We start from the raw sequence: 105,507 nt of genomic DNA on the forward strand, positions 1-105,507 counted from the left end.
CCTCAGATATTTGTGTTCTACCAGTTTCATGTCCGTCACGTGTTAGAAACCTCATCGACTCGTCAACACTCGCTCACTCTGAATTTTCCAGACACTTTCCTGCTGTCTTCTTACATGGACCCACGCTGACATTTTGGTTGGGGGTTGTTAGGGGAAAAAAACCCTGAAACGTCAGGAACATGTTTAAAATTGTGCAGATTTCAGATTGTGTCTGAAATCAACATGACATTAAGGAAGATGAACCTCTGGTCTTTTGCAGGTTTAACAAGGTGAAACTTCACACCTTGGTAACAGAGAGGTGTTATCCGGTAAGTCCTGTCTCCTTGTGAAGAGCTTCACTTGCTAATTCAGTTGCATGTTGCACCCTCGCTTACGTTTTGCCTTTGAGTACATGAACTGCATGTCCTGTGTCCAGGAGATGACGAGGGGGAACCGCTACAAGACAATTCACTGGAGGTTCATCGAGTCCCTGGAGCCGCCCAGGGTGGTCCATGCCCGCTGCCCTGACATGGTCAGCAAAGGCAACCTGTACGGCCAGGTGACGGTCCGCATGCACTCCAAACAAGTAAGATCCAAATGTCCACAGCTCCAGTGCAGCAATGCTACGAGATGAACTGTCAGTTTTAAGCTTAACATCTTTTGAAAGCATTAATACTTACTTTAACTAATGAAAACCAAACATATGAGAAACACTTGAACAGACTTCACTGTGATAAGAACGACCTAAATTGACAGAAACCATCTTTGACAAACATTTATTTAAAGTCTTGGTCCATGTCCCATCTGCTTACATGGAGGAGAGCTGGTTTATGACCTATACTGCAGCCAGCCACCAGGGGGTGTTCATGATACAGTCGTTGGGTATACCAGTCATAACAGAGCAGACCAGCTGACCAATCAGAACAGATTACTGAGGAGGCTTTAAAGAGACAGGAGCTCAACTCGTCCATCTTAATGTACGGGCTCTGGTTTCAACTCTTTCTCTCAGGGTCACATTTTGTGTTGTTTAGATCGTTCATGTGTTTAAATGAATAAATATCTAATGTGTGCTCGGCCTCAGTTCGGCTCTTCAGGGACAAATAAAATATATTTTAATTTGAACTGAACCACGTCTCATCTCAGCATCCACATTGTAAAATAGTGTTTAATGTTGCTCCAGACCTTAAAATCAAGGTCACACTCAAGGTCGGGCTTTTTATCACCTAATGAAAGTTCTGTCGCGCAGACTCTGGCCGTCTACGACCGCTTCGGGAGGCTGATGTTGGGCAGTGAGGAGCAGCCGAAAGACGTCTTGGAGTACCTGGTTCTAGAACGGCACCTTGTCAACTCCTACGGCCAGTGGAGGCTGCACGGAAAAATAGTGCCATCCTGGGCTCCTGCCAAAGATCCAATTATTAAGGTGACGCTCCACAACCTTTATCTTTCACAGAGAAAAATGCAGAGCTCTCTGCTGCTCGCTGTGTCTTAAGGAAATTATGTAATCTTTGTTAACTGGTCAGTATATACTTCACTTTACTGACCCAAGGACTGAAAGAATGTTCAGGCTTTTTCAGTGAGTTATCTTTCAGTCAATGGACGAAATATAACAGTCCAAGTACTTCCTGTCCGTCCAGACTATAACACAAGCCCAGAGTTTTCAAAGTCCACAGTTTTAGTTGCTCAAAGACTCTGGAGCAGTGTGGACGTCAGGTGCAAACGAAGAAACAATGATTTGTTTTAAAACTAACATGCAGTAGTGTGGTTGTGGCCTCCACAGTCACCAGACCTGAATCTAACAGAACCTCTGGGGGATGTGGTAGAACAGGAGACTGGCAGCATCAATGTGCAGCCTGCAAATCTGCAGAACTGATCTCAACATGGAGCAGAGCCTCAAAGGAACAGCTGATGGAAGGAAGATTGAATATAAAAATGGATGTAGACAAGTGGAAGCACCTAGATCCTGTCCATCACTTTCTGTAGAAGTCTAATGACTTGATTTATCACGTCAGTAAAGATTTTCCTGAGGAGTTTATGGTTTCAGTCTCTAGAACTACCTAGTATCAGTGTGGCGTTCCTAATGAAGTGCTCGGTGAGTGGACTGAACACTGGGACACGCATCACTGCAAAATTGAGAACATAATCACCTTAAATGTGTGAGTCAGCCTGAGCTGTGTCTCAGATAAACCTGACACATACGCAGCAGTGATGGCGTGGAAGGTGTTCCTCACTCTTCTCTGACAGAATCTAAAAAATGAAAGCTTCACCATCAGTGCTAGGAGAAAGTGTTTGTCAAATGAACATAAAAGTCACACAATGGACCTCGGTTTCATCGCATCTTTCATTAAAATAAGAACATCGGAGACAATAAATGTAAGAGAACCCATAATGATGAGGAACCTTTCACACCTGATATTGAGGTTCAGATTAAACTGAAAAGTCTGATGTGAAAGAATCCCTAAAACCGACTGAGGGTAAATTTAAAATATGTTTTAAAAACAGGTAATTGTTGGTAACTATATGTTCTGTTGTCGTTTCAAACAAAAAAGAAAAACAGAAGCAAACAGTCACACTACACTTCTGTTCCGGTGATGTCGTTGCTGAAGTTGTTTTCAAGAACCCGATGTGAAGGTGGCACTTTATGCATCCATGTGATTATGTGTTGATTTGAATTTAAACTCATCTCCTCCTCGTTCTCCAGACCGTCATGATTCCTGGTCCGAAGCTGAAGGTGGACCAAGAGTTAGATGCCGTCAACTTTGAAGTTCCCAAACCAGCTGCGGTGCAGTGGTATAAATAGACCACCAGATGGCGATGCCCTTTCCTCAAAACCACAGTAGGACATTATGACCAGAATCAGGAGCCAAACGCTTTTTAGAACTTGGCTGTGGTTGTTTAGTTTGTCCACTTTGGTGTGAAACCAGGCTTCCTCTGGACGCTCTCTCTGTTTGAAAAGGCTGGCGGCCGTTCAAACGGTGGAAGCAGCAGGTGAGTAGTAATGAACAAACCTCTGTGTCCTGAAGCCAACGAAGCCGCTTCTTACTCGACAACAAAACCATCACACGACGGTCCTGACAAATAATAACAGGTGTTCTCTTTATTAACTAATTTAATATGTACATGTGAAAAATAAAATGTACAGATCTGCAGAAATCGTATGGTTTATTTCTGGGATGATGATATTGCATGATGACCTCGGGGAAATAGAAAAATAAAGTGTCCCTTCTGCTTTTCTTCGCACCAGATTTTCTCAGAATAATCTTTCATAGAAGATGCGTACAAAGGTGGAAACAGTACACAGGCTGTTTTTTTTTTCCATGCAAAACAAGGGGTGTGTTACAATGATAGTATTTTTTTAAAAACATGACGACAAAGTACAGCACGCTCATTCAAAAACACACAAACATGCAACAATGCTCACAAAACTAGGTCACTCCACTGACAAATCCAAAATATCAGTGCATGACAGAAACCTGCAGCAGCACAAGTTTACCGATCTTCACTATTTAACAACTGAACCGACTGGTGAGATCAAATCCTGCCATAGACGTGTGATTTACATCAATACACAAAACGTATGTTTTAAACTCATTTTTCACCATTGAATGTAAAAAATACTGTTTTTAAAAAGTTGCATTATCTGAAGTTTTGTGTCATATAATCATAAGAATTCTGACGAATCCATATGTTGTTTCAGGGCAAAGGATGAAGGATCTCTTAAAATCCAGCTCCTCCAACACCTGAACTAATGTAGACCAAAAGCTTAACCTGCAGTTATTCTATTAATCAATGAACAGAGCAGCTGTTTTAATTAACGCTGAGGCCCGACCTCCAGAACTTTACAGAACTGCACTGAGCCACAGAAGATGATATAATATCCATTGATTTAATATTCTTTTCAGTTAACATTTAACAAGTACGTAATCTTCACAGCCTGTTTCTATTCAGCTCATCCCGTCTCCATGAAACCTGATTTCCACTGAACTGCATCCACATGTTTCGTTAACAGATAAAAAAGAAAAATGCATTATTCACTCTGCGTTAACAGGCGGAGGTCTCAGGGTAGAACTCTTGGGTTCGTGGTTGTTTAAGCAGTTGTTGGCATTATTTTTGAAGTAATTCTTTAATCAGTCAGTGAGCAGGCGCGCATCATTATTTATATTATTAATATCCACTGTCGTCCTCTCGGCACACTTCACATTTTCCCCTACTTAAAAAATATAGTTTCCACGAAGAATAAAAGTCGACTTATCTACCTGTCGACTTGTCTTTGCTGGTTAAGATTAGAGTTTTGTCTCATAGGTCCTTTGCTTTATTTGCATTTGCAGCACTTGATCCAGATGTTGTTATATATTCACTGCAGCCATGTGTCCAACACCCTGTAGCACGTGGCTAACTGTCGCCTAAAACATGCAAATACACAAAAACGATTTAACTCATAATGGGGGGGGCGGGGGGGGGGACGGGAAGAAAGGGGACTTCATCTCATGGCCTTAGACGCCCTCCCATCATTCAAAGAAGTCTTTTCTAGGTCACTGCAGGATCATTGGGGTTTTAACAAGTCTGTGCTACAATATCAAGACATCGTAGAAACAGAGTGAATCCAAACTGAAACATCACAGCCCAGCGACTTGTCCGTCAGAAAGAGCTTTCATCTTTGCCAGCTGCAGGAGGAGCCGCTCCCCGAGTCGCTCCCCGAGCCGCCAGTGGAGTGTGAAGAGGTTAAACGTCCTCCTCACTATCAACAGGTTTAACAGAGTTCTTATTCCTGTTGATTTAGGGGGAGTGAAAAGTGAAAGTAATCGCTGGCTAGCTTTAGGTCACAAGTCCGGAGGGAACACAAAAGCCTCAGCAGCACATTCTGCATCGTCCTCTTCGTCTTCCTCTGGAATGTTCTCAGGCTCCCAAGTAAAAACGTCTGAGGCGTTGTCAGTGAATGAACCGGATCTGCTCCTGACCATATCCCAGGGACACAGAGCATCACGTCGACCTAAGTTTGTTTTAGACTCATCCATCTGATCTGTGCCGATGTCAGCGAGTGTCTCCATATCTCCTGTCACTTCACCTGTCTCACTGTGGAGAATGTCCACTTCAGCAGATGTTTGTGGATCCGTCAAACAAACATCAGGTACAGTGCTGTCTTGCTCTTTGACGGTTCCCGGTTCTTCTGTGTCCCACGGACAAACATCTGCCCGAGCGCTGTCTTGCTTTTTGAGAACCTCTGGTTCTTCTGTGTCCCACGGACAAACATCTGCCCGAGCGCTGTCTTGCTTTTTGAGAACCTCTGGTTCTTCTGTGTCCCACGGACAAACATCTGCCCGAGCGCTGTCTTGCTTTTTGAGAACCTCTGGTTCTTCTGTGTCCCACGGACAAACATCGGCCCGAGCACTGTCTTGCTTTTTTAGAACTTTTGGTTCTTCTGTGTCCCACGGACAAACATCTGCCCGAGTGCTGTCTTGCTTCTTTAGAACCTTTGGTTCTTCTGTGTCCCACGGACAAACATCTGCCCGGGTGCTGTCTTGCTTTTTGAGAACCTTTGGTTCTTCTGTGTCCCACGGACAAACATCTGCCCGGGTGCTGTCTTGCTTTTTGAGAACCTTTGGTTCTTCTGTGTCCCACGGACAAACATCTGCTGTGTCTTGTCTTACATGACTGTCAGATATTTTGTGGGTCTCTGGCTTTCCTGACTCTTGTCCTGTAATTTCCCATGGACAAACATTTGTTTGTATTTCCAGCCCTTGTGATGCCATCTTGGTAGCTGCATTTCCTTCAGGGGGCTCAGTGTCCCAGGGGCATACATTTACTCTTGTGTTGTCTTTTCCCTCAGTCTGAATGAGTGCATCTGTACCAGCTTTCAAAGCTGAGACGCCCTCTTGTGAGTCTCGTGGTCCGTCTTGGGTTCCTGTTTCCCAGGGACAAACATCTACCTTGATGGTCATCTGTGAAGTTGAGTCTGTGTTTGTTGACTCTGCACTTCCCTCATCCCAGGGACAAATAACTTCAACAATTTTAGGAGGATCAGGGAATTCCCATGGACAACTGTCCGATGTCTTGGTCACTTGTTTACCCCAATCATGAAGAGCTGATTTTGTTTCCAGTGGTTGCTCATTATTTACCATTTCTTTTGATGCACCAGGATACGTGGCAGGTTTCATCACCTCTTGTTGATTGGGAACTGCCAACGTTCCCTTGGTCTCCAAAGGATTTAGATTTTCATATACAACTTCAGTCTTGTCCTGAATATCCCAAGGACAAATATTAACATATTCATTATCTTGTCTTACTGAGGGTTGGGGAGTTTCTGCCGTCTCCCACGGACATATATCTGCTGCAGGTTTTAAAGACTGTTGTCTCTGTGAATCTTTGGACAGAGTAGCATGAGAAACAACTGGAATATCTGCAGATTCCCAAGGACGCACTTCCCCACGACCACTTCCTTGTCTTCTCACATTCCCTTGCTCTTGCGATTCCCATGGACAAACATTTGATACTTCAGATACCTGTGATTCCCAGGGGCAGACATCTGCTTTAATGCTCTGCTGCTTCTTTGGTCCTTCTTGCTGCAAAGTACCAGCTCCCTCCCATGGACACACATCTGCATGAGAAACATTACGGACCGGTGTAATTCTATAACTCCCTCTTCTGCGAGTTGAAGGAGTTCTTGAGCTGCTAGCAGTGTCCCAGGAACTGATACTACTACGTTTGCTGTTCTGCCTCGATAGAAACACATTATCATAGGTTCCGTCTTTTTGCATATCATCTATGTCCCATGGGTACACAGCAGATTTTACAATCACAAACTTTCTTGGGCTTCTGTCCGAGGAATCCCCAGAGGACAGTCTGATTGCATTCTGCTTTACAAGACATGGTTTTCCTTCTGATGTTGTCATACTTCTTTTCTGCAGTGACCTCTTTTCCATGCTTGGGCGCCTGCTAGATGTTTGTGATCTCGGTGTTGTAGAAGCACTTTCCTGGCTTTTTTGTGAGACAGAATCCTCTCGATTGAAATTTCCGTCCTTACTGGATCTGCTTCCTGCATCCATGGACCCCATGACTGATTTCACAGAGAGCCACTTACTAGTGGTGGTGCGGAAGGAAAAGACGCGCTGATCTTTGGTGACCTTTGGTCTTGGAGACCCTGGCGCGCTTGCAGAAACGGGAGCTTGTGGTTTGGGCGACTCAGTTTCACCTTCAAGTCTTTTGTCCTCAGAAGGAGTCTTTTGGACGGGTGGTAAATGGTCCCAGGGACAGACAAGTGCCTGTGGAGATGCTGGCCTTTCCTCATTGTCCTCAGAGTTTGCATAGGTGACATGCTTCTGATTCCTATCGCCTGTTGGTTCTTGCTCCACGTCCCAAGGACAGACCTCAGCCTTGTCAAAGGACTCTGACTGTAGAGCGCTCCTGGTCTGGTCACTGATGGAAATGCTCTGCCGGGACCTTGTCAGCACTGTGCTGGCTCTGTTGACCTTTGGTATATTTTCCATAGAATGTGCGGTAGTGGAGGTGAGACTCCAGGACTTATGGAGTCTAGTGTGATCAGGATGCAGGAGATTGATATCAATAGTCAGATTCTGGGCGCTGGCGGACTTACAGACCCCTGGTGGAATATCTAAGGAGTCTGTCTGAGATCTCTGGGAGGGTGTCTTCACAACGTGGGCCTTTAACATCGAGTCACGCTTGGAAGAGTCTCGTTCTCGGACATAGTGATGTTCACTTTGGGACTTGCGCATAGACGGCGATGGTGATGGAGATTTCATAGAACTTTTGTAACTGATACTGACGGTATCTGGGGTCCGCCTGGAATAGTCAGACATGTTCACACTTCTACTGTGGAAGGATCCATCTTTCTCCTCGCGGCTGCACTGTCGGCTCATGGATTCTGGGATCTCAGCGATGCGTTTAATAATGGACCTCCCAAGTGCACATCTAGAACTCCGCTTCTTTGAGAGATGGGGGTTGTTTGCGGTCATCTTCTTCGTCTTGTGGACTTCTAACTGGGCATATAACTTCTTCAGTTCATCCTGGGGCATGTGAAGAAGGGTGGGGGTTGATGATGGGATTGAGGAGATGGTTGAAATGATTGAGAAGAGGAAAAGACAAGGACAGTGACAAGTAAGAGGAAAGGTAGAAGACATGTTTTCATTTAAGAACACAGTTGAGGATGAGAAAAGGAGAAAGGTTAGAGAAAGGTCATACAACATTCTACTGCTGTTTTAGAATTTAGTCATCATACATTTAAAATCTGTTTAAGTGCGTCATGGTTAAAATGAGCTTTTATTTTTTCTTATTTAAATGTGACCTTTGGAATTTCTTCCACTGTTTGTAAATTATGTCCCAATGCAAAGTGATAACATCGGTCTGAAGGGAAAAGAGAGTTTACCCGAAAGTCTTCTGGGTCGACACTGTGCTCACTCCAAGCAGAGTGAAAACTGCTGTTCAGGTACGAGCCAGAGCGCCGCAGGTCCACTTCATCTTCATACACCTCTGCTGCGATCTCCTCCCTCCCCGGCTTGGACACGTGAAGAAACTGAGGAACAAACGTAGGCAAAGAATTCATATGTAAACACTTTATAACAAAAAACTTTGAGTGTGTTAACGTGATCATCCCAGTAACTGGTTTTGACCCAAACAATGGCAGCCTCAAAAATGTCTAGAAAAGCCGCCACGATAACCAAAAGCATATCTCACTAACAAGAGCTGAAGCTAACAAATGTCTGTTAAGTGTGATGTTTTAAAATCACCTCTGCACGTACAATAAAACTTTGACTGTTAGCAATGCAGCTATTATCTCTGGCACCTTTATCTCAGCAAAGAATAGATTAACTCTAGAAACCCGCTGAGTACCTTGGGAATGAAGAGCAGGGCGAGCGTCACAGTGATGGTGACATGAGTGTGTGTGAAGGAGAGCAGCAGCATCCAGTCAGGATGGAGAGAGGGGAAGGTGAACCTGAGGGGGACGGAGAGAAGAAGAAATCAGTTCACATCAGCTGCTTGTTGCACGTGTGGTCGCTCACGTTGTCGCTGCTCGCTGTTTACCGCAACAGGTGGAACATGGAGGAGAGGAGCAGCTCGTTGTGGATGGCGATGCCCATGTAGCGAGGCTCGTGGAAGGCCGAGGGCACCGGCCTGACGGCGGTCCACAGGGAGCTCCCCCAGCACAGGAACAGAAGCTCAGCTGAGGCAGAAGAAAAGCTCAGTTTGACAGTTTGTGATATTTTGTATCCTGTCTGTTTATCTGTTAGATTTCATACGAGACGGATCGGTAATAACTGCTCTGAGTCTCTGTCTGCTGCCACTCACCCACAGCCATCATGTAGTCCCAGCGGTCCAGGTAACACAAGTTGAAGCCCTGTCCGTCTGTCGTGTTGGTCGTGACGAACACCGGGATGTTCCTGTCGCGGTTCTGGAGGACGCCCACCGTCCACGCACACAGGAACCAGCTGACCGTCATCAGCATCACTCCCAGAATCCTCAGCAGGTGGAGGCTGGACATGTAGGGCACCCTCTGGGCCGTGCGTGAGAGGAACACCTTCAGCACCCTGGACAGAGGCGAGAGTAACAGTTAAAGTGTTGGTGAACGAAGTTCAAATAAAAACTCAGATTATCTTTTAATACTTAAATGATCGAATCATCTCATCACAGCTAAAACTCATTTATTTCATGTCTATTTAAATCCACTTTATCGATTTATCTTTACATTTTCATCATTTTCTTCTCATGTGCATTAGCTGCACATTGTTTTCTTTAAATTCATAGTTTTGAATCATTGTACAGTTTCTGTTTTTGGATTTGAATTCTGAAATCTGATTATTTCTACCCTAGTAATAGGTTTTAATTGACTGACAGTTGACTTTCGGGGTTTTAAATTGAAATATCTTAACGCACCTGTACATCTTCAGAGTGACGATGCCATAGACGATGGAGAAGCCGAGCATTCGGACCCAGCGGAGCAGGATACACCTGAAGGTGCTCGGCTTGAAGTAAAGGATGAAAACCTGCAGGACGGAGAAAAGCACTCGACTCTGTAAGTCCATCTATAGCAGACGATCTCAGCTGACTACAAGTTTAAAAATTGTGATATTTTCACCCTCAGAAACGTGTATTTGCAGTATTATGTCACATCACAGTGAAAACGTCTTCACATCATCATTTGTTTAAAAATGTGTCTTATCTCATTGATTCTTGTCTAAGTTGTTCATTAGTTGTTCTTTGAGTCCAATTTAAAGTTCGTATCGTCTCACACTCAACAACAGGTCGTACCCTCGTCTCTGTTCAGTGTGTAAAGGCAGAGCGGGCAACGGTAATCCAGGAATTAAAGCTCATTCTGCTGTGGCAGTCGGTGTCAGTCACTCTGGATAAGAGCATCAGCTAAAGCCTCAAATGTGAACGCAAATTCACATCATTGTGCTCAGACCACTCATGAAGGATAAAGTCCTCAGAGTGAAACATGAATAGAGTCAGAGATGACCTGCAGAGGACGGTGGGTTTGATCAGTGGGAACTGACGTCTCAGGGACGGACGGAGCTGCTCCTCAAGTCATTGGACTGGTCAGAGGAGAGCTGACCCGGCCTATGAAGACCACCTCCCGGACGGTCTGGACCTCAGGAGATTTCCAAGAGAGCATTCTATCCTCTTGCTTTTTATTTTGAAATATTTACTTTTATTTCTGTGTCCTCTCTTCATTCATCAAAAACCAAACGAAGGAGATTATGTTTTTCGCTAAATGTGAGATGTCTAACACAACAGTCCTGCAGTAAATCCTCCTGGAACGAAGACAGAAATCTGTCGTATGATCATTTGAGGGTTTATAGTTTGTGACCTATTCTAATAAAGCGTCGGATCAGGACTTCTTTCTTTCATATGTCGAGATTGGCTGTTAGCCATGGAGGAGGTATGTTCTCCCTGAGCGCCGCTCTATTTTGGGTTTTAATCTGAAGGTGAACTGCAGCCCACATATCTATCTGTAGTTCTGAAGGTCAGAGGTCGCTCTCTCATCTCAGCGAGGGGTCAGATGTGGTTTGATCTACAAATAGTCGTTTGTGCACATGGAGGACGGTCACGGAGATAAAATGGCTGCTCTCATTTTCTGTCCAGACAAAACTGATCCGACCCGTCTCATCCAGAGTCTTTGAGAAGCTCAAGCTCAAGCTCACCGCTCTTGTCCACATGACAATCAGGTTACTCATATTTCTTTGGCGCTCCTCTAATCGTGTCGTCACTCATTGGTTTGCGAGCTGCTGTTTTCAAGCCTCAGTTTGACATTTTGTGCAGCGCCAGCTTGGTTTTTTCAAACCAGAAGAGACCATATTTTCAGCAGCAGGGGGAGGAGCAGGGGGAGGAGCAGGGGATGGAGCGTGACTGAGCTCGAGGACAGAGGAGGAGATCCCTGAGGATAATTCTCAGAACTCTAGTTTTTCTTCCACTGGTCATGAAAAATATCAACAGTCAAAGTTAAACCTTGACAATTCTCACATAGTGAAACATGGAACCAGTGTGTGGAGAAGAGGAGCAGAGACCCGCCCATGTTCATACATGTTCATACGTGTTCATACGTGTTCATACGTGTTCATCCCTTTAGAAGTAATCACTCATCAATAATCTCCCTCAGCGTCAGCAGGGATCAGGTCACATCGACTGACACTTTGAGATAAATGGACAAAAAGTCACGACCGACCAACGTAATCATTCTTTAATTGGTTCAATGAATCGAAAAACTGATTGACGTTTGGAGAAGTGTTGACTGCCCCCCCCCCTTCCACTTATGAACACGCCCTCACCCCATTCACCCCCCCACAAATCGTCCATTATCATATAATCCTTGGCGCCGTGCAGTGATCTGTAAAGAGCTCTAATCTGCCACACTCTCAGCCGACCGCCTCGGTCACACACTCACCGGGAAGTAGAGGAGCAGAGAGCCGAACAAGATCATCTCCAGCAGGAGGAGGCCGGACGCTCGGATCCTCTGCGGAGAGAAGGAGGAGCAAAACAAGATGGGAGATGAGGAGGTTAAAGGACCAGATTTTACATCTCAGGCATCGTCCCATCTTAGAGAGAGAACCACTGAGAGTCCACTTTTAGAACGACTCTGTTTCCAGAAGTGGATTTCTCTCATTCAGACCAGCGACGAGATGAATCATGAACATAAAACATTTGATTCAGAGACAAAAATAATATTGGAGAAGCTACAGATCCCATAAACCGATGCAGAGCGAGTTCACTTCTTCAACTAAACCTTGAAGTGATTTATCCTCCGAGGGGAAATCATGGATGCCTTCAAAGTTATGTAAAGCTGAAGCATCCGTCAGTAAAGTTTCACTAAGATGTCCATGGTGACAGCGATGTCACTCTTACATCTGAGGATTGTGGGTAGTGTAGTTCTCTTGGACATCATGAATAAAAAGATTCTTAAAACACAGTAGAAATCACACAGAACATTGTTTCACAATCTCACAGCTTGTGGTGAGTCTACCTCGGATGGTTAAAATATTATTAAAATATCATTGAAAGACTAAATGAATTTGATCAAATCATTCACGAATCAAAATGATATTTCTTCCTAAATAAACACAGCTGAAGTTTAAGATTCCAACGCGATGCCTCACGGCTCTTTGGCTCCATCCATATTGTGGCTCCGCCGAGCCAACAGCTCTGACTCACCCGGTTTCGACGATGCCTGTAGGCCGCCAGCATGCTGACGAAGATGAGGAGCATGAAGACCCCCTGGATGGCCAGCACGGCGGCCCTGAGAAGCCAGTCCTCCTGCACCCAGCAGGGGGTGCCATCCTCACAGCTCTTACAGCCCGGCCAGCACGGGAGACAGATGGGCATGTTCGGGTAACACATATCGCCGCCTTCACTCCGGTTCACAGGGCCGCCATCTGCATCACACAGACACATGCGTCTACACCTACACAAACCCACGTGAGGGACTCGTACATGTGACTTCAAACTCCTCGGTCTGAATTGAGTCTGGGTTTGATTCCCAAATGTTCACAAGAGCAGTGAAGAATTCTGTCCACGTTACTGCACGAGTGATTCCAGCTCGAGACGTTTATAGAGACATGACAGCTCCAAAACATCTGGACTGCCCCCTGGTGGCTGGCTGCGGTATACGACATAAACCCCACCTCATCCATGTTAGTAGATGGGACGATGGGATGTTTGTCTGGGTGTTTCTGATCAGTTTGGTTTGAATCAGTTATTTGATGATATAAAATCAGGCTGAGACGTCATGATTGACAGCTGAGACTCGCTCCTGATTGGTTGGATGTATCGGTCGGACCTCAATGCTTCCGAACACGAGTTAAAAAAAGACGATGAAAACTTCTTGTTGGATGCAACCTCAGTGATTCACTCACCTGAGTCCAGAGGAATTAGCTCCGGGTTGTAGAAGCCCTCTTGACAGCGGCAGCAGTACTGACCCAGGCGAAAGCCACGGCCTGGTACTGGTACACACTGCAAACGAGAAACACAAACATTCAAGCTTTTTTTCTGGAATGTTTTAAGTTTATTATATTTTCCTTTGAGTAGTGAAAACCAATAGAAATGTTCCGACAGTTTGATTGTTTGTATTTGTGTGTGATATGGTTTTTAAATGCCCTGCTCATAATCCACTCCTCTGACTTTCAGTTTCACTTTGACAGTTTCAGCCTCAGCTGCGATGCCTCAGGTGGAGTCGTCATCATGGAGACAGCGTCTCAGGTAAACACCCGAAACAAAACTAAAAAAGTTTCCATTTATTTAATGTTGGAAAGTCAATCAAATCACAACAAAGAAACACAAAATGGCTCCATGGATGTAAAATTACTAAGAGAACAGAGGAAAAAAACCCTAATACAAAGCGACGAGAGGACACAAAACAACTGCAGAGGTTTAAAAACAGAACGACTCTCCTGAGAATTAGAACTAACAACAACACAAGGCAGTAGATGAACAAAGAGACAGAAAACATATGTACAACCACAAGGAGATGGAGAGAGACACACAACAAACACACAACAGAGTGAATACAAACGGTTGTGTCTTTCAGTTTGTAAGAGGCGTGGGAGGAGGAGGGGGGGGTTTGTACGTGTCTACGCTCTGAGTCTGTTTCATAATCATGTTTAAATATAAGGTTCGATGTTTAAATGAAGAGATTAACAGAAAAGGGATTAAAACCAAACAAATGTTGTGTCTCAGGTTGAAATACATTTGAATCATTTTTCTGTTGGTGCTGCGAATGAATGAAGGTCAAAAAACAGGGTCACATTACTCTCTCACTCGATTTCCTACTGATGCTAGTAGTCAGGGCAGTGACACACACACACACACACACACACACACACACACACACACACACACACACACTTGGATGCTCTGTGTGTTAATCTAAGTTAAAAGCTAAATGGACACATAATGCCTCTACTGAAAGCTTTATCCTTTTTCTAGAGAAATCCTGTTCCCATGCGCACACACACACACACACACACACACACACACACACACACACACACACACACACACACACACACACACACACACACACACACACACACACACACTCACTCACTCACTCACACGCGCACACACACACACACACACTCTCACACACACTCTCACGCACAATCTCTCTCTCACACACACACACACTCTCACACACACACACACACTCTCACTCTCTCACACACACACACACACACACACACACACACTGGCCTCACACACTACGTAGGTATAAACTCGTGACCCCCTCCTCAGATGTTCATAGACCTAATGGCGCGGGCTGAACATTAATGTGATATGGATTATATGCGGCGGTCAACTTAATTCTCTTCGTGGCTGCGTCTCAATTCAAAAGATAGTAAATCAGCGGATTCACTCATCTGTGACGTTCAAGATGAGACGAGGGCTCATCACAGTGGCCGGTTCAAACACTTCCACGTTGAACGGCCGCATAAAGTCTGTTCACGTCAACGCATTCAGAAGTGAATCTTCTTGTTCGCTCGGAGTGTTTGTGGCGTTTCGTGTCACGTGCTCTGCTCGCTGACGTCTGGATTCTCCTCTATGTGTAAATCTTTCTTCTACTTTCATTTTCTGACATTATGCCACATTATATTCAGACATACATCCATACAAGGAAATATGATCCAAACGAAGAAATAATAAAAAGAGGAAATGAGATGAGACAAGTGGACGTAAACAAGAACATGAGACACGATGAGAGAAGATGGAACAGAGCAAGACGAGACGAGGCGCATGAGAGTATATGAGAGGACACAAGATAAAATGAGAAACAATGATGATATGTAATGATGTGTGACTAGAAGTGACACAGAAACACAGACTGAGATGAGATAAGAAAGGACAAGGCAGAGACGCCGGAAAATGACAAGAGACGAAACAAGTGAAAGAAAATTGTTAAGATGAGATGAGGTTAATGAAAAAGATGAGATGAGAGAAGATGGGAAAGATAAGGATGAGACGAGGCTATATGAGAAGACGTGAGATGAGAGACAATGATGATATTTAATGATAAGAAGTGACAAAGTAAGACAGACTGAGATGAGAATGTAGTTAAAAAAGAGGGTGGGAAGACGGGAGATAAAGAAGACCACAAGGGGGGAGACAACCTGGATCAATGGGGAGAAGGACAGAGTCAACATGAGATGAGACGCATCGAGACGTGACGAGAGGACAAACAATACAGAAGAAAGTAGGTGACCAACAACATGCTCTGCCAAGTCAAAGGGTTTGAATCCTCAAGGTAAGACAGGACGGCACAAAGGGGGCTGAGTGGATTTGGGTGTTTTTGAGACAGTTCTCGTCTTTCAGTCCTCTGTGAGTGCGTAAAGGGGAAGTATGTCAGCGGGATGGATTAGCGCCATAATCCATCCGATCATCCCGCAGCCCGCCGCCCGCCGCCCAGCACAGCCATCTTTAAATAGATGGCTGAGATGAGAGGTGGAGGATTGGGTCTGGACAGACGGGCCGGCAGGGAAAAGGACGACTGACGCAGAAAGACTGGTGGCGCTGGAGGAGGGGGATGGACGTGTGAATGAGTTCCAGGATAAAAGGCAGAAAACAGAGCAATTAGTGCCGACAGAGAGAAGATTAAAGCTTTTTCTGAGGTCGCAAACAGTTACGAGTGTTTTTGTGTGATGCAACTAAAAGTCACAAACCTGAATTAGACAGTTTGTGGTTCCAACCTTCCTTCTCTCAGAAGAACCACAGGTTAGCCTCTTCTAACTCGGAACCATTTACCACAAAGTTCTTTGACCTGATGGAAGCGATGGTTCGTGATTTGGTTCTCGTCAGTTTGGAAAAACACTGAGGACGTTTTCTCTCTGAGTCTGAAGCTTCATGTGTTTGATCTGTTAGTTTTAGTTTCACGTCGTGATTTCAGAGACTAAAGAAGTTTGTCTGACACACGTACGTCCTGACATCATCACCTACGTGGGCGTTGTCTACCTGTACTTGACTCTGATTGGTTTGTAGACGGGGTCTGACCTGGGCGTGTTGTCAGTTGGGGGGTTAGTAGTCTTTCTGTTTGAATAACGAATGGTATCATCATGATGGTATCACTAGCAGCACCTTGCAGTACTCCACAGTACTCCAGTACTCCACAGTACTACAGTACTCCACAGTACTCCAGTACTCCACAGTACTACAGTACTCCACAGTACTACAGTACTCCACACTAGTTCAAACGCACCAAGTAAACATCCTCAGCATCTCGTCTGCAGTGAATACTGTGCAGGAAGCTCGAAATGGTTGTTTCTCAAACGGCTCAGTGCCTGACCAATGACGGTGTGGAACCAGGTGACGTCAAAGACAAATCAGTCGTCCGATATTCACATGTCCCTCTTTAACGCCACACTGCTGCTGTCAAACGTTTTAAACCTGAAATCCAACCTGCTGAGCCAAAGATGATGATGATTGTTGTTTCATTAACCGATGAGGCTGATGGACTTGGCTTGATTTTGTGTTACACAAAGAGGGGACGTCCTGATGGCTCATTAATCAAAGGTGCAGTACAGTGTGTTCTGTAGCGCCGCTGTCCTGGGCTCAGCCAACGTTCAGCACTTTGAACTATCGACTAACACTTCAATTTTAACGATGAGGATTTTGAATGTTTGACTTAAAAAATCGGAAATAACCAGCAACCATGAAACAGCTCTGCACTGTCATCGACTGGGCCTTTGTCCATCTGGAAGTCTGTCACCGTTGTTTTAACAACGTTATGGACGAGATTCCTGCGGAGACGAACCTTTTAGTTTCACCAGAAACAGATGTTGCATGCTTCTCTGTTCAAAGCCACCACACTACTGCCCTGCGGCTGTTTCCCTCCTCCAGCCAGAGCAGGTTCAGTCTACATACGTCTTTTCAAGATTCAAACGAGGACACAGTGACCTTTGACCTTTGACCACAGAAGTCTAATCAGTTCGTCTTTGAGTCCAAGCGACGCAAGATATTGTGTACGTGAGATATTCACAAATCTAGGACGACCCGAAGACATAATGCCTCCAGCCACTAGGTGTCACCAGCATGGAGGCATATGAACAGTGATTTTACATCACAGAACAGAGGAGTTTCTGGTCGAGGGCATTTAAGAAACCAAAAAAGCTTGTGTGAGGTCCCAGCACTGACGTTAATTATACCTTTTTTTTCTGTGTGTTTTGTGTCTCAATAATAATCAATAGATTAACAATAAAAGAATTGTAATAAAAATTCTTAGTTGCCATACGTTTGCAGCTAGTTTCTGTCTCTGGCCCTCGTGTTTACCTCCATGCTGGTGCGGTTGCACTGGTGTGTATCAGCAAACCAGCTGTCTCCTGCTGCACACTGGTCCAAGTCGATGTCCTGGATGTTGACGTCCACACGGATCACACCTCTGACGCAGGGAGACAAGAGACAGGTCAGTGTCAGAGCAAAGAAAACAAGAGAAAATTTCAAATATCAGAATAATCTTTAATTTCCTCTGGAAACGCCTGCGTGACATGGACTCTCTTTTTATTTTATATCTGTTCAGTCAAAAACCTTATTTATCCAACACAGAAGAGAAAAACAGGTCAAATACAAAACCTGCAGCTTTAAGTTTCAACACCTCTCCTCGAGTCACAGGTTGAGTTTTGTATATTTGAGAAACGTCACCCTTGTTTTGAAAATGTTTCACTGGCAGAAGACAAATGTCCAGCTTCAGTAAAGAGCATGAAACCGCCTGAGGTAAGAGACGTTTCACTACATCTGACGGCTCAGGTGTGAACCCGTGTGTTAAAGTGTGGGCTGACCTGAACTCAGGTGTCAGGTCTGGCTTGAGGCCGTAGAAAGATGTGGACAGCGTCAGCATCCAGCCTGGCACGAAGCGTCCGTCCTCACAGTCCAGAAAGGGGGCGCTGGCCCAGCGCACCCCGCTGCGATTGGTCACGTAGCTGTCACCCTGCCCCCACTTGGGCGTGTCCAAGGTGCTGAGGTCATTGAGCAGCACCCGCTTAGACAGGGCTGCCATTGGCTGGTTGGACTCTGGGAACTTGAAGCTTGTGAACCAGCTGTCGTCGGGGGCCGGGGCCGGCGGGTGCAGGCTCTCCCAGGCCTTGGATAAGTCCTGAAGGATGATGGTCTGCACCTTGGCCGTCGGGTTGCGGGTGGCTCGCAGCACCAGCTGTGGCACCGGGGTGGTGGGGTCGGCATCAAAGGTGAGCAAGGCCTGCTGGATGAGCACGTCGGCCTCCAGGAGGGCTCGGACCAGGGCGTGGTACCACTCCATGTCCTCCTGCACCGTGCTCTCCCGCAGGTCACTGGCCTGGAAGATCATGTTGAGGAAGTTGGCAGTACTTGCCAGTGCGTCAAGAGCCGGCCGGAGGGGGGGGCCAAAGCTGACGGGCAGGGACCCCGTCTGCCCCGCTGAGCTGTACGCCCGTGAGCAACGGGCCACTTCCAGACTGAAGGGGTCTCCCGTGTACAAGAAGGTCTCAGCTGGAGTCCAGTCGTCCTCCTCCTGTGTGGGAGCCTCTGAAGGAGTGGCTGCAGACCCGGGGGACTCTGAGGGTCTGAAGCTACTGGCGGGGTCCGAAGTTCTCGTGCTGTTAGTCAAAGAATCGGTGCTGTTGTCTGACTCCACCAGGACTCCTGCTGTGGAGTCTGGAGTCACCTGGGCTCTGAGGAGGGACGGGAGCAGAAGAAGAAGCCAAACAGGATCCATCCTGAGGGGGAAGAGGAGGAGGAGGATGAGGAGCAGGGGGTCACACACCTTCTCTTTGCGGCTCTCAGCCTCTTTCAGTCAAACTTGAGCAGAAAACTTGTCACATGTTTGCAGAGGTTTGCACTTTCTGCAGCGGCGGGTGTCCGTCTCCCTCACACTCTGATCCGTCTGTGCGCCGCCCGGGCACATGCGCGCGCCTTCCTGCGCTCCCGCAGAAAATGTCATGAAAGCTGCGTGTCCTCGGTGGAGGAGGTGGTGGTGGTGGTGGTGGGAGGAGGCTGACAGGGGGAGAGATCCCCGCATCTCTGCGGTCCGTGCGGTTCCTCCTGTGTTCAGCCGCGCGAAGCTCCAGAGCAAAATATACGCGAGGAAGAAGAGGAGGAGGAGGAGATGATGGGGATGGGTGGATGCAGGAGGAGGATGGGGAGGAGGGAAAAGCCTCAAAGTTGGGGGATCCCCTTGTCTGATGGGAGGAGGCGGGAGCTGGGGCGCAGCGTGTTGTCGAGATGGAGGGATGAAGAGAGAAAAGTAGATTCCCCCTCTCTCTCCTCCTCACTCTTCTTCTTCTCCTCTCACCCGCTCTCTCTGTCTATCTGTTGCTCCACAGAGCTTCCACCTCATCTGACGGAGGCTGCTGTGATGCTCGACCATCCTCTCTCTCTCTCTCTCTCTCTCAGCCAACCCCCCTCCACCACTCCTCACCCCTCATCCCCTCTCTCACATCACTCTCTCTCTCTTCTCCTCTTTTCCCTTCATCCCTTCATTCACACTGTGCCTCCCTCCTCCTCCGTATCGACAGAGAGGTTCATCAGTGCTGAAAGGTGATGAGAGTGGTACATCTGGTGTCTAGTGTGTGTGCGTGGATGTGCGTGCGTGCGTGTGTGCGTGTGTGTCTCTGTGTGTGTGTGTGTGTGAGGATGATGCAGTCAGTGAGAGATGAGGGTTAAGCTCTGCTGCATTTGGGCGTCCATCAAGGATCCCCTTGGATGGATGGATTAACCCCTCCGTCACTGGAAGAGTAGATGGAGAGGAGGATGCTCTTTAACTGCACGTGCACACACACACACACACAGACACACAAACACACTTGGGGATATAATAAATACACAAAGTTGATGTTTGCAGATCACAGACATGAAAATAACAAGAAGCTATTTGAATTATTTCATTGTTTCTTGTTTTTGCGATGTCAGGGAATTCCCTGTGTGTGTGTGTATATGTGTGTGTGTGTGTGTGTTTGTGTGTGTATGTGCGTGTGTGTGTGTGCGTGCATGCACCAAAGTCTGGATGAGAGATGCTGCATCAGAAGTGTGAGGAGGAAAAAAAAAAAGGGAAGGAGCGAGAAAGAGAGAGAGAGAGCGAAATGAAGCGTGCTCACTGGGAGGAGTGATGCAGGCAAGGGTCCTTGTGTTGGTGACCATGGCAACAGGTTTCTGAGAACCACACACACACACACACACACACACACAAAATCACCTTCCATTCACACACAAACACACACAAACATATACTCAAACATCACCCCCACCCTGGGACTTCACTGCAGAAGGCGAAGGTGCTGCAGTCGAGCCTGAGGAAGACAATAAGGCAGTGTGTGTGTGTGTGTGTGTGTGTGTGTGTGTGTGTGTGTGTGTGTGTGTGTGTGTGTGTGTCAGGAATGTTGTGTTGCTCTCATGCAGTTTTAAAGGGAAGATGTTGTTAAACTCTACATTCTGCTGTTGTGTTTTTTTAATGACGTCACACACGACATAACTTCTGCCCCTAAAACTTTTTTTGTTTCATCCTCAACCATCAAGTAAATCTCATGACGACTGCAGCTCTGTTCTTACAGTCGTGTTGACTTTGACCTTTGACCTCTTTAACCCTCACGGCGTCCCTGGGGTGAAAGTGATCCCCTCGACTTCAGTTCCCATCATGCAGTTCACACCACAGCTTCGTCATTATAAACCAGCGCTCCTCTTCTGGAGTTGAACTGGCTCCAGTGTCGAGTTAGTCTGAGTCGAAATGCATCTAATGAATCTTCTGCAGTGTCGGTTTTAAACCTTCCTGTTTGGAACAGGCTGTTTACTGCGACCTGCAGTGATTGAGGCGTGAATAAAGAGCTGCTGCTGCACAAAGACCCGTTCAGCCGTTGATTCAAAGTTCAGTGAAGCTCGTGTGAAGCTGATGAGATGAACATCAGATAATTATGGCAGAAGAGTCAGGGTTTATTGTCAAGTAGGTTTTCACAAGGAATTTGCTGTGGGACGTTTGTGTTGAGCATAAATATAAAATGAATATTAGAAACACAAGAAAAAGATATGAACAGTTTGAATGATTGTACTGTCATTGGCCACGGAAAGTCCAAATGTCACAGGTGAGGACATTTATTCTGTAGAGTGGACGGCAGCCTCGGAGACACTTGATTGTCTTTAAGGGTTTTTCCTTGGCTCTGGCCCCGCCCCTCCACAAAGTTTCATGGAAATCGCTTCAGTAGTTTTTGTGTAATCCTGCAAAATAACAAGCCGACAACTCACAACTCATAGTATGAGACGAAAACATGATGAGACAAACGAAACAGGAAACATTACGACACAAGACAATGAAACTGTTGTGTAACATTAATGCTGCTCGCCGCTGACCTCTGACCTCCAGGCTGCATCACATCAATATTCAGCTCTGCACAGTTTTAGTTTGATTACTCCACCTAAACACACACACACACACACACACACACACACACACACACACACACACACACACACACACACACACACACACAGATTAATAGCCTCTCATCCTCTCTGTCTCCAGCAGCAGCTTCCATCACAGATGGATGGCCTGCAGCGCCATCTGCCTGCCATGTAACATTACTGCACCACCCCAGGTCAGTGCTGACGTTTCAGGCCTGAAACTGTCAAAGTCATGTTTTAGTTTATTGTAAGAAATATCGGTCTGACTTTACTTAACGTTAAGAACACGTAACAAGTTTCCAACAGTAAATAAACACGGTTTTACTCTAACAAACTCTGAAATCCGACCATTTGATGCTTTGTTATCCGACTCCACAGCTACGGAGGCTGTTGCCATGGATACTGCATTATTTCCCACTTAGTGAGATCTTTATGAGACTCCTGTGAGCTCCTTGTCAGAGTGTAATGTACAATGAAGAACACGTCATTTAAAGTCTTGTTACATCTTATTAAGTGTTGATTTGGTTCATTTGTTTGCATATTAGAAAAATAGCTGCTGACGAGTTCATGCAGAACGTTTGACGTGATGTTTAGTTTTGACTTTAAGTTCTCCGGGCGTCACAGTGTTGTTCTGTCCACCTGCTGTCTCCTCCACTTTGACCAACCATCAAACTGATAAATCACATTCTCAGCTCCTGTCAGGATGAGTTGTACCGTTGGTGACTTTTCTTCTAGCGCCATCTTCAGGTACATTTTCTCAATACTCCAATACTTTCGTTTATGACCCTGTTTTTTCCCCCCCTGCTCTGTCTGAACCAAATTTTCTTGCAACATCTACCTCCATCGTTCACAGGAGCGTTTCAAGAAACTTTGGGGTCCCCGGGTAAAAGGAACCTTTGGACCTCACGTCAAACCAACGTCGTGTGGCGGGGAGTCAGTGGCAGTGGGCCTCGTTAACACGGGATTATGATTGTGTGATACATAGCCTCCTTACGTGTCGTGTGCAGGGGGGGGGGGCAATGACCAATCAGATCCAGTTTTTGGACTTTTATTTGTTTCAATATTCTTATTGAGGCAAAAATGATCACACAAATTTTACATCTTCAATTTAACATGCAGGCAATCTAAACCCATTCCCAGTCCAGGGCCGCTTCAGATTCCATCACAGGAGTAAAGAAGCCAAAGAAAACCACCAATAATGGGAAACAATAAGAATAAATGGTGCAAATGAACAATCACAGAGTCTCGAGTCGACTCCCCGAAAACCCAGCTCCTTTATTTCACTGCATCTGTGTGAAATGGAAAAACACAAGAGTGGGTGATGCAGTTTACGGTTGATGCATCAACACAGCCAGAGACAAAGAGGACGGTGCAGTTCAGGGACCAGACTGTAGCTAGTCATCAATTTACGTTAGCGTCGCCACAGCCTTGTCTCTGCAAAACAGACAAAACAAAATGTCTTCCTCATATGCCAGCGGCGCATTAGCATTGTTAGCATTGTTGGCAAACAAACCTCAACTTCTTCTAACACCTGCAGGAGCCGGCGCAGGTTGAATCATGAGCTTTGACTTCATATGGACTCACGTGTTCAGCCGTCCTCTCGTCTCCCTCTCAGCTCGAGGCCCCGGGAAATATCCTGCTTCCCTCGCAGCCTCTTCCAACCTGAATCTTGGATGAATTACTGATCGTCTCCTTTAATATATAATATGTATTTATATTGTGTTTTGACTGATTCAGAGTCATGTTTGTGTCTGAACTAATCTGACTGTTCCCTCTCTGTTTGGTCTCCACCACCTCCTGGGGCAAATTTCTGTCTCTTCACAGGTAAAAGCTTTTTTCTTTGAGTATTTTCCCTGATACCAACGTGCTGCTGCAGAATTGACACTAGAGATCAGTTGTGTTGTCCAGACTCGAGAACAACTCGCTGCACAGTTGTGTTTGGAAGTTGTAGATTTGGACGATGACTCTCTGTATGTTGATGATTTCACGTGGTGGTCACAGATCTTTACCACAACATGAACCAAATGTTAATCACAGTGAGTCCAGGTAAAAAAATACACCAGCCTTCATTTGTTACAGACGTTTTCTGAATACTTTATTATACCAACTGTTTCTTCTAATCAATGAACACTATCATTGTGTTGATGTGTTCAGTTACAGGCTTGTGACTCTCTTTCCTGTTATGTTCGTTATTAACTCTTGTTGAGGGTTAAGAACAGAGGATGTCACCTTGTTAAGATCTATGAGATGATTTTTATTTTTATTCTCTAAAGCTCTTTAAATGAAATCAGCTTCTTTCCACTGACATTTGTTATTTTTCACAAATATATTAATTCTGAAATACAGATGTGTGAACACAAACATAATTTTTTTTTTTCTACGAATTGAAGGTGAAGGTAAAATGGATGTTATGTGAATAATCTTGATCATTTCGTGTGATCTTGATAATATGATGGGACTAATCTTCAGCTGGGGACGAGCAGAGCCACTGGTTCATCCTCGGTGTGCGGAGCTGCTGTGGGCTGGAGGAGGAGGAGCGGGTGGGGCCTGGCTCTGGTCACTGACCGGAGACTCTCCTGGATTTTGTTCGGCTCGGATCAGACCGCATGTCTGACCCAGGGGTCCGTCTGCTGCCGGGAGCGAGCCGCACTCACCCCCCGTCACATGTGACAGATGGATGCGGGGCCGTCGTCGCGCAGGAGGATGAAAACATCGAGGTTTTTCTAGGCTGTTAACGGGAGCAGCCGCTCGGCCCTTTCTTTATTATAGGGACGAGTCATCCGCGGTTCGCTATGTGAAGATCGCCCGATAATTCTCATCTCGCGATCCTGACGAATAATTATGAACAACGCGCAGGATATGTCGCCCGATTTCGTGTTGATGCGCCTGGTGTCCGCGGCAGAGGATGACCGCCTGGACGCAGAAAACGGGAATGTGCCGCCGGGAGGAGTGGTGCCGGGGCTGGGGAAGGAGGTCCTGGCTCACAGCGGCGTCAAGGCGGGTTTGGATATAAGCCGAGATCCGACGACGGGCGTCGAGCATCCCGGGGGCCGCCTGAACAAAGGCCAGGCGAGCGGGGAGGGCACGGCTGCACCTGACAGCGGGCTGCCGGAGAGCAGAGCCCCGCTGTCAGCGCCTCCTGCGCCGCAGAGCCCCATGGAGGCCCAGGGCTTTGACTTCGCTCCCAGCCCCGGCCTCCGGCCTCAGCTGCTGGTCTTCTCCAATATAATGCGGAACGAGGACGGGATTTTAGAATTGGACCGTCGGAATCAGCCGAGGGATGCGGTGGGTTTGGAGCAGAGCCCGGGGTCCGGCTGCTCCGGCCCGGCTGTCAACAACAACAGTCCCGGAGACTCGCAGCAGGAGCGGATCTCCGTGTCCGCGGACATGCAGGGAGCCGCGGAGCTGTGCCGCCGGCATCGACTCATCTCCACCCCGCCCGAGTGGCCCTTGTTGTCGGAGAGATCCAACCCTCTCACCGTGATTGAGTCTAAATGGGGCTGCGCCTCCAGGGACCGAGAGGGAGCCGTGTTCGAGCTGGCCCGGCGGTTCGGGGAGCTGGGGGTCGGCGCGGTCCCCAAGATGCTGTTTAAAGCCGGGGAGCTCCCGCAGTGTTCGTGTCAGGGTGCACACGGGCCGGGAGGAGGGGGAGTGGAACCCGGGGATGACCCCACAGAGACCAGCGATGCTTTGTTGGTGCTGGAGGGGCTGGGGAGCGGGGACGTTGCCGGCCTCGGCATGGAGGAGTGCCCGGAGGACGAGACGGACGACGAGAACGGACGCCGCGAGTTTTTGCTCAACAGGAAAAGGGAAATAGTTCAGAAAATGTCCGGGGCTTTCTCCATCAGCAGCTTCCAGGCGGAGCTGAGGAGGCAGGTGGAGGTTATGGCCCCGGCGGCGACCCAGGCGGCGGCGCATCTTGGCGGGCAGGTGTGCAGCCTCCACGGGAGCGCAGCCAGCCGCCTGGCGCAGGTAAGCTCCGGGGATTCTGAGGTCGTGGCGCAGGTTTCTGCCGTGTCACCGTCACCTACCCCGGTTCAGAGCTCCCCCTGGGCCACGAGTCCGAATCTGAGCCAGGCGTCGACACCCAGGAGGCGGCCGGAGCGGTGCGCCAGCGCGCCGCGGACTCCCACAGGCCGGGCGGCAGGTGGGGAAAAGACCCTGAAAGTTCCCGGGAAGTCCAAAAAGGGCTCATTAAAGATCCGCCTGAGTAAACTGTTCCGGACTAAAAGCTGCAGCGGCTCCAATCACCTGCTGGACAAGAGGCCCTCGGTCACATACTCGGTGTCTTCAGCCGGGAGCCTGGTGGACATGGCGAGCTCTGCTGGAGCTGAGCAGGAGGCAGACAGGTGAGCAGCCACACATGACATGTAACATGTAACATGGGACATGGGACATGACCCTCAACACTGTCACAGGCCTAAGGAGCACATACTTGTTGTCCATGTATGACACATGGAAATCACCCGAGTCCTAAGTGAAGTCATAGAGCAGCTGGATGTGTAATAATTCAAACTATCAGTGTTTCTATCTCTAAAGACTTCCCTCCCACATAAGAGCACACAGTCCAGAAGTCGTAAAGCTTTAAAAGAACAAAACAAAGCTGCCGAAAGATTAGAAGTGTGTGACACGAGGGGCCTTTAAACGTGTTTTGACTGCGTCCCTGTGGCCCCGGAGCCTCGACGTGCTCAGATGTGCAGGAACTTCTCGCTGCTGCGTGTTATAAGATGCAGACACTTTTCAAACCTCCACCTGCTGCTTCGTCAGTATTCACAGCAGCACGCTGAAGCGAGGCTAGGATTAAAAACACATTCAGAAGTAGGGACCACCGGAGCTGAGAGCATCAAACCGCCGACACACACACACACACTCACACTGAAAGAGTTCATTTTCTGAACCTCTGCAGCTACTAACACTTCTTCTCCGCACTCTTCTTCTTCTTCTTCCGACTGTTTTACTGTGCGTCCTGCAGCCACCACCAGCCCAGACTGACCAGGGCCCACAGTGCCTTCTCCCCCGCCTCCCTCTCCGCCTCCCTCTCTGCTTTCACTGGTAAGATCTGTCTCCCTCACTGACGCTCTCTTTCCTCTAACAAACTGGGGCGTCGAACCGATTCGGATGTGGACAGACTTGGTTTAGATGTTGTGGCTGTTGTCTGTGAACCATCAAACTCCTTTTTTTAAAGGTGCAGTGTGTAGAATGTAGTGACCTCTAGTGGTGAAGTGTCATATTGCAGCTGAACACCCCTCGCCTCACCCTCCCTCCTTCCGTGACAGAGAACCTGTGGTAGCTTCAGTCGTCATAGAAACTCAAAAGGTTGAGTTTGTCCAATCTGTAAAAAACATGGCTGCCTCCGTAGAGGGGACCCGCTCCTGATGTACATATAAAGTATGTAGATATGAAGTATTGAAGTTTAAAGTATTTCTAAAGAGCTCATCAACAGTTTGATTACGTTATATTCATTCTTCAATAGATCCTTTCACCTAAATCTTCCACACTGAATCCGTTTTTAAACTTGTCACCAGTCCGACTGTGTAACCGCTGCACCAGACAAGAAGATTGAGCACAAGAGGCTTGTGGGTAGAAATGGTGAGGAGGTCTGTAGCTCAGTCCACACCCCCTCCACAGGGCTCCATGTTCTCGAGTTCTACGTTTCTCTTCAGCTTTTACCAAATTAACTTCTTGAAAGTGAAGATTTTTCTCAGTAGTTTGATGAACACACGCTCTGCACGGGGCTCGACCACCAATTACACAGAAACATCGAAGCAACACTGGCGGCCCCATCGGAGGCGGGCCGAGTTATTTGAAATCCTTGAAACCAGAAGTCTCGTACAGCACCTCGCGTTTCCCCGCCCCGGGCGCGGCCTGTGATGTTTCTCGTGGAAGCTGCGGAGGCGACAGAGGCAGAGATGTCATGTGAGTGAGGCCTGTGTCCTCCGCGGCCGACGAGATGCTGGGGATTTGAGTCGTGAGACATTTGAGTTTGTTTCCCTCCCTGCAGAATCTCACTTTAGTAAACAGTGAATCTGCAGCGTCTCAATTAGTGAGGATGATGGGATGTTCCTTCTTTTTTTTTTTTATTGCCGTGATTTAGGCTGATTAGCTGGGTGTAATTTCCCATAAACATCCTGCCTGCTGCAGCTTTAATGGCTCTCTGCAGCAACAGGAGGCAAAGACACAGAAACACAAACCACTTCTTCTTTTCTCTCACTTCCTTCTTTCACTTTCCCTTCCTTTCCTTTCTTTTCTCTTCACTGCCTTTTCTCTGCTTCTCTCAGGTGAGACTGTTTCTCTGATGGACGTGGATATTTCGCGGCGAGGGGCAAACACGCCACACCCTCCTACACCGCCCCCTCCTCCACGACGGAGTCTCAGTCTGTTAGGTACCTTTCTTGCCTTTTTCCTGCTTCTCCCTCTCTCCTCCTCTTCTTCATCTGAGCACACACACACACCAAACAGTGTCATATGTGCGGTGATAAAAAATGGCAGCAAGCTGCTTAAGTTCCAGGCTTTACTGAAGAGGAAGCTCTGATATTTTCTCTCTTAGTCAAATATTTTGTTCGTCTGTCATTTCTGGAAACTCGGAATGCAGAGCAAGTTTTTGTAATCTGCTCTAATCTGACCGGAGGAGCTTTTTAAGGTCAGCGGCAAACGACAGATTTAATTTGAAATCTGGACGAAAACACGATGGCAAAGACGAAGTCGACGGCGAGATGGCAACGCAGTCAGGGGAATAAAAACTCAAGACTTGATGTCGTTGTTGATGCAGATGTTTGACTGAAAGTTTGAGGGAATAGGGAAGTTCAGTTTCCTAATGCACGCTCCCGATCCCCAAACATCTGGACAACTATCGGGGCTTTTATTCCTCATTTCTAATTTCCAGACCAATTCTCTGACCTGACATCTTTTTCTTTGCTCCGAGCCTCTGATATTTTCTGACCCACATATGCAGCAGCCTTAAGCACCGTGTTGGATTTCTTTAAAAGCTGAAGATGGTGAAATTCTGTGTTTTTATTGCCGTGAACGCAACCAACGAAAAACACCAGAACCAGTCGTGCATTAGTTCGTCGCTCAGTGTCTGATTCTCGAAGCTCATTGGCTCCGAGGATCTAAAAACAGATCAGTCATTTCAGAAAAGAATTCTGTGTTTTCATTGGTGGATTAAGGTTAGGGGTGGCTCTGCTGAGTATTTGGGGCAGCAGGACGGTGTGTGTGTGTGTGTGTGTGTGTGTGTGTGTGTGTGTGTGTGTGTGTGTGTGTTCAGAGTAATGAAGGAACGTGTCACCCAGTGCGACAGTTTGGTTCACTGAGGTGTTTTTAATTGTTTTTGACAACAATGAAGTTCAGCGACACACACACACACACACACACACACACACACACACACACACACACACAGAGGAAGACAACTGAGGCTTTCTGTCTGATAGTGTTGAAAATGTCTTCCTTCCTTCCTTGTTGTTTTTCATTTGTTCATTTGTTCCTGCCTTCCTTACTTTCTTCCCTCCTTCCGTCCGTCCTTCCTTCCCCCTTCCTCCCTTGCATCCTTCCTTCCTGGCGTCCTCCTCTCTCCTCTCCTTGTCGTCCTTCCTCCAGATGACATAGCCGGGCCTCAGCCTGGGCCTTTCCTAGTTATGGGCGCCTCCCTGCAGTCCCTCCCCCTGCCTCTCCCTCCTCCTCCTCCTCCCTCCCACGCCACCATCCAGCACAGTCTCAGCCTCAATGGTAAGACCCGTTAGGGGGTTGGTGGGTGGGTGGGTGGGGGGGTGGGGGGGTGGGGTGCTGACCGTCTCCTCCTCTGTCTCATCTGAATTAACTGGCTTGATTGTAATGTGTTTGTAAGATGGGACTTTTAAACGTGTGTGTTTGTTTAGACGCCTTCCTCCGGGCCCTCCCTCATTCAACCCCATCACCGGTCGATGCGCTACCCCCGTCCCGACAGGCTCCACCCCCTATGCTCTGTGCACTGCGGCGGTCTGAGGCCAGCAACTTCACGGCCAGTCTGAGGGAGCTGGAGAAGGTAAGACAGCAAACGAGGCCCGATCACGTCACCGCAAAACAGTTCAATGACCACGAAGATGCTTCGGGGGCAGAAGACGACCTGGTAACATACATGACGTGAAAAAAACCTTTATAACACACGAGAGGAGAGAAACACTGAAAAAATATTCCTCCTTCAAATGAGACTAATCAGACTAATGAATAGACGAGGAGTCTGCGTCCTTCTGGTTCTGATCTCTCACCGATGTGCTCTCTGGTTCCAGAGGTTTCCTCCAGCTGCTCGTTGTCTCTCTATAATATCCTCATGTCTCAGTCTTACTATGTGAATGATGTATGTTGTTGATGTGCACGAGGTCTGATTTGTGCTGGTGTCTCCGGCTGCAGTGCGGCTGGTACTGGGGTCCGATGAACTGGGAGGACGCGGAGATGAAACTGAAGGGGAAACCGGACGGATCCTTCCTGGTCCGAGACAGTTCAGACCCTCGCTACATCCTGAGCCTCAGCTTCAGGTCGCAGGGAGTCACGCACCACACACGCATGGAGCACTACAGAGGTGAGACACACACACACACACACACACACATTATAACAGGAAAGGTCCAGAAATTGGGTCTGGACATTTTCCAGAATTTCGGTCTCTTGCATTAACACAACCTGTCGTATTTTTAGATGTGGAGCTGAAGTCATGTGATGGAGGTGAAAGGGAGAAGCCTCAGGAGAGCTGAAGCATTTATAGAAGCTTGGCAAATGAGAAAATAAAATAACTTACACCACTATTAGTTCATATCTTGAATATCATCCAGACCTGAAGGATTCCTCTCTAGTAACCATATTTAAATGTGTCCATATCTTATCACACGTACTCTGAATATGCTCATACGTCATTGAACCACATCAAATGTATAAATATCCTTCTTCTCTATTCGGTACCAAGTCCTTCAACATTAAACTGCCGGTGTGTGTCCCTGCAGCTCACTGCCCGTCAGACTCTGAGACACAGTTTGTTATGACTCCATCTCATCATATGAAGGGGCCGCACTGTGACCTTGGTTGCTAGGGCAACTGCTCACGGGGAATGAGCCGGCCGGACGCTGTGAGACAGTTCAAGGAACACAAAGGTGTTTTTAGTCAGAGATCTAAACCCTGAAGACACGAGGGAGCAAAGAATTCATTCACTTTTCAAATTGACACACGTGCAATCTGTCATCAGTGTGGACTGATATATTCTGGTTAACAGCAGATCACATCTTTGGATTTTCATTTATGGAACAATTTGCTTGAGGAACAGATTCTTTTTCAGCTTTTGATGCTAAATGAGGGAGTCAGACTTTTACTGCAGTTTCCTCTGGGGAGATATTCGATGGAGTTGTGAGTTACACACTTTTTATCCCATTTCCCAGATATTTCTCTCACCTGTGCTCCTGTGTCATGATGCTTTTATTGTGCGGGACATCCAGTTAAAGTTCAGCATGCGACGCTGAGCTAAACCACAAAATCAGCTGATGAACGAACTCAAGCTTGTGTGAATGTTGACATTACTGCGTCTACTATAACCCTGGTAGCACCCCTGACCCCCGCAGCCGAGATGCAAACTTCACACAGAAAGGCCTGAACATGGGGTTTGAACCCTCTTGCTGTAATGCAACGGTGCAAACCACTGTGCCACCGTGGACAATTTACCCAAACCATCATGTCTACCTGATCTTTATCTGTATTATAACAGATCCTCAAAACCAGACGATGTTCTCACTTTACAAACTTGTCTTAAGTCAAAACTGATTCTTACAAAGATAGAACGATGCAAGTACAGGAGCGCACACACACACACACACACACACACACACACACACACACACACACACACACACACACACACACACACACACACACACACACACACACACACACACACCTCTGTGCATATGTTGCATATTTGTGCAGCTCTGTGAGCATAAAACACGCTCTCAGCAAACACACACACAAACATGTGCAGCCAAATGCTGGTCATCCAACACTCGGGGCTGTAATATGGACACACCACATGAATGACATTAGCATGATGAGTCAGAGAGGACAGGAACACACGCATGCAAACTGATCCTATAGCGACATACAGACACATACATACAATTGTACTTCTTTTCATTCAGCTTGTTCACAGCGGCAGTTTTGAGTGCAAGCGACAAAATGTCAGAGTTCAGGTTAACTCAGTTTGAGCACAAGATTGGTTAAATTCAAACGAACTGATTTTTCCAAAGTTCAAAGATTTAAAATTTATTATAACACTGAGGGAAAAGCAGCAGTTTGTCCTCATCAGCTATTTGGCCTTTATGCTTAGAAACATGTTTTCAGTGATTAATTAACTGTCTGAGGATCTTTACTGTTGATCAGGAAACGCTTTTGGTTATTTTAATCTATAACATTTAAACATACTCGTCTTATTCTGAAAGTTAACAATTAGCTAAAGCTGTAAAATTCATTCAGTGTCGTAAAAATGAGGTGTTTAAGAACATTACGTGAGAAAACGTATGTTGTTGTTCTGTGCTACAGAAGCCAGATAACACGTGAGGCTAAATGTAGCTCGTGTGTAATAATAACAACTGAATACTGAGTGCAGTCTGAATACTTCTGAAACTTTGGGTGTGACCTTCGATAACAGTGTCAACACTCAGATTGTTTTTTTTTTAGAAAACAAAAAGTTTCTTAAAAGTTCAAAGTCGACTTCTCTCCGAGGTGAAACAATGTCAGTCAACGATATTTAATGTTTCTGTGATTACAACTTTTACAAAGTTACATTTGTCACTTTTGTTTCTTCACAAAACACAGTGAAAATAATCAGAGCGTAAGAAAAGGACAACAAAAGAACCGTGGGAGACAAATTGAACAAAACAAAAAAAGTCCCTAAAGGATCGAGTGAGCAGAAAGAAATCAGGACTAAACACAAACACGACCTCAGAGCGCTTCAATAAGGTCACACTCCAGAGCTGAAGCATGAATAACGCTCACAACGCCATGTGTAAATTTGCACACACGCCACATGTGTGGAGAACCAACAAGGTGACACACACACACGCACACGGACCTACAGAAACAGGGCTCTACATTAATGAGTCACCATCATAAAGCTATAGAGTCATGCCTGGAAACACATTCATTATTCAGACGTTCAGCCTCGACTGACACAACATATTTACATCAACACAACTCGCGTCTGCATGAACGCATTGTGGCTCGACATGAATCGAGAGCAGGGAGGCTTTGAGATAAACAAGCTCCGAGCGAGTCCACACACACACACACACACACACACACACACACACACACACACACACACACACGCACACACACACACACACAGTTTGTAGCCACGTTAGCACCTCGTCGGCCGGTCATCGGACCGAACTCCGGCTGATGATCACCGCTCCCTCTGTTATTTGACGGTTATTTGAGATCAAGCTCTGCAGACAATCGCTTCACGAACAGACCAGATGAACTAGATCGTCACTCAGTAGAACTCATTCCTCCTCATGAACAGATTTAACTTCAGTGGATCGCACCAACTAACCAACCAACAATTGAACCAAACCAACAAACAAAAAACTGACGGGTGAAAATATTGTGATCATTGGCGATTGACCTTTGAATCAACTAAGATATTAACTTAGGAAACAAAGTTCAGTTTCAGTAATTTATATTTACTTATATTTGTTCATATTTTTATATTTTACATGAACACAAACAGTAAAATCAACAACATGATTTCATTTTAGTTGTTAATGAAATGTGATCAATACATGAAGCGAGCGGGATGTTTCACAGTTAAACATCGTGCGGCTGCTGGACAGAAGAAATGTGGACGTGAGGTTTCACTGACTTTATTCATGACGTCAACTTTAACGATGCTTGTATCACATCCAGAACTAAACCGTTTCCAGGAAGTTGAAGTCATATCGTTGTGAATAACCAACAGCTCCACCTCTGCACACGTCCTCTTTAAACCGTCCAGCCACTGCTCAGACGATCACACTGACGTCCTCCTCCAAGACATTTGCTTTGACACACACAGAAAACTGTAACGATGCTTCATAATTAACGCTGGGATGATTTATAAATGATAAAATGCTGCGCATGATACAAAAAGAAAAACGTTCCTCTCTCTCTCCAGGGACATTCAGCCTGTGGTGTCACCCCAAGTTTGAGGACCGCTGCCACTCGGTGGTGGAGTTCATCGAGCGAGCCATCATGCACTCCAAGAACGGCAAATTCCTCTACTTCCTGCGCTCCAGAGTCCCAGGTAAAATATAGGCCACGTATCCTCGTGCATCAAAAATGGATGCGAGCTGCCACTTAGCGAGAATCGGCTGAGAGACGGAGGAGAGGGGGAATAAATCTGATCGTGTGTGTCTGTGTTCAGCCGGTGCATCTTTTATGATTGTGAGAATGCAGTGAGTGTTTTACAGTGTGGTTGAGGACTTTACGTCATTTAATGCATCTGCACATCTCATCAGGTTTGAGATGAGTGGAACCTTCATCTGAGGAAAAGTGTTGTTGCTTTTAACCACCAGATTGTAAATAAAGATGGACGCACGCTGCCATCGAAGGCGGAGCTGTCGAGGTTCCACTGATATACACTCGACCAATCACAACGTCAGTCTCAGCTGTCAATCACGACGTCTCAGCCATCAATAAGTGATTAAACCATTAAAACACATCAGGAACATGATCAAACATCAGGTTCCTTCCTGATACAGATGCTGATACCTGGACTTCATGAATCAGCTGAGTACTGATCTATTTGAACAGCTGTATACAACTAACTTTGAAAAACGAGTGGGTGACGTTAACATCCCTAAAGGTGATAACTACTGAAGACATTTCCGGTGCTTATGGAAGAAGTCCCTAAATCATGCTAACACGGAGGAGGCAGGGTTTATGACCTGTACTGCAGCCAGACACCAGGGGGCAATCCAGATGTTTTGGCTTCAGTTGGGGTTGAGGTTTCATGTCGTCCATCTTTATTCACATTCACAAAAGGAAAACACGGCCGGAGGAGTAAAACCCAACGACAGCAGATTATTGTTTAACGGCTGATAATGTGTGTGTGTGTGTGTGTGTGTGTGTGTGTGTGTGTGTGTGTGTGTGTGTGTGTGTGTGTGTGTGTTTCAGGGCTTCCTCCCACTCCAGTTCAGCTGCTCTATCCTGTATCTCGCTTCAGCAACGTGAAGTCACTACAACACCTCTGTCGCTTCTGCATCCGACAAATAGTTCGCATCGACCACATCCAGGAGCTTCCACTGCCCAGGTACTCCTCACAGTCACATGGTACTCCTCACAGACACATGGTACTCCTCACAGTCACATGGTTCTCCTCACAGGTACATGGTACTCCTCACAGGTACATGGTACTCCTCACAGACACATGGTTCTCCTCACAGACACATGGTTCTCCTCACAGGTACATGGTTCTCCTCACAGTCACATGGTACTCCTCACAGACACATGGTACTCCTCACAGACACATGGTACTCCTCACAGTCACATGGTACTCCTCACAGTCACATGGTACTCCTCACAGTCACATGGTTCTCCTCACAGACACATGGTACTCCTCACAGTCACATGGTACTCCTCACAGACACATGGTACTCGTCACAGACACATGGTACTCCTCACAGTCACATGGTTCTCCTCACAGACACATGGTACTCCTCACAGTCACATGGTTCTCCTCACAGTCACATGGTTCTCCTCACAGTCACATGGTTCTCCTCACAGTCACATGGTACTCCTCACAGTCACATGGTTCTCCTCACAGACACATGGTTCTCCTCACAGTCACATGGTACTCGTCACAGGTACATGGTACTCCTCACAGTCACATGGTTCTCCTCACAGTCACATGGTACTCGTCACAGGTACATGGTACTCCTCACAGACACATGGTTCTCCTCACAGACACATGGTACTCCTCACAGACACATGGTTCTCCTCACAGTCACATGGTTCTCCTCACAGTCACATGGTTCTCCTCACAGTCACATGGTACTCCTCACAGTCACATGGTACTCCTCACAGTCACATGGTACTCCTCACAGTCACATGGTACTCCTCACAGACACATGGTACTCCTCACAGTCACATGGTACTCCTCACAGTCACATGGTACTCCTCACAGTCACATGGTACTCCTCACAGACACATGGTACTCGTCACAGTCACATGGTACTCCTCACAGACACATGGTACTCCTCACAGACACATGGTACTCCTCACAGACACATGGTTCTCCTCACAGACACATGGTACTCCTCACAGTCACATGGTACTCCTCACAGACACATGGTACTCGTCACAGTCACATGGTACTCCTCACAGACACATGGTACTCCTCACAGACACATGGTACTCCTCACAGACACATGGTTCTCCTCACAGACACATGGTACTCCTCACAGACACATGGTACTCCTCACAGTCACATGGTACTCCTCACAGACACATGGTACTCCTCACAGTCACATGGTACTCCTCACAGTCACATGGTACTCCTCACAGACACATGGTACTCGTCACAGTCACATGGTACTCCTCACAGACACATGGTACTCCTCACAGACACATGGTACTCCTCACAGTCACATGGTACTCCTCACAGACACATGGTTCTCCTCACAGACACATGGTACTCGTCACAGACACATGGTACTCCTCACAGTCACATGGTACTCCTCACAGTCACATGGTTCTCCTCACAGACACATGGTACTCCTCACAGACACATGGTTCTCCTCACAGACACATGGTTCTCCTCACAGACACATGGTACTCCTCACAGTCACATGGTACTCCTCACAGACACATGGTACTCCTCACAGTCACATGGTACTCCTCACAGTCACATGGTTCTCCTCACAGTCACATGGTACTCCTCACAGACACATGGTACTCCTCACAGACACATGGTTCTCCTCACAGACACATGGTTCTCCTCACAGACACATGGTTCTCCTCACAGTCACATGGTACTCCTCACAGTCACATGGTTCTCCTCACAGACACATGGTACTCCTCACAGACACATGGTTCTCCTCACAGTCACATGGTTCTCCTCACAGACACATGGTACTCCTCACAGTCACATGGTTCTCCTCACAGACACATGGTACTCCTCACAGTCACATGGTTCTCCTCACAGACACATGGTTCTCCTCACAGTCACATGGTTCTCCTCACAGTCACATGGTACTCCTCACAGACACATGGTACTCCTCACAGACACATGGTACTCCTCACAGTCACATGGTACTCGTCACAGACACATGGTTCTCCTCACAGACACATGGTTCTCCTCACAGTCACATGGTACTCCTCACAGACACATGGTACTCCTCACAGACACATGGTTCTCCTCACAGTCACATGGTACTCCTCACAGACACATGGTACTCCTCACAGACACATGGTACTCCTCACAGTCACATGGTACTCCTCACAGTCACATGGTACTCCTCACAGTCACATGGTTCTCCTCACAGACACATGGTTCTCCTCACAGACACATGGTACTCCTCACAGACACATGGTACTCGTCACAGACACATGGTACTCCTCACAGTCACATGGTTCTCCTCACAGTCACATGGTACTCGTCACAGACACATGGTACTCCTCACAGTCACATGGTTCTCCTCACAGTCACATGGTACTCCTCACAGACACATGGTACTCCTCACAGTCACATGGTACTCGTCACAGACACATGGTACTCCTCACAGTCACATGGTTCTCCTCACAGTCACATGGTACTCGTCACAGACACATGGTACTCCTCACAGTCACATGGTTCTCCTCACAGTCACATGGTACTCCTGACAGACACATGGTACTCCTCACAGTCACATGGTACTCGTCACAGACACATGGTACTCCTCACAGTCACATGGTTCTCCTCACAGTCACATGGTACTCGTCACAGACACATGGTACTCCTCACAGTCACATGGTACTCCTCACAGACACATGGTCCTCACAGTCACATGGTACTCGTCACAGTCACATGGTGGTTTAAAGCTCCGCCTGCTGTTCGTGTGGTCAAACGTGACGATCCATTTGAAAAAACACTAAACTTTGTTCAGGGGAATTGGACCTGTGTCTCAGATCAGACCTTTAGGACCGACCTGCTGCCGCCCGGACGATCACTGCTGATTTGCTCGTGTCTGTCTCCCCCTCTCTCCAGACCACTCATCTCCTACTTGAGTAAGTTTTATTACTACGACCCGGAGGAGGAGATGTACCTGTCAATCAAGAGCATCCAGAGGGTGGTGGGAGCAGAGCAGGAGGCGGAGTCACAGACGTAGCATCAGAGAGTTTCTCAGCTCAAGTGAGTTTGTTTCGTTCGAGCTGCTGTGATTCATCCTTCAAATGGAGAGTGGAGAAAATATTCTGCACGGCAGCGATGGAAAATGAAAACTTTGGTTTACGATAAAAAACCCTGCAAAACTAATAACCTAGTTATTCTGAACTGTGGTTTCTGTTTGGTGCTGATTAGCATGTGGCTAACTGTCCCCCTGTGTCGGCCCAGGTTTCTGTGTGGAGGACTGATCTGAACTGGTCTTCCAGCATCAGCCGATCCGAGTCCCTGAAAATCTCTGTGTCCAGTTGGACGGGGACAGAACCGCCTCTCTGTTGATTTGGACTAATGAAAGGAGGGACAGTGTTTCCAAACTGAGGTTGTGCCGTTGCAGAGGACTCCGACTCGTCTGCGGAGGGACTGCAGAGACGTTCTCGCCTGCAAACATGTGTCGGTGGAAACAAAAGGAAATTTTGAACTTGATTTGCAAATTTCCCAAACCTGCTGAACTGGACTCTCAAAACACAAATGCACTGGTCAGTTTTTACAACTGTTGTTTGCTGCCGTTTTCTTGTTTTTCCTTCCATTCTGTCAAGATGAGTGATTCTGGATCAAAAGTCGTCCTCGGGATCGATACACACATGAGGCAGGGCCGCACAGAACCATCGCGAGCACTCGGGACAGTCCACGCGTTTCGTAGAGATGGAGGCTGGGTGACATAAGTTTGACAAAATCAAGTTTCAACTACTTGCATAAATTACACGATGGATTCAATTACGCCAGCTTCCCCTGACAGATGTGGTGAACTCCTCTTAACTCCTCAAACTGACGTTCTACAGCAAACGCCTCAAACTCCCAACGTTTCATTTGTGTTTCTTTAGACTGAGTGTCTGTTTCATTTCTCTGCTGTTGTTCAGCCTGAGTTCACGTTCGCTGACTTTCTTTTCACTTTGCTGTGATCATCCGTCCTGCTGATGGTGTTTTCTAGAAGCTACAGACGCTGCTGTCAGAGTCAATGAAATACGCCGAATTAAAAATCAGTATTTGTTCAAGTCAACTTCAACCTTGTCTCCTAAACAATAAGTCTCCATCCACACTTGAAAACACTGGTATGGATTCACACTACTCCAAACGGAGAAGTTTGGAAACGCTGCAGGGCCCATTTTGTTTTGAAAACTCAATGTGAATGGATGAAATGATCATTCACTACCAGGGGAAGTGACTCTGCAGCGATGGACGTGGTAATTGTGAGAGAGCGCCTCAGTGTGTGTGAGACGTTGGTCATGATGCGACTGTCCATGGGAGTCAGGCGTCTTTTTAAACAAACACGTACACTGAACGTCCCGATCAGGAGACGTGAGTCTGACCTTGGTGGGTTTTACCTTCAGAACACTTGGTGCACGAACACCGGAGAACGCCTCAGTCCGTTTGCAGCCGTTAACACCATCTGTCACGTCACCCTCCAATCTTTATTTTGGAAAATGATTATTTCTGTCTCTTACAGTAATAATAATAATAGATGGAGGTATTTAACTCTCTTGGAACATCACATCCTACACTGACACCACCAGAGGGAGACACACATATCTTTCTAAAGATGTAACTCCAACAGTCGACAGAAAGAAATTAAATTCACTAAACCTACGTCTTTAACAGAGCGACAGCGGCTCAGAGCAGATTTATCTCTTTGCAGTGAATCAGCTCATTGGGACTGAACGCAGGAGGAGGAAGGAGTTTTGTAAATAAACATCAAGTCTATGTTGAGACATTTGTTTGAATTTAGAGTTGATGCATTGGGAGGTTGTGAGATTATACCCAGATGCCTCATTACTCCCCATCACGCCCTGCCTCATGATGTGTATCAGTCCGCCATGACGAGCTCTACCTGTCAGTTTTATTTCTTGAAATGCCCGGGTGTATTTTGTTCACTCTGTTTCTCAGTTCCCTGAAGCTGCAGCTACCGGCTCAGCATTTTCAGTAAAAAAGAAAGAGAAGAAAAAGAAAAATAAACGTTGGTATGTGTCGTAATTTTTTACTTTTGAATGTGTTTGTGGTGAAACTGATTTTTTGGAATGATGACTTTGTTTGAGTTTTCTTTCTTCTGAACATTCAAAGTCTCAAAACATAAAACACTCAGTCGAGTTCATATCATGAAACCACATTTCAGTTCACTAAAGATCCTGATATTTATTTGGATTTGCACCAAATTACACACACTTATAAATATTCAATCCTCTTAATATTCTGTATTTTTCCAAGATCAATTAATTATTCTCTGAGAAGTCAAGAGTATTTTGAAAAACATCACAAACTGTAAAAGATAAAAATGTTCTTGGATCCTCAGCTGAACCCCCCCCCAAAAGAAATTAAACCAAATTGAGCATCTGAAAAATATATTTCCTCAAAGCTGAAAACTTCTAACTTAATTTTACCTCCGCCAAGAAGGTTTTCACCCCCGTCCATTCGTTTTACTCAAAAGCAAGTGAGCAGATTTGAAACTTGTGATGTGCATCAGGAGAGTTGGACCACGTTAAAAAACATTTGAACAGCTGACATTTTACAGACACATTTTAAAGCAGAGATTTTTGTTTGGAACATTTGTCAGTAAACCAGAAAATAGAAAAAGACTTTCTTTGGTTTCTGATCAGATTTTTTTCAGGAGTCAGAGACTTTTAACTTGTGATTTTTTATTGATTCATGTTTTATTTCTAAAATCCTCTGTGTTTATTTGCATGTTAGCAGGAACACACAATAACTACGCAGGAATTTATTTTATGGATCTTATATTTATGAGTGTGTGTGTTCTGGTGCAGATCCAAATAAAAATCAGGATCTGGTGAATTTAAATGTGGTTTCACGAGGAGACGTTGATCTGAGCTCCTCTCAGTGACCCTCCAGGCCAGCAGATGAATTTAACGGATTAACTGACTAAAAGTTTCAGCTCCAGGTAAGTTTAGTGTTAATTTTCCAAGCAACAGCACAAACTATCGAGCAGCCACCAAGGACGTGAATGTGAGCTGTGATATTCTGTGTCTGTGAGTTAACATCCTTAAGATGCGTAAAAGTTTCCTTTTTTTTTTTAAGTCAGCTATTTCTTTTTAAATGTTTGAGGCTGAAAACTCTGCGGCTGACGCCTCGGCTCGTTCCAGGAGCCTGTGAAGTGAGAAAAGTGAGACATCCCAGTTAAACCACGCAGCTCTTTCTCTCTGAGGCTCTCCCGCCGAGGTGCCAGGGGGGAAGGTGAGAGACGGGATCTGCCTCCCCCTCTACAGCAGGAGGGAGAAAATGCTTTGGTTAAGAGCACGACTCTTGTTTCCCAGACACTTTGACAACGCTCGCAGTGCTGCGGCGACAGGACGCAGGGGGGAGGAGCAGGGAGGAGGAGCAGGGGGGAGGAGCAGGGAGGAGGAGCAGGGAGGAGAATAAGGTCAAGTGCACTCTTTGGGAAAAAGCCTGTATGAAAAGGGCCGCATGCTTTGTGGACGTGAAAGGTCCGGTGAGAGAGAGACTGAAAGTGCTGGAGGCCGACTGAAACATTTTCACTGAGGCACTGACGGAGCTGGGATCAGTGGTTTGTTTGTCAACAGGTCTCCAGTGTTCAGAGTCTGAAACACTCTGAGACACTGAAACACTCTGAGACACTGAAACACTCTGAGACACTGAAACACTCTGAAACACTGAAACACTCTGAGACACTGAAACACTGAAACACTCTGAAACATTGAAACACTCTGAAACACTGAAACACTGAAACACTCTGAAACATTGAAACACTCTGAGACACTGAAACACTCTGAAACTCTGAAACATTGAAACACTCTGAAACACTGAAACACTGTGAAACTCTGAAACACTGAAACACTCTGAAACACTGAAACACTCTGAAACTCTGAAACACTGAAACACTCTGAAACACTCTGAAACTCTCTGAAACGCTGAAACACTGAAACACTCAAACACTGAAACACTCTGAGACACTGAAACTCTGAAACATTCTGAAACTCTGAAACACTCTGAAACACTCTGAAACACTGAAACACTCTGAAACACTGAAACACTCTGAAACACTGAAACACTCTGAAACTCTGAAACACTCTGAAACTCTGAAACACTCTGAAACACTGAAACACTCTGAAACTCTGAAACACTCTGAAACACTGAAACACTGAAACACTCTGAAACTCTGAAACACTCTGAGACACTGAAACTCTGAAACACTCTGAAACACTCTGAAACTCTGAAACACTCTGAGACACTGAAACACTCTGAAACACTGAAACACTGAAACACTCTGAAACATTCTTCACATTTATTATGAGGAGCAGTTAACGGTGCAGCTGCTCGCAGCTCATTGGTCGGCTCGGTTGTCACTCCGGTTGTCACTTATTTTGGCCGAACAGCCCCCTCACGCCTCTCATTGGTCCGGGCTCACGTCAATCAGCCGAGCTCCTGCTTTCATTGGGCACCTGTCCGTGCGGGGGTTTAACGCCAGGGAACCGCCCCCGCCGAGCACAACCTCGACACCCCATTGGCCGAACCGTCCCTCATCAAGTGACGCACATGAACACCGCGTTGTGATTGGTCGCCTTGAAACTCAATCACGAAGACGCCCGGAGTCGATTGGCGAGCGCGGCCGTCACTCAGCGCCGAGCCGCCCGCGGATTGGCCGCGCGGCGCTGGCGGGCTCCTCCCCGGGCTCGGCGTTCGAGGCTCGCGGACAGCGAATGTCGTCATGAGCGGTGGGTAGGAATTGAAACATTGGTGTTTATATCTGTTTCTACTGCGATAAACCGGGAATTCACACCGAGCCAGAGCACCGGGCGGTATGTGGCACGACCCGGTGGGTTTACACCGGGACGCGGGCAGTTCCGTGAACCGAAATAAGCCTCGCACTTCCGGGAAGGGGCTGCCTCTTTCTGTAACGTTATCAAAGAGTTTGCAGCTAGCTAAGTGTGTGGCTAACGGTGCTAAGTGTGTGGCTAGCGGTGCTAAAGTAGCTGCTCCGTCTTCACTCCGGAATGCGGACGTGCGTTTCCACCAACCATCCATTACACAGAGACACAGGCTTGTTCCAGGCAGCGGTCCCGGTTCAGTTCGCTGAATGAAGCTGCACACGGACACTGTTAGCTTGAGCTAGCTGCTAGCCGCTCGAGCCAGCTCCGGTGTTAGTCAGTGATGCTAGTTAGCTCCTCTGGCTAACGTTAGCTGCTCCTCCACAGCCAAGGCAGTGTGTGTGTGTGTGTGTTTGATGGCGGCGCTGTGTTTAAGGCCGCGCTGGGTTTTCTCTCCCGTGTTTGGCTCACAGGCGGGACTCGGGACTCGAACACTTTGTGGAAACGTGGAAAAAGTGGGATCCCCGCTGCATCTGCTCTGGAGTCACGCAGCCACGTTTTGTTTATCCTGTAAATGCATGTGAGCCAATAGCAGGTCGAGTGGGCTGAGCAGGTTTTCACACGTTCACAGATCCGTGCGTTTCTCCATCGGGGCAAAGTTCAGTGTTGACACAGAAACGAAACAGCTGATTGATTCTGTTGTGAATGTTCACATGTGAGAGGAGTCACAGAGCTCAGCTTCGTGATTCTGTCCTGTCAAATCTAACAGCTCCTGATCCAAACAATGGTGTTACCTGGAGAAAGTGAAATCAAAAGTTGTTATTGTTGAAAATAATCATGGTTTTTGCCGCCACCTCTGCCAATGAGTTTTCACCTCTGTCCGTTTGTTGGTTGGTTGGTTTGTAAGAAAGATTACGCAAAAGTTACAGATTACCACGAAAACTTGGCTGAAGGACGCAATATGGGTGAGGGTTAGAACATGTTGAGTTTTGAAGCAGATCTGGATTGGGGGGATGGACCCAGGAATAATTTCTCAGAATAATTCTCGACTCTAGATGAAAAAATCAGGAATGTTTCACACAGACTGTCAGAAGAGTCTCTGAGTTTTCTGGAAAAGCCTCGAGATGAAGCTGTTTGTTTGGTTTTGCTTTTTTCCAAAGTGGAATGAAGTTGTGTTGTTAACGAGACGAATACTTTGCACATCAGCGTGTCTTACAGCTGGAGTGGATCTGTGATGAGCCGGTGCAGACAGAGCAGTGCTCGGTGTTAGTCACGTGGTTACGTGTCACCTGCTGTTTCATTTCAAGGGTTCGCTGCCTGTTCACACACCATGAGCCCAATGGATTTTTTGCATACGTTCAGGAATGATGACAGATGTTGAGTTAAGCCTCAATATTCCCACCAAGCACCAGTGAAGACAAAACTGTACAGCAGACAAAGTGCTCCGAATTAATTTGCACATTTGTCTGATGCACTTGTATTTATTTCAGAATATATATATATTTTCAAAACCTGTGATTATATTTTGTGTACAGTCTATTTTTTCACATTTTCCGCCCAGAATAGGTCACCAATTGAACTACGCCATATGTGTAAAACTTTCCTTGAGTAATTCCTCATGACATTAACAGCCTCAGCCTATTCTGTGTTTACTGGAGATTTACCCTGCTCTTAAACTATCGGACACCCTGCCCTGACTGTCCTTATGCTGACTGTCTTAATAGAATGTAATATACACAGTAAACTTCCTGTCTTGCCCTAATGCATTTGACCGCCGTCCAACATTGTATTTCTTTAGAGAGCATCTGGATCATTGTGTTGTTGGTGCTCAGATGTTTCCAGGACGAAACACAGGAACTCTCAAGTCCACTCAGTTTACTTCATTAGAACCAGTTTACTATGGTTTTTGTTACTTTACACTTTAAATAATGAAGATAAAAAAGAATTACACACAGTTCTACTTTATGCAGTAAAGATCAAAAGCATCAGTAGGTTTTATTTTAAATTCTCTACAACAGACAGGAGCTGCTTTACAGCTGCCTTCAGACATGCACTGAACTCCAGATGATCTCTCCTGGTGTCTCTTTAGTCTTTAACACGTCAGTCACACAAATTCTCCTCATCTGTGGTTAAGATAAAAATGCCGACATCACTATTTGTGAGTTTATGCCGTTGTTAGCACAACTAGTGACCTTGTTAGTGTAATAAAGGATGTTTATATATCAGATGTTGACATCGCGGTGCTGTCTCACATCTGTTGTGTAGGAATGTGATGATGTTGAACAGCCTGAATGTGACTGTCCTGTCTGTGTTTTCCAGAACAACAGGACAGTATGGCCACCACTGTTGCTGTCAGTCCCAGTGAATACCTTCAGCCCTCCACCGCTTCCACACAAGTGAGTGACGGCCTGCTGTTGTTCACTGCTTCTCTCTGTCTCTGTCTCTCTCCTGCGTTCTTCACACTCTTTCAACTCATGATACACTCTTGTGCACGCTGCAGCACTGTAGGAACATTTTGGGCCATTGTACCAATTTTTATTTTATTAAACGTGCATTGGTTGATGATTTCAAACATGTAGCCTGATCTGACATATTTACTTCTTTAGCAGTCCACACTAAATACAATAATTGTGACACAACACTAAGTATCTGAGCATTCACGGTTTTGACCTAAATAATCCAAAGTCCACTTACAAGCTTTTTTCACAGGTAACTTCAGCTTCGACTGAAGCGTTTAAGTGGACTAAAAGTCATCTTGGATTTTGGTCACTGGAATATTGTGATAAATGTTAAATTATTCCTCGTAGCGTTTTCCCTTGAACATTTCCAGAGGGGCTATATGTGAGAACACAAATGTCCGAGTCAGTTGCGTGGCACATTTTCCTGACAGTCCCATTGTAAAGTGTCCGGTAAATGTCCCACTGAGTCCAGGTGAGAGTGCAGCAGAAGAATGTCAAAAAATACAAATACCTCAGGATGAAAAAGAGAATTTGGTGATAAGGACAGAAGCCGGTGTGGATGTGTTGAACGGGTCCGACCCGGACAATCTCCTGCTGCGTTTCTTATGAGAGAAAGACAAACTCTGGAAAGTGTCAGGGCACAATTTTCCTGGCATTTATCGAGTTGATGCCTGGAGCAACTGACTCGGACAATTGATAATTTCAGGAGGAGGTATCCAGAGTTCAGTAAATGTCATGTCTGTATCACGTTCTTGGTGATGGCCCAGGTACATGAAGTTGTCCAGTGTAGATAAAGTGTTTGAAAATAGCTGAAGCTGACATTCACGTAGAATGCTTCCTTGTCCTGCAGCTTGAGGATCACACACATGGACGACAGAGGGACACAAAAGCTTTGCAGGTGGAAACTCACATCTACAACACCACAGCTAATGACACAGTTAATGACACTGCATGTGCTTCTCATCGGTCACCATCACATTATCTCTCTCTCGGCGTTGACCTGTTTCTGCTCAGGTCGGTTTAAATGCCGACTGTGTGAGTTGCATCTGAGTTGTGTGATTGTGTATCTGCCTGCAGGACACCCAGCCCTCTCCTCTGGCCCTCCTGGCTGCAACCTGTAGTAAAATCGGCCCTCCTGCTGCTCAGGCTCCCGTCACATCTCCCCCAGCGCAGCCACAGCCTCGCAGGCTCCTCCCTATAAAGCCAGCTCCGATCGCCCCCGCTCCGCCCAAAAACCTGGGTTTTCTATCAACCAAGGGCAATGTTATCCAGCTCCCTGCCGGCCTGGGCTCCACGGCCCCCGGGAGCCCCATCGTCCTCACTATCCAGCAGAGCCCGGCTCGCAGCAACACTTCGGCCCCCGCCAACATCCAGTACCAGGTGGTGCCCCAGATGCAGGGGCCCCAGACTATTCAGATGATGCCGCAGGGTGGTCAGATCCAGCTCATACCAGGCACCAACCAGGCCATCATCACCACTCCAATGACTGTACCGGCCCCCGCGGCTGCCACCGCTCCGGTCACGCCACAGAAGACTGTGGCCATCAAGCCCTCGCCTAAGTTGCGTAAGCCGAACAACTCTGCTGGAAATATGGTGCAGCTGCCCGGCGGGCTCACGCTGCCGCTCAACGTGGCGACGGGAGAGGTGGGTGGGACTCAAATCATCACAGAGACGGCCGCTGCCACTCTCACTCCTGGAAAGGGACGACGAGGGAGGAGGAAGAAAGTGGTTCTGGCTTCACAAACTCCGCTGTCTCCTCCTGCACAGGCCGCCTCCCCACCCCCAGAGCAGATGGAGACGATCCTGATAGAAGCTGGTGACAACATCATTCAGGTACGTCTGCGTGCTGCAGCAGAAAAGCTTTGAAAGCAACCAAATCCCCTGTTTTTGTTATTTTCTCCGGCCAGTAGTGATAAACAAATATCCAGTGTTGTGATGAACAGTGTTCATGCTACGTTTCTGGACTTGTAGGGACCAGTGACGTCCCAAGACTCAGTTGATATTAGGACAGGTGGCAGTCACTCATCGGTCCAGATGTGAGTGAGCATCACAGCGTGACCTCTCTTCTCCTGTGTCTGTATTCGCAGGCTGGTAACAACCTACTGATCGTGCAGAGTCCTGGGCAGCCGGCTATGGTGCAGCAGGTTCAGCTGGTCCAGCCCAAACAGGAATCTCAAATGGTTCAGATCCCGCAGCAGGCACTGAAGGTGGTGCAGGCCGCCTCCGCCACGCTGCCGCCCGTCCCACAGAGACAGTCGGCCCCTACGAGTCTGCAGGTCACTCCGACAGATCCATCGCCAACACAGGTATTCATTTAAAGTTCCACGGTTTTGCTTTAATGTTATTAAAGTATTCATCCATTTTCTCTTCAGTTATAAAAAAAAAACCCTCTGACAACATTTTCTCTGCTCAGATCTTCTTCAAAACAGCGTCGGGTGATTGGCAGTCAGTTCTGCTCCAGGACTCGGTCTCCACAACGACGACCCCCACCACGTCGGTCGCCACCACCACGACTTCGCCACCGGCCTGCACCAAAAGGACGCTGGCGGGGGGGCGGAAGGAAAAGACTCTGGCAAAAATTGCCCCAGCGGGGGGGATGATGGCGTTGAATCCGTCGCAGCTCCCCTCGGCAGCGCAGGCGGTGCAGACGATCAGCATCAACGGGGTCCAAGTTCAGGGAGTTCCTGTCACCATCACCAACGCAGGGGGTGAGTGGATGAGAGCTCGTGTTTCCAAGTGTTGGTTGATTAAAATCAAGAGAATGAGTTATTTCATTTACTCGAGAAAAAGATTCAAACATGGAACAACAAACAACATGGAAGCTGAATCATTTCAGTTTTTTCAGTAATCCAGCTAAAAAACCAACAAACAAACCAACAGGTGAAAACTAAAGAAAATGAATTATATAAAAGTAAATATGTACTCCTGCTCTTTCTAAAAACTTTGACAGAAGTTTGAGATCAAATGTTGTCGACCTATAATCACATCATTCATTATTTTTTGGTGTTTGTGAAAAAGGTCGTGGGGACATTTTTTTTGTCAGTAACAAAGTAATCGTGATAATTCTTCAAAAAAAGAAAAACACAACAGACTGAATTTATATAATAATAAAACATGAACATGAAATACACAACTTGAAAACGTGTTCAGTAAGTTCTCATGCATCATATTAACAAATACTACAAGACCAACTTCTGATTGTCAAGAATCTTTTTGAATAAAAAGATTAAGAATCCTTTCATTTAAATGCAAAGTTCATAAACTGCAGATAGAAACTCCATCTGTTGAGAATATTTTGTCATGTGTCAGTTTCATGTTGTCATTAATCATTGATCAGAGTTTCTGTCCAACATGAAGCCGTCTCTCAGCTGGTCGTCCAATTAGAGGATCTTGGCTGCTGCGTCTCTCACTGTGCGTCTGTCTCTGTGTTTCAGGCCAGCAGCACCTAACGATGCAGGCCATGCAGGGCGGAGGGCTCCAGCTGGCGGCGCAGGGCCAGTCCGCAATCCAAGTCGACCAGACCCTCACTCTGGAGCTGCCCGGTCAGCCCGGAGAGAAGAAGCGACGCATGGCGTGCACCTGCCCCAACTGCAAAGACGCAGACAAGAGGTGACGTCTCTTTAGTTTATAACGATACGATAGATTTTCTAGTCCAGGTTTTTTTTAGGGCTGTGGTTCTGGAAGAAAGTGAATATAATTGTTATATATTATGAAAGATTTGAAAGTTTGACCCCGGAAACGGTTTTACTGAACGTGTTTGTGCGTGCTCGGACACGCTGCAGGCCCGGGGAGGTCGGGAAGAGGAAGCACATCTGTCACGTCCCCGGCTGTGAGAAGACGTTCAGGAAAACGTCGCTGCTCAGAGCTCACGTCCGGCTGCACACCGGCGAGAGACCCTTCGCCTGCAACTGGGTTTTCTGCGGGAAACGTTTCACACGCAGTGACGAGCTGCAGCGGCACGCCAGGACGCACACAGGTGCTGTAGACAAGTTTGTAATTTTAAAAAAAAATCGTCCGGCGCTTCGGACGTGATCGCCCTCCTCACTTTTTCTGTTTCCCCCACAGGAGACAAGCGCTTCGAGTGCAGCCAGTGTCAGAAACGCTTCATGAGGAGCGATCACCTGACGAAGCATTACAAGACGCACATCAACACCAAGAACCTGTGAGCGGACTGTGCGCTCAGCGTGTTCGCAGACAAACTGTTAGCGGAGCTGCAGAGGGGACGAAGGGAGACTGTGACTTATCCCATAATGGGAAATACTCCAAAAAAACAGTCCCTGTGTCTCCTCTCATTCCTCTAGGACGCTGCGTAGTGTACAGAGAGATCCTTTCCGACGGACTTCAGAGTGACCCAGCAGATTTAATAATAATAGATTATTTTTGTTTTACGTATCCCTCTGGTCCGAGCGGAGGCCAGAACCAGCTACGACTGAACGTAGAAGCGGAGGCTCCAGACGCAGACGCAAAACTCTGCCTGCTTATTTATGAACTTCTTTGGTAGAAGAATTATTCAGACAACGACACCTACGACCACCGGACTCCAGTCACAGTTTCACAAAGAGTTTCCATCTCTTCGGTTTTGTTTTTTCTTCCCCGCAAATCCTGCTCGACTTTTTGTTTTTCGTGGAAACTTCGGGGAGCTCTGAGGAATCGTCTGTGAAGAAGCAAAAAAAAAAAAAAAAAGGATTTGACACAGTGTTTTGTGATTTTACCAGAAATATCTTTTACCTGGAAATTATCTATTTGTGTTTTAGCAGAAGTTTTTTTTGATGATTTACCCCCAAAAAAGTTGGGGAACACGAGACTTTCTGAGTTTCCATTGGCTATTTTTAAAGTGTGTATATGCGTATTATTATACATAATATTATTAATGATAATAAACTATTTATATCTTTTTTTTCAAACAGTTGTTACAAATTGATTTGGAATAGATTTGACATAAAAATGAAAAAGACTAAATGAGAAAGTTGAAAACGACGAGTTGAAAAGAAAGAAGTTTGAGAATCAGTTCAGAGGAAACGGCTCAGAAAGATTTCAGACTCTGGAAGAGTTTCACAGTTCAGGCCAAGTTGTCGCTGTGCCTTAAAAGTTGTCATTTACGTTTTAAAATAACTTTTCAAATATGCCACAAACCTTCTGGACCGGGATCAGTTTAGTGATGACTTGGTGAAGAGCAAAGTTAAATGTTACAGACGGCAACTAGACGCCCCAGGTGGTGAAAGAAAGTTTAAAAAAAATGTAGATTGACCTTCTCCTGCAATCACCCGTGGAAAATACTGTCGTGTGTCTGGTTGCTGAAGTTTCCGTGGCAGCGTCACGCAGAAAGTTTCAACGCTGAATTTATATTTAAAAACAAATATTTGAGGTTGTTGTACAGGTTTGAGCTTTAATTGGAAGATCACAGAGGCCCGAGGACTGATGCTTGTGAAACACCACGCGAGAGAGTTTGAAGTGTGTCACGATCAGCCGCAGCAAAAAACTGGGCTGGGATGAAGTAAGATTTGTTCGAAACAAGGAAGCGATGGTTCATAACGTCTGAGATGAAGAGGGAGGATCGTACGAAGCGTGAGGGCGTTCACAGGACAGTTCAATAATCCAGGTTTTGTTCTGGTGACGTCTTGTTTAATAGATTTAACAAATGTGGCGACTGCACTAACAACCTGTCACACGTGAAAGTACAGCATGTATACTACCTACAGTTCTCTACGCTCAGAGAGGCACTGCAAAGATATTCAACTTTCTGCATAACGTCTTCACTTCCTGTGTAATCGAGGCGACGGGGCCACGTTGACCTTGTTTTTAGAAGAGAAATAAGGTCCGAGTGGTCTCTGGAGTCTCTGGGTGCTTTCAGCTGAATTCAGTGACATAATGTTGAGGAGTTGATCACCCGGCGACAAACCCGCTCTCTTCCCTCTGAACCCACGTTGCCACGCAGCAGGTACGCTTACGTCTCGGACCGGGTGTCGAACTTCAAAATGTTTTGGTACCAAATGTTCGACCAGATTCATACTAATACTTTACCAAATAATTATTGATTCTAATAAAAACGTTCAGATATTATTTTATCGAATATCGAATTCTTTAGCTAACCGGAAAAGTATTTCAGTATTTTGTATATTTTTAAAAAAACATGTTTTTACTCCTCAAAAAAAAAAAAAAAAAAAGTACGTTTGGTATCTGTGCCAGATGATTTCCAGTCCAACTTACTGTTCGTTCAAACACAATTCCAGGGTAACTGCTCTTCTGCTTTATCACAGTATAGTTTTGATTTGTAGCCTATGCATTGCTGTAAATACCATCGGATTTCCAACTCTTTGGTCTAACTCGACAATCATGTCACAAGATGCAAAAAAAAAAACCACAACAACAAAAAAAAAACGCTTTCTCAGGCCTCAGTTTGTATTTGATTTTTTTTCCAGCTATGTGATAGCTTTAATTCTGACTTTTCACTCTGATGACCAGCATTAGTCCGACTGTACAGTATTCACATGTAACTTAAATATCATTTGCTCTAAAGCAAACATACTGTTGCTTATATCGTTTTTGATATAATGAAGATGTACTCACCGCTCACTAGGTCCTCAAATCTGTTTGACGCTCGCTTTTCCCTTTTTATCCAAGAAATACAGCGACTTCTTTTATAATAAGCTTTTTGGTCAAATGAGCTCGGTGCCATGGGACAGCCGCTAGTTGAGTTTTCACTGTGGCATGTTTTGATACTGTGACATACGTGTGCGATGGATGGTGCAGCCTCGCTGAACACGATCCAACAACGAGAGTGAGATTTGACCAAAAAGCTCAGAACAAGTCAGATATGTTTTTAAAGCACTTTGAGTTCAGTGCTTCACGGCGGCGACAGACGGTCTAAAGCGTAGGTGGCCAATATTTGGTGTATTTTTTTAAGAATGTGTCCGAAGAATATGCGATGCCATTGGGACGGATAGAAGGAACCTGCTCATATTTATGTTCGCGTCTGAATATGTAAATACAGTGTGTGTCTGGTAGACACGGTTAATGTAGGATATTAAAAAATAAAAGCGAAGCTGCCCAGTGTTGAGGTTGGCGCGACCAGCCCTGAAGAAAACAGACTTTGTACAGTGTTCAAGGAATAAAATATAATGTGACATCATATAGCTTCATTCCTGCTTTGTATCAGACTTCTAGATCTTCTTTTCTATTGAATTTAAGATGCCTTAGATAGCTACGCCCAGTATTTAATGATGTTTTCTGTCTAATTCCAGGTAACAACATTTGTAAAATTCCTTCTGTTGTTTTTAACTTATGTTACATGCTGATGTCATGTGCACTGATCCAAATCCCTGGTTCCAAAATCTGTAAATTTAACCTCGGTTGTAATTAAACGTGATGAGATTTTCCAAATTAAGACTTTTCTCTAGCTTGGTTTCTATGAATCAAGAGCTTCTCCTTCTCCACATGTGTCAATACGATGTACTGCAGCCAGCGCTGTGTGTTTATCAGGAGAACCCAGAGAACCAGCAGTTCATTTTATAACTTGTATAAAGGTGCTAAAACCTGACGTTTGCTCCTTTTCTACATCAACACCCTCAATAAACAACTCAAACTATTTTCGCGTCTTTCATTTTACTCTCATTTTAGTAATTTAATTTTAAATTATTAGTATTATATCAAGTATTTCAGTAACTGCAGCCGTATACGATTTTGTTTTGTTTAGTGTTTCTTGGCAGAAGTCTATCAATGTAATAAATGTGACAGTCGGTCAAGAATCTTAAAGTGCAGATTTCTTTCCATTGAATAACTTGTTAAGTCATTTTATTGAGATATTTAATATCTGACCTTTGAATAAAATAAAATGGAAAATAAAATACAGATAGATATCGTGTCTCTGAGTATATAATTTTTTTATGTAATAGTTTTTGCATTCTAAACTATAATTTATATTTTAATGTAGAATCTGTTGCACCTTTAACAGTTTTCTTTCATTGCAGCAAAGTGAACTAATAATAATTTCCTGTTCATTCTGTGAAAAATGACTTGATGTTGTTCTTGTCGGTGAGAAAGTTTTATTCCTCAGCTCAGAATTAAAAATAAACACTTTCTCTCGTCTTTGTCCTCAAAATGCAGATAATACCTAATCGTGACGTTTAAATGTAAAATAGTTGATGATCAGATATTAAAGGAGAAAAACAATAAAACACGTTATAAATAAATAAATTCATGAATTGTGAAAATACTCCACCTTTTTCATGGAACTCTTATTTTGAAATGTTTTTTCGCCCGCGTCATCAGAAGGGGACAGGACGTGAGCTAGCTGGAAGCCGGTGATGTTTGAAAGATGTTCGGCTCAGTGACGTCATGTGGTCGAGTTTAACGTCAACACGTGTGTGACTCGTCGCGCTCTCGTGTTGTTTTCGTGTTTTTATCGCGACGTCGCTTCAACAAGCAGCAGCACAAAGGTTTGTGTTGGCTAAGCTAGTTAGCTAGCCTTGTTTGTTTACATGCGTTGGCCTCAGTTTCTCTCTGCTGCTCTCAGCTCAGAGGATTTAAGATGGAAGCGGCGGGTTGTTGGTCAGTTTCTGGTGTTTTCACTTGTCGTAGCTTCACGAACTGAACTTCCGTCACTGAGAGAAGGAACCAGACAAACTGGTTGTTCCTGTGAAATCTGTTTCATTCAGTGTTAGAGGACGTGGAACCTTTAAATCGATGACCTCGCTTCAGACCTCGCTTCTGTGTTTGTACGTTTTTACATGATCAACTTTCGAACTGGTCCATAAATATTAAGTTAGAAAGGTTTTCCAGCATGTCAGTGTTCGTTTATCATGATTTTTGTTTGGATCTCTCGGAGGCAGAGAGCTCAACTCACTGCACACGAAGAAAACACAAGCAAAACGTCACAACACATGCAACGTGCACAGAAACGTGCAGCAAATTGTGAACACGACAATGGAAATGTTTCCGGGGGGGGACACACAAAAAAGTGAGGAGCAGACTTCAACAAGTTCAAAAAGCTTTAACGTAGAACCTGCACACATTTGGGTCACGCTCCACTCGCCAGCAAAATTTCCTGGAAGTCCGTTGAGTAGTTTTTGTGTAATCCTGCTAAATAACTAACAAACCGACGCAGATGAAAATAAAAATCACATATTAATGTTCTGTGAAAACTGACCAAACTAAAACGAGCTACGTTATGATGAGAACAGAAAGCGATTGGATCTCTCAGGACAGATGTTAACACCAAGTGTAGAACACGACTCTCATCTCATACAGTTAATAATTCACGTTGTTGTGTCGCTCTTCAGATGTTTCCTAGAATGACGGAGGTGAAGTAGGAGGAGGGATGAGTGACTTCGGACCAGCGGAGCTGCTCGCAGGCCTCTGTCACACGGACGAGGAGAATCCGTTCCCTCTGTGGCAGAATGGACACGTCAGCTCCTGTTTCAACCAGCTCGTCCTCGGAGCGCTGCCTCACGCTGTCATGGCAATTTTCAGCGCCTGCTACCTCAGCATGGTCAGGTTGGTCACATCTACGATTAAAACACTGATTTATTCATATTCTTACGGGTGGGTTCTACTCTGAGCTTCCTCCTGACCCGGTCTCTAAAGCTGAGCCCAGACACCCACTAAACGAAATCTTAAAGTAGCTGAAGATTTAAGATAAAGTCTCATTTCTGCTCCTCAGATGCAGCCTCCTGCAGACGTCTCCTCCCTGTGGTTGGACGCTCAGGCTGGTGTCAGCTCTGTTGGCTGCGCTGCTCTTCACTGCAGACGTCGTCCTGGCGAGCGTCCTGCAGCAGGGGGACATGTACCTGGACCTTCTGACTGACAGCTGTGCCATCCTGGCCTGGCTGCTCCACTTCAGCGCCATTACAGTGCTCCAGAAAACAGTTTTCAGGAGAACCAGAGGACCCCTGCTGCTGCTTCTGCTCGTTCTGCTTTCAATCCCCAACCTTGTCATCACCCTGATCATTTACTGTGAAAGTGACGGATATTTAAACATCACAGAACCTCTTAAACTGACACGATTTGTCCTCGCCGTGGCCCGGACACTCCCTCTTCTGGTTTACCTCCTGGCGTTTGCGTTTCCCTGCATCAGCGATGCCGGGTACACCTTGTATATTAACGCTGTGGACGGATCCCCGCTCATCTCAGACAGCACCCAGATGGACACAGGTGAGATGGTGGCGGAGGACGGGAGCGGCTGCACCTCTCGACTCTTCTACCTGTGGTTGACTCCGCTCCTCAGACGAGGGCGGCGAGGAGAGCTGGACCGACCGGCCGATGTTTATCATCTTCCTCGGAAACTTCGGACTAGTGTGGTTTGTCGATACTTCCATCAGTGCTGGGAATCCTGCAGACGAGGGCCGGTCGCCAGTAACGACCAGGATCAGTGGCCCAGGCCGGTGAGCGGGAACCTCCTGAACGGCACCTGGAGTTCACACTACCTGGAGGAACCACTGGAGCTGGAGGGGGACGTTGGCCTGCTGAGGGTCCTGCACAAGGCGTTCGGGTCGAGGTATTACATGCTGGGTTTGCTGAAGGTGGTGGTCAACATGCTGGGCTTCACAGGTCCCCTGCTCCTCAGCAGTCTGGTGAACTTTATGGAGGAAGACAATGCCCCGGTGAGCAGAGGAGCCTTGTGCGCTCTCGGGCTTTTTGCCACCACGCTGCTTTCGTCCATCCTCCGAAACATCTTCTCCTTTGAGGTATCCAAGGTGGCGCTGTCGGCACGCGCCGCTCTGGTGTCGGCCATCTACGGCAAAGCCCTGCGGGTCAGTGGCAGCAGCTTGGCCAGGTTGACTATGGGAGAGGTGGTGAACTTGATGAGCACGGACACCGACCGTGTGGTCAACTTCTTCAACAGTTTCCATGAGCTGTGGAGTCTGCCCTTCAGTTTCAGCATCGCCCTCTACCTGCTGTATCTGCAGGTGGGTGTGGCTTTCCTCGGAGGGCTTGGCGTGGCACTGCTGCTGTTGCCGCTCAATAAGTTCATCGCTTCACGAATCATCAGCAACAACAAACACATGCTCAGGTTCAAGGACAGCCGCGTGAAAGTGAGACCTCTTGTTCTTTGACAATGATATAAATAGGATTAAATCATAATTTTGTCTTCTTCTGAGTCTCTTCTCTCTTTTCCAGCTCATGACAGAAATCCTCTTCGGCATTCGTGTTATCAAGTTCTACACCTGGGAGCCTCACTTCATTCAGAAGGTCGCCGACTGTCGCAAACAAGAGCTGTCCCACCTCAAGGCCATCAAATACCTCGACGCCATGTGCGTGTACACGTGGGCGGCGCTGCCGGTGGTCATCTCCATCCTCACCTTTGTGACGTACGTGATGCTGGGACACCAGCTGACCGCAGCCAAGGTAGAGAGTGTTGATGTGAACTGTGTGAAAAAAAAAAGAAAAAGACATACATTTTTATGTTACCATAGAAAACTAGTTTGGAAAAAATCTCATCCAACCAAGTGAATTTTTTCCGCCCCTGTAGGTTTTCACCACGCTGGCTCTGGTGGGAATGTTGATCATCCCACTCAACTCCTTCCCCTGGGTCCTCAGCAGCATCCTGGAGTCCAAAGTTTCTCTGGAACGAATCCAGCGCTTCTTCAAACTGACCAACCAGGATCTGCAGGCGTACTATGCTCTGGGTAGGCTTGTGTTGAAGGACCGACATCAGGTCCTGCTGTTTTATTTGGTCTCATTTGGTCGTTCTGTGAAAGATTAATGAACCTCCCTCCCAGTGAAATGTTAAATGTCTTTGTTTTAAACATCTGTCCACAGTCTCTCCTGAGGACGACCAGACGTCGGTTCTGTTGAGCCAGGGGACATTTTCCTGGCAGGGGCCTGGTGGTCCAGACCAGAGCAGAGAGGGAGGGAGTGAACCTGCGAAAGGGAGTTTGATGCTGCACAGCCTCGATCTACACGTCACTAAGGTACAAGACAGCAGCTAAACCACTCACACTGATAAAACCTTTAAAGGGGAAACTAGAGCTTTGATTTATTTTAGATTGAAAAAAAATACAATGTTAGATTGAAAATTGAATGTTTTTATTTCCATGAAGAGTTTAATTCTTTTCCCGTCTGGCTCAGGGCTCTCTGGTTGTTGTGGTTGGTAAAGTCGGCTGTGGGAAGAGTTCCTTATTGGCTGCGCTCACTGGGGAACTCAACAGGTACAACTCCTCAAGACGTCCCTCAAAATATTCAGATTCCACTCAGTATGAATGTTGCTCAGCTACACAGACAGTCAATTAAAATGGACGTAGACCCCGGGGCCGTGATGGGACGCCAATACAGAAGTGCTTGAAACTCTCTGTTATGACCAGCAGGGGGCGACTCCACCGATAGTTTCTATAGAAAACGTCTCTTCTCACTTTATAACGTCAGTAAACTTTGTCCTCAGGAGTTTATGTCTCAGTCTTTTTTCAAACAGCTGATGTTCGTTTATCAATTCTGATCATTTAGAGTCAAGCAGACCAGGAAGGATACACAGTGTGATTGACGGCTAGTATTGTCCAACGGGTGCAGGTGGGCGTGTCTTTTACGAGCGGAAGGCTTCTTACTTATTGTTCACTTCTGCAGTGCGTCACAGTTCCTCCTCTCTCTGCAGGATGAGTGGTGTGGTTTACGTTGCAGACAGAGAGGCAGGCTTCGGGCTGGCCTCTCAGGAACCGTGGCTCCAGCATGCATCAGTACGAGACAACATCCTGTTTGGCAAAGACTACGATCCCGCCTTCTACCAGGCCGTGCTCGAGGCCTGTGCTCTCGCAGATGACCTCAACGTACGATAACTTACATTTCTTATTTGTTTTATTTCCTGTTGTGCGTATTTAGTTACAGTATTTGTCGACATCACTACTTTCTTATTTTTTATTCTCTTTTATCTTTAACGAATTATTTTCTGTAAAATCTGAATATTCGTGGTCCCCAGAAGATAATCAAGTCTTCACGCCGTCATCAGATCAGAGGATTTTTCTTAATCTTTATCCCCAAAGGATCAATTCATTTCATTTTGGACACTGAACTTTTCTTGTGCTACTTATCTGACTGTTTAACGTTTTCTTTTCAAACATTCGTTCTGTAATGTTTCTGCAGGTTTTGCCAAATGGTGACAAGACAGAAGTGGGGGAGAACGGCGTGACTCTGAGCGGAGGACAGAAGGCTCGGCTGGCGCTCGCCAGAGCCGTGTACATGGTCAGTCCTCCACACGAACCGTCCATCTGCTTCAAGCTCGGAGAGACACTGAAGAAGTGTCTTCCAGAGAAAGTGTTCGTCTGCGAGGAGCAAAAAAAAAAAAATCTTCGTCAGAACATATTTTGTAAATGTGTAGAAAGTAATTTATTCATAGAAGTTATTTGTTTTGGCAACAGAACAGATGCTGATTCCAGTTTTTAAGAAATAATGAGAACATTGGTTAAAGGATCCTTCTCTTGCTGGAGAGGTCACAGGTCTAACTAGTCAGATTACAGAAAGTCCAGTACTGTAACTTAATTTTTCATGGGGTTTATTTTCACCTCAGGACAAAGACGTCTACCTCCTGGATGATCCGCTGGCGGCTGTCGACACGGACGTGGCTGAACACCTCATGCAGAAATGCATCATGGAGCTCCTCAGGGGAAAGACCAGAATCCTTTGCACACACCGTATAGAGTTTGTGGACAAAGCTGACACGGTGGTCCTCATGGAGAATGGAACAATAATCAGAACAGGTAGGAACTGAAAACTCAGACGGGTGTTGGTCATAATCAGCTCACAAGCTTTTGTTTTAATACAAACTTTTAGAGTTTACCACAAAAAATCTGGACATTGTTATGTTTTATCACTGATTCCACTTCTTGGTTAATTCACTGCAGAGTCAAGGACTTGGATGAGATGTATTGTCTGTGATTTAAAGGCCTTAAACACAAACAAATGATTATTGTGCTTATTCTTGGGGATGAACATTATAATCCAGTGCATCACAAACAAGACTCCAGCCTCAGTTTCTATTTCGCAAGTCGTAGCTTTGTCTCCTAGTGTGACTGACAAATAGTATTTCATTAAAAAAAAAGTTGTGTTGTTTAGATTTTCTTTATTCGTGTGTGGAGACTGAATCGTCCCTTTGCTGTTGTTAAACAGGTTCTCCAGCAGAAATCCTCCCTCTGGTCGAGGCTGTGCCGAAGAAACGGAAGAACGACCAGAATGTGAGAGAGAAAGGTGAAGTTATTAAAAAGAAGAAACGTAACAAAGCACGTTTTCTTTTTCTCGAGCATGATGCTGTTCTCACTTTGACGACTTGGTTTTCATTTGGAATCTTCAATGAAAATAACTATTCCCCCTTGTTGTGGATATTTCAGATGATGAATCATTTAAAATAATTTTTTACAGCCCTTACGTTCGTCTGTTTATCCGATCGGTTGCTGCGGTTCTGAAGTCTGACACACTTTCTTCCTGGTTTTGACAGATGCTGAGGAAGAGCCGGGATCGCCGCCTGATCTGTTGCTGGATGATGATCCCGACCAGTCGGGGGCGGAGCAGAAGCAGACGGGCGGACTAGCGTGGAGAGTTTACCAGACCTACTGGTCGGCTGTGGGCGGAGTGCTGGCCTCCTCCATCCTGATGTCTCTGCTCCTCATGCAAGGTCGGGAGTGAACGCTCGTGTTTTCAGTTTTCGCTGAGGCTTCATCTGAATTTGTCCAGACTTAAATGCTGTGATTCTAATTTTTCTGTGACGTCAGTTTATCAGAGTCCATCGCAGGTTTGTCTCAAAGGACGTTAGAGACAACAAACACAGGTACATCCAAAGATCAAAACCAAACTAAGCCCAAACTAGAAGGACGTTCTGAGAGCACACACCTTCACCAGGGCTCATCTCGCCATGTCGGAGTATTTCTCATGAATCATCTAGACTGTGGTGGGTCGGCCTTTTCTATTCTGTCCTGCCACAGTTTCATGATGAACCAAGTTAGAGATCTCTTACGTTTTGTAAGAGATCTCTAACTTGGTGTTTTGTTCTGTTGCTGCAGCTCTATCCATAAAGTGTTTACTGTCCACGCAGAGAGTCAGACCTCGGAGTTTCAGGTGCAGTTGTGCTCATGCAATGATCAGTCCGGGTCTAGTCCGAACCCTGACCCCCGCTGCCGCTGTAGATTGAATTCATTCTGTGGGAAACGCTGCCGAGCAAAAGATTTTCCTGGATCTGAACAGATTGGAACCAGACTGGGTTTTGTGTCGATGTTGTTTTTTTAACAACAAACCACTGTTGTGTTTTCTTTGTGGTTCAGCCTCTAAGAACGTTTCTGATTGGTGGCTCTCTCACTGGATCTCCGAGCTGAGAAACAACGGTTCCACGAGGCCGAACGGTTCAATTCCAGATTCCTTCATCTCCTCTCAGCTGCTGCTCTTCTCACCTGGACGACTTTTGTATGTTATATTACATTTAATGTTTCTTTATACGTTTATTACTTTAGACAATTTCAGTCCCCTTTTCAAGTGGAGTTATTTTATGTGTTGTCAGAACAAACAAGTTTTATAAAAGGATTCAGTGTCGTCTCTTTCACTCACTGAAATGTCATTGTCATTGTCTTTAATTCAGCTATGGAAATATTACAGTTTTATTGTGAGTGTATATTATCTTTATATGATTATTTTGCCTTCAATGTATTTTTAGAACAACGTGTGAAAGTCTGTTGTTACTGCACTGAGATTGTCAGCTTTACTTTACTCTGAAATTCTATTTAAAATATTCTGTCTGTCCCTCCAGGTCTCCGCTGTCCTCTGTGCAAACGTTCTCGTCCAGCAACATGAGCTCTGACGTCAGGTTTTACCTGACCGTGTACGCCTCCATCGCCGCGGCCAACACCGTCTTCACTGCCCTCCGATCCGTCCTCTTTGCCTACGGAGGCATCTGTGCCGCCACAGCCGTCCACAACAGGCTCCTGGATCGAGTCCTGAAGGTGCGTCATCGCAGTCCCACAGCGACTGTCAGGGTACCAGGGGATACCAGGGGGCGCCAGTATGAGCCGAGCAGATTGAGTGTTTGTCCTGTTTGGCAGCACCAGCTGAGGTTTAGAGAATCGAGCTGGTGACCGGTTTTCATCTCCTTACCTCAATATTGTCTGGTTCGGTCCCACTGCTCCCGTCATCCAGCTGTTTTCAGTGTCTTGGTTCCTGTTGAATGTGTAAATAAATAATTAATTAATCTGATTAACAACATTGTGAGACTATAATATGTCAGGGTTTGTTGTGAAGACAAAATATCTCAGATACAGACGCTGCCATCTTTTGCCGATGACGTCATTCACAGTCTCAGCCGACAAATCGACCAACTTCTCTGACTCTGAATCAGTTTGTTGACGAGCGATGAGACTTAACGAGCTGAAAGAAGCTACAGTGCTCCATCGATCCGCAGGAGAGCTGGTCTTCTCCAGGTTCATCACCAGTCGTCATGTGATTCAGTGTTGATGTCAGAATAGCAGCTTCTTGATGAATCTATACTTCAGATGTTTGTTTCACCTTCAGTTCGTTTGAAAGTTGAACATAACCAAACTCAGATCACCACTTCCTGTTCGTGACCCCCTCCAGGCCACGGTGACTTTCTTCGACACCACCCCTCTGGGACGCGTGCTCAACCGTTTTTCATCAGACCTGTACAGTGTGGACGACAGCCTGCCCTTCATCCTGAACATCCTCCTCGCCAACATCTTCGGCCTGCTGGGGATGTTGGTGGTGATAAGCTACGGCCTCCCCTGGGTGCTCGTGGCGACGCTGCCCCTGGCTCTGCTTTACCACCGCACGCAGCACTTCTACCGACACACCTCCCGGGAGCTGAAGCGCCTGTACAGCCTCACCCTGTCCCCCGTCTACTCGCACTTCTCTGAGACGCTGACTGGGCTGGGGACCATCCGGGCCAGCGGGAGCTCCTCCAGGTGAAACACAACAGAACCTTTTTTAGACCCCCGACATCTGAACGTCTGCACAGTTTTCTAGAGCAGCTGACAAACGACTAAATAACTTTGAACAAACAATTCTCTAATTACACAATGACTAGCTGCCAGTTCATTGAATCAGAGCGACACTAAACTTCCGGGACGTCTTTGTTCCTCCAGGTTCGAGGAGGAAAGTGCTAAACGTCTGGAGCAGAACCAACGCTGCCTCTTCCTCAGCAACGCCGCCATGCAGTGGCTGGACATCCGCCTGCAGCTGATTGGAGTAGCTGTGGTGACGGGCCTCGGGGTGATCGCCGTCGTCCAGCATCAGTTTCACTCTGTTGATCCAGGTGAGACGACAGCTCAGTTCGGTGACCGTGCACCAACACGTGAGTCGTCTAATTCCCTTTCGCTGCTTGTGTCGTCCCCGTCAGGTCTGGTGGGGCTGTCCCTGTCCTACGCTCTGTCCATCACGTCCCTGCTGTCCGGCCTCATATTCAGCTTCACTCAGACTGAGATGCAGCTGGTGAGCGTGGAGCGAACAGAGGAATACTCCACCGGCCTCCCCACCGAGCCACAGCAGCAGAGCGCACAGGTCAGACCAGAATCCTGATATTACAACATCAGTTACAGACGAGGACGGACAACACGAGCCACTTGATGTAGTTTCTTCAACAGTATTTAGTCATTTGAAGGTTCATTTTCTTCCATTTTCAAATGTGTTGTCTGTAAAAGTAGAAATGTCTGTTTCAGCTTCCCCCTGCGTGGCCCGAGCAGGGCTGGCTGGAGTATCGCGGTGCGGTTTTGGCGTACAGGGACGGCCTCCCTAACGCCCTGGACGAGGTGAGCCTGGTGGTGCGACCTGGGGAGAAGGTGGGCGTCGTGGGACGCACAGGCTCCGGCAAGTCGACGCTGTTCCTGGCCCTATTCCGTATGGTGGAGCTCAACCGGGGTCAGATTCTCCTGGACGGGCTGGATATCAGCACGGTGGGCCTGGGTCAGCTCAGGTAGGACTGAGTGTCTGGAGACCTCATCCAGGTCCTCACGGTTTCTCATACGTTGTCTGTAAGTTAGTTTTGAACAAGAGTTATGACGTGTGTGTGCTGTTGGCGCCCTCTGCAGGTCCAGGTTGGCCATTATTCCTCAGGACCCCTTCCTGTTCAGCGGGACCATCAGGGAGAATCTGGACCCGTGTGGGCGACACTCAGACCAGCAGCTGCTGGACGTCCTGGACCAGTGTCACCTCAGCTCTGTGCTGGACCGGATGGGTGAGACGGTGGGGGAGAGGGGTGAGACCAGTGAATTAGGGATGAGCAGGAGAACTGTGTCTCTTTAAAATGAAAGCACCTGACTCAAAGAACTCCTCCCGTCACCGCTCAGCTGGTCACTGTCATATTTACACAAGATTCCGTCGCAGACTGAATTTATGATCTTTGTCTTCTCCTCGTCCTCGTGACTCAGGTTTTATTTGTTGGTGGACGGAGAACAGGAGGTTCACAGAAAGAAAGATGCTGTGGGACTTAGACTCCGTTTATAGAAACAGACTGACGGTCCAGAAAGTGAAGCCAGTGTGGACGGGCCTAAAACCTGTGTTCTCTGGAAACACCTACAGGGGGCGACTCCACTGGTGGTTTCTATAGAAGTCTATGAGAAGAAGACTGATTTATATAACGTGTGTGTGTCTCAGGCGGTCTGGACGCTGAGGTCGGAGAAAGAGGAAAAAGCTTTTCTGTGGGACAGCGGCAGCTTCTGTGTCTGTGCAGAGCTCTGCTGACTCAGGCCAAGGTGAGAACTCTGCTGTTCGTCCATCGTCTCTTCTTCCCCCGAAGAGTTTCTGACTCCAAACACTGAAACTAACACAAATATATTAGTTTTCTTTGTATTTGTAGTTATTTGTGATAAAGTTGTAAAACCGTGAAGTATCAAGCCTCAGTCACGTTTCTTTGGGTTTGATAACGACATCTTAGGAATCATCTACATTTTTTTAAAGAATATTCTGAATATCCACACGTCTTTTTTTAGAGCAGTTCATTAGAGGAAAGCAGCTTTGACCCTTTTAATTCCTTCGCTGCTGCAACTTGAGGTCACAACTCGTAACGTACTCTCCGTTTTTTGAAGGTGCTGTGTATTGATGAAGCCACAGCCAGCGTGGATCAGAGGACGGACAAACTGCTGCAGCAAACCATCCGAGACAAGTTCCAGGACAAAACGGTCCTCACCATCGCCCACAGGTGAAAGGTTTCCTAATTCATGATCCTGATATATTCACATGATCTCGTTATATTAAAGTCAAACCCAGGTGGATTCTCAATATTCAAAATGTCATATTTGTTAAGTTGTTTTTGTTCGACAGTCTTTGTCCGGAGGTTTGTGTAGACTCACGGATTATGAATCAACTTGTCGTCAAAGTGGCACAAAACATTTTACCTCTTCAACCTCTTCACATTCTGACCAGTTGTCAGAACGGGTTGGATCTCAAAGGTCACAGGTCACAGGGAATAAACGTGTGATTGAAACGTCATGTTTACGTTTGGAAGTAGCTCAGTCGTCTCTGTGCTCGTGTCCTCAGGATCAACACTATCATGGACTGCGACCGGGTGCTGGTGATGCATGCTGGGAAGGTGGTAGAGTTCGACACGCCGACCGCTCTCTGCCAGAGCGACGACTCCATCTTTCAGCGGCTGGTTGCTGGGAGATGAGACCGAGACGACTCAAAGACAGAGGACGTGTCTCTGGAATCTGAAGATGTATTTTTATACTTTACTGCTGAGAACTTCTGTCCTCACGTCTGAGGACAACGTTTCTGTCACAGACTTGAAATACTTTTATATTTTTTCATCGTGGAACGGACTCTATTTGTTTTTACAGACATTTAGGGCTTATTTAATTTAATTTAATTTAGTTCTCTGGAGGAACTCTCTGATGAAACAAGGACGACCGAGATGGATTTTTAGGGGCTGATACCGATATTAGGGATCGTACAAATTCTGATATATTGGCCGATATATATATATATATATGTATATATATATATGTATATGTATGTATATATATGTATATGTATATGGATAAATCGGCTCCATCTCTCGAGTGCAATCATTTATTTCAACTTATTCAAACTGAAAACAAATGTGAACAAAAGCAGGTTTTTCTGCTGAAGCTTTGTTCTCAAGCTGAAGTTTTTCGGATCTTTTTAAACATATCGATGGTTTTGTCGGTTTCGTGTTTGTTTTTGTTCCGCTGCTTTATTTCCTCCTGTGGTTTTTCTCTGTGGTTGATGAAGCAGCTCAGTGGTTCTGTTCATTCTGGAATGTTTTGGAGAGAACTTGAAATGTGAAGTAGACTTCCTGTTGGGTGATAGTAAACACTGGTGCTTCCTGTCTTGTTACATTTGAAATCTACTGAAATGTCTCTTGTTTTATTCACATGTTCACATTTTCTTTCTTTAGATTGTTCAATGTGAGACTTATTTACCTGTTTAGTTTTTTATGAAAAGCACATTCTTTGCACTTTGTCTGTGTAAGATAATTATTATGTAAGACCATAAGCTCAGAGGTTTCTTGGTTCATTTATCGATTATTTTATTTTGGTTACCTTTTTTAAGAGCAGAAGTTTTTCTTATGAACAAACTCAAGTTCTGTTTTTATAACTTGAAGGACCATGAATCCGTCCGTCATCGTCTTAATCAGATTCTTTTCCTCGATCGAAACCTTCAGCCTTTGTGTTCGTCTCCTTCTGCGGCGACTGTGAAGTCGTTTCAATCAGTTTTTATACCAACACGTATTTTCATCCTGAACGAATCTGTTGATTGTTGATTCATTGTTTGGTCTGTTAATCTTTTAAACTGTGAAAATGAAACTTTACATGTTTAGAAAGAACTCACACAATCAACAGATGCTCCAAACGATCAGTTTTCTTTCAATCAACCAAACGACCGATGGACTCTCTCGAATGTAAACGCTGAATGAAATGATTTAAACTCAAACAGTGATGGTTTTTCCGTCACAGTGAAAAAGCCATTGAGTTCAACACATTAATCACTTCTTGTAACTCATCTTGTGAATAATGAAACTAGAAAAACAATAAATCTCCTCTGCGCTGGTTATAAATATCGTCGTCGCACCTGTTTTGCTTCTGCAGGTTTGTGTGAGGACGTTGTTGTTGTGTCACAGTCTGGAATCACACTCGCACCTTTTCAGCCTGGTTTACATAATAACTGTGAATGTGCCTGAACTCCGTGTTTCAGACGAGAGTGAGTCACTCGGTGAACGCCTGCCGCTCCCTCCTCAGGTCAGCTGTTTTATAAACTTATCGTGTTGTCAGGGGGAGAGTTCCTGTTCCTCTGCCTTCAAAGTTTAGCTTCCATCCGTGACTGTGTGTGTGTGTGTGTATCTGTGTGTGTGTGTGTGTATCTGTGTGTGTGTGTGTGTTGACATGTGAACAAACAGCAGGTCAGACATTTAAATTGTTCCCTCCTGATGTGTGTTTGTGTGCGTACGAACCGCAGGCATGTGGTCGTCAAGGTGTGTTTGCCCGAGGGCGTGTGATGTGAACGCATGTTGACAGTTAACGGAGGCGGGACATGTAGTGCTCAACCTGTTTGTCTGCTTCTCCTCAGGTATTGGTTCACCTGACTGGCGGCGCCTCGCCTCAGAATCCACCTGCAGAGCAAACAGCGTGGACTCAGGACTGAGGCCGTGTGACTGCACCTCCACAGAGGCCAGATGTGTGCAGCTGCCTGATGGATGCTGGGCTGCGTCTCCCCGGTGAGTTCACTGTCAGGCCTCCTCCTGTCGGGGGGGCCTGGGGCGGGAGGTTTCTGTTTCAGCCTCTGATTGTTTTTTTGCTCTTACAATTCAACCAGGCAGCGCTTTGCCTCCATCGTGGACGAGTTCATATCTGGAGCTAAATATTTTCCTTTGTCTCACTCTATTTTCCTCCTTCTCTTCTTTCAACCGCTCTTTTGATTTCCTTTGAGTTTTGTTGTCCCTGAAATGTGCCGACGATCCGGTTTGATTCAGGATGAGTCTAATAACACTAATAATAATTAGACAATGCAGCAGCATTCAAAACACAGTTACTAGTTTAAGATTTAAACTTTAAATTTAATGTAATTTAAAATAATTTGTCTTCAGTTTGAGGTTCACACATCAAAAAAGCTCAGATACAGAAATAAAAACGGCTCCAGATGAGAAAAGAGTCAAAACGAGATGAAATGAAAATAGTGGTTGAGATCAGAACAATGAGACCGTGTTTCTAAAGAGGATCAGGAGTTTGATCTCAGCTGTTCCCTGAATGTTTTCACTCTTTAGACCTGCAGCCATGTGCACTTTGACTCTCCTGTAAAACGTTTAATGTGTAACCGTCCGAGTCGTAAATCTGCTGCTTCCTTTGCTCGAATCTTCGTAATATAAGATAAACTCCAGATTCTCGATCATCTTGTTTTCTGTATCATTGGTTTGATGATGTGCTGGAGACCTCCCACTGACGACGGTAGATGATAAAAAGAGAAAGTAAAAATAAGAAGCATCAGTAAAAAGAATAATAAATAAGTAAACATGCAATAAGAACACAATTAAATATAAAACTAGAGATGAATTAAATATATCATGTTTTATTATGTAGATTGTAATAAAAGTAAAAGATCTCATGTTGTGCACCACCGTCCTTGTGATGAGTTTAATTGATGTGTCCCATCTGAAACTCCTGAGGACTTCTTGTGTATTACTGCAGTATATATACTCTATGTACAAATATACAGTGTATGTACTTTCCAACTAGTTATACGTTATATATTGTATAAAGAGGTGTTTGTGTCTCTTAATCTATCCATGTGTTTATTTATGATCTGATATTCTGTCTTTATGTCTCTAGAAAGTGTAAAATATATAAAATATCACTTGACTTGAAGTGATAAATGATTTGAAAGTGGATTCTCTCAGTTCTGTGCCAGGATTTCTATAAAGGGAAAGTCGTGGGTGGGTGTGGTTACTTTGACATTTTGTTCTTAGAAGTAGGAAACGCCCAACAACAGAACACAGCTCTGGATAAACCTGTTGGTGGTTTCAGACCCAGCAGCCCCGAGGCCATATCTCAAATACCTGCTGAGTTTCCTGTTCGGAACTGGGAAACTGACGCCCTCTTGTTTTTAGTTATGGATTTTTGAATCTTCAGTAAAAATGTTATTTTCTCTGACGAGCTGATACGAGAAGACATCATTTATATACTGATGATGATGAACTCTGAGAAAATAACATCATGTCCACATAAAAGTTGAATCTGCTGATGGATCTTTTATTTCCTCGTGCAGGTTTAGTCAAAGAAAATTTCTCGACACTGTGACAGAAAACACGAGGATCATGGTACGAACCATCAACCTTTTAATCCTCTTTCATTCCCACGCTGCTTTTTTAAACTCTCGGGTTTTGTGCTTCTGTTTTTAACACTTGGTGAAATGTCTTCGCTCGCAGCCTCGTCACCGCAGAGGAAAGAGTCTCTCTGACGCCATCACCCTGGAACAGGCCGAGGACGGAAGTCTGTTCATCTCCAGCATCAACAACGAGGATCCAGCTGATCGGCGTCTGGAGAGAGGTTCGAACTCTGACTTCTTATTGAAAGTTTAACATAATATTGTCTAAAGTTGTCGCTTCACCAGAAAACGTCTTTATGGTCATTTTCTGGACCTTTGTGTTTCTTGATCAGCAGTAATGTGAAACCTCCAATATTTCTATTTTCTATTTAAACACATTTCTTTTAAATCCAGTGCTCTGCTGATTGATCCGTTTCCTGTCGTGATTCTGTTTCTCGAACCCTCTGAACGTTTAAAGCTCCTGGAACACATTTTAGTTTTACACGGAAATATGAATTTTCTTTTTCAGGGGATGGAGTTTTGGGGGCAACGAAGATAATGGAGCCGTTTGATGACAAAGTCGGAGTTCTCAGCAGGAGCAACCTGAGCAAGAGCCTCGGGAATCTGGACGAGTGTGTAAACAAGAGTCCCAAGACGGTAACTGACTCTTTTATAACTTAGTTAATATTTATTCCTCTAACGTAAAAATGTGTATTCGGTTTTTGCAAGAATTTGTACAAACACAACTGATCCCAACTGAAAAGAAGCGTATAATAGTTATAATATAATAAAAGATATAATAGTTATAATATAATAAAAGATATAATAGTTATAATATAATAAAAGATATAATAGTTATAATATAATAAAATATATAATAGTTATAATATAATAAAAGATATAATAGTTATAATATATTAAAAGATATAATAGTTATAATATAATAAAAGATATAATGGTCACACTCGTTGTGTTTTGTGTTTCTAGATGTTGAAGGATTCCTACAACAAACTCTATAATGCCAAAATCAAGAAGTTTATGAAGGATGATTTGCTTGGTGCTGATGAAGGTCGTGAGAACGGCAAACCAACTGCTGCCGGCTCATCCAAGATTGGCCTGAAACACGACATGGACCTGCCTCGCCTCGGAGTGGACTTTGGACTTCTGAAATCCAACAGACGCAAAACATCAGAATCTGATTTTGACGCTGATTCAGAATCTGATGATGCAACACTAGGTGGCAGCAATCTGAATCTCCCACCATTGGGTCTCGGTTCGAGAGGGGCCGCTCGAAGTGGAACTCAGGCACCAAGAATGACGGTCGAGTCCAGAAGTCCGCAGCTTCACGCTCCAGACTTCCATCTGAACACCGACAGTCCATCGGTTGACCTGTCAAGACCTCAGATTGGACTGGAAGGTAAAGGAACTTTTAAAGCTCCAGAAATAGGAGTCTCCGGTGTTGGTACCCCTGAAATGGGGATGAATCTTAATCGTGGAAATATCACTGGTCCGTATTTTAACGCTAGCGTTCCCAAAGTGGGTTTTGAAGACGAAGACAATGAATTCAAAATGCCAAAATTCAATCTGCCTGACCTGGGTCTCTCAGGACCTTCTTTAAATGGAACAGAATATGACCTGGAGATACCAGATGTTCCTTCACATAAAATCAATGTCAAACATTCCAAGAAACTGAAAAAGACAAATCGAAATGTGGATGATTTTTCAGGTTATGCGGATTCACCTACACTAAGGCTCTCTGGGAGATCCCCTGACTTAGACCTAGAAATGCCAGGTGCTAATGTTTCACAGCTCGATCTCAGTGGACCAGACCTTGATATGCCCTCACATGGATTCAAAACGTCGTTTCAAAAACCAAAGATTGATCTTAAATCTCCAGGTTTAGATTTGGATGCTCCAGCTGGTAAATTCACTTCGCCCAAATTTGGATTCTCGGGGAACGGTGAAGCTAGAATGCCTGATCTCAAAACACCGAAAGGTGAGATTCGCGCACCTGACGTAAATCTACCCAAAACTGACCTGAAGGGTCAGTCTGGAAAATACAAAGCTCCCAGATTTACAATGCCCCAATTTGATTTACCAGACATTCAAGTTCCAGATTTTAATGAAAACTTCGAGGGACCAGATATGCATTTGTCTGCACCGAATCTCAGAGCTGGAATTGTAAACCCAAACGTTGACTTAAATGTACCCTCGGCCGACATTTCAAGTCATTCTGGAAAAATCAAAATGCCAAGCTTTGGGCTTCCTGGGCATAAAATGAAAGGCCCCGAATATGAGTTAAAAACTCCAGACATGGATGTTTCTGCTCCCAAGTTTAAAGGAGGCATCGATCTGCCCAGTGTTGACCTCAAAAAACCAAAGCTCGACATCCATTCCCCTGATATTAATGTGCCTGCTGGTAAATTAGACCTTGATGCAGATGTTCCCTCTGGAAAAATGAAATTACCAAAATTTAAGCTCTTCGGTACGTTGCCAAAGAATAAAGATGTGGATATCAACGCAGGGATTAAAACACCTGAGCTCAATCTAAAATCCCCGAAGCTAAAAGGCATCGATGCTCCTGATGTGAGTTTACCAAACATGGACCTCCACGCTCCAGATGTGAACATTGGTTCACCCAAAGGCAAATTCACTAAGCCAGGGTTTGACATTGATACACCTTCACTTGATCTGAGAGGCCCAAGGTCAAAGCTGGAAATGCCTGATGCTGATATTGGAGGTTTTTCAGGAAAAATGACGACGCCAAATTTTGGATTGTCAGGACCGAAGATGAAAGGGTTTGGTGGTGAGGTAAATCCTCCAGACTTTGATCTTTCAGCCCCCAGATTTAAAGGTGCTATCGGTTCCCCAGATCTGAATTTACCTGAGATGAACTTTAACAAACCCAAACTAGATCTTTCTGGCCCAGATTTTCCCTCAGGTAAATTTAAAGGACCAGCAATAAAGAAACCAAACTTTGACCTGAATGCTCCTGACATGCACATTGACGCTCCCAAAGGCAAATTACAAATGCCTAAATTCAACCTGTCCAGCACAATGCCAAAGGGGCCAGATTGGGACGTAAATGCAGATCTGAAATCACCAGATCTGAATTTTAAATCTCCAAAGATAGAGGGGGGAATTGGCACCCCTGATTTGGACTTTCCAAACATGGACCTTAAAGCCCCCAAGTTTGACGTTAAATCTCCAGATGTCAACATTGGTTCACCCAAATCAAAATTTAAACTGCCCAAATTCAAGAAACCTAAATTTAGTTTTCCAAGTCTAAAAGGACCTGATATCAGTGGTAATGGCCCAGACATGGATATCAGTGCACCCAATGTCAACCTCAAAGCTCCTAAAGCTGATTTTGAAATGCCAGATTTTAATATTTCTGGTCCGTCTGGAAAATTCAAAAAGCCAAATTTGAACCTGCCTAACTTGGGGCTGTCTGGTCCAAAGTTAGATGGCCCAAACTTGAACCTGAAATCCCCTAACCTAGATCTTTCTGGTCCCGACCTCAGTGGTGGGATAAATGCACCAGACATAAACATGCCCAAGGTTGACCTGAAGAGTCCCAAACTGGATTTCAATAGTCCAAAACTCAACCTAGACATGCCATCAGGTAAAATGAAAATGCCAGAGCTTCATGCTCCAGACTGGGATGTAAATGCTCCCTCGGGAAAATTGAAAATGCCTAAATTTAATCTTTCAGGAACTTTACCAAAAGGACCAAATATGGACATGAATGCAGATCTGAATGCACCAGACTTGAACCTGAAAGCTCCAAAGATAAAGGGTGGACTGGATGGCCCTGACCTGGACTTACCGAACATGGACCTTAAAGCTCCAGATTTCAACATTGATCCACACAAGGCAAAACTGAAAATGCCCAAATTTAGCTTCCCAAGCTTAAGAGGACCTGAGATTGATGGAAACTTCGATGGTCCAGATGTTGATTTAAATGCACCAAAGGTCAACCTCAAAGCTCCTAAAGCTGATTTTGAAATGCCAGATTTTAATATTTCTGGTCCATCTGGAAAATTCAAAAAGCCAAATTTGAACCTGCCTAACTTGGGGCTGTCTGGTCCAAAGTTAGATGGCCCAAACTTGAACCTGAAATCCCCTAACCTAGATCTTTCTGGTCCCGACCTCAGTGGTGGGATAAATGCACCAGACATAAACATGCCCAAGGTTGACCTGAAGAGTCCCAAACTGGATTTCAATACTCCAAAACTCAACCTAGACATGCCTTCAGGTAAAATGAAATTGCCAGAGCTTCATGCTCCAGACTGGGATGTAAATGCTCCCTCGGGAAAATTGAAAATGCCTAAATTTAATCTTTCAGGAACTTTACCAAAAGGACCAAATATGGACATGAACGCAGATCTGAATGCACCAGACTTGAACCTGAAAGCACCAAAGATAAAGGGTGGATTTAATGCCCCTCACATGGACCTGAAAGCTCCTAAGTTAGACATGAACACTCCAGATGTCAACATTGGCTCACCCAAATCAAAATTTAAACTGCCCAAATTCAAGCTGCCTAAACTTAGTCTTCCAAGCTTAAAGGGGCCTGAGATTGACGGACACTTGGATGCCCCAGATGTTGATGTGAATGTACCCAATGTCAACCTCAAAGCTCCTAAAGCTGATTTTGAAATGCCAGGTTTTGATATTCCTGCTCCATCTGGAAAATTCAAAAAGCCAAACTTGAACCTGCCTGACTTGGGGCTTTCCGGTCCAAAGTTAGATGGCCCAAACTTGGACCTCGGATCACCTGACCTAGATTACGCTGGTCCCAGCCTTAGAGGTGGGATAAATGCACCAGACATAAACATGCCCAAGGTTGATCTGAAGAGCCCCAAACTGGACTTAAATGCCCCAAAGCTCAACCTAGACATGCCATCAGGAAAACTAAAAATGCCAACACTGCCAAAACCAAAGGCAGAGCTTCATGCTCCAGACTGGGATGTTAATGCTCCCTCGGGCAATTTAAAAATGCCTAAATTTAATCTTTCACGGCCAAATATGGGCATGAACGCAGATCTGAATCCACCAGATTTGAACCTGAAAGCACCAAAGATAAAGGGTGGGATTAGTGCCCCTGACTTGGACTTACCAGACATGGACCTTAAAGCTCCAAAGTTAGATGTGAACACTCCAGATGTTAACATTGGTTCACCCAAAGGAAAGTTCAAAATGCCAAAACTGAAAATGCCCAAGTTTAGCTTCCCAAGCTTAAAAGGACCTGAGATTGATGGAAACTTCGATGGTCCAGATGTTGATTTAAATGCACCAAAGGTCAACCTCAAAGCTCCTAAAGCTGATTTTGAAATGCCGGATTTTAATATTTCTGGTCCATCAGGAAAATTCAAAAAGCCAAATTTGAACCTGCCTAACTTGGGGCTGTCTGGTCCAAAGTTAGATGGCCCAAACTTGAACCTGAAATCCCCTAACCTAGATCTTTCTGGTCCCGACCTCAGTGGTGGGATAAATGCACCAGACATAAACATGCCCAAGGTTGACCTGAAGAGTCCCAAACTGGATTTCAATACTCCAAAACTCAACCTAGACATGCCATCAGGTAAAATGAAAATGCCAGAGCTTCATGCTCCAGACTGGGATGTTAATGCTCCCTCGGGCAATTTAAAAATGCCTAAATTTAATCTTTCACGGCCAAATATGGACATGAACGCAGATCTGAATCCACCAGATTTGAACCTGAAAGCACCAAAGATAAAGGGTGGATTTAATGCCCCTCACATGGACCTGAAAGCTCCAAAGTTAGATGTTAATACTCCAGATATTAACCTGGGTTCACCAAAAGCAAAGTTTAAACTGCCCAAAATGAAAAAGCCTAAAATTGGTCTACCGGGCCTAAAAGGACCTGAGATTGACGGCGGTTTAGACGTCCCAGACGTCAACCTCAGAGGGTCCAAACCTGGGTTTGAAATGCCAGATGTTGACTTCGGTGGCCCATCTGGAAAAATCAAAAAGCCACATATGAAAATGCCTGATGTGGGTTTTTCTGGTCCATCGGTAGACTTCCCAGATGTCGAACTTAAAGCTCCAAAGTTGGATATGAATGCTCCAGATGTCAACATGGGTTCACTTTATACAGAGGTCAAAAAGCCAAAAATCAAGACACCGAAAATGCCAAATGTTGATATAAATGGAGACCTGCGGGGACCTGATCTGAATATCCCACATGCAGGCGTGAAAGGTCCAAATGGAAAATTAAAAATGCCAAGTTTAAATGCACCAGACCTTAGTCTCTCTGGACCTAAGGCAAAAATACCAGACATAAATCTTTCAGCACCTAAACTCAGAGGCCCTCGAATAAATGCACCGGATATAAATCTCCCAGATACAAATTTCAAAAGTCCCAAATTCAACCTCAATGCAAAGCGGCCCGATCTCGGAATCGATGCTAACATAGGCCGACCTGACATGAACTTTAATGCCCCTCAAGTCAAAGGAGGAATAAGGAGTCCAGACTTTCACATGAATGTTCCCTCTGGAAACTTCCAGGGTCCTCAGACTGATCTTGATCTGGCAAACAGAAAATATAGACTCCCTGCTTTAAAGCCTCCTCAGTTTGGAAGCCCAGATCTGAATCCTGTAGCATCTGATTTTGGTACATCTGTGAGACCAGCAAATCTGGGCTTTTCTCCTCCGAATGCAAAACTGAATGTAAAACCAGTTGAACTGAAGGGGGACTTCTCAGGGCCGAGGGTTAATGCTCCAAACATCAACCCCCGCATTCCTACAGCGGCTCAGAGGAGTCCAGGGCTGAATTACAAATATCCAGATCTTAACATTGATGATCCTTCACTAAATTTCAGAGGACCTTCTTATCAGAACCGCAGATCAGACATGTCCGGTATGAACATGAGGATTCCTGATCTGGACATAGATGGAGATGTCAGACTTCATCACAGTGATAGAAAGTCACACAGAAACACACTCCACAGCTTCCCTGTGGCGGACGCAGGATTTGGCCACGATGTTGATTTCCACCGTTCAGATCTCAACATTGATGATTTCACAGGAAAGGATCACGTACTTAGAGCCAGAGGTTTGAAACTGGACATGCAGGCCTCACATAACTACAGACAGCGGATCCCCCCATCAGGTCTCGATATTGACATGATGGACTCCGTACACACTAGGAGAGTTCCAGCTAGTGACATGTACATGTATTCACAACAGAGAACAGTACAACGTGAATTTAACGCACGAGATCCAAGAATAAAAGTACCCGACAGTACAGACGGATACTACGTCACTTCTTTCCCCACTCACGCACAAAATCAAAAAATGCCAAATCGTAAATATAACACACTCGGACGACTTGACTTTCACCCAGGAAACGTGGAACTTGAAGTTCCAAATCAAAACGACCAGAAAGGTTCTTTCGTTTTCGCTGACCTCGTGTAGGTTTTGTGCTTCCACAAGGGACAGCAACACTTTCTGTTAATATGCTTTTTGTATTGGGTGGATTTTTTTCAGCCACTTACGATGTGTAATGATTTATAATTTTTATCAAATGTGTCATTTTGTACTTCATTTAGATTTGTGAACATAAAGCAGCTTTTTAATGATGCAAATTACATTATAATGCAGTATTCTTGCACTTCTGTTGTGTGTTTGTATGTAAGTTACAACCAAAGATTGTAAAATCTCTAAATCTGTGTTTTACTACTGATGTTGAAAGTTGAGGAAGAAAGTATTTAACTTGTGTTAAAATGTCATTGTGCATATTTTTCTATTGTATTGTACAAATGTTCTGAAAAAGCTTCTATATTTTATATTCAATTGAAATGTATATAGTAAAGTTTTATTGGTGTTTTAAACATTCGTGCCTCTGACATGATTGAGCTGTAATTAATGAAATAATAATGACATATTCAAAATTACTATACTGTGTATATCTAAATATGAAAACAGACCATTTTAAAGGTGAAAATAAAATAATTAAAATTGTTCAGCATGTTCGTTGTTGTTACTCTTAAGTGTGTGAAACTCTTTTAATTAAATGCACATTAAAATGTTGAATATGAATATTTGTTAATTAACTTAACTGAAATATTATAATATAATAATATAAGACTGTGACGCCTGTGATTTGACTAAATCTGCTCAACACAGTTTCACACAGAACTTAAATCATCTTAAGAAGAAAGTTTCTCACAGTTCGTATGAACAGGAGGAATCAAGACTTCATTCTTAAAGAGGCTGTGAACCGTCAGTCATCTGTAACTTTAATTCATCTCTAATGTGTTTATAATTATTATATAATATATATTGGTATAAATTATTACTACATTTGTTTTAATCTTTTCTCTTATTTTAATGATTTCCTATAATTTGTTACTGTTACTATTTTCCCCACAAACTACATATATATATATATGTATGTATATAAATCCTTTCAATTAGTTTGCTTTGATTTATCAACTTCTACTTTTATTCTTTAATGTGTTCGTTTCAGTTTTTTCTTTCTTAATTCTATTTATCTCTTATAATTTTTTCATTTCCTTTCAGTTATCGTTTATCCCCGTTCCTCAGAGATTTGCTTTTATTTAAAAAAAATTCTTCTAACTTTATTATTTTCACTCTTATTTTATTAATTTCTACTTTTCTTCTATATTTTAATTTCTGGCTTTATGCTGTTTGTTCCTACATTAATTATAATATTCTACTTTCATATTTTAATTTTTGCTTCCTTTTGCTCATGTTCCCCTCTAGTTTACTATCGATCATGTCTCTGATGTCAGTTCTATCACTTTTATTTTAATTCCTTATATTAGATTGAGAAAAATAATTTCCCTGCCAATATTCACAATGAGAAATAAACTTTGAATTTATCAAAACCTTTTGATGGAAACTCAAACTTATCCTTTAAATTTTAACATTTAATTTCATATGTGGATCAAATATTAAGAAAATTATATTTAAAAAAATTATATTCTCACTTTTACTCTTATTTTGTTTTACTTCCGGATGTTTCACTCCCTCCAACCGCGTGTGTTTCCCCTGTGACGTCAAACACATGCGCCGGCGGCTCGTGAGCGCGACCTTCTGATTCAGACTCTGCGACACGAGCTCGCTGCTTCGGGTGAAAATGTTTATTTCCGGACGAAGATAAAAATTCAAAGTCACAAACAAACCGAAGATGATTCGTTTGACTTTGATGGTTTTTAACAGAGGAGCCGCGAAGAGGGTGAGAGACGAACACATCGATCAACAGGAAGAGTTGATAAATGTGAAGGATTGATAAATGTGAAGGATCGATAAACAGGAAGGATCGATAAACAGGAAGGATTGATAAATATGGAGGATTGATAAATGTGAAGGATTGATAAATGTGAAGGATCGATAAATGTGAAGGATCGATAAACAGGAAGGATCGATAAACAGGAAGGATTGATAAATATGGAGGATTGATAAATGTGAAGGATTGATAAACAGGAAGGATTGATAAACAGGAAGTTTAGTTACATAAAGTATAACAAAGCAAAACATAATTGATACATTAGCTAAACAATAAATGAACCGTTTGATTGATTGCACATTAATTTTCATATGAATTATTAATTGATTCATTTTGTTGAATAACTTTGATCGTTTTTATAAAAATAAATTTGCTGTGATCTTTTCCTGTGATGTCAGAACACGACGGTTCAAAGTTTCACTGTTCGACGACTTGTACATTGATTTGTTCGAACCTTTATTCATTGCGTTACATAAAGTTTTATTTTAGGAGTTGGTTCATTCAGACACGAGTTTCAATCATAACTGAATCGTTTATCGTTAAAGTTTTGTTCTCAAACTAACTCCACGTTTTCTGCTCCTCAGTTTTCGTCGTCTTTCTCCGCTCAGAGCGCTCTGCCTCCAAACTTACTGCTGCCGTCAAACCTTGTGGATCCGGCCCGATTAAGTGAGTCTGAAATGTTTCTCCACGCTGGAGACACCCAGCGGCCGGACGCTTTGTGTTTTTGGGTTTGTTGTCCTTCTGTCCGTCCCATCGTCGTGAACATGACATCTCAAGAGCACCTTGAAGAAATGTCTTCATATTTGGTACGAATGTTCACTTAGACTCTCAAATTAAATGTTTCCATTTTGGTGGCCAAAGGTTAAACTCACAAAACATATGTCAATTCTGGATTTCTTCATATTTTGTGCAAATCAGTTTCTCAGAGACTTCATGTGTCTGAGCTGCAACATAAATCATTTCACTGCCACTCTTAGAAATAAACTTTTGCAGAGATGTTTGACGGAAACTCAAACTTTAAAAAAAAAAACATCTTTAAATATTGACCAGGAACAAATCAATTTCTGAAAATCAACTTCAGGTTCCATAAAAAACTCACTGGAATGAAAAGTACATTTTACAGCCACAGAGACTTTTTATTTCCCTGATTGTTGTCGTGTTCCCTCCTTCAGAACGTCCGCCGCCTCCCGCTGATTCCTCGCTGCCTCTCCTGAGGAGGTGCGATGCTGTTGTTCCCGCTCACCTGAGCCCCGTCCACACGTGGGTGGAGACTCTGGAGAAGCAGGACGGCGAGCCCTTGGGTTTGGCTCAGCTCCACCCTGACGTCTTTGCAGTGTCTCCGAGGTAAAGTGGAGTTCAGTCTTCTCAAGATTCCCGTTTTCAAACTTCTCAGCCGTCGCCCTCAAACCCAGAACTTCAGATGAAACCAAGTGAAATCTTTCATTTGAGTCTCAAAAGGAGAAAGTGTGAATGTGTGAATCCTGGTGGATCGTTGTTTGTTTTCTCTCCTCTCAGGCTCGATATTCTTCATAACGTCGAAACATGGCAGAGAAATTTCAAAAGAATTGTAAGTTACAGCTTTACTTTGAAATGTTTTGTAATTTGTGTTTTGTCCTAAAATGAACTGTAAAAAAAACCTTCAGGCTTCAACTTTAGTTTAATTTAAAAACATTTATTTTTAAATCTGTGACTTGGATTGTAGGCGACATCGAATATTAGCTTAGAAGTAAAAGTGTTTGATCTGTTTAGTTTTACTGAGCGGAGGTTCGGGGTCGTTGTTTTGAGCAGCGAGAGACGAAGGTCACACACAGAATGTGGAAACGTCTCTGATCGTTGTCTCCATCTCCCAGAGCCACGCCAACACGAAGGTCAGGTCAGAGGTCAGAGGAGGCGGCAAGAAACCGTGGAGACAGAAGGGAAGCGGCAGAGCTCGTCATGGCAGCATCCGATCACCGTTATGGAGAGGAGGTGACTGGTTTTGGTTTTATTGAGAAATGTTGTTCAGTTTGTTTTCTTATGTTTTATATAAACGAGTCAAAAATACAGTTAGATGCATAAAGATGTTTTCAGACATGAACTTGAACATCCTGAGATCTTTGTATTCTTTCTGTTTCACGTCCGTCACAAGTTCGAAAAATGCATCTGCGTTCTCACAAAGAGTTTCTTCGGATCATTTCAGGAGAACATCCAGAGTTCATGTCTGAAAGACGTTTTAAGTAAATGCTGCACATAATGAAACACTGTCCCAGAAGCAGCGGAGGCCTGTGATCCTCATGAATCTTCAGGTCTGAAGTCGGTTTGACGGGTTGATGTGTGTCCCTCAGGCGGAGTGTCCCATGGACCCAGAGGACCGACCAGTTATTACTACATGTTGCCCATGAAAGTTCGAGTGCAAGGACTCAAAGTGGCGCTGAGCTCCAAGATGGCTCAGGTAACGAACCTGAAATCAGCAGGATGCACGTTTAACGCTTCAGTGTTTAAAATAACAATAACACGTCCAGTCGTAGGAAACTAGAATGTTTTCAGCAGAGCAGGAAAAAAATCTGACGTATTTAGAGAAGCGATATTTAAGAGTTTGTGTGATTTGGTGCAGTTTGATTGAATGTCAGAGGTTCGGAGGAAAGACTGAGTGATGTTCTACTCGTGTTTGCTGCAGCAGAGGCGAACAACCTCAGGACAGATCTTCTCGTTTTGTCCCTACTGTAAACCGAGTGTTGTTTTTGCAGGACTACCTTCACATCGTGGACTCTCTGAACGTCCCCACTCCAGACTCTCAGTACCTGCTGGACCTCATCAGACACAGACACTGGGGGGGGTCGGTGTTGATCGTTGATGTGTGAGTATCGTTGACTGAGCCTCGTGTGATTCTAGTCAAACGTCGTTTGCTCTCCACTGACGTTGCTCTCGCTCTTTTCAGAGGTGAAGAGTTTCCTGAAAATATTCTTCAGGCCACAGCGAACCTGAAGACCGTGAACGTCATTCCAGCCATCGGTGAGTCAGAGCGTTGTTTCTTTTATATCTCAGACCCAGTACATGATCTGTGGGGGGGGGGGTGAGACCCCCGCTTTAAACCACAATAATAAATTCACCCCCACATCCCTGATGAGCGAGTGCTGCCTCCGCTCATCAGCATTTTATCTCAGGATCTGTATTTAAATCTAACGTCCTGTACGAAGAATCTGTCAGTCACACGTTTGTGTCTCCGTCAGGTCTGAACGTCCACAGCCTGTTGAAGCACGAAGCCGTCGTCCTCACTCTGGAAACAGTCAAGTTTCTGGAAGACAAGCTGCTGTGGCACGATCAGCGTTTCACGCCTCTGTACTCGTTTAAACTTCCCTACTCTGACTTCCCATAGAAAACCTGACGTCACCTGTAATATATTCACTCACTGTTGTTTTCTTTGTCTTTATTATATTTCAAATATGTACAAAAAGTCATGAATAAATAATGCCAGTGATTAAAAAAACAATCCAAAGTTTGTCTAAAAGTATCTAAAAGGCAGACGAGGAGAGAAAGGTTTAAAATCAATCGTTGAACTTGTGAGGAAGGAGGCCGTTGGCTAAATCGCTCCTGATCTCCCAGCGCAGCGCTGAACGCTTCTTCTCTGTTGGCACGATGTAGGTGTTGGGCACCAGAACTCTCCGAGGTTTCGGCTGCAACACAGAACAAACCAAGACTTCAGCGCCAACGCAGATCGACTTAAATCAAAGTTTTCAAGTACGAGGCTTTTGGAAGTTTTCTAGAAAAAGTTTTACCAACACACTGAACGACCTGTGACACTAAAGTTACAGTTCTGTGCTCGTACAATAAAATCACGTCGCTGTTTTAAATGTGTGGTTTAGGAAAACAAGAGTTTGAACAACTGTTGTTCAGTGGAACAGCGACAGTGAGAAAATGTGACTGGGATTTCGTCCACATTAAAAACAAGTTCATAAGTAAGAGTTCAGGTCTGATGCTGATTTTTAAACCCACACAAGGAAACGTGAGTGAGAAGTTTTATAAAATACGAAACGTTTTGCATTGTGCAGATTTACAGAAGTAAGACTCACTGGAGGCTCGTATGCCAGACGATCCTGAAAACAAAGGGAGAAACCATCAATGATAAAGAGTACAAAGCAATCATTTCAATAATGGACTGAAAACGAACAACTACGAGTTCAACAAAATGTTCCTGCCTCGTTGAACCAAGAGAAAAAGAAAAAGCTGTGTGACCCTGGTTCTTCTGTTCTAAATGTTTCATACCCTGATCTCCCAGCGCAGAGCTCGTCGGTCTTTCTCTCCCGGGAGTTTAAACGTTTCCCAGAACTGCTTGTACTGAAAATATCTGCGGGAGGAGAAAACGGAGTCAAGAGCGATCAGAGCGTGTTCGATCCTCGGCTCTCGTTTGACTGATGTTTAACTCACTTGGCCACTGGGTCAGTTTTCTTTACGTTCTGCTGATTCATCACTGGTCGGATGACTGGAAATACAGAGGTTGATGGATAGTAAACAGGTTTGTAAAGTGTATTTACTTGTAAAGTGTATTTACTGTATCACGTGGGTGTTGACTTACAGGATTTCGGTTTGGGCCTGAGGTCACAGTCACTTTGAGAGTCAGTCTGTACAGAATGAAGTTTAAAGTCATTTGCTGACAAACTTGAGGTTTTAATATTCAGGAAGCATAAAAACATAGTAATTCATAAAAAAAAAACTTTTAGTATCGTGAAGAAAACTACTAAACGTTTACAGCGTCGACCTGGGAGACTACATTACCCACCATGCCGCTGATGTAGGATTCAAAAGCACTCAACGAGATCCTGTCCTCGTCTGAGCTGTGACCGGTGACGTCTTCGTTCTCCGTCTCAAAGTCACGTTGCGTGGACGAGGACACGTGAAGCTCTGCCAGTCCGTCCTCCAGACAGCTCGCTGCGTCTGCCAAGAAACATCATAACCGTCAAGGAGATTACCCAGGATTCCACAGTTTGGCTTGTGTGGCAATCACCAGAGAACAGAGTTTCATGCGACCAGCAGGGGGAGTGAGATCAGGGAAGACTGATCCCTCCCTGACGGAGGGAACAGGAAACCACTTACCCTTCTTCTGCCGGAGGTTTCCCTCCCACTCCATATCGTCGTACGCCATCCAACTAAAATCCACTTTGGAGTCGATGAACTTTATGTCCTTGTTGCTCAAAGACTCGTCGGGATCTTCGTCCTCGGCTTCTGTCTCCACTTTAACGTCCCGCTCCTCTTCAAGTTTTTGACTTCCTGTTCCCTCTTCAGGATTCTTCTCATCAGACCAGAACTCGTCTTTGTTCACAGCAACGTGCCGTCGTCCCTCCGACCTTTCGTTGCTCACATCTGTGTTTTCAGAGTCTGTGTGCAGATCTTCATTTTCTTGGGATTCATCGTTTGTGACGTCGAGCGCTTCGTGTCGTCTTCCACGTGAGCTACACGCCGCTCTGTCAGCTCCAGGTTCGTTCTCGTCCTCGCTCTCCAACGCGCTCTCAGGACGAGTCTCGTCGTAGCCTCGCTGTCGCGTGGATTCGATTTCAAACCCTCCGAAGCTGCTCAGTGAACGACTGTCCTCTTCGTAGTCTCTCATTTCAGACACGTCTCCTCGACTGTCTTGGTCAAACTCTGTGATGGTGTGGTCGTCTCGGTAGTCCCCCCCCTCCTGCTCCTCCGGTCTGTAGGTGCCGTAGCCAGAGGTCATGAGACTCTGAGCCGGACTGCTACAGCTGCTGGGGACATTTCCCTCCTCTTCTTCTTCCTTCTCGTCATCATCACCTCCACATTCTGAACTCTCTGTGGTGACGTTCTCCTGGTTCTTCACCTCAGGTGTTTCCTCCTCTGAAGCCTCCTGGAGAAAGTCCTCTGTCTCGGCTACAGGTTTGGAAATGTCTTTATTGGCCACTCGTTCCATCTCCTCCTCTTCCTCCTCCTCATCACTTGCATCTTCACAACTCTCCTGGGTGAAGTTCTCCTGGTTCTTCACCTCAGGTGTTTCCTCCTCTGAAGCCTCCAGGAGAAAGTCCTCTGTCTCTGCAACAAGTTTGGATTCTTCTTCATTAAACTCTTGTTTCGTCTCTTCCTCGTCCTCCGTCCCTTCTTCCTCATCACTCCCATCTTCCTCATCATCCGCCCCCTCTTCTTCTTCTTCCACCTCCTCATCACTTCCATCTTCAGAACTCTCCTGGGTGAAGTTCTCCTGGTTCTTCATGTCAGTTTGTTTCTCTTCTGAAGCTTCCTGTGAAGCTTCGTCTACAGGTTTGGACTCTTCTTTATTTACCACTCTCTCAATCTCCCCCTCTTCTTCCTCCCCATCATCCTCCTCCTCCTCCCTTTCATCTTCTGAACTCTCTCCTGTGAAGTTCTCCTGGTTCTTCACCTCCGGTGTTTCCTCCTCTGAATCCTCCTGGAAAGACTCCTCTTCCTCTGCAACAAGTTTGGACTCGTCTTCATTAACCTCTTGTTCAGTCGCCTCCCCCTCATCTTCCTCTTCTTCCTCCTCCTCATCATCATCACTTCCCTCTTCCTCATCATCCGCCACCTCTTCTTCCTCCACCTCCTCATCACTTCCATCTTCAGAACTCTCTCCGGTGAAGTTCTCCTGGTTCTTCATGTCAGGTTTTTCCTCCTGTGAAGATTCCACTTCCTCGTCCACAGGTTTCAACTCTTCTTCTTTAACCACTCTCTTAATCTCACCCCCCTCTTCATCACTATTTCCATTTCCCTTCTCTAAAGTCGCCTCTGCCGTCTTGGCTACAACTTTGGATTCTTCTTCACTGACCACTCGCTCTATCTCCACCTGTTCCTCCTCCTCCTGCTGCTGCTTCTCCTCGTCAGACCAAAAGGAGGAGTTGAGAGAATTCTTGTCGTCCTCGCTCTCCTCGTCCCACTGAGCGTTGTACATCTTGTACATGTTAGATACCTTCACTGTGTTGAGGTGTGTGCAGAGTGAGCTGTGGAGGCAAAGGGCTTAAGAAAGGAGCTAAGAGGATTAAGCTGAAATCCGAGCTTCCTTTCACGGCCGAAACAGCTCCTGCTGCTGGTGACCAAAAGTATTACATCTGTGCTTTGTTGTTATTGCTTCCTTTTATAAAATTTCCCATCACTCAATCCCACCGTATATTTATTATTGTTGTGTGATGTGAAGTTCTCGCCCCCGTGCAGACACGTTTCCTTTGGGACAAATGAAGAAATCTTGAACCTTGAGAAACAACTGAACGGATTCCCATGAAACTCGGAGGGAGGACGGGACCAGACAAAGGAGCCGGGAATCTTTTATCCTTTTCCTTCACATTGTGAGACATTTTTACTGATTTCAGAGAATAATTCCAAATCACATTTAGGGGACTGGAATCTATGAGTAATTTGGTGCAGCTTGATTTAACTTGACTGTTTGTTGCCTTGGTGGAGGTTTGTATATAGATATATATATATATATATATATATTTTGCATGTGTAAATATACTAGAATGCCATTCTAGTTTTTATTTTGTGATTTAAAAGTGTAAATAACAACCTGCATGATTTCTAATCCTCTAAAATGTAAAGCAGCTATAAAAAACTGTATTTAACATCTGAAGATAAAGAAAATCCAGATTCTCTTAATTGACAACACAGAGTTAGTTTCGTTTTGAAACATATTTTTAATTTCTGTGATTTAGCTGAATTAGTTTTTTATACTTTACCAGAATAGATTTACTTTAATCTGCTCCAGTTGACGCCTGTTTGAATAAGTTTTACATTTGATTTTATACTTTGTAGATTTTTATTCGGCTTTTGAAACATGTTCTGTAAATAAAGATAATTATAACTATTGTATGTAAAGATTGGAAACAAAAACTGTTGATCAGAGGATTCTGAGTTGACTTTACCTGAGTCTTCACTGTAGAACGATTCATCGCAGACGAGAGATTGTCCTTCGTGTTTCCTTTAAGTGGAAAAAAACCCGTCAGTGTTCATGTTCGGCCGCAACGACAAATAAAACGTAACTCTGGACTAACTAACGAATGAGTGAATGATCCTTCCTGTCGGCAGGAGAAATGGACGTGACTCATATCTTATTAAAGAATTACCTGAGGACTTTCCTCTTGATTAGGCGTCGCCCCTGGGAGTCAGGAGATGTGTAGCTGTCTGTGAATGACGGGTGGAGGGCGTCCTCGGGGTCCTGCTCCACCTGCCGCCTGCTGGGGGCTCCTGAGGGCAGCTGGAGCTTTGGAGCCACCGAGTGTCGGGCGTAAGAGTCACAGTTTCCCTGCTGCTGTACACATCGTCTGTTCTGACTCGTGGTGTGCAGCTGTGTGTTAAACAGATGTTATTACTCAAGTGTCAGACTCAGAGGGTGTTTCGTATCAGTTTCTCGTCACAGTCACACGGTTAATAAGGTTAGAACATGTTCAAAATGTACAAAATCACAAAAAAACAACAACACCGATCTGACATTAAATGACATTTTCTCTGAAATCAAACACCGATATTTAGAGCTGCTGAATCCTGTATGTGACACGATGTTGTCTATATTTAATCAGGACAATCAAATGTAGTATATTGTAAATACTCACCTGACTTTCGTGGAATGTTTTGGACGGATGCAAGAAAAATCCCTCATCGCTGCCTTGAAAGTAGCTCTGACTAACTGTGGAGGAAAAAAAATACACAATTCACCAGTTTACCGACAACAGTTGTTGGGTGAAAAGCTGAAAAGATGACGTGTTTGTCAAGAGAAAAGCATTTTAAAAATTCAACGTCCTGACCTTTTTCTTTGGTGTAGGCAGGAGGACTGGGCTGAGCCGAGGCTGGGTGAGTTCTGGTGACGTCTGTCTGGGCGGGTGACGCCAGAGTTTTCCATTCTCCACGTCGAATCAGTTCATCAAGATCTGACACAAAGAGAGATCGTGTAAACATGGAGGTTCTTTCCTCATATATTTTCAAGAGATGCTTTAAAAAAAACTCTATCAATCTCTATTCATTTGTTTAATAATGTGATCATGAACGAGCTGCGAGGCAGAATGAGAGCGTCAGAGGACGGAAGCTTCAGCGGGACCTTGCTTGAATTCATGCAGCCTGTGTGTTGGTATGTTTCTGTAGCCGAGGAGCGCCAGCTGCTCTTGAATCTCCTCTTCGGAGAAATCCAGGTTGTCCATGATGTTTCCAGCTTCACGTCCAGGAGGTGGAGTGAAACCTGCCGGGGAGACAAACAGCAAACGTGTTGTAGAAGAACGACACAAACACAGACGTGGAGAAAAAGCAGGAGGGGGTCTGACACGTGTCAGAGGAGATTTCATTGATATCTATATTCTTTATTGTTTCTCTTAAGCAGTTCATAAAGGTCTGATTTATTTCAGATAAACGTGTTTATTAAAAACGATTCGAGCTATAAAGCTGTTAGCGTAGCAACACTTCATTCAGCAGAGGAGAACTGAGAGCAGCTGAAGTTTCCCTCTGTTGTGTGACAAACTTTAAAAACAGTGCTCACAGGAACCTGCTGCAGAGTTCTTCAGGTTCTTCAGCCGAAAGAGAAGCTGACACCGAATGATGAAGCTCTGACCCACAGACGAGAAGCAGCTCCTGTGTTCTTCTGTTGATTCGTGTGCTGATGAGTCCTCGCGTGTTGTTAAAGTAAAGAGCAGAAACTTCTCTCACCTCCTCTGAGATCCAGTCACACCAAGATGTTGACATCAGCTGCTCGAGGAACCGAGACGACGAGTCTGGAGCTTTTCTATAGAAACTATAACTTGATAACTTGTTCTATTGAATCTATAACTTGATAACTTGTTCTATAGAATCTATAACCTGTTCTTTATGATCTATAACCTGTTCTTTATAACCTTCAGTGTGAACAACACTCAGCTTTGAGCCGTTAACGACATTTAAACAGGACGCCTGCTTTCACTTCCGGTTTCTTCTTCTTCTGGTGACAAACTAGTGGACAGTCGCCACCTAGAGGGAGAGAAGCAAATAACAGGGTTCATTTCTCTGGGTGTAGACTGTTTGTATTTATTATATTATATTATATTATATTATATTACATTATGTTATATTATATTATATTATATTATATTATATGATATGATATGATATGATATTATGTTATATTATATTATATTATATTATATTATATTATATTATATAAAATGATTTCATATCATACAACAGATAGATAGATAGATGGATAGATGGATGAATGGATGGATGGATAGATAGATAGATAGATAGATAGATAGATAGATAGATAGATAGATAGATAGATAGATAGATAGATAGATAGATGGATAGATAGATAGATAGATAGATAGATAGATAGTGTGATGTCATAAGAGGTTGTGCTATAGAGGGGAGATACATTCCCTCCCGGTGGCTGCAGCGAGGACTACAACCCCTCACGGCCTCCATTAAAAGACTACAAAGCCCAGAGTGAGCAGACAGTGAGGAGTCAGGACAAGGATTGTGGCTCAGCTGAACTCTATCAGCTGATTGCCCCAGTGAGGAGCTGAAGGTGAAGAGAACAGTGCAGACGAAGGAGAGAAGCAGTTCTTTTGTTAGGTTACAATGAAGACAGTGAACGAGAGTTTTGATTCAAATACGAGTTTTTGTTTTTTTTTATCTGCTGACGGCAAGAATCAAGTGAACCTGTCAAGAGAAAACCGAATACAGTGAATTTCCAGTTTTTTTCGATTGCTAAAGGACAGTGGGCACAACTGGAGTCACATGTGCAAACCTCTAACTCCAGTCTGCACAGCAGCAGTTCATGTGGAACAAACTCTAGTTCGTTTTTCATCGCTTGAACACAGTTTTCAAAACTCTACACACTTATCCCATGACTTTAACCACAACCTGCACAACACTGTGGATTTACAGCACTTTGTTCAAATGCTAACACACTGCTGTCAAAACTGTGAACCACACATTCAAAACGGATAGATTTCAGCCTTGTGCCTTTCAAACACTGCTGATTGCAATTTCAACTGAAAGGCTAAGCAGGTGTCTTGTTTTAGACTTGTTAGTGATCACACACACACACACACATATATATATATATATATATATATATTACAGTATATATAGGTAGAGCTCAGAAAGACTCATTTTGGAAATGGAACAAGGAAGACGGGTTCGTGGAGGGAGAAGGGTGGCAGGGAGAGGGCGGATGCGTGGAGGAAGACAAAGAAGACAAAGAGCTGTTATTTCAGATGAAATAAGGGCTGAACTTATGGACCATGTCGTGAACCATGGTCTCTCATTGAGAGAGGCAGGGTTGAGGGTGCAACCCAATCTGCAAAGATCCACAGTGACATCTGTAATGCGAATTTTCCATCACACAAACAGGTGAGAGTTACATCCTTACAGTGAATGAAAACATTACAGGAATCTATTTTGTATTGCAATTATAGAATATTTACACAGATATATAAATTACAGTAAGTTTGACTGTAAAATATATTTTTACAACAGGACCCAAAGGCTGCCCCCAACAGGGGGAAGAGGAAAAATATTTTCAGATGCGCAGGAAAATGCTATTGTTGACATGGTTGGCCTCCACCCACATGACCGGAGGTCTCCTTTGGAAGCCATGCGTGCCGGATGTGAGGACACGAGTCCAGAGGACTGCCAGGGATGGATGAGGACTTCCAGAAGGTTCTTCCCCAGCTGCATGGCAAGAGAGAACATTAGCTGTGAGAACCTGTGGCCTGATGCTAGAGAGAGGCAGGATTAGCCCCTCAGTTATTTGTTAGAATGACAGTATGTACTTTTAGTTTCTACCTTTTTTTTCTCATAATTCCGTAAATTACTACAGACTATTGAAGCAAACTGCTAATTTTCATTTACCTTAAAGAATTGTTATGTTCTAAAAATTTTAATAAATCATGTGAAGTCACTCTTTTCTTTGAAGAAAATCTTACTTTGTATGAAGTCACTGAAATTGTTCAAACTGTAAAGATGAAAAGTTTGTATTTTCTGTATTGGTGTTTGATGCTAGTGTTTTTACTCTCAGTGTGTTCTGAGTGACAGTGTGTGTTACCTCAGTGAGGGTTGTGTGTTTTGAGCCATGTGTTTAGAGTTGTGTTGCTTGGAATGAGTTTTGCAGGTGATGTGAACTGTTTAGCTCAGGTGACTGTTGGTAGTGCAGACTGTAGTTAGAGGTTTGCACATGTGACTCCAGTCGTGCCCACTGTCGTTTAGCAATCGAAAAAAACTGTAATTTGGAAAGCAAAGCCCGTCTGTCTTCATTTCCTGCCCCCACACCTCAGAAGCTCCAAGAGGAAAGCTCCCGACCTCTCAAGACTTCACAGTAGATCAGATCAGTTGATTCACAAAAAGCATATAAGCTAATATCAACAACCTATAGAGAAATTAACCTGCATTCAAATTTCTCTTCTTATTTTAAAAAAAATATTTACAGTGTAAAAATTTGCCAAAAGGAAGATTGACTTATTTATCTGAAGGTCAAGTATTATATTAAACTTCTTTTTTGTCAGTGTCAACTTCCACTGGACCTTTAGCTTTTAACTTCATTTCATTTCAAAGTAAAGGTAAATACCACCCTGTGTGTGCAGACCTTCCTCCTCCTCCTCCTCCTCCTCCTCGGCTCCTCATGAATAATCAGGACTCTCTAACATCCTCCTCTTCCAGCAGGCGGTGGGGTTTTATTCAGGGGGGAGACTGACAGGTGGAGCGTCCGTGAGCCCCGTCTCTAATCTGGGTAAAAAAGGAGTGTGAGTGTCCTCCTCGGCCGTGGGACGACCATGGCTCCGTCCAGGATCTGTCGGGCGTCTTTACTGGTGATTTTACTACAAATCGTCTTGATCTGCTCGGCTCAGGTGAGAGACAGGTGCTCTTTCTTTTCACCACTTTTATCTCCTGGAAAAGAAGCTCAGTCATGTTATTGTACAGAGTTTTATTTCCGATGCATGAATAGAATAAAAAAGTAAAGGAAAATAAGCTACGAGCCCAGAATGTGCGTGTCTTCATGCTGAGTTTCTACTGTACCGACGTGTTTCATTATTTCTAACCTCCTGTTACATGTTGAGTTTTCCTGCCTCAGCTCGTTTTTGTTGATCAGTAAAGAACATTTTTCATGTTTTTCATCACATTTGTACAGAAACAAACTGTGTGAGACTTTAAAGCCTTTTAGTAATCCACTTAAAGCTGTTCAACAATTTCAGGCGCTCAAATCTACTTTGCATATTTTATGGTTTTATTGTCAGATTTTCTTTCTCGTGAGGTTTTTCACAAAAGCAAAATATAGTCCGGTGTGAAAGATTATTTTTTTAATTGCATGAGAATCAGTGTGGGGGGGCGTGTAAATGTTGAAACTCTGTTCTCAGACACTTTATTCTTTATAGATATTTATGTTTTTATGATGTTGAAGTAAAAGGTGTGTGTGTGTGTGTGTGTGTGTGTGTGTGTGTGTGTGTGTGTGCGCTCACCTGGCTCCGATGAGCTGCAGCAATCTGAACACATGCAGTTACTTAGGTGGTGTAATGGCTCTATAATGGGAAACAAGGTTTAGTTTCATGACCTTTACCCCCCCACACACCCCACCTCACCCAGACAATGAGACTCTGTGTGAGCTGCCCTTCACACTGCGGCCTCCTCCTCCTCCTCCTCCTCCTCCAGCAGCACTGGATGATATTCAGAGATGATTTTCATGGTTAAAAACAGATTTCTCTGTTTGTTTTTCAGAGGGGCCCGGTGGGTCCCAGAGGCCCCGCAGGCCCGCCCGGAGCAGCCGGCGTGCCCGGAGTGGACGGCATCGATGTGAGTTCCGTCTCTCCTCAGTCACAAGGTTCAGTTTCTGGGTTCATCAGCTCAGTGATCGAGGTTTTCATTGGTTCACGCAGCAGAAGTTTCACCTTCTTTGTGATGAAGTCTCTCTGAGATCAAGTGAGAACAAGCAGAGCAACTTTATTTAAACGCTTCATTTTGAAACTTGGATACAAACTTTGAAGATAATGAAATCCTTCAAAAAAGCCCTTAAATAAAAAACTTAAGTACGAGGCCCATGATCAGTTCCTCATCGAGGGTTCAGTTTCCATGATTTGTAAAAAGTTGGATTTTTCCCATTTTAACTGCTCAGCTAATTTATTTATTGTTTTTTTCCCATCCTCCATGACTGTTTTTAAAAAGTCGACTTTCAGAAGCACCTCTAAAGATAAACGATCTCATTGTCCTCTGGTCGTTAACTCCCTGTGCAACATGCAAACAAGATCTCAAAGTTTATTCTTCACTGTTTTGTGTCTTCAGGGCGACAGAGGAGAAGACTCCACGGTGAACGGTGGACCAGTGAGTGGACGTTACGTTTCTTTCTCATGTAGAGGATAACGGAGGCTGACGCCATTTTAACTGAAACAGGCCGAGTTAATGAGGAGTGAACTTCTGCTTCCAGGGTCCTGACGGCGATAACGGCAAAGACGGAGCTGCTGGAGCTGGAGGCCTCCCGGGCGCAGACGTAAGTGAAGCAACATCTTCTACCTCAGACACATAAGTGATCACCGGTTGGACACGTTTTATTTCTCATGCAGAGGGTTCGTCTTCCAAAAACTGACTCTGTTGAGTTTTGAATCCAGCAGGCGAGAGTCCTGCGGCTCAGCCAATGAGAGGATGTGTTGAAGTGTAAGATCTGAGGTGTTCAGATCTGCTGCTGTGGGAGAAGTTTGTCTTGGCCGAGGAAAAAAAAAGAAGCAAAACCTTCCCTGAATAAATCACCCCGACCATTCAGAGGAGAGAGAGCGGAGCGGCTTCCTGACAGGAACAGGGGTCTTTTTGTGAGCGGCGGAGGGGGGGGGGGGGGGTGCCGGGGGATCGGCCGCCCAGACATGGCTGACAGGAGAGCAGTGTATGCTGGGAAAGGCGACACAGAATGGCCTCAGTGTGTTTGGCGCGGAGAACAGACGGAGCAGATTCAGGTTTTCAAGAGGAGGAAACAGAGAAAAACGTGTTCACCATCACAGAGAGCGAGAGGGGGGAGGAGTTTGAAAATTAGCAGCAGGTCGGAAATAATCGGCTTCTTTAAGTGTCGTCGATTCACTTCTGACTCGATGATGACGATAATCTCGTCGTCTTTGTCGTCGTCGACTTTGTCCGAGCAGATTTTGGTTTGAACGTTTATTCATGGGGGGTGAAAGTGAGGGGCGGGGCTGAGACCACACCCTCCCTCAGTGGGCGGTGCTTTTCTGTGCTTTGATTCTTCTTCTTCTTCTTTATTCGGTTTATTGGCGTGTGGTAACCAAAGTAAATAATAATGGAATGATATTAATAATGATGCAGAATCTCAATGTGTTGTTTACATTTTCTCTCGACAATCAAGACAGAACTTTGGACTTATGATCTGACGAGAAGTTTACCGAAGCTAACCACGTCATTTGTTTACTACACATAACTAAGTAGTTCCTCAACACGTTTATTTGTTTACTTTATCCAACCGATTAGTTTTATTCACGAAACTCAACCAAGTAGTTTTGTTCACTAGAACTAAGCATTTAGTTTTCATTCACTAAACTAAAGTATTTTCTTGACTCGTGTGTAAAGTGTGTTTTAAAATGACATGTGCCTGCAGGGACCCGTGGGACCTCCTGGAGATCCAGGTCCAGTCGGCACAAAGGGACCGAAGGTGACTGTATTTATTTCTCTATATAAATCAGTCGTGTGGACTCGTCAACACTGTTTGAATTCTGTTTCCTGAGAAACAATCTGGAGAAGCGGTGGAGAATGAAATGATCATTTTTCTCTGAACTGGACAAAGAATATTTTTTAAAGAGCTGATGTGAGGTGTGTGGATGTTTCTGACGTCAGATCTTATTTGTCCTTGTTTTCAGGGGGATGCTGGAGCACGAGGGCCTCCTGGAGAGCCTGTGAGTGCAGAGACCTCTTCCATCGTTTTGTACCTTCAGCTGTTTGAGGGAGTTTCTCTGACCTTTTGTTTCATATCTGTCTTTCTCTGATTTCTGTCTCTCAGGGTGTCGGACCCGACGGACTCGATGTGAGTATCTTCTCTATTTTTATGCCTGTGCTCTGGTCGATCACATCCTTTCATGGGTGATGTGGAAAAACTTTTATCGAAGTTCTGCCTCTGGTAGTTTAATTCTGTTACATGATCACATGATCTGGAGTAAAGTTTAACTTTATCAAGTTTTCTTGTGGCTGCACTTTAGTTTAGTTTATTTCATACAACATAAAAACTAAATGAAATATTTAAATACATTCGTGTTAGAAATCAGTAAAGACTGATATGAAAACTTCACTGAAATAAAACTAAAATACACGCTACAAAATCTTCAACACAGGTAATATATTAGTATAAAAGGAGACAATTGTACATATATATATAGTTATATATATAACAATATATATATATATATACATATATAACAATTTAAAACATATAACAATTTAAAACTGACCATGGGAAGTTTTATACAAAGTTAGTTGCGTTTGATAATTGTGAATTTTTGCCAAGATAAAAAACTCCACTTGTATAATTATAAGAGGCTTTTTGTGATATTTCTAATAAATCCATTAAAACTATTTGAAGTAAAGAAAGTGCGTATTTAATGGAAACTTTATCGTAATAGACGGTTAACAGTTCTTTCTTTTTTTTAAACAGGGTATTCCTGGTACAGACGGGCTGCCGGGGGAATTGGGTAAAGTTGGTGCCCCGGTGAGTATTTTTTTATCTTTTAAAATTAAAATAGAATAATTTATTAATATCGGCAGGAAATTAAAACATGACTGAAAATGATGCCTTGAGTTTTAAGATTCTTACCGAATTAAAAAACTTCCCCTGTCACAGGGGGCGAGAGGGAAGAGAGGTCAAGTCGGACTTCCTGGTGCCGCCGGGCCTCGGGTAAATATCCAGCTCCTAAGAAAACTTTCACGTATAAAGTTTATTGAGTTATGATTTTGTTGTGTGAAATATGATCTGTACAGAATAAAAAGTTGAATTAGGTCAAACTCAGTTTTCTTCCGTCTGTGCAGGGACCTCCGGGTGTTTATCAAGGAGAAGACCTGGTAAGTTTGAACCCAAACAGAACATTTACTCACTAAATTCAAATAAAGATGGATGACAAAAAGTGACGCCAGTGTCTTGATCTCCCCCTAGTGGCAGCTTATAATATCGGTCATAAACCTCCACGTTAGCAGATGGGACAAAAATAAAAAAAAATCAGAGTAGATGTTAAATATTTGTCAGAGAGGGTTTCTGTCATTTCAGGTTTTGTGTTTCTGATCAGTTTTGTTTGAATGAGATATTTGATGATATAAAAAACGGGCTGAGACGTCATGATTGACAGCTGACTCCTGATTGGTCCTGCTGCCACACTGTGGCTGATCTGAAGAAGACGTTAATATGACCCTTTAACTTTTTTCATTATTTAAACTCAGATATCTTTCTTTAGTTTAAATTCACTGTCGCATGATTCTCTTTGGCTTCCTCTCTGTGATAAAAGCTTTAATAAATAAACACTTTATGTTGTGAGCAACTGATTTTACAGTGAAGCACACAGATGTAACTTTCTGCTCTTTCTAACGGGGTCACTGTCAGTGGAGCCCCCTGGTGGCAGGGCTCTTCCATGACCTCAAATAGGCTGTTGTGTTTTTCAGTGTCCTAACGCCTGTCCCTCTGGTCTCAATGGACACTCTGGTCTCCCCGGCATGAAAGTGAGTTCACAGTTTTATTTGTCCTCGCTGACTGTGACTGAACTATGAAATGATTCAACTTCCTGTGAGTTAAATGCACTTTAAAGATGAACGATATCCTTTTGTTCCCGACCGCAGGGACACAAAGGGGTCAAAGGTGAATCTGGCGAGCCTGGAAGACAAGGACACAAGGTGACGTCCTCGTTTTTAACATGTAATAGAAAAAAAAATCCAGATATTGAAATCCTGACATAACCAGGTTACGTTGACTTTCAGGGGGAGGAGGGAGATCAAGGCCTGCAGGGAGAAGTCGGAGCTCAGGGACTACCGGTAAAATACTTCACCACACTCACTCACAAAGTTTCCTTCGCTCGGTCAAACATGCTAACATGAGTCGTTTCTGTCTTCCTCGTTCTGCTGAATGATTTTAGGGCCCAGGTGGAAAAAGAGGCCTCCCGGGAATAATGGGCTCCAAAGGGGACAGGGTAAGACGACACATGTCCAAAAATAAAAGAATATAAATCAAGTTCTATGCTGGGATACGAACCATGAACGTTTTTGACCTGATGACTTGATTTCTATCTCTAGAAAATTAATTAATGTCCGTTTCCCAAACAGGGACCTCGTGGAAATTTTGGTGGTGTGGGTCCTCAGGGGATCCAGGGAGCTCCAGTGAGTCTCCGTCACTTCCTCTGACATCTCCTGGTTTTTTACACAAAATACTGATGGAACTGATTCAATCTTTTAGGGAGATCCGGGCCAGAGAGGAGCCATAGGAGAGACTGGACCGAGGGGAGTGTCGGTGAGAAGAATTAAGACACAACAGCAGCTGCTGTGAAAACACAATTCATTTTTTAATCCAGTCTTTTATATTTTCTTTACATCCTGTTTCCACTGGATTTAGAAAAATATCCATGATCTTAACAAAACACCTTTAAGACTTTATTCTAATAACAAAATAATAATACTGCGATTTTATTTGGCATTAATACTGTGTCGTAGAATGTTGATTCAGACTTATACATTTCAACTCTCGAGAACATTCGATAATTCTTTAACTCCTTTCGAAATGATCAGTATGGATTTATTTCAATCATGAATTATTTTTGCTTTAATTCTTGTGAAATTCAAAGACGATAAATCCACCTTTTGATTTGGATCTCCACTTGTGAAAACTTTAAACTTGATCAAGAACATACATTTTAAATGTTATTCATTTAACGTGTGCGTTTCTTCACAGGGGGATCGGGGACCACAAGGAATCAGAGGAGTGCCGGGTCCTAAAGGAGAACCTGTGAGCACCCCTTCATCTGATCAAAGCCAGAATCAATCAATCGATCAAATACATTTACCACTGACCTACAGTTCTGTTGACGTGTCAGACATCCTTCTTATCAAATATCCTCCCAACTACAAAATATTCTATGATCCATCATGTTCCTTAGTTTTAGCATTTTGCTAAATATTAATATTAACGTGCATGCAGTGATTATTGTGATGTTTTTCATCGGCCTCCTGTCGTTAGGGTTTACCTGGGCCCGATGGTCGCGAGGGAATACCCGGACTGCCAGGATCCAAGGTAAACTTACTACACACTGGTACTTTAAATATATCTTAATATGTTAAACCAGTGTGTGAGAGTAGCAACCGAAAGGTTTGAGGTTGTGTTTGTGCTTTATTCAATTCCTCCCGTGTGTCACTTCAATCGTTGTTTTCAGGGTCTTCCAGGGAAGAATGGGGCTCTAGGTGACGGCGGCCTACAGGGACTTCCTGTGAGTGACCTCTGACCTCCGGATTCATGATCCACACATTCACACTTGTATTTAGTTGGATTCTGATGTCTGACACAACTGTCTTCATGCAGGGTTTGCCAGGCGCTTATGGCCAGAAAGGACACGCTGGCGGGAAGGTATACTTGAAACTAATATCGACAACACTACTTCTACTTCCAACAGGAAAAACCATGTGAAATGTATTTTCTACCTGTTTGTCACCAGGGCAACACAGGTGACCCAGGAGTTGCAGGACTGATGGGGTCTCCGGGGAAACAGGTACGTTAGAAGCAGGTTTTTAACAAATTCCACTTAAGGAGTAAATGTTTGTAGTATTTGAAGAAAATGTGCTAATACGTGATTTTAACGTCTTATCTGTTTGCAGGGAGAGCGTGGCGAGCAGGGAGAGGTGGGACCGGTTGGACCCAGAGCAGGACCAGTGAGTCTCATCTCCATTTCACGACACCATTTTTAATCCTTGAAACAGGAAGTACTCCTGTCATCCTCGTTACCCATCAGGCCGAGTTTCATTGCATTTTTAAAATATATTTGTTTGTTTGTATATTTTCTTTCTCTTCTTTCTTTAGGGTGAACGAGGAGAACGAGGGCCTGAAGGGCCTCTAGGATCACCAGGAGCCCGGGTAAGATCTGAGAGTCTGTCTCATGTCAACGATTAAATCAAAAACTTCAGGACGCAGGTGAACAGAAATATTATAAGAGAAACCATTGGTCTCTGCTGCATTAACTTAGACTAGACACAATACAACAAGGCACAACCAGACAAGACACAACATGACACAAGAAGACAAGACACAATAACACAGAAAAAGATACAACATCACACAACACACCACAAAACAAGATACTAGACAAGATACAACACAACATGACACAACAAGACAAGACACAACCAGAAACAACCAGACAAGACAAGATACAACATGACACAAGACAAGACAACACAAGACACAACACAACATGACACAGGCCAAGACACAAGCAGACAACACTAGACAAGACACAACGTGACACAACAAGACAAGAGAAGACAACAAGAGAAGACACAACCAGACCAGACAACCCATATGAACATTTCCGCTCCTCTCAGATGGGGGGTTGTTCCTGCTTCTGAAAGCAGCATCACATAAGAAGAAGAAGAAGAAGAAGTGAGGGGCCGTCACACTTTATAAACCACGAGCAGTAAACTGCTGATGAACAAAAATAAACCGTAAAAAACGTCATCTTTAAGATGTGTTTGGGCTCAGGTTCGATTCCGAGCTGCTGCAAACCTCCGCTCCATCAAACCTGAAATCCAAAGCCAGCGATCAGAGTGTTTAAACACCGTCTCCCATCCTGAACATATTATTCAACACTGCTGTACTTTTATTAAAGAGGGGCGTTCCTTGATGAACTTCTGTCCCTGCAGTTTGGTCTGTAATCCACCGGCCAGCGAGCATGAATGGCCTCTTGTTACAGAAATCTGAAGGCCCGGGGGGGTTCTCCGCAGCTCAGGGGGGGGGGGTTCGGGGCAGGAAAAGGAGCTGAGACGCCCTGAAAGAGTTCTCTGTTCCCCAGGAATGCCTGAAAGTGGTCGGCTTACTGTACGCCACAATCTGCGCCACATACGCCCACAAACATCTGACGGGTGGATGGTCGTCACTGTTCGGACGAGGCTGGAGATGTTTTTATTTTTTCATTTCATTAAATGTGGTCAGGTCAAGATGGGGGGGGGGCGACTTCTCACAGCTGGTGGTGTGTTATGATTCTGAGTGTGTGTGTGTGTATTTAACAGTTTATTTCTTTATGTGTGTGTTTTAACAGGGAGGCAAAGGGGACCCGGGTCTTCCAGGACTTCCTGGACCTGCTGGTTATCGTGGTCAGCAAGGAGACAGGGTGAGAGGTGTCAAATAAAATGAGATAAACGTTGGAGTCAGAATTATGGATCCACCACTTATGTCAATGTTGTCCATTGACGTTTTAGAAAATCCTCATAAAAAGAGTTTTGAATCTGGAACCAGCTACGAGATGAACTGAGACCATAAAACATTTAGTTCAGAACAAATGTAAAAAAAAGAAAGAGGTACAAGACAGTAGGTAATTATTTAAGGTATAATGTTTCCCACAAACCATTGCGAAAGATCCATATCCAGCGACTTCCCTAGGACCCTTTTCCTTGTCTCTAAAAAAACACAGTAGGTTGTAAAGATAAATCGTAGCCGGCATGACTTTCACAACTTTAACATTTCCGTGGTAACGGCAAGCTCCGCCAATCAGAGGCAACTACACCTGAAGAAGTGAGAAGAGATCCCTGTACCAGATATCATCCTCACACCAAGTGTTGTAGAAATCTGTCCTGTAGTTGTTGCTCACAAACAAACCAACGAACAAGCGGTGAAAACAAAACCTTCTAGGCAAAGATAACAAAAGTGACAGAGGAGCTGCAGATAAATCAGCAAGAGACTCAAAAAGACTGATTTGACAACGAGCAGCAGCAGTTCTGTGTTGATTGGAAACGCTGTAGATCCACTTGATGAATCTTATAAGAATCCAGAATGAGTCAAAGTTCAGTCAAACTGAATGAGGAAAGATCTAATTTGAACCTATGGTCAACATCGTTGAGAAAAAAAACGTGAGAGAAACCTCAGTAAACTACGTCGTTAATATGATTTCAGTGGATTTTGTGATTTTCTATTAAACAGTTTCAGATCATCTAAATACTGATTCTGTTTTTTCTCGGTCAGGGTGCAGTCGGTCTGGACGGACCTAAAGGAGAGCAGGTATGTTCCATCAGGTTTTGATATCACATGTTCACATTATGATCTTCAGATTACAGAGTGTTGAGCTGCAGCAGGTTCAGAGCCAGAAATCTGTCACGTGTCTTTTCTTCAGGGACCAGCGGGTTCTGAGGGGACGCCGGGAGAGAGAGGAGACCTGGTGAGTGATCGGCGACTGAAAACACCTGCTTTTCACCCTGTTTCATCCAGAACGCAAAACAGAGCGTTCGTCCGTTTAACGAATCAGTTGATTACTTAAAAAAAGCAGGACTGAACCTGGGAAGTTTAAAAAAGTGTGCAGGAGAAGGTCACATGTATGTTATGTTACACTTCACATTGAGATTTGAAAACGTCTGGTGCTGTGGGATGAAGAATGAGTGGGAACGATTGACTTTAACACATCCAACCTTCTCTGTTGTTTATACATGTTTCTTCTTCCAGGGAGAACAAGGAGAAGCAGGAGAGAAAGGATCGGTACGTTCACTAAACTCAGCATCATAACCACATCACAACCCGTCAGCTGACCACATGATGCTCATACTTCACGATTATTGATCTCTCAACGTTGTCTGATACAATTGCAACTGTTGTTTACGTCCTGCGGCTCAGTCAGAAGTAAAATCACAGGATATTTTGAGTTATTTCATCATAAGCTAACAATATGTCAAGTTCTCTTACTTCTGTTTATAGAACCTGACGGAAATTTAACTCAGAACAGGAGTTAAATTCTTGAAATCATTTTGTAACGTCCTACATTTTGTGACAGGCTAAAAAAAGCAGATAAATTCTACCAGAGAAGTGCTCATTAAATGTTGGTGCTGTCAATCACTGTCGTCTGCATACTTTCATCAAGTTCTTAGGAAATGCTGAAATTCAGATTAATCTATGGCCTTGAGATCTATGAGTTTGTGCAGTTTGCTGCAGATACAGACAATAATCCAATAATCCAGACCTGATGGACATGTGAAGATTGTTTGACCTCTAGGGTGCGCTCTGTAGCTGTTCTGTTGTAAGTTTTAATGTGTACCTGCTGTTGTTGGTTGCAGACTGGCCCACCAGGAGAGACAGGAAATAAAGGACCTGAGGGTGGCCGAGGACAGCCAGGGAAAGAGGGCAAGTCGGGCCAGTCGGGACCGCGGGGAATGCAGGGCGACATGGGAGTACCAGGCCTCCCCGGATCACAGGGACCAGCGGTAAGACCTTCTGTGAATGCCTCCTTAAATCAAAGGACAAACCTGGTTATTTTAAACAAGTGCTGGTAAAAGATGGAATCTAATGTTGAGTCAAAAGTGAGTTTTATGGAATTAAATGTATTTTGTTTGATAAAACATTTGATGGTCGCTCATACTATCGAAGGAAGAACAAATGACTCATCACTGTCTACTTTATTTGCGCAGGGAAAATCACCGACAGATACACACATCAAACAAGTTTGCATGAGGGTAATGCAAGGTAAGTGTTTGCATTCTGCAGGTTTCCCTTGCTCCTCTGAAGCCCCCATTTCCTGAGTTGTTCCGGCTTTGGTGTGTTTATGTGCTTTGAAGTCTGAATATGGAAAAAACATGGATACTGTAAACAACATGTGTTGAGAGAAGTTAAACAACACTGAGCAAAATTAAATTAATTAGTGCATAAGAGACAACGTCAGCAAATCATGTAAGGTTTTGCCGCCTCTTCGAGTTGTTATTCTGACTTGAGATGACGTTCATGTAAATTTTTCCAGCAAATCAGGCCGGAACTACTTTTTTAATCTAATCTGACATTGATTGAAAAATAGTAAATACTCAATTTTCAGCCATTGTGTTAAAGAGAAGCAAACTGACCCAGATGAACCAGAATCTTCTTCTGTAATTCCGCAAAGCTAGCAAATGTTAGCGACCGTAGCAAAACTCCTGAATGTAATGAAAAGATTTTTTTATTTTTCTAACTTATAAGTTTAACTTTTATCATAAGAAAGAAGTTGTTTTAGTAACTTTTCTCAAAATCGACATAAATCAAAAATTCAGTACATGTCTCGTACCAGATTTAGAGAAAATATGTTTGAATGTAATTCAAGCTGAATCTTTGTAAAACAATGTTCGAGTGAAACACAGTGACCGGTTCCGCTCTGGACTAAAGCTCAAATCTAAACCTTGTCCTCTTGCATCACAGAGCAGCTGGCCCAGCTAGCAGCCAGCCTGAGAAGGCCTGAGTCAGGAATCTCTGGGCTGCCTGGTCCCCCCGGCCCGCCTGGGCCCCCGGGACCCTCTGGGGAGAACGGTTTCCCCGGACACACCGGATCACGAGGGCTGCCGGGGCTGAAGGGTCCGTCTGGGGTAATGGGTCGCAAAGGACCCAAAGGTGAGATCCAGATTAGCAGCTCTACAACCACCAGGAACTTTGACTAAAAATGTTGTTGGACTGGAAGCAACCCTGCAAATGTTGTACCTTAAACTAAAAGCTTGATTAAGTTTCCTGACAGCAAAGAATCAAAGAAATCAAAGAACAGTCGTATGATCCAGTTTACAGCTCAGACACATTTACGTGGTGTCCCTTTAACCGTGATGAAGGAACAGATAAAGTCTGAACTCTGAGTATGAACTTCAGTTAAAATTAGAAACTTCAATTATCGGTTGCAGGTGACCATGGTGACCGAGGCGAACGAGGACCCACAGCGAGAGGACCCAAAGGAGCACCCGGAGCGCCGGGTCTATCAGGTAAATGACAAGTATGACTGAGAAGTCTCATTTTAGAACCGTGTCCTCAATTCTCTGACTCTGGTGAATGAAAAAAGAAGCTGTGTGAATGACCAACTCAGAAAACACTCGCCACATGAGTGTGTAAAACAAATCTATTATATGCAACACATAAAATAAATAAAATTCCCAGTTCCCTTCTCCAGCAGAGACTGGGTGAGACATCTGTGATGTTTTCTTACTTCCGTTGTTCAGGTGAACCGGGTCGACCGGCTTACGGCAAAGACGGGCGTGATGGAGAGCGGGGGCCTCGGGGAGCTCCCGGTATTCCTGGCGTGCCCGGGCCTCCCGGTACCGCAGGTCTGAACGGTTACTGCGAGTCGTCGCAGTGCATCCTACCGATGGTGGCGTCACCGGTTTCCGCAAAGGACTCCAGCATGAAGGGCCCCAACGAGATGTGAGGAGGGGCAGGAGCTGAACTGGAGGAAAAATGAGAGACTGGTGGAGAACGAAGAACTTAGAGGAAGATTTGGTCCATTTGGGTTTCGTCACTTACTTTTTTTTTTTTTTAATTCGTCAGCTCATTTGACTTTTTTGTTCTCTTGGCGCCATTTTTGACCTGAAAGTGGAAACTGAGCACCAACACTTTTGAAACCTTCACATATAAAAGTTTCGCTTTACCTCAAGTTTGCCATCTGTGTGCTGTAAAATTAAAGGAGTAGTCCGTGTTTTTGTGAAATTAAAAACTCACTGTATATGTATGAACCCTACCAGACCCATTTCTGTCCCGACAACAACAACAAGGCAAGACTTTGTGTATGTTTATGTAAATGTGTTGATACGCAAATTATACTGTTGGATAAGGTACATTTGTTTGTGAGTATCTTTGTTGTTGATCCACTTAAAAATGGCCCGTGAGCCTTTTCCCCTGAGTGCAGGATATGTTTGATAATTTCTCTGTCATGACGACTGTTGTTTTTGTGATTAGCTGGTGGTGATGTGTGAAAACCCTCGGGCAGTTTTGTATGACTTCTTATTTATTATATCGAGCATTCGACATGACATCTTCAAGTTGTACAAAGGGGGAAATAAATACATTTTGATAACCTCTTGCATGTTTTGTATGGACGAGAATGGCCAAAAACTGACAGGATGAAACTATGGACAGACCTAAATTAAACATGAATTACTGTGATTGTCAGCTTAATGATATTTTGTCTCTAAAAGAAACCTGATAAATGTGGTGAGGCGAAAAAAAAACAAGATGTCAGCTGAGGGCAAGCGCCAATATCCTTCCTTTAAAACTGAACTTGTTAAATTTGACTCTTGGTTTTCATGTTCATTGTAAATATTCAGTATCTGGACTGAAAGTGTTTGAGTGAAAAAATCTCATTAATCATCAGGAGAGTTAAAAACTTCGATTCTGTTTTTATTCTTTGCATAATAAAATCGCTCATTCAGCTCCCACTTCAGTTAGACTCGATTTAATTGATCTTTTATTTTCAAGTCTAAACTTTGACCCTCAAATGATCAGGATGTGTGTGAGAGACAACTGAAGTCAGCAGATTCAATAAAACAGAACCGCATGTTTGATATTTCACTAAGACGTCAATCAAAATGGAACAATCAGCTCAAACCAAATGAAATTCTTGAACTCCGTTAAATCAGATCCAAATCAGTTTTGAGAGAGTAAAAGTTTTTTGGGTTGTATGTTGTAAAATAATCAGAATAAAAAGGAGGGAAGGTTCCTCCGACCAGAACAGGTGTTCTGGTTCTGGATCTAACTGAACCATGGTTCTGTTGGTTCACAGTGGAAACACTTCTATGGCTAAATGTGTCTCTACCTCTTTATATACAGTCTATGGTCTCTACACAGGGAGTAGAGACACATTTAGCCATAGAAGAAGAAACGGAACAGGAAGCAGCTGCAGGCTTCACCTCCGATGATATGTTTGAACCACGTGCATTTGAACTACTGTGGAGTACTTTAGTAATACTGTGTAGTACTGTGGAGTACTTTAGTAATACTGTGGAGTACTGTGGAGTACTTTAGTAATACTGTGGAGTACTTTAGTAATAGTGTGGAGTACTGTGGAGTACTTTAGTAATACTGTGTAGTACTGTGGAGTACTTTAGTAATACTGTGGAGTACTTTAGTAATACTGTGGAGTACTTTAGTAATACTGTGGAGTACTGTGGAGTACTTTAGTAATACTGTGGAGTACTTTAGTAATACTGTGGAATACTTTAGTAATACTGTGTAGTACTGTGGAGTACTTTAGTAATACTGTGTAGTACTTTGGAGTACTTTAGTAAGACTGTGGAGTACTTTAGTAATACTGTGGAGTACTTTAGTAATACTGTGGAGTACTGTGGAGTACTTTAGTAATACTGCGTAGTGCTGTGGAGTACTTTAGTAATACTGTGGAGTACATTAGTAATACTGTGGAGTACTATAGTAATACTGTGGAGTACTTTAGTAATACTGTGTAGTACTTTGGAGTACTTTAGTAATACTGTGGAGTACTTTAGTAACACTGTGTTGTACTGTGGAGTACTTTAGTAATACTGTGTAGTACTTTGGAGTACTTTAGTAATACTGTGGAGTACTTTAGTAACACTGTGTTGTACTGTGGAATACTTTAGTAATACTGTGTAGTACTTTGGAGTACTTTAGTATTACTGTGGAGT

General features: G+C 44.5%; 9 protein-coding genes across 24 annotated transcripts in view; 7 read left to right on the top strand and 2 right to left on the bottom strand.

Moving 5' to 3' along the window:
- The window catches only part of mrpl45 (mitochondrial ribosomal protein L45), a 5,065-nt gene extending 1,936 nt beyond the window's left edge, over positions 1-3,129 (top strand). The window contains exons 5-8 of the mRNA XM_069530829.1: positions 260-308; positions 416-565; positions 1,226-1,399; positions 2,678-3,129. Of these exons, the coding sequence (XP_069386930.1) occupies positions 260-308; positions 416-565; positions 1,226-1,399; positions 2,678-2,776 (472 nt within the window). The 3' untranslated portion in view covers positions 2,777-3,129. The remainder of the gene's footprint in view (positions 1-259; positions 309-415; positions 566-1,225; positions 1,400-2,677) is intronic.
- Positions 3,054-19,838, bottom strand: gpr179 (G protein-coupled receptor 179). Its single transcript, XM_069530826.1, has 11 exons — positions 18,243-19,838; positions 17,737-17,845; positions 13,335-13,431; positions 12,634-12,854; positions 11,870-11,938; positions 9,862-9,971; positions 9,277-9,515; positions 9,013-9,151; positions 8,821-8,923; positions 8,357-8,503; positions 3,054-7,997 (listed from the first exon to the last, which is right to left on the bottom strand). Exons 1-11 carry the CDS (start codon positions 19,151-19,153, stop codon positions 4,797-4,799), a joined length of 5,346 nt encoding a protein of 1,781 aa, XP_069386927.1. The 5' UTR covers positions 19,154-19,838; the 3' UTR covers positions 3,054-4,796.
- A 4,472-nt stretch (positions 19,839-24,310) lies between these two features.
- socs7 (suppressor of cytokine signaling 7) lies at positions 24,311-40,204 on the top strand. 4 transcript variants are annotated; one of them, XM_020106119.2, is made up of 10 exons: positions 24,311-26,174; positions 26,798-26,877; positions 28,104-28,208; positions 29,422-29,550; positions 29,700-29,845; positions 30,211-30,379; positions 33,992-34,120; positions 34,993-35,128; positions 38,063-38,206; positions 38,408-40,204. In XM_020106119.2, the coding sequence occupies exons 1-9, from the start codon at positions 24,667-24,669 to the stop codon at positions 38,181-38,183; spliced, it is 2,523 nt and encodes an 840-aa protein (XP_019961678.1). In that variant the 5' UTR covers positions 24,311-24,666; the 3' UTR covers positions 38,184-38,206; positions 38,408-40,204. The 4 variants fall into 4 exon arrangements, with proteins under 4 accessions (XP_019961678.1, XP_069386701.1, XP_019961679.1 ...); XM_069530600.1 differs by lacking the exon at positions 29,422-29,550; XM_069530599.1 differs by lacking the exon at positions 28,104-28,208 and having other exon boundaries at positions 24,312-26,174.
- A 2,581-nt stretch (positions 40,205-42,785) lies between these two features.
- sp2 (sp2 transcription factor) lies at positions 42,786-50,371 on the top strand. Of its 10 annotated transcripts, XM_069529479.1 has the most exons (10): positions 42,786-42,915; positions 45,328-45,404; positions 46,318-46,365; positions 46,545-47,111; positions 47,235-47,300; positions 47,555-47,773; positions 47,881-48,175; positions 48,902-49,076; positions 49,250-49,443; positions 49,533-50,371. In XM_069529479.1, exons 1-10 carry the CDS (start codon positions 42,909-42,911, stop codon positions 49,631-49,633), a joined length of 1,749 nt encoding a protein of 582 aa, XP_069385580.1. In that variant the 5' UTR covers positions 42,786-42,908; the 3' UTR covers positions 49,634-50,371. The 10 variants fall into 10 exon arrangements, with proteins under 10 accessions (XP_069385580.1, XP_019967355.1, XP_069385581.1 ...); XM_020111796.2 differs by having other exon boundaries at positions 46,545-47,300; XM_069529480.1 differs by lacking the exon at positions 46,318-46,365 and having other exon boundaries at positions 42,788-42,915.
- Positions 50,372-53,714: 3,343 nt separating this feature from the next.
- abcc10 (ATP-binding cassette, sub-family C (CFTR/MRP), member 10) lies at positions 53,715-66,456 on the top strand. Of its 2 annotated transcripts, none has more exons than XM_020110944.2 (22): positions 53,715-53,902; positions 54,746-54,959; positions 55,126-56,497; positions 56,583-56,810; positions 56,935-57,091; positions 57,225-57,376; positions 57,534-57,613; positions 58,051-58,222; positions 58,536-58,634; positions 58,960-59,149; positions 59,559-59,636; positions 59,884-60,060; positions 60,704-60,842; positions 61,183-61,375; positions 62,004-62,347; positions 62,528-62,697; positions 62,782-62,942; positions 63,101-63,354; positions 63,470-63,615; positions 64,035-64,132; positions 64,466-64,578; positions 64,917-66,456. In XM_020110944.2, exons 2-22 carry the CDS (start codon positions 54,784-54,786, stop codon positions 65,044-65,046), a joined length of 4,629 nt encoding a protein of 1,542 aa, XP_019966503.2. In that variant the 5' UTR covers positions 53,715-53,902; positions 54,746-54,783; the 3' UTR covers positions 65,047-66,456. The 2 variants fall into 2 exon arrangements, with proteins under 2 accessions (XP_019966503.2, XP_069385575.1); XM_069529474.1 differs by lacking the exon at positions 53,715-53,902 and adding an exon at positions 54,067-54,181.
- Positions 66,457-66,930: 474 nt separating this feature from the next.
- Positions 66,931-76,291, top strand: LOC109641846 (neuroblast differentiation-associated protein AHNAK). The gene is made up of 5 exons (XM_020106415.2): positions 66,931-67,113; positions 68,658-68,709; positions 68,818-68,938; positions 69,226-69,353; positions 69,684-76,291. The coding sequence occupies exons 2-5, from the start codon at positions 68,707-68,709 to the stop codon at positions 76,137-76,139; spliced, it is 6,708 nt and encodes a 2,235-aa protein (XP_019961974.2). The 5' UTR covers positions 66,931-67,113; positions 68,658-68,706; the 3' UTR covers positions 76,140-76,291.
- A 1,406-nt stretch (positions 76,292-77,697) lies between these two features.
- On the top strand, positions 77,698-81,445 carry mrpl4 (mitochondrial ribosomal protein L4). The gene is made up of 9 exons (XM_020106421.2): positions 77,698-77,925; positions 78,561-78,642; positions 79,149-79,320; positions 79,492-79,543; positions 79,827-79,944; positions 80,301-80,407; positions 80,703-80,812; positions 80,894-80,967; positions 81,186-81,445. Exons 1-9 carry the CDS (start codon positions 77,878-77,880, stop codon positions 81,329-81,331), a joined length of 909 nt encoding a protein of 302 aa, XP_019961980.2. The 5' UTR covers positions 77,698-77,877; the 3' UTR covers positions 81,332-81,445.
- hyls1 (HYLS1 centriolar and ciliogenesis associated) lies at positions 81,368-87,873 on the bottom strand. 3 transcript variants are annotated; one of them, XM_020106420.2, is made up of 12 exons: positions 87,604-87,873; positions 87,005-87,142; positions 86,715-86,837; positions 86,523-86,596; positions 86,037-86,257; positions 85,836-85,891; positions 82,733-82,887; positions 82,529-82,574; positions 82,381-82,435; positions 82,219-82,300; positions 82,026-82,049; positions 81,368-81,629 (listed from the first exon to the last, which is right to left on the bottom strand). In XM_020106420.2, the coding sequence occupies exons 2-12, from the start codon at positions 87,102-87,104 to the stop codon at positions 81,501-81,503; spliced, it is 1,065 nt and encodes a 354-aa protein (XP_019961979.2). In that variant the 5' UTR covers positions 87,105-87,142; positions 87,604-87,873; the 3' UTR covers positions 81,368-81,500. The 3 variants fall into 3 exon arrangements, with proteins under 3 accessions (XP_019961979.2, XP_019961978.2, XP_069386411.1); XM_020106419.2 differs by having other exon boundaries at positions 87,437-87,850; XM_069530310.1 differs by lacking the exons at positions 85,836-85,891; positions 86,037-86,257; positions 86,523-86,596; ... (1 more) ...; positions 87,005-87,142; positions 87,604-87,873 and adding an exon at positions 83,047-85,383.
- A 2,718-nt stretch (positions 87,874-90,591) lies between these two features.
- Positions 90,592-103,922, top strand: col9a1a (collagen, type IX, alpha 1a). Its single transcript, XM_020106416.2, has 32 exons — positions 90,592-90,779; positions 91,645-91,719; positions 92,206-92,244; positions 92,348-92,410; positions 93,518-93,571; positions 93,777-93,812; positions 93,917-93,940; positions 94,565-94,618; positions 94,751-94,804; positions 94,936-94,968; positions 95,560-95,616; positions 95,734-95,787; positions 95,872-95,925; positions 96,027-96,080; positions 96,214-96,267; positions 96,344-96,397; positions 96,836-96,889; positions 97,121-97,174; positions 97,314-97,367; positions 97,460-97,504; positions 97,593-97,646; positions 97,753-97,806; positions 97,955-98,008; positions 99,189-99,260; positions 100,109-100,144; positions 100,257-100,301; positions 100,583-100,615; positions 101,188-101,334; positions 101,539-101,593; positions 102,293-102,481; positions 102,760-102,837; positions 103,072-103,922. The coding sequence occupies exons 1-32, from the start codon at positions 90,705-90,707 to the stop codon at positions 103,275-103,277; spliced, it is 2,064 nt and encodes a 687-aa protein (XP_019961975.2). The 5' UTR covers positions 90,592-90,704; the 3' UTR covers positions 103,278-103,922.
- The last annotated feature ends 1,585 nt before the right edge of the window (positions 103,923-105,507 follow it).

Source organism: Paralichthys olivaceus, chromosome 8, assembly GCF_024713975.1.
Source record: "Paralichthys olivaceus isolate ysfri-2021 chromosome 8, ASM2471397v2, whole genome shotgun sequence".
NCBI classification, from domain to species: Eukaryota; Metazoa; Chordata; class Actinopteri; order Pleuronectiformes; family Paralichthyidae; genus Paralichthys; species Paralichthys olivaceus.

Coding starts and splice junctions, on each gene's coding strand:
- gpr179 (XM_069530826.1), bottom strand. CDS start 19,153: ATGGATCCTGTTTGGCTTCTTCTTCTGCTCCCGTCCCTCCTCAGAGCC. Junction 9,972..11,869: donor CTCTGCTCCTCTACTTCCCG/GTGAGTGTGTGA, acceptor TCCGTCCTGCAG/GTTTTCATCCTTTACTTCAA. Junction 7,998..8,356: donor TCGACCCAGAAGACTTTCGG/GTAAACTCTCTT, acceptor CACATGCCCCAG/GATGAACTGAAGAAGTTATA.
- socs7 (XM_020106119.2), top strand. CDS start 24,667: ATGAACAACGCGCAGGATATGTCGCCCGATTTCGTGTTGATGCGCCTG. Junction 29,846..30,210: donor GTCTGAGGGAGCTGGAGAAG/GTAAGACAGCAA, acceptor CTCCGGCTGCAG/TGCGGCTGGTACTGGGGTCC. Junction 34,121..34,992: donor CCTGCGCTCCAGAGTCCCAG/GTAAAATATAGG, acceptor TGTGTGTTTCAG/GGCTTCCTCCCACTCCAGTT.
- sp2 (XM_020111796.2), top strand. Junction 45,405..46,317: donor CCTCCACCGCTTCCACACAA/GTGAGTGACGGC, acceptor CTTGTCCTGCAG/CTTGAGGATCACACACATGG. Junction 47,301..47,554: donor CTGGTGACAACATCATTCAG/GTACGTCTGCGT, acceptor CTGTATTCGCAG/GCTGGTAACAACCTACTGAT.
- abcc10 (XM_020110944.2), top strand. CDS start 54,784: ATGAGTGACTTCGGACCAGCGGAGCTGCTCGCAGGCCTCTGTCACACG. Junction 54,960..55,125: donor TGCTACCTCAGCATGGTCAG/GTTGGTCACATC, acceptor TCTGCTCCTCAG/ATGCAGCCTCCTGCAGACGT. Junction 57,614..58,050: donor CTCACTGGGGAACTCAACAG/GTACAACTCCTC, acceptor CTCTCTCTGCAG/GATGAGTGGTGTGGTTTACG.
- LOC109641846 (XM_020106415.2), top strand. Junction 68,939..69,225: donor TGATCGGCGTCTGGAGAGAG/GTTCGAACTCTG, acceptor TTTCTTTTTCAG/GGGATGGAGTTTTGGGGGCA. Junction 69,354..69,683: donor TAAACAAGAGTCCCAAGACG/GTAACTGACTCT, acceptor TTGTGTTTCTAG/ATGTTGAAGGATTCCTACAA.
- mrpl4 (XM_020106421.2), top strand. CDS start 77,878: ATGATTCGTTTGACTTTGATGGTTTTTAACAGAGGAGCCGCGAAGAGG. Junction 78,643..79,148: donor TGTGGATCCGGCCCGATTAA/GTGAGTCTGAAA, acceptor TCCCTCCTTCAG/AACGTCCGCCGCCTCCCGCT. Junction 80,408..80,702: donor TGAGCTCCAAGATGGCTCAG/GTAACGAACCTG, acceptor TTGTTTTTGCAG/GACTACCTTCACATCGTGGA.
- hyls1 (XM_069530310.1), bottom strand. CDS start 84,877: ATGTACAAGATGTACAACGCTCAGTGGGACGAGGAGAGCGAGGACGAC. Junction 82,436..82,528: donor CAGGCCCAAACCGAAATCCT/GTAAGTCAACAC, acceptor CTGTATTTCCAG/TCATCCGACCAGTGATGAAT. Junction 81,630..82,025: donor GTCTGGCATACGAGCCTCCA/GTGAGTCTTACT, acceptor TCTGTGTTGCAG/CCGAAACCTCGGAGAGTTCT.
- col9a1a (XM_020106416.2), top strand. CDS start 90,705: ATGGCTCCGTCCAGGATCTGTCGGGCGTCTTTACTGGTGATTTTACTA. Junction 92,411..93,517: donor GAGGCCTCCCGGGCGCAGAC/GTAAGTGAAGCA, acceptor ATGTGCCTGCAG/GGACCCGTGGGACCTCCTGG. Junction 95,617..95,733: donor CTGGTCTCCCCGGCATGAAA/GTGAGTTCACAG, acceptor TCCCGACCGCAG/GGACACAAAGGGGTCAAAGG.